The sequence below is a fragment of the Narcine bancroftii genome, chromosome 6, assembly GCF_036971445.1.
Source record: "Narcine bancroftii isolate sNarBan1 chromosome 6, sNarBan1.hap1, whole genome shotgun sequence".
NCBI lineage: Eukaryota > Metazoa > Chordata > Chondrichthyes > Torpediniformes > Narcinidae > Narcine > Narcine bancroftii.
This window is the reverse complement of record NC_091474.1, coordinates 22333331-22451930: the sequence shown is the minus strand read 5'-3', so window position 1 is coordinate 22451930 and position 118600 is coordinate 22333331. Positions and strand designations below refer to the sequence as shown.

At 40.8% G+C, this 118600-nt stretch overlaps 3 protein-coding genes and 1 long non-coding RNA gene across 11 annotated transcripts; 2 read left to right on the top strand and 2 right to left on the bottom strand.

The window, feature by feature from the left end:
- Nucleotides 1–15668: 15668 nt before the first annotated feature.
- Nucleotides 15669–59634, bottom strand: LOC138735800 (glutathione hydrolase 7). 3 transcript variants are annotated; one of them, XM_069884235.1, is made up of 16 exons: nt 59448–59634; nt 51631–51833; nt 49496–49722; nt 47229–47380; nt 46998–47115; nt 45880–45947; nt 40301–40374; nt 38006–38199; nt 37160–37247; nt 34072–34199; nt 28825–28913; nt 28301–28453; nt 25539–25656; nt 24507–24644; nt 23311–23410; nt 15669–17968 (listed from the first exon to the last, which is right to left on the bottom strand). In XM_069884235.1, the coding sequence occupies exons 2-16, from the start codon at nt 51800–51802 to the stop codon at nt 17805–17807; spliced, it is 1983 nt and encodes a 660-aa protein (XP_069740336.1). In that variant the 5' UTR covers nt 51803–51833; nt 59448–59634; the 3' UTR covers nt 15669–17804. The 3 variants fall into 3 exon arrangements, with proteins under 3 accessions (XP_069740336.1, XP_069740334.1, XP_069740335.1); XM_069884233.1 differs by lacking the exon at nt 59448–59634 and adding an exon at nt 51925–52057; XM_069884234.1 differs by lacking the exon at nt 59448–59634 and adding an exon at nt 51921–52055.
- Nucleotides 28333–47507, top strand: LOC138735804 (uncharacterized). Of its 2 annotated transcripts, XR_011339950.1 has the most exons (4): nt 28333–28701; nt 29688–29867; nt 40352–40477; nt 46966–47507. It is a non-coding gene; the product is annotated as an uncharacterized lncRNA (long non-coding RNA). The 2 variants fall into 2 exon arrangements; XR_011339949.1 differs by lacking the exon at nt 40352–40477.
- On the top strand, nt 51561–110470 carry cyld2 (cylindromatosis (turban tumor syndrome) 2). Of its 4 annotated transcripts, none has more exons than XR_011339948.1 (18): nt 51561–51769; nt 59423–59693; nt 63725–64172; nt 66004–66100; nt 71957–72231; nt 75005–75170; nt 76402–76543; nt 77881–77988; nt 80346–80425; nt 83786–83852; nt 85843–85972; nt 87087–87195; nt 88447–88565; nt 91189–91393; nt 95709–95917; nt 99426–99659; nt 104857–104955; nt 110131–110470. XR_011339948.1 is itself a non-coding variant. In XM_069884232.1 (16 exons), the coding sequence occupies exons 3-15, from the start codon at nt 63765–63767 to the stop codon at nt 95882–95884; spliced, it is 2082 nt and encodes a 693-aa protein (XP_069740333.1). In that variant the 5' UTR covers nt 51562–51769; nt 59475–59693; nt 63725–63764; the 3' UTR covers nt 95885–95917; nt 96081–97153. The 4 variants fall into 4 exon arrangements, 2 of the variants coding, with proteins under 2 accessions (XP_069740333.1, XP_069740332.1); XR_011339947.1 differs by having other exon boundaries at nt 103736–104955; XM_069884232.1 differs by lacking the exons at nt 99426–99659; nt 104857–104955; nt 110131–110470 and adding an exon at nt 96081–97153 and having other exon boundaries at nt 51562–51769; nt 59475–59693.
- On the bottom strand, nt 105496–114709 carry rab5if (RAB5 interacting factor). 2 transcript variants are annotated; one of them, XM_069884240.1, is made up of 5 exons: nt 114495–114709; nt 109547–109650; nt 108473–108602; nt 107789–107840; nt 105496–106000 (listed from the first exon to the last, which is right to left on the bottom strand). In XM_069884240.1, the coding sequence occupies exons 1-5, from the start codon at nt 114594–114596 to the stop codon at nt 105963–105965; spliced, it is 426 nt and encodes a 141-aa protein (XP_069740341.1). In that variant the 5' UTR covers nt 114597–114709; the 3' UTR covers nt 105496–105962. The 2 variants fall into 2 exon arrangements, with proteins under 2 accessions (XP_069740341.1, XP_069740342.1); XM_069884241.1 differs by lacking the exon at nt 107789–107840 and having other exon boundaries at nt 114495–114707.
- Nucleotides 114710–118600: the final 3891 nt, after the last annotated feature.

The window sequence follows — 118600 nt, the reverse complement described above, 5'->3', positions numbered from 1 at the left end:
AGTGCAGCGGGAATCATCAAGGATCCACATCACCCAGCACACACTCTGTTCTCACTGCTAGCGTCAGGAAAGAGGACTAGGTGCCATAAGACTCACACCACCAGGTTGAGGAACAGCTGTTACCCCTCCACCAGCAGAATCCTCAACAACAAACTCAATCAGGGACTCATTTAAGGACTCTTACGCTTGCACTTTATCTGAATTTTTTTCCTTTCTGCATTGCACAATCAGTTGTTTACATTTTTTAATTTGTTTATATGTGTTCTATGGTTCAACGTGTACAGGAAGGAGTTATCTGCATCCATTACTCCTTTTGTGGCCTTCTCCACATTGGAGAGTCTGGACACAGAGCACCTTCACTCTCCATCAGTGACAGGGATTTCCCAGTAGCCAAACAATTAATTTCCGTGCCCCGCTCCCATACTCAAATGTCTGTCCGTGGCTTCCTGTATTATCCCATCAAGGCCACCCATAAATTTGAGGAACAACATTTGATTTTCCATCTGGGCATTCGCCAACTAGATGGCATCAACATCAACTTCCCTGGGGGAGGAGTCACGTGATGGAGTAGTGGCCGGTCGGGAAAACCAGCCCTCTGCAGAAAAATAGGAAAAGAGTTAGGAAAAGACAAAGCACAACAAAAATAAAATATAAGAAATAGAAGATAAAGGTAGAGAGAAGAGAAAGAAGATGGCACCCAAGAAGGAGAAAGTAAAAACAACTGGAAAAAAAAAGAAGTAGAAAAGTCACTGGAGAAGAAAGAAGAAGGCCTTAACTGCACAAAGGAACAGGGAGCTGTGGTGGCGAGGAGCGCTCAATCCCCGAGGTTGGTGCCTGCCCTGTGGAGTCGCGACCTCCCGACCGGTGGACTTCAAAAATGGCTCTCGGAGCCAAACAAAAGTGCTCAACTGCGGAATCAAAGGAAAGAGAGGACATCGACGGGAGGGGAGCTCAGCAGAGGAGCGGGCAGCCACAGCGCAAACAGCTGAGGGATGCCCGACACCAGGGCGCTCAGCTGGAGTACGAGGAAGGCGGCAGAGGAGGGAGCGAGGAAACAGACAAGGGAGAAAGACGGAGGGGTAACCGACAAGATGATCAACGACAGGAGGCCCGACAGACGAGCATGCCAGGAGGGGAGGACCAACAGCAAGAGACCCAGCAAGAGGAGGCCCGACAAAGAGATACAAGCAGCTCATCAGGAAAAACAGAAGAGACACAGACACAAAGAAAAGAAGAAGAAGACACAAACACAGGTACAGACACAGAAGAAGAGGAAGAAGAAGACCAAGATCTTCACAGAGAAATAGAAGGTAAAACTGATGGACAGAATATAGATAAAGCTTTTTTCGAAAAACAAATGAGATCATTAAAAGAATGGTTATCATTAGAATTTAGAGCAATTAAAAGGAAAAAGAAAAGAGCAGGAGATAAAATGCAAAGTTTAGAGCTGGTCATGACAGAAATAGGGAAAAGAGTAGAGAATGTGGAAGAGCGGCTGTAGAAATGGAAGTAAATGACTTAAGAGAAAAATTGGAAGAAAGTGACAAAAGAATTAAAGAGGCACAAGAGTTGTTATCTCAGAAAATTGATATGTTGGAAAATTATAGTCGGTGAAACAAATAAAAATAGTGGGCCTGAGGGAAGATGAAGAAGGCACAGATATGAAGGAATTTATAAAAGAATGGATCCCAAAGGTCCTGGGAACGACAGAAATGCAGGAAGAAATGGAAATAGAAAGAGGACACAGAACACTCGCTCCAAAACTGCAGACACATCAAAAACCATCTTAGTAAAATTTTTGAGATATACGACAAGAGAAAATATACTGGAGCGGGCAAGGAATAAAGTTAGAGAAGATAATAAGCCATTGGAATACAAGGGTCAAAAAATATTTTTTTACCCAGACATAAGTTTTGAACTCTTAAAAAGGAGGAAGGAGTTTAATACAGCAAAAATTATTTTATGGAAAAAAAGGTTATAAATTCATGTTAAGACATCCAGCCGTGCTTAAAATATTTAGACTCAGGGAGCAAAACAGACTGTTCTCAGATCCGGAGAAGCACAAGAATTCACAGAACATTTGCAGGACAGAAGAGATGAAGTGATGTAACAAGAATGAAGAATGTTGATAAAGTATATATAAAGATGTAAAAAAAATGTATATGTAAAGAACTAAAGAGGGAAAAGAGAAGGGAAGGAAGGAAGTAAGGGGGAGAAAAAGAAAGATTTTGTAAAAAAAAAGTTTTCTTTGAGGGGGTAGAGGGAATAACTGTCACTCAAAATCAGTTGACGCTTGCAAGCAAGATCGCAATCCAAATGGAAAGGGGAGTGTTGGTTGCCCGGCAAGGGATAAGGGGCAACTCAAAGAGGGGGGGAGCATCTGGGGTTAAGGTATTATTGGGTGTGGGGGGTATTTTATGTTTTAAATGTGTTGTCGTGCATTGAGTTTATTAAGAGAAAACTAAGATGAAAATGGGAAAAAGGGGGATGGAGGTGGTGAGGAGGTGGAAAAGAGGTGTAAGCAAGATATGAGATGGCCATGTTGAACTATATGACTATAAACAATTAATGGAATACATAACCAAATTAAAAGGAAGAGGCTATTAAATTTATTGAAGAAGGAAAAATAGATATAGCATTTGTGCTGGAAACGCATCTAACTGAAGTGGAACATAACAAATTAAAGAGAGACAGGGTAGGACACGTAGCGGCAGCATCCTATAATTAAAAAGCTAGAGGTGTAGCCATATTAGTTAACAAAAATGTACCAATCAAAATAGAGGAGGAAATAATAGATCCAGCAGGGAGGTATGCAATGATAAAATGTCAGATAGACTCAGAATTTTGGAATTTGCTCAATATATATACGCCTACAAGGAGGATCAAAAGTTTATGCAGGATATTTTTTTTGAAGAATGCAGACACACAAGGAAATATATTGATAGGAGGGGATTTTAACCTTAATTTGGATCCAATGTTGGATAAAACTGGACAAAAGACAAACAAAAAGAATAATGTGGCCAAATTTAAGGTTAAATCAATGCAGGAAATGAAACTTATGGATAATATGGAGGAGGGAACACCCAAGAGAGAAGGAATATTCATATTATTTGAGTAGGCACAAAACATATTCAAGGATTGATATGTTTTTGTTGTCGGCCCATATTCAAGGGAGAGTTAGGAAAACTGAATATAAAGCTAGATTACTATCAGATAATTCACCCTTGTTATTAGCAATAGAACTGGAGGACATCCCACCAAGAACATTTTAAACTTCATGCTACTTAAAAGGCAGGAATTTAGAGAATCTATTGAATGTGAAATTAAAACATATTTTGAAATAAACACAGAATCAGTGAAAGACAAATTTATATTATGGGACGCAATTAAAGCCTTCATTAGAGGACAGATAATAAGTTATGTGACTAAGATGAAAAGGGATTACAATCAGGAAATAGAGCAGTTGGAAAGGGAGATAGTAAGTACAGAAAAGGAACTATTAGTGATGATATAACGAAAAGGAGAGAATTGGCGGACAAAAAAAATAAAATATGAAACATTACAAACGTATAAGTTGGAGAAGAACATAATGAAAATAAAGCAAAAGTATTATGAACTGGGAGAAAAAATAAATAAAATATTAGTCTGGCAACTTAAAACAGAACAAGCTAAAATAACTGTAATGGCATCAAGGAAAAAGGACAAACAAATTACATATAACCCAACAGAGATTAATGAAAACTTTAAGGAATTTTATGAACAATTATACCAAACTGAGAATGAGGGAAAGATGATAAAATAGAGGAATGTTTAGCTAAAATTTAACTGCCAAAATTGCAAGAAGAGGAACAAAACAAACTAATAAAACCATTTGAAATAGAGGAAGTGCAGGGTATATTTTAAGAAAAAGCTGCCGAACAATAAAAAACCAGGAGAGGATGACTTCCAATCGAATTTTATAAAACATTTAAAGAGTTATTAATTCCTCCTCTCCTGGAAGTAATGAACCAGATAGAAGAAACACAATACTTGCCAGATTCATGTAAGACTGCAATAATTACAGTAATACCAAAGATGGGGAAGGATCCATTAACACCAGCATCACATAGATCAATATTTCTACCTAACTCAGATTATAAGATAATAGCAAAATTATTAGCAAACAGATTGGCCGATTGTGTATCTAAAATAGTAAAACAAGATCAAACGGAATTTATTAAGAAAAGACGAACAGCGGATAATGTCTGTAAACTTATTAATCTAATACATGCAGTTCAAGGAAATAAGAAACCAACAGTGGCTGTTGCTTTAGATGCAGAAAAAAGCCTTTGACAGAGTAGAGTGGAACTATTTATTTAAAGTATTACAGAAGTTCAATCTACCAGAAAAATATATAAATTGGATTAAAGCATTGTATAATGGACTGTTGGTGAAGGTAGCAGTAAATGGATATGTATCAAATCAATTTAAATTAAGTAGGTGAACTAGACAGGGATGTCCATTATCCCCCTCATTGTTCGCCTTAGCAATAGAACCTTTGGCAGAACTGATAAAAATAGAAAATAAAATAAAAGGGATAAAAATAAAGGAGGAGTATAAAATCAGCTTATTTGCAGATGACATCAAAGTATACCTAACAGAACCAGAGATATCAATAAAAGAATTACATAAAAAATTGAAGGAATATGGAGAAATATCAGGGTACAAGATTAACGCAAAGGAAAGTGAAGTGATGCCAATGAGTAACATGGATTATACAGAATTTAAAAAAGAATCATCATTTAAATGGCAAACACAAGCAATCCGATACCTAGGGATCAGGTTAGATAATAACTTAAGCCACTTGTACAAACTAAATTATCAGCCACTAATAAAGAAATTGCAGGAAGACTTAGAACATTGGAAAGAATTACCGCTAATGTTGATAGGGAGGGTAAACTGCATTAAAATGAATGTGTTCCCAAGGATACAATACTTATTTCAAACGTTACCAATTCCCTTAACTGAAATTTTTTAAAATGAACTAAAGAGAATAATAAGGAAATTATTGTGGAAAGGCAGGAAACTGAGGGTAGCATTAGATAAATTAACAGAGAGGTATAACCAAGGTGGTTTGGTTACCAAACTTTAGAAATTATTATAGAGCCGCACAATTAAGGTATTTATCAGATTTTTACCAAACAAGGGGAAAACCAGACTGGACTAAGATAGAACTAGATAAAATAGGGGAAAGGTTCCGGAACATATACTTTATAAGTGGGATGAAAAGCTGGTGCAATATAAAATCTCACCAGTATTGCATCATTTACTTAATACATGGAAGAATATCCACTTAGAAAGGAAAAAAACGAATGACCAAATATCAAAATTATTATTGATGCAAAATCCACTAAAAATCCCTTTTACAATAGATAACCTTTCCTTTAGAGAATGGGAGAGAAATGGAATCAAAAGAATAGAAAATTGTTTTTTTGGGAAATAATTTATTATCATTTGAACAGTTGAAGTACAAATATGGAATAACTCATGGTACAATGTTTGCATATCATCAATTGAAAGCTTATTTAAAGGATAAATTGGGAAACAGATTGAGATTACCAGAAGGAAGCTGCTTTGAATATGTGATTCAGACACAATGATAATTAAAAGATTTATTAAAAACATGTACATTAAGCTGCAAGATAAGGAAAATGATGAAATAAACTATAAACCTAAACAGAAGTGGGAAAAGGATCTAAACATAAAGATAAAAAATGAAGTATGGGATAAGTTATGTTCTGGAACTATGAAGAATACAATAAACACAAAGTTACGCATGATACAGTATAATTGGTTACACAGGTTATGTATCACTCCTCAAAAATTAAAAGAATGGCATTCAACATATCAGATAGATGTTTTCGCTGTAAGAAGGAAATGGGAACAACAGTACATGCAATTTGGGCATGTATGAAAGTGAATACATTTTGGGAAGAACTAAATCAGATATTAAATAAAATCACAAAATAAAACAAAAAATCCAGAGATCTTTCTTTTAAGTAACATAAGAAGTTAAGAATTAAGCCTCAAATTGGATAAAGTGCAAGAAAGATTCATTATGATAGCCTTAGGAGTAGCAAAAAAAATGTATAATGTCAACTTGGAAAATGGAAGAGAGCATGAGAATACAGCAATGGTACATGGAAATGAATAAATATATTCCATTGGAAAAAATAAAGTCACATTGTTTGAACAAATTTGGGAACATAACAGGGAGAGCTTGCCTAGGACCTCCATCCCCTAAAATGATAAGACAAAACGACTAGATTCAGTGTGAAACAAATAGATGACGTATTTTTCTTGTTTATTTTCCTTTGGGTGAAGATATTGTTTTATGGTTTTATTGTATTGCATATGATGAATATTTATGGGTTTTGGAGGAGTGTGGGAAGAGGGGAGGGAAGGAAAGGGGAAAAAAAGGGAGAAAATGCCACTGTGTAAATTTAATGAGAAACTTTTGTACATATTTTTGTTGATATGGTTCACAGTGTGAAAAATATATATTTTTTTTAAAAACATCGACTTCCCTGATTTCTTCTGGCCTACTCTCTGTTCTCCCTTTGTCTTCTTTTCCTTCATTAATGGGGTGATTGAGTTCAGGAATAGAGAGGTCATATTGCAAATCTACAAATCTCTGGTAAGGTCACTACTTAGAGTATTGTGTTTAGTTCTGGTCACCTCCTTATAGGAAGAATGTGGAAGCTATGGGGAGGGTGCAGAGGAGATTTACCAGGATGTTGCCTGGATTGGAAAACAAGTCTTACAAGGCAAGGTTAGCAGAGCTGGGACTTTTCTCTTTGGAGCATAGAAGGATGAGAGGAGATTAGAGGTCTCAAGTGTATGAAAGGCATAGATAGGGTGGACCTGTTTCCCAGGTCAGGAATAGCAAGCACCAGAGGAAATATTTATAAAGTGAAGGGAGGGGGTTTAGGGGAGACGTCAGGGTTAGTTTTTTAAAAAAAAATACAGACGCAGAGAGTTATGGGTGCCTGGAATGCCTTGCCAGGGATGGTGGTGGAGGCTGAAATATTAGGGGCATTTAAGAGACTTTTAGACAGGCACATGGATTAAAGATAAATAGCGGGTTACAGGGTAGGATGGGTTTAATACATTTTTTTAAAGGAATATATTGTTGGCACAACATCCAGGGCCAAAGGGCCTGTACTATTCTGTATTGTTCTATGTTCCATGCTTATTGGCACAACTCTGGTCCTCATTGAAGAATGGCAACTACAGACTCCAAAGGTGATCAAAAGCTTAGAAGCAAGCCCATCTCTCTTATACCTGCACCAATGAAGCAAACACTTGTGAAGCCCAATGTCCCAAACATTATGGTGCCATCTAAGTGCTGTAATTTCTATATGGTCAAACCAAAGTGCATACAAATAACCTTGAATAAAATCTGGAATGTGCACTTTAATTGCATGTGAATTGTTTGATTACAAATTTAAAACTGTGGGGCACAGGGGCAAATAAAGGAAAACAAAATGTTTGACCCAAACATGATGGAGGGAACTGCATTGTTAATTTAAAAAGTGATGGCATGTTGGGCTTATCATGAGTGACCTGGAGTTTATCGTTGTACAGGATGTTAGTGAGGCTGCATCTGGAGTACTCAGCTCCATTTTGGTCCTCTCATTTTTAAAAAAACCATTGATAGCAGTCCAAAAGAAAGTTATAGAACAAATTTCTGGGATGAGAAAGAGGTCCTATCGGAAATAACTAAAATTTTAGAATATTTATCAGAGTTATAAGTAAGAGGAATGATCTTATTGAAACAAATTCAGTCTTAAGGATATATGACAAGGTAGATATTGAGACCGTTCCACTAATGGAAGGGTCTTGTAGAAGGAGTCGTGGTTATAAGATCGGGCAATCATTTAGAACTGAGTTGGAATTCAAGTATCAGTCCAGATGCCTCTTAAATATTGTAGCTGTTCCTGCCTGCCCTACCACCTGTGATGGCTCATTACAGACATCAACTACTCTTTGAATATAAATTTACCCTTCACATCTCTCTTAAATCTCCTCCTTCTCCCCTTAAACACATGTTCCCTAATTCTAAATACCCCTGCTTTGGGAAACAGTCTCTGGCAATCTATGTGAAACAAGAAAGTCTGCAGACACTCTGATTGTAGTTAATACGCAAAAGTGCTGGAGGAGCTCGACAGATCCTGCAGCGTCCATAGGAGGCAACAATGTATATCCAACATTTTGGACGAGCCTTTTGTGTTTCTCCAAAACTTTTGTGTATTAACTGTGGCGATCTATGTGTCTCATAATTTTATAGATCTTTCGTCACTTTTTGCCTCCTTTATCCCCAGGAAAAGAGACCTAATCTGTCCAATCTCTAACCCAAGGCTTCCAATCCAGGCAACATCATTTCTGTACCCTCTTCTTGCTTAATCACATGTTTCCTGTGTTATGGGGACCAGAACTGCACACAATACTCCTAATTTGGTCAAACCAACCTTTTGTACAACAGCAGCATGATGTCCTAACTTTTGTACTCAATGCCTTGTTAATTTGTTCTTTTTTGTTCTCTCTGCAACCCTGTCCCAAGGTCAGAAAGTATAAAGCGATTTGTGGTCATGAAACATGAGTCATATTTCCTCCCTGCACATTCTTCATGCCTGAGGATTCTGCAGTGATAAGAAGAATAAGAAATATAATGATGTTATGGCTGTCCTTACATTGTTAATATTTACTTACCACAAAAAAATAAGACCATTCAGCCCATCAGCTCTACAATAGTGCTCAGAGCAATCCTATCAATCCCAATCTCCCCATCATTTTCCTGTAACCTATTCTGTTAACCACACCAATGAATTCCACCCTGACCTCCTTCCAGCCATCTATACTAAGGGTAATTTAAAACAACAGCATTGGATTGTGGTTGAAAATTAGAGCACCTGAGGGAAACCAATGAAGTCACAGGGAGATCGTGAAGTCTCCATTCGGACAACACCACTGGTCAGGGCTGAACTTGGTTCAGAGGGGCTGCACCACACCAGTAAAACCTGCTGCATCGTTCTGCTATCCTCATGTAAAGGAATCTTTAAATATAAATCATTAACTGTTCATCTCACCACAGATGCTAGCTGGCATGCTGAGTATTTCCAGAATGTTACGTTTTATTAAATGCAAGCCTGGAAACAAGAGAAGCAATGTGTGATTTTTCAATAATAACAATTTATTGGCACAACCTACCTGTGGGTGCATGCCTGTTCCTCCCTCGAGAGTAAAATACAAAAGTCTGCAGGCACCATGATCGAAATAAAAACTGGAGAAACTCAGCAGGTCCAATGGTGTACTTTATGTAGCAAAGGGAAAGGTACATAACCAATGTTTCGGACTTGATCCCTTCATCAAGGTGTCAGCATGCTGCAATCACTTCTGATTTTCCATTTTTACTTCCAAAGTGGATAACTTCATATTTGTCAACATTGCACTCCATCTGCCAGACTCTTGCCCACTCACTTAACCTATCTATATTTCTTCGTATCCTCTGCACAATTTGCTTTTCCACTCAGTTTAGAGTGGTTGGCGGAAATGGAGCAATGGACCAGCGAGTCGCAAAGGGAACAGTTTCTTTGAAATGGCAATGTGTTCATCATACAGTCAGATAACAATAAACTTGAACTTGAAAGCCTACCTCTCTAAAATGGGCGCATGCTTCCCTATTATATTCAGATTCAAGTTTATTTGTCATCCAATTGCACTAGTACAACACCCCAATAACCACGTTCTCCCATCCACAGTGCAAAATAGGCGTACAGACATAACACACATACAGAGAGAGAGAGAGAGAGGACTGGCAGAGTCAGAGAGAGAAATAATGTGTGTGTGTGTGTGTGTGTGTGTGTGTGTGTGTGTGTGTGTGTGTGTGTGTGTGTGTGTGTGTGTGTGTGTGTTAGAGAAAGAGAGAGACTGGCACAGTGAGAGCAGCAGAGATAGAGAGGCAGACAGACAGAGACCAGCAGAGAAAGAGGGTGAGAGAGAGAAAAAAACAATGCATATACAGTTCACAGTACAGATGTAAATATAAAATTAATATTATTAATAAATAGTAGAGTCATGGAGAGTTGTTTAGCAGTCTCACTGCCCGTGGGAAGAAACATTTCCTCAGCCTGGTGGGTCTGGCTCTGATACTCCTGTTTCTTTTTACTCTGGAAGATGCTGTGTGCAGGGTAGTGGGGATTCTCAATCTTTTTGTGAGCCTTTTCTAATCAATGATCCCAGAAAATCACATCAATGGGAGGGCAACTCCAGTGATCCTCTCAGCCACCTTTATAGACCTGCAGATTGTCCGCCGATCTGATGCTCTGCAGTAACTGTACCACACTGTGATGTAGCCGGCCAGGATGCTATTGATAGAGCTCCTGTAGAAGGTTGATAGAATGGTGACCAGTAGTCTTGCCTCCTCAGCCTTTTCAGGAAATGCAGTCACTGTTGTGCTTTCCTGACAAGTGAGGAGATCTGTGTTCGGGATAGGTCACTACTTCAGTGGACTCCAGGAACTTTGTGCTCCTGTAAAGGGAGCATTTTCTCTCATTCACCACTTCCCAATCAAGTTCACTTTCAAGCACCAACACTTAACAGAAATTCTCAGAGTCATGAAGAGAAGCACCACTGGATCAAGCCCTTCAGCCAACTGAGATGGTGCAGACCATCATTCACGCATTCACTAATCCTAAATGAAGTCCTCTATCCCATTAATTCAGCCACCCTCCCACAAATCCGACAACTCATCTGCAAACTAGGGGTTTGCCAATTAACCGCATGTCTTTGGGTTGCGGGAGGAAACTGGAGAAGCTGGCAGAAAACCACAAAGTCACAGGGATTCCACATAGTCGGCACCTAAGGTCAGGATTGAACCCAGGTTTCCAACTCTGAGACAGTGGCTGTACTAACGTGACTAAATTATTCTCTTCTAAAGGAGCTTGTGGTAGAAATTTGCCTTCTTTTGATTGCATTGAGCACTGTGGACCATTTGAACTCCGCTTCTGAAATTGGATAGCACTAAAGTCAGTAAAGGCTGGCATACAGTGTGGCACTGCTGCCTTGCTTTTCCAGGGACCCTGCCTTGTGCTGTCAAGTCAATATGGAGTTTGCATTTCTCACTGTGAGCTGAAAGGTTTCAGCCAGCCGTTCCCAGCTTCCATTGCCTCCAAACACTACTACTACAGATCACCCCTCTTGTATTTATGTTGCAAACGATTCAAAGGGGACTTTACGTGCCTGTAGGGCAAATAATTTACATTAAGGAAGGGGTGTGCAATGATCTACTAGGCCAAATGCCTTTCTTCTTTGTCATAATAAGTACATAAAACCAAATTTTAGGCATTGCATATTTAATGCTTTAGAATTTCTATCCATCCATCCATATTTCTTCAGAAATATAGCATGGTAACAGGCCCCTTTGGCCCAAGAGCCCTTGCCACCCAATCACATCCAAATGACCTACAACCTGATATGTTTTGAAGGGGGAGGAAACTGGAGCACCTGGTGAAAACCAAAGCAGGCTAGGGGAGTGTGGTGGTACACACCGGCATACTGCAGGGGGCAACCTCTGTACCTGCAGGAGTGAAAGGGGACAGGACAACACCTGGTCGGCTGTCAATCAGTCAGCCTGAAAGGATCAAGCCCCACCCGATCGGGTGTCAATCACTCTCCAGGATATAAGCCTGCACTGGCCTCCCTCAGAGTTGCTGCAGCCACAGCCAGCCTGGCTCTGTGGAAATCTTTGTGGATTAAAGCCTATTGTACAGTCTTTACCTTGTGTGTGTCTGATTCTGGTAACAGTGCACCACAGGGAGAATGTACAAACACTTTACAGACAGTGCCAGATTTGAACCTGGGTCGCTGGCACTGTAACAAAGTTGCACTAACCACTACGCTAACCCTGCCACCACAGTTTCCAAATTAATTAAAAAGAAGATGCACTTCCTTGAACATGTTTCCTCCCAAAACATTTTCATCCTATTCTGGTTTAAGAAAGGAAGTCACATATTTTCAAGAGCCTTTTGCAGTCCTCAAGATGGCTCCAAGTGCATAAGTCTTAAAGAAGTGTTTCTGAGTACAGTCGCTATCACAGGCAAGTTGTAGGGAACAGGACGTCACAACCTTTTTTCATTCAGCAGTCCATCTTTCTCTTTGCTTATTGCGCGGCAAAGTTCAGACTTATTTGTGCTGGAGCCAAGCCCAGAGAGTTCTAAACCATTAGGAAAAATCTACAAGTAGGTCACTGCAACCTTGCATGCCCAAATAAATGAAAAGAATGCTTAATTAAAGGCATAATAAACAACTGAGAATAGATTGCAGTAACATTAGATGTGGAGAAGTATCCCATGCAGAATTTGATACAATGGTCCACTTTAACACTAAAAGTGATTGAGTAATATCAAATGAAAGAAATGCCATTTTGTAGCGGCTACTACGGTAGAGCTACTGAAGAAATACAAACACACACCAGAGTAGCCAACTCAAGACTGATTTATTCAGGGTTTACAGGCTTCTTTTATATACTGTGTGTCCCGAGCTCCACGGGACAAGGTGGGACGTCACTTAGAGATTGCTGCCGATCCACGGGACCAGAAAGGTTTAAATTTAGCTTTGTAAGTGTCCTGCGCCTTCCAGCAGGAGACTCAACAGCTCAACATGCTGTTCTTCGGCACAGTATCCTTTGCGTGCTGTCCATTAGGTGAGTAGGCAGATGTCTGCATTAGGCTTCCACACGCCCGCAGAACCATGCTGGCGACAGTTCACGTTGTTGCGCTGTGTGCCCGCTCAGCCCATTACAATTTCATGTTTTAAGTGAAGTTCATGAAAGAAACTTGAATTCTTTTGCTATCAAGCAGCAAAAATAGAAGACCTTACCGTCCATCGTGTCAATATGTACGACAGCAATGGCAATGAATTACATAGGTGTGCCTTGTTGTGGAAGAAAATTTATGAAGAACGGATTGACAGTGCCACTGATGTAATTAGTATACAATCCATTTTAAGCAGCATCGATCTGTGGGGGAGAGTTCATGCAATGAGCTTTGACATTGACCCTGGTGTGTTTGGTGCAGCACCAGTTCAGCGAGACAGAGTTTGGAGGCTAAGGTGTGGCCTTGACCATGGTCAGGGGCACTAGCAGTGGTTGTTGATGTGCTCCTCTTCAAATTGGATGGCTGGGATTTTAATGTACAAAAATTGTAATGGGGGGGCCTTGATATGGTTTTCAATGGGTTTGTCCCATGATGAAGTCCTATTTTATGTAGCAGCTTGTTTGTCTCTCTGTAAAGAGGTGCTTGCTGGTGGAAGAGGGTTTAGGAGTCAGTGGATGATGGTGGAGACTGTAGCCTGCTCTCCGATATATCGTGTGAAATAAAATCTGTAAAATGATACTCGAGGCCTCTAATCAATTAATTTCATTGACAAATGCACAAGCATAAGTTCCTGTGTAACAGTCAATACCATGTAAAAGTTGACCCCCACCACCCCCATATTTTTGGCATCAGACGTCTGCCCACTGGAGCTCCCGATACCCTGACCCTTTCCTTGGCACCCTGCCCACTGGAGCTCCTAACACAATGACCACAGACTCTCGCCTCAGACACTCGCCTGCCAGAGCTCCTGACGCCCTGACAACTGCCCACCCATCCGAGCTTCTGATGTCCCAACTGCAGACTCTCGCCTCAGCCGCCCACCTGAGCTCCTGACACTCTGACTGTGAAGCCTTGCCCACCTGTCATATTTTAAAACTACTGCTATATTGACCACAAAGCAAGTTGTTTTGGTCAGTCTATGCTTGCCTGAGCATGCACTCTGCAGGTTCGAAGGTCTGCTAGTGAGGCCGGAGAAAATAGCACAGAAGGCAATTAAAGATGTTGAGAATTTTCTTGGCAGCTACAGAGCACCAAACTACATCTGGCTGATTGACAGCATGCTTCAAGCAGACTAAACATGAACCACGAAGTGCAACATGTGATTGAAAATTCATTTTCTGCATTCGCGCTTGGACTTCGTCCCTGCTGATCTTGGTGCAGTCAGTGACGAACATGGTGAAAGGTTTCACCAGGACATTGCGACCATGGAAAAGTGGTATCAGGGCAACTGGAATTCATCAAAGCTGGCCAACTATTGTTGGACACTGACATGAAAGGCATCAGATGCTGAGTACAAATGAAAATCAATGGCAAAACATTTTCAGGCAATTGAACTAATGCAATGTGTCATCATTATAAGATTAAACATGCTAAATTGAATAAAAGTGTATTGAATGTTTCTCTGGCTTCCTACGTAATACAGCAAATCTGAAATTATCTGAAATTTGAAGTTGCCTATTATAATCCCCAATTTTTTTTTTCAGGAAGCAAACTTTTTGGAAAAAAAATTGTGTCCACTGTAATCCACCTTTTTATGTCTTACACAGCAGTATTACAAATTTTCCAGTGAACGTGTTTAAAGGGAGAGGGAAAAATGCAGCATTTTGGATCACAGTTCCAGCTGCAAACCTATCTGTGATGCTCCAGACACCAACCCCAGCCTTGGCCACATGCTTGGACCATGGAACTCCAACTCCTATTCTGAACTATTTTGTAAGACAGATGTTGATCATCAGAATTTCTGATCAGCCAGACATTGGATGATCAGAGATTTTCGGAAAAGGTCACATTAAGTATTGATGGGCATTCTTTTCACAAACCTAAAGGAACCATAAACAGCCAAAACAAAATCTGATGAGCCATGAGTTCATCTTTGTTTGGAGTTTGTGAAAAAGGACTTTGCAACTGAAGTTTTACATTGAAAATGAATAGTATTAACAAACTATGTCAAACTGGAGAATCTCCTGATACTGGGGTCAAGGGCAATACACAAATGTCCTGGAGAACCTCAGCAAGTAACACAGCATCTATAGGAAGGAAAGGGTCACCAACATTTCAAGCCTGGGCCCTTTTTTCAGGTACAAGAAAAAAAGAGAGAGGTGCCTGAATTAGGGAGAGGAGTGATGAAGGAAAAGGTGGCTAGAGGTGGATACAGGTGGGAGGGTAGAAGAGAAAGAAACTGAGCAGTGATGGGGGGGGGGGGTGAAAGAGGGTTAAGGGTAGCTCTCTAATAGAGAAAAGGGGATAGGGAGCTGGAGGAAATAACATGGCATCAGGTGATGATTTACTGTAACGTACATTTGAAATTCAGTTTGTTGAATCACTGCCCTAAAGGAAAGGTGACCACAGCAGTGGAACAGTGAGGAGCTCAATAGCTGAGGAACCAACACAGGCTGTGGGTGACTTATGGTCAGGGGGACTCGCATGGGCTGCAGGAACCTGGCTCGTGGGAACCAGGTATCTGAGCTGGAATTCGAGAAGAACCTCGGGCGCTGAAGGCTTCCTGATTGCACTGAAGGTTTGGATCTGGAGCTCAGTTTGCCGATGAATCGAACAGGAATCTGTGCGGTTGTTGATGCTACGGGAACACTGGAGGCAAATCCATGGACACTCAGTGTCTCTCTTATCCTACTCTTTCTCCTATTGTTAGGGGTGCCGGACAATGTTCATGGTTAAAGTATATCACGTGTGTTACATTTTTAATGCATTATAACATAGCAATAAAAGGAACAACCAGGAAATGCACAGTGGAACTTAACATCTGAAATTCATATTTATTGACTGCATCTTAATTGACTTTCAAAAGTGGATTTCAACTTGCATGTTAATTCACGAAAAAGTTAACAGAGTCAACAGAGGATGAATTTTAAATTAATATTGTTTAGAGTTTCATTGTAAACTGAAGGACTGCAACATGCACTCAGGCTCCACTGAGGCTTGAGCAAGAGGAAAGTCAAAGCAAAGTAAATTAGGTGAGTATATGTTTATTTTTCTTACACAAGTATAGTATATACTTCAGGAAATTATGGTGTTCAATGAATAAATTACAACTAAAAATAATTATTTGGAATTAATTTGTACAATGTATAAAGGAGATCTTTAAAAATGTATTGTGGAATTTACCTACTGAGATGATGGAAATAATTGTTAAGATTTGTAAGGATTTGGGTAGAAATGCTGATATAATACAAGGTTGCACTGTTAGTGTAGCAGTTAGTACAACGCTATTATAGCGGCAGTGACATGGGTTCGAATCCTGCGCTGTCTGTAAGGAGTTTATACATTCTTCCTGTGACTTGCATGGCTTTTCTCTGGGTCCTCCAGTATCTTCCCACCCTCCAAAAAAAAATGTCGAGGGGATAAGGTTGATTCGTATATTTGGGTAGCACGGGCTCGTGGGTTGGAAGGGCCTGTACAAATTTTTTAAAAGTAAAATTAATTGATTTAATTAGTTCTGATTTAGTTACAGTCGATAAAGTTTGTGCAGGAACGTTTCTACCAAAACTGTGAAAGCTAATTTTCTGCACCTTCTTGTTCAAAATGGGAAGCTAATCTATTTTTCAGTTGTAAAGTGACAAAAACAATGATGATTTCTGTGAGATTAAAAGTCTTAATATCTATTTGTCAATTTATGGATTAATCCTGAAAGGAGAAACTCCGTGTGGCTTTGGTCTACCACATTGTTTTCACAGGAGGGGAGTTCTTTATTGCACTCAGCACATGCGAACTTCTTCAGGATGTCACCAACCCCATGGGGAGTGCAGACAGAAGTTGGTATGGGGCTCCGTTCTCCACAACTAAAACCATATCAGCATCAATTTTGCTCCTGAGGGTTACTCAGATGATTGGTCATAGCATTGGCCTACTCCTGCATCAATACCTTATGGTTTTATCAGAGCAGAAGGTCCACTGGTAGAGAGATGCCATACTGCCAGAGGATCGTTACCCTCCTTCAGATACATACTAAAGTTTTCAATGGAAGATAGGGTTGAGGCAAAGACTGGGCTTTTGGACTAGTTGCATCACTGTCTGGTATGGAAATGCCAATGCACAGAACAGGACAAGATTATAGAGGGTTGTAAACTTGATCAGTGCCATCATGGGCATCAGACCTCATTCCATTCAGGACATCTTTAAGAGCCTCTATCCTCAAGGACCTTCACCACCCAGGCCATGCTCTCTTCTCTTTGCCACCATCAGGAAGGAGGTACAGGAAGGAGCCTGAAGACACACACCCAATGTTACAAAAACAGCTTTTTCCCCTCTGCTATCAGATATCTGAATGGACAGTGAACTTGCTCACTTTTTTTGCTTTTTTGCACTAATTATATATTTTTAAATATTGTATTTATGGATCTGTAATTTATAACAATTTTTGCACCTGTAATGCCTAATGCTGCTACTGAAAAACAACATACTTTGTGACATGTTCATGACAATAAATCTGACTCTGATTCACAATTTATCAATGGCTTAAATTTCCAAGATCCTGGAAATCTTTAAAATACAGACAACAGGAATGAGAACACAAGGAATAATGGAGGGGGGTACGCAGGAGAAGGACTTCCAAATAAATATATGTTTGGCAATGGTTCTGAGGCAGGATGACTGTGGAATACATTTGATCTGCTCTAAGGTTCCCGACCAAACAACGCCACTGTACAGCAGAAGGGAGGCCATCCTACTTTAGAAATACCAGACGCAAGAAAGAGAGTAGTAGGTCCAGAATTTTGTCTAACCTCTCACTCTTTTGCAAGACCTTGCTCTCTGCAGTTAAGACTTTCCTTTCATTTTTTTTGCTCTCTGCAATTAACAGTTTCCTTTCATTTTTTTTGTATCTTCACAAAAGGACCGAAAGTACAGAGAAGTGAACAATGGCCGAGTTTTCATCTAGGAGATAACAGCCACTGCTGCCTCACTGCTTCGAGGGTCCTTGGCACCAGTGATTATGTCATTTATCCTCTTGGCAACGTGGACAAAGGAAAGAGCATCTTCTCTCAGCACCGTGTGATTTCTCTCCACAAGGAACTCCACATCTTCCTCTGCGAATTCATCTGATTGATGATAAAGAGATTGGCATTGTTTCATGTCATATCACAAAAAATGGCTATTCACTCTGGTTTGTCCAAACCAGTCAATGTAGAATTGTACAAAATCTGAATTAAGAGCAAGAATAGACCACCGTTACCACAGTGGTTAATGCAACGCTATATAGCACCCACAACCCAGGTTAAAATCTGGTGCTGTCTGTAAGAAATTTGTATGTTCTCCCTGTGTCTGCCACCCTTCAAAACATACGAGAGTTTGTAGATTAATAGGGATGTTTGGGCAGCACGTACTCGTAAGCTGGAAAGGCCTATTGCTGTGCTGTATGTCTAAATTTAACATTTTAAAATTTAGACAACTTTTCCCCTCAAGCCTCCAACGCCATTCAATAAACTCACTGCTGATTTGTTTGTAACCTCATCTCTTATCTTCAAAGCTATCCCATCCTTACTTATTAAAACTCAACCTACCTCTGCTTTAGAAACAAAATAGTCATAACAGTTCTACAGTACAGACCAGTCTAATCCCATTTGCCTGCATTCAGCATTATTCCTTCAAATCTTTCCTATCCACATGCAATTCTTTTTGTTTAATTTTTCACGCTATGAACCATATTGACCAAAATACACAAACATTTCCCTCTTGAATATACGGTGTCATTTTCTCCCCTTCCCCCCTCCCTTCCCTCCCTCCCCACCCACTCAACGCTCAACATATATGATACATTAAACCCATTAAACAATGTCATCACACAGTGAAAATAAACAAGAAAATGGTGTCATCTACTTTTACACACTGGGTCAGTTCATTTCGTCTTCTTCTCATTCTGTCATTTTAGGTGGTGGAGGTCCGCGGTAGGACTTCACTGTTGTGTTCCATGTACGATTCCCAAATTTATTCGAATACTATGATGTTATTTCATAAATTATATGTTATTTCTTCCAATGGAATACATTTATTCATTTCTATGTACCATTGCTGTACTCTCAGGCTCTCTTCTAATTTCCAAGTTGACATAATACATTTTTTTGCTACAGCTAAGGCTATCATAATAAATCTTTTTTGTGCTCCATCCAAATCGAGTCCATGTTCTTTACTTCTTATATTACTTCAAAGAAAGATCTCTGGATTTTTTGGTATGTTGCTTTTTGTGATTTTATTTAATACCTGATTTAGATCTTCCCAAAACTTTTCCACTTTCTCACATGCCCAAATTGCATGTACTGTTGTTCCCGTTTCCTCCTTACAGCGAAAACATCTATCTGATACTGTTGGGTCCCATTTATTTAACTTTTGGGGCGTGGTGTATAGCCTGTGTAACCAATTATATTGCATCATGCGTAACTTCGTGTTTATTGTATTTCTCATAGTTCCGGAGCATAGCTTTTCCCATGTTTCATTCTTTATCTTTATGTTTAGATCTTGTTCCCACTTTTGTTTGGGTTTACAGGTGATTTCCTTGTTCTCTTTCTCTTGCAGTTTGATGTACATGTTTGTTATAAATCTTTTAATTATCATTGTGTCTGTAATCACATATTCAAAACTGCTTCCTTCTGGTAACCTCAGCTTGCTTCCCAATTTGTCCTTCAAGTAGGTTTTTAGCTGGTGGTATGCAAACATTGTACTGTGAGTTATACCACATTTGCACTTCATTTGTTCAAAAGATAATAATTTATTTCTTGAAAAACAATTTTCTATTCTTTTGATCCCTTTTCTTTCCCATTCTCTAAAGGAAAGGTTATCTATTGTGAAGGGGATTAGTTGATTTTGCATCAATATTAATTTTGGTAGTTGATCATTTGTTTTTTTCCTTTCTACGTGGATCTTCTTCCAAATGTTGAGCAGATGTTGCAGTACTGGTGAATTCCCATATTGCACCAGCTTTTTATCCCACTTATATAGTATATGTTCAGGTACCTTCTCCCCTAGTTTATCTAGCTCTAATCTGGTCCAATCTGGTTTTTCCCTTGTTTGATAAAAACCTGATAGGTACGGTTTTCCCCCTTTCCAAAAGAATTTCCTTATTATTTTCTTTAGCTACTTGAAGAATTTCTCTGTTAGGTGAATTGGTAACGATTGAAATAGGTATTGTATCCTTGGGAAGATAATCATTTTAATGCAATTTACCCTTCCTATCAGTGTTAGTGGTAAATCTTTCCAATGTTCTAAGTCGTCTTGTAATTTCTTCATTAATGGCTGATAATTTAATTTGTATAGATGGCCTAGATTATTATCTAGTTGAATACCTAGGTATCGGATTGCTTGTGTTTGCCATTTAAATGGTGATTCTTTCTTAAATTCGTGAAATCCGCATTATTCATTGGCATTGCTTCATTTTTATTTGCGTTGATCTTGTACCCTGATACTTCTCCATATTCCTTCAATTTCTTATGTAATTCTTTTATTGATAATTCTGGTTCTGTTAAGTATATTATGACATCATCTGCAAATAGACTGATTTTATATTCCTTCTCTTTCATTTTTATCCCTCTTATTTTATATTCTGTTCTTATCAGTTCTGACAATGGTTCTATCGCTAATGCGAACAGTGAAGGAGATAGTGGACATCCCTGCCTAGTTGACCTGCTTAATTTAAATTGGTTTGATATATATCCATTTACTTTCACCTTTACCAATGGTCCCTTATATAATGCTTTAATCCAATTAATATATTTCTCTGGTAGGTTGAACCCCTGTAGTACTTTGAATAAATAATTCCATTCTATTCTGTCAAAGGCTTTCTCTGCGTCTAAGGCAACCACCACTGTTGGCGTCTTATTTCCTTGTACTTCCACGTGCCTTTCTTAATGTCCTTTTTACTTACAATTGTCCCCGACTCTACTATTTCCTTTGGCCGCTTGTTCCATGCACCCACTGATCTCTGTGCAAAGAAGCTGCCCCTCAAATCCCTTTTATATCTTTCCCTTCTCACTTCAAGCACCCTCTGGTTTTAGATTCACCTACTCTGGGGAAAAAGTGCTATGACCTTATCCATGCTTCTCATCATCTTACAAACCTCCATGAGGTTCCCCCACTTAGATTCTGTGCTCCAAGAGAAATCCCAGCCCATTCAGTCTCTCTCGTTGTAATTCCAGAAGCATTCTCATTAAAATATTCAAAGCTTCCACTTCTATTCTCCTTTGAGGAAATAAATTCTAAAACTTGATTCTCAGAGGAAAAAAAAAGTTTCCATCTCAGTCTTAAATAGGCAATTTATAGATAAGTCATGATTTCTGGTTCATAGGGTGCAGGTCCACAGCTAGAATTTAAGTTCTTGGGAGTCACTACCTCAGAGAAACTTTCTAGAACCTAACACACCAATGGCATCATGAAGAAAGCATGTCAGTGCCTCTACTTCCTCAGGAGTTTAAGGAGATTTGGCATGCCACCAGAAACCCTAGAAAATTTCTACAGGGTTCAGACTGGCTGCATCAAAGTCTGGTATGGGGACACCAATGACCCTGAGCGTGAAATCCTCCAAAAGGTGGTGGACACAGCCCGGATATCACAGGCAAAACCCTCCCCACTGAGTGCATCTACAAGGAGAGCAGTAACAATCATCACACCACCCAGCACATTCTCTGTTCTCACTGCTGCCATCAGGAAAGAGGTATAGATGCCACAAGACTTCCACCACCAGGTTCAGGAACAGCTGCTACCCTCCACCATCAGACTCCTCAACGACAAACCCAATCAGGGACTCATTTAAGGACTCTTACTTGTACACTTTATTGATTTTCTTTTTTTTTTTTAAAAATTGTCTCTGTATTGCACAGTTTGTTTACATTTGTTATCTGTTTACAGTTTTTTGTTTACATATTTACGCTGTGTAGAGTTTTTTTTTGTACAACCAATTAGTGGTAATTCTGCCATGCCTGCAGGGAAAAGAATCTCAGGGTTGTATGTGATATCATGTATGTACTCAACGATAAATATAAAATCTGAATCAAGAGATACAGCACAGAAACATGTCCTTTGGCCCATCAATAACCAATAACCATTGATTTACATTAGTTGTACTCTAATCCCACTTTATATGGTGGGGCAGTATTAGGCCATTCAACAAATGGAGTCTGTTCCACCATTCAAATCAAATCTCTCAACCCCATTCTTCTGCCTTCTCCCCATAACCTTAAACACTCATATTAATCAAGAACTGACTGTGGTGAATGTCTGCCAAGCTGCCTGTCTCCCCTCTGGCGAGCCTTGCTGTACTAACATTGGCTGTGCATTATCTCTACTGTTAAGGAGAGTCCTCTTGGATATAACTGTACATGCACCTATTGTCTTTCATTATTGTACCATGAGTTTTTGCTAATAAAAGCCATGATTATTGTTTGACCACGTCGTCTTTGTCTACTTCATCAACTGGCACTTCACTGACAAACTCCACTTGAAATCTACCCAATGACTTGGCCTACGCAGCTGTGTGTGGCAACAAATTCCACAGATCTACAACCCTCTGACTGAAGAAATTTCTCCTCATCCCTATTCCAAAAAGGCATCTTTTTATTCTGAGGCTGTAACCTCTGATCTGAGACTCTCCCTCTACTGGAATCATCTTTTCTATGACCTCTCTATCTAATCCTTTCAATATTTAGTAGGCTCCTGTTGTTATAACTTGATGTTTGTATGGTCCACAGGACCATACAAGCAGTAGAGAGGATCACTGGGGTCTCTCCCCACCCCCCAAATTGATGTGATCCATAGGGATCATTATTTAAAGAGGCCTCACAAAATCAGTGAGAACCCCTTCCATCCCACATGCAACATCTTCCAGCTACTCCTGTCGGGAAAGTGATAAAGGTGCACTCTGAAACTTTATCATTTATTAAGAATATTTATTTTAATATACTGTGTATATGTATCATTGATCTGTATGTGTGTTATGTCTGTACGCTTGTTTTGTTTTATTGGACAGCTAGGGTTACAAGGAGAGATTGGATCGGCTGGGATATTTTCTGCAGAGTGTAGAAGGCTGAAGGACGACCCTATAGGGGTACATGGAATCATGAGGAACATAGACAAGCAATCGTCAGTTTCCCAATCTAAGGAAATCTAAAACTAGCAGGCATAGACTTAAAGTGAGAAGGGAAAGATTTAAAGGGACCCAAGAGCAACCTTTATCACACTCAAGGTAGTAGGTATGTCAGTCGAGCAGTCAGGGGAAGTGGTAGAGGCAGTTACAATTTCAATGTATAAAAGACATTTCCTGGATAGGAAAGGTTTCGAGAGATATGGGCCAAAAGCAGGCAAGTGGGACAACTTGGCCTGCCTGGACAAGTTTGGCTGAAGGGTCTATTTCTGTGCTGCATAACTCTATAAATAATAAATAGTTGGATGTACTTACTGTCAACAAGTAAAACGTCTGGCTGCAGCTGGGCATAGAGTCGTCCGAGAGCAAGGCTTTCGTTTAGATGCTTGTGAAAGGAGAATACATTCAGCAAGACCTGCACAGATATATAATAAAGAGAAAATGAGGCCACACAATCAGATTTTTATTATTATTGGAATTCCATTTAACCCAGTGGTTCTCAGCCTTACTTTCCACTCCCGTACCACCTTAAGTAATCCCTATGCCATCAGTGCACTGTGATTAGTAAGGGATTGCTTAAGCTGGTACAGTAGTGGGAAGGGAAGGTTGAGAACCACAGCTCTAGACCCAATAGTTATTGAAACATTTTGCTTGAAAAAAATTGTCATTGGCCCATTTCCTTTGGAGTTGTGAAACCGTGCATATAACGAGTCAATTAGGTACGATTAAAACAGTGATTTTCAAACTTTTTCCTTCCACTCACATATCACCTTAAGCAATCCCTTACTAATCACAGAGCATCCATGGCATAGGGAATACTTAAAGTGGTATGTTCTTTGGCTTGGCTTCGCGGACGAAGATTTATGGAGGGGGTATGTGAGCAGTAAGAAAAAGGTTGAGAACCGTTATCTAACCCTAACTGCACACCCCCCACCCACATACTCTTCTCCCTCCTCCCATCGAATGTGAAATGCTGCACCAACAGGCTTCTTCCCCACAGCCATCAATCTCCTGAATGAACCCCACAGCAGTGATCTCATGCTGCCCTTGCTATGCACTATAATTGACCTTCTCACCGTAAAACTATACTCTGTAACACATGTTAGAGTTGACTTGCCAGATTGCTCACAGAAGAACCCTTCTCACTGTGGCAGGTAATATTGTTACAATGTTCTTGAACTGTAATATTATGCAGTATTGCTCTTGGTTCTTTGTTATAGGAATTAAACAGGCAAGTTTGCAGATGCTGGGGTCAAATGCAAAACAGAAATGTGCTGGAGAAGCTCAGCAGGACACATAGTATTCGTCAGAAGCTAAGGGGTGATCAACATTTCAGGCCTGGCCCCACCAGCCCCAAAACATTTGTTATCCTGTACTTCTAATGGATGCTGCATGACCTGCTGAGTTTCTCCAGCACATTCACAGGATTTACTTAAAAGAAATCCTTCGAAATTATTCACCTCTCAATACACTAGTGTCAAAGGAGATAATAAATATTAATCCTTGCGGACCTCGGTAATGCTGCTCAGAGCTTTGGTTCCACTGGATGCTCCCAGGGCGAGGTACGTTCCACACACACCTCGCAACGGTCGGACAATGGTTGGCAACAAGAAGGACAATGGCCTTTTGCCAGCTTGAACAACATTTCTCTGAAAAAAAGAAAAGAGGAGTCAAGGCCACTTTCTTCCAGGAGTCATATTCTGTCCTGTCACAGAGTTTTTTAAAAAAACCCATGAAAAATAGAGGCAGGGACAGGATATTTGGACCCTGAAGCCCACAACACCATTTAGTAATATCATAGCTGGTCTTTTATCACATCACTATTCTCAGGCACTCATCCCATTTTTAAATTTTTTTTAAAAATTACCAAAACTGTAGATGCTGGAATCTTTGGTGGACAAAGAGCAGCTGGAGGGACTGAGTGGAGCATGCGTGGAGAGAATTGAATAGTCATTTTGGGTCAGGACTGGGGATTCTATCAAGACTCTTGACAAGCCTTTGAATGCAGATGCCAGTCACTGTTTGTTTACACATAACATGAGTAAGGGCTTCGGCTCAAAATGTCAGTAGTACATCTTTACTTCCCGTGGACGTTGTGAGACGTGCCGAGCTCCTCCAGCATCTCTGTTTTTAATACAATCACAGCCTCTGCAGACTTTCATGTTTCACTCCAAAATGTTGACTGACCAGTTTTCTCCATCAGTGCTGCCTGACCCGCCGAGTCCTACGGTTCTTCTTTGTTTACTAACCCATATTCCTGGATTTCCTTGCTATTTAAAAACTATCAGGATATAGTTGGCAGTCCTCTTAGGTAGCGAATTCCAAGCATACTTACACTCTGGATAAAGAAATTTCTTCTTGTTTCAATCCTGATTGGTTGACTCTTTATTTCAGGATTGTGCCTCCCCCTCCCATTTCCAAACACACCAACCCCCGAAACACCCTGAAGAGCCTGTTACTGTGAAACAAAGATATCATAAAAAAATTAAATACATTTCAGCTGTGCTTCAAAGAGTAATTTTAATGTAAAAATCTTTGCTCGCCATGTTCAGTGTTGAATTGTCCTGTGTTGGGTCCGACCAGGAGAAGTCCAACATCTGGCTGTTCAGAAGCACCCCGGAGGTGGTGATGATCCCACTGCCAAATGGCCGGTTCAAGGAGCTGCAGAGCATGTAAACAGAGATCTACTTCAAGGTCAACACTCCTGCAGGTGACACACTTAATTCCTGGATGCCCCAGAAACTTCCTGCACCAACCTTCCCTTTGCTCAATGATCAGATTTATTTTTAGCTCAATGGTGCAAAATACCTTGAATGGAATACACTGGAGCGGCACAGTTGGCGTAGCAATGTCGCGCAATGCTGTTACAGTGCCAGCGATTGGGATTGGGGTTTGAATCCCCCTCTATCTGTAAGGAGTTGGTTTGTTCTCCTGTGTCTATGTGAGTCTTTCCTGGGGGCTCTGGTTTCCTTCCACCATTTGAAACTTGCAAGGGGTGGGTGTATGTTAATTGGGCAGCACAGACATGTGGGCCAAAATAGCTTGTTACCATGCTTTATTTAATTGTGGGCAATTAATTCCTTTGAAAAGCAGTAACTATTGTCATGCAAGCAAAAATTGTCGGCAATATACATCATCAGTCCTGTGCTGAGGCGATGTCTTAAGGAAGCAGCCTCTCTCATCAAGGACCCCCCACTCCCACCCTGGCCATATCCTCTTCACTCTGCTACTATCAGGAAAAAGGTAAAGGAGCCTGAAAATGCCAAGGACAAAGACAGCTTCTCCCCACTGCCATCAGATTCCTGAATGAACAATGAACCACAGACACTGCCTTACTTTACTTTTGTGCACGATTTTTATTGATTTTGTAAGGTGGTTCATATAAATGTTTGCACCGTGATGCTGCCACAAAACAATGAATTTCATGACATGTTCATGACTTTAAATTCTGATTCTGTATCCAGCTAAACAGTGGTTCTTAGCTTTTTGGAATGAAAACCCTGCTTGATCACATTCAGAACAGAAGCCCAGCCCAAAGTTTGTAGCTGCAGCATTTATACCATCAGTGTTATTAGCCACTGCTTATATGGTGTTAGTACGGTCAGATCTCTGTAATCATTACCACAATTATCTCCCTCTGAGGAGGAGAGGGAGGGAGGAGCCATGACTCCACTCTGGGAGCCACAAGTGCTGAACATACTGCAGCAAAGTACCTAGGCTGAACTCAACAAATTCCAGAAGTGAACTTCATCGCATATTAATTACAAAATAGGACATTTACCACTTAAAGCTGAGGATGGAGTCTTATCCCAAGTTTTTGTAACAATAGTAAAAAAATTGAAAGTACTGTTAATGTTAAATAAAATTATCCAAGTCTTGAACTTCTTCCAACAAATGAATGTCGCCTTCATGAAATTAGAATCAGTTCCACGGTTCTCAAAAGGTGAATGATGCTTCAAAATACTTTGTGTTCAAAAGATGTTATACAAATACAGGCATCATTATGCAGTAAAGTCCTTGGAATCTGGAAATCAAACAACTGGCAAAAGTTTAAAAAAAATTAAGAAAAATAAATAAAAATGAAATTGAATAAGAATAAAATAAAAGGTAAAAAATAGACAAGTTTTAAATTGGTGTGCCTCTTTGTTAATTCCCACCTTGTGACTGAGCAAAAATCATGAGGCAGCTGAGAAGTTTTAGTTAGACACCATAGGAAGTAGGAACAGGAGTAGGCCAAAAATGGCCCATCGAGCCTGCTCCACCATTCAATAAGATCATGGCTGATCTAATTTATGACCTAACTCCACCTACCTGCCTTCTCCCCATATCCCCTAATTCCTCTATCATGTAAAAATTTATCTAACCGAATTTTAAATATATTTAATGAGGCAGCCTCAACCACTTCCCTGGTTAGAGAATTCCAAACATTCACTACTCTCTGGGAAAAACTATTTTTCCTCATCTCTGTCCTAAATCTACTCCCCCGAATCTTGAGTCTGTGTCCTCTCGTTTTAGTTTCCCCGGCCAGCTCAAAAAACCTTCCTACATCTATCCTATCCATACCCTTCATAATTCTATATGTTTCTATAAGATCTCCTCTCATCGTAAGAGTAAGTCTCAAGTAACCAAAAAAACTACACTTATCTGGCATCTACCAATCCCTATAGGTGCTGGATACCAGGGTTTTTTTTTACTGTACTGTGATCAAAGGCATCTAAAGGAATTATGAGTCTTGTAGCCTGATAATAAAGAAGAACTTGTACTGCTACGGTGCCCTCCATGAACATTTGAGACAAAGAAACATTTTTCCATCATTTGCCCCCATGCTCCACTATCTCAGAATGGCTTCTTTGACTTTCATTGCAAAACTCTGGTCTTCATGTTGAAAATTAGCAACTACAGACTCCAAAGGTGATCAAAAGCTTAGAAGCAAGCCCAGTTCTCTTCTATCTGCACCAATGAAGCAAATAAACATTCCTGAGTGATCACAAACACCTGTGAAGCCAAATGACCCAAACATTATAGTGCATTGAAATGAGGGGACTATGTGTAAAAAGTGCTGTAATTTCTACATGGCCAAACCAAAATGTATAAAAATAAGCTTGAATAAAATCTGGAATGTGTACTTTAATCACATAGATTGCTTGATTACAAATTTAAAACTGTGGAGCGCAGGATCAAATAAAGGAAAATGTGTCTTTGTCCCAAACATTTATGGAGGGCAACTTGGTCAGAAAGATCAGCTCCATCTCAATCTGACTCCGACAAGGACAAAGGTCTACCTTAAAATTACTATATTGCTTACCTCACAACGGAGACGATGAAGTCATCGGGACCAATGACATGGACTTGGTCTGCAGAAGGTCCTGTCTCCAGTGAATTGAGGGGCAGGTAGTGGCTTGGGGGAAATGCCACACTTTCATTGATCAGCTGACGCAGAGAATTGGCTTCAGACTTGCTGAATGGAGAAAGCAAAATAAATTTGAGTCAGAATACCCATCCTACCCATTGTCCGCCCTCAGCTTCTCTGCTAGATGGACCAACTTGTTTCTCTTTTCCTCAATTCTGAAGAAGGGCATCGATCTGCAATACTAGCTGTTTCTCTTTCCACAGATGCTGCCTCACCTGATGAATTTGTTCCAGCATTTTCTGTCATTATTTCAGATTTCCAGTGCATGTGGGGGGTTTTTTGTGTGTCTCAACCAGGTTAGTATGATTGATGTTCTATCACTAATAGAAGTGATTAAAGATTTCAGTCTTAAAATGTTTGATTTTAAAGTATAAATTTTAAAGTATAAATAACCAATAAATTGAAATGTGATGACGAACCTGATCATCTTCTCTGTCATCTTGGTTGCCGTGGAATCAAACAATGGGTCTCCAAGGCTGCTTGCAAGAGCTAAAGCAATTTTCAATGTCTAGAGAAAAGGAATTGAAGAAGTATTGATGTCCACAGGCAATAAATACAAAGTACATCTTTGAGACCATGAGTTTGAAACACAAACCTCCAGATACAAGGACAGTTTTTTTTCCCTGCTGTAATCAGACTCTTAAATTGATCTCACAGTGGCAAAATCTGATTGCCTTTGCACTTTTATTTTTAAAAACAGAACTTTTCTCTATACCCCACACTATGGGTATGTTTTGGTACTCTTTTTCCCCCACACCGTGTACTACTTGATTTATTGTAACACAGTACTCTTATTTATTTCTTTTGTTAGTTAGTATTGTGCTAGCTGCTGTATCAAGTCATCACCTTCATTTATCGTTCATCCCATGCTCGCATGGCAAAGACAAGATAGCGCTTTTCCAGGACCACAAAATATATTGACATAAATACAAGTTAAAATAGAAATTTAAAACATTGAAGTATCAAAATGTTAAGACACAAACAGTAACAGTCCACTGTACCCTATCCACAAATATTCTGGGAATTCAGGAGTCTGATGGCTTGGGGGGAAAAAAAAATCTGTTGCCCAATCTGGACGTGAGGGCCCGAGTGCTTCAGTACCTCCTACGAGATGGCAGAAGGGAGAACAGTTTACGTGAAGGGTGTGTGGAGTCCTTCTCAACGTTTTAATGTCTTTCACCTCATCAGGTGTTGTAGAAGTCTTTCATGGTAGGAAGAGACCCCCCCCCTCCCCCTCTCCCCTCCCCATGATCTTTTCTGTTGACTTCACTATCCTCTGCAGGGTCTTACGGTCCGAGGAGGTACAGCTTCCAAACCAGGCGGTGATGCAGTTGCACAGAATGCTCTCATTATTCCTCTTTAGAATGTAGCAAGGGTGGGAGATGAACTTTCCTCAGCCTTCGCAGGAAGTAGAGGATTGATGTTCCTGGGTAGCACGCAAATAGAAGATTAAGGTGACCAGGTGAGTCGACTTTCCTGGATAGCACTCAAATAAAAGATTGTTTTATTGTATCTCAGCATACATGACAGAAAAGAGTTCGATTCAATTAATTGGACATCTTGAAACAGAATGATAAAGGTCCAGTGCAGCTTTCGCCCTCAAGTTACCGATACCTCAGACATAGACACCTTCTGAAACACCCTTCCTGCATCCTAAACTGCTTTCCCTGCTGCACAGCTTTTGATCTCTCTTCCCAGATTTGTCCATTTGTCCTCCACATGATGGAGGCACTGAGCAAGATCTAACTGCATTGCATCCCCACTCCAAAGAGGGACCCAGGTCACAAAAGACAACACAAGCAGTGACACAGGGCACCAAATAGCACTGCATCTTTTGAAGGATAGGAAACCAAATCTACCAAGCAAAGATCAAAGTTCAAAATTCAAAGTTCAGATTTATTGTCAGAGTACATACTCGACTCCAATGTACCACACCACCCTTTAATGGGTACAGGGATGAATCTCCTTTGAGCCTTGGTCTCTGGTGAGCTCTTAAAAGGTCTGAGGGGAGGAAGTGGCCTTACATACATCCTCCTCCTCCTCCACAATGGCCCCCACCTTCACTCCCACAAACATTGCAACAAATTAATGGTGAAAGTCGTCTGCCAGTATAAGAGGAGAACTGATGAGACACTGATTAGTGCACGTGTGCTGAACTTGGAGCAATGTGAAGGTTGCCACATTGAGTGGAAACACCAGGCCAGCATAGATAGTGTAGCAGTTAATGCAATGTTATTACAGCACCAGCGACTCGTTTTGAATCTGGCACTATCTGTAAGGACTTTGTATATTCTCCCTGTGTCCACGTGGGTTTTTCCCAGGTGCTCTGGTTTCCTACCACCCTCCAAAACATATGGGGTTATAGGTTAATTGGGTTTCAATGGCCATATTCGGTTTCTACCATGTTGTCAATTTTAAAAAAAAATTCTGTTCTGTCCCTATAGTTGCTCCCTGACCTTCTGAGTCTCTCCAGCATTTGTGGTTTGATTTTTGAAGATTTGCTTTATTTTGTTTGCTAGAATGAAACAATCTAGGGCAAGGTTAGCAGAGAATTGCACACCTGTGGCTGAATGATGGCCAATATTTTTTTTAAAAAAAGCTTAGACATACAGCACTGGTACAGGCCAATTCAGCCCTGAGTCCATGCCATCCAATTTACAGCCCACTAACCTCCACCACCAGTACGTTTTGAAGGGTGGGAGGAAACCAGAGCCCCCAGAGAAATTCCATACAGACATGGGGACAACATACAAACTCCTTACAGACAGCGTGAGATTCAAACCCTGGTCCCGTCCTGATCACTGGCACTGTAAAGTCATTGCACTAACCACTTCACCATCCATGCCGTCCTAGGATCCTAACTGATTATTTTTCATACAGAGAGCATTTGATATCTGAAACATGCTGTCAGAGGAGCCAGAATCAGATTTTATCGTCATGAACAAGTCACGAAATTTATTGTTTTGTGGCAGCGTCACAGTGCAAACATTGTGATTAAAAATTACACTTAAAACTAAATAAATTAGAGCAAAAATAAGAGAAAGCGAGGCTTTTGTAGTTCATTGTCCATACAGCATTACTCACTGGTAAGTTTGTTTCTGTAGCTGTGGGTTTGAATTGTAATAGTTCTGAATGGGAAAATGTGATGATCCCTGTCGGTGCCACATGCAAAGAGTTGCAGCTGTAAGCTGCCATCTATTTTTTTTGATTGAATCAGATCTAATGACGATACTGAAGAGACATTTAGCCACAAAGACCAATGGGCAAGGCAAAGGTACAGAAGTAATGCAGGCTAATGGGATCAGTAGAGATGGGCACCTACCTGGTAGGCCTAAAGACCCAATTCTGCACTGGATAACTCTATGGGAGTCTCTGGCCCATGACTGCTCAAAGTGGAGGAACACAAGAACACACGAAATAGGAGCAGGAGTAGGCCAATGGTCTTGTTAACCCTTTTCCGCCTTTCAATGAGATCATGGCTGATCTGATGATAGACTGATCCTCACATACTTGCCTTTTCCCTAGATCCCTTAATCCCTTTACTATGTAAAAATTTATATCCAACCTTGTCTTACTCCACTGCTTCAATGAGCAGTGAATTTCACAGATTCACCACTCTCTGGGAAAGCAATTCTTCCTCATCTCCATCCTAAATTATCTACTCTGAATCTTGAGGCTATGTCCCCTTGTTCTAGTCTCCCCCATCAACGGAAACATCTGACTGACCTCCATCTTAGCTATGCCTTTCATAATTTTAAACGTCTATACAAAATTCCTTCCCATTCTTCTAAATTCCAACAAGTGCAGTCCCAGACAACTCAATCTCTCCTCATAGGCTAACCTCCTCATCTCTAGAATCAACCTGGTGAGCCTCCACTGCACCACCTCCAAAACCAGTACATTCTTCCCCAAGGAAGGAGATCAGAACTACATGCAGTTTTCCAGATGTGGCCTCACTAGTATAGTTGCAACGTAACTTCCCTGCTCTTAAATTCAATCCCTCCAGCAATGAAAGCCAATGTTCCATTTGCCTTCTTGATAATTTTATGCTCCTGCAAAGCAACCTTTTGCGAGCACTCAAGATGGGATTGAGAACACGGAGGCTAAACGTCAGGAGCATGCAACATCCTATGGTAAATGAGTGCACCATCTATCAAGCTACCCACTCATCCAAAATTAATTCTCACCATTTCTCTTATCAGATCCAATTAACACCTTGTGGCTGTTGGTCTGGACTCCTCCTATTCTTTGAGCTCTCTTTCCCCAGCCCTTCATTCAGGTGCCTGTGTTTTTACACACATGCCTTTGAGAATGAGAGTCTTAAACTAGAAAAAAAACCATAGAAAAAGAGAGAACATTCCATTCCATGCACTGATGATTCAACAAGATTAAAGCTGATTGTGAAGAACAACAACTCCATATTTGGCAAAGACAGTGAAATACTATTAATCATTGGGTAAGGGACTTGACTCAGCATAATGAATCTGAAACAACATCTTGGAAAACATGCTTATGTGAAAAAGTCTGTTCAAATGATTTTGAAAACTGGAAATTTGTCTGTAAAAATATTCAAATTGTGAGCCATGAGGCAGACTCCCTTGAAACTAGCTGCAGGTGGCAGTGACTCCTACTGTAACAGAGTTCACATGCCTTGCAAAGCAACAATAAAGTATTTGACAGATGTATTTGAGGAAGGATATACTGGCTTTGGAGACGGTCCAGAGGAGGTTTACTAGGTTGATCCCTGGGATGAAGGGGTTGACTTATGATGAAAGATTAAATCATCTAGGATTGTATTCGCTTGAGTTCAGAAGAATGAGAGGAGATCTTATAGAAACATATAGGATTATGAAGGGTATGGATAGGATAGATGTAGGAAGGTTTTTCGAGCTGGCCGGGGAAACTAAAACGAGAGGACACAGTCTCAAGATTCGGGGGAGTAGATTTAGGACAGAGATGAGGAAAAATAGTTTTTCCCAGAGAGTAGTGAATGTTTGGAATTCTGACCAGGGAAGTGGTTGAGGCTGCCTCATATTTAAAATTCGGTTAGATACATTTTTACATGATTGAGGAATTAGGGGATATGGGGAGAAGGCAGGTAGGTGGAGTTAGGTCATAAATTAGATCAGCCATGATCGTATTGAATGGCGGAGCAGGCTCGATGGGCCATTTTTGGCCTACTCCTGTTCCTACTTCCTATGTTCCTATTTGTGTTTATTTTTCAAGTATTTGCAGGTCCACTGAAGGGCTTAGGGCTGAAACATCGGTCATACGTCTTTACCTTTGATGGACACTGCCAGACCTGCTGAGTAGCTCCAGCATTGCTGTGTTTTGACAACAACCACAGCGCTTGCAGACTTTCATGTATCACTCTACCCACTCACCCATCCCACTGGGCATCTCCTGCCCTCTCTATGGTGGAATCAGCAGCTTATGCACTGGGTTCATCAGTTATCACAGAACCTGCACAACTGGCAGAGGGGAAAGTCACTCTGGATGATTAGGCAATAAGTCTATAGATGCTGTAGAAATGGAACAATGCACAGAAGGAGCTCAGCAGGCCACACAGCATACATGGAAAGCAAAAAGTAGTCAACACTGGCAGCCTGATCCCAAGGGACTGCCAAAAGAGAAGGTAATCTTACACCGGGGTCCATAAGTCTTACCTCTGTGAGCAAGTGATATGTCAGATTTCTAGTTGCATGAGTTGTTATGTTAAATCCTTCCAAAATGTTGAGGGCAGCAATAAGTGCTGGTCCCGTGTGTGGGGGTGGAGCAGCGAGCACAAATCGTCCTGCAAAACACCACAAAATGGTGGTTACGTCAGACCCCTCTCATTCCAAACATATATTTCACTCTGATTAGTGTGCCAGCTGTTTCATTTTACTGATGATTGGGAGGAGAGCAATTGGCTAGTGATCAACCAGAGTGAATCTGTCCTCCTTATTGTGATCAGGCCGCACTTGGGGAACCTCCCACATTGTCAGGCAGATACCACTACTGGGAGCTTGGCTGGAGGTGCAGTTAGTTCTGGAGCTCTGGCCTTCAGTTTCACAGATGGTTCCGAGGACTTGGCTGCAACTAATGTCCTCAGCCGTCTCCTGGTATCATGTGGCTTCTGCGATGGTGGTGATCTCAAGAGGAGAGTGAGACAGACCATCTACAAAGTTAAGGGAGGGAAGTTTAGGGGTAAGCTTTATCTATTTATTTATTTATTTATTTTGGTGGGTCCCTGGAATGCCTTGCCAGGGATGGTAATGGAAGCTGAAACATTGGGGGCATTTAAAAGACTCAGACACATGGATGAAAGAAAAATAAGAGAGTTATGGGATAGGGAGGGTTTTTAAAGAAAGGAATATATGGGTTGTCATCACATCAAGGGTCGAAGGGCCCAAACTGTGCTGCATTGTTCTATCTACCTGCAATTTCTGAATATGGTTGTGAGAGTTTCAGCCTTATTTCTGAAACCTCAGATCATTGAGGAAAAGTACTTCCTTGATGTCACCTCCTCCCAATTAGCTGTGTTATTGGCTGCAATTATTCACAATGAGCTGTGAGATGATTAGTTCAATTTTATCTGCTGCCTTCGCGAACACTTCACTCTGTCTATTGTGTGTCCTTTTTCCTGTTTAGCATGCATTTATTTCTGAGCTAAAGAATCATACAACACAAAATAGACCCTTTACCCCAGCTCACCTATGCTGACCAGGTTGGTAGATAGCCTGTAGTCAGAACTTAGCCAGCTCGTTAACTGCTGATACAGGTACTCCCCGACTTGTGACCAATGAGACGTGTCCATCCGCACATACGACTGAAAATTCATTAAAAAATAGAGAATTTATGCAGTTTATGTTGTATTTGAAAAACTATAAGAGATACAGGGCATGTAAGAGCCAAAATATGAGTACTTACCTTGTTAGTTGGCGTGCTGGGGTCCGTAGGCTGGGCATGGCATCTTGATTCCTGTGCACATGCGCGAGCCTTCAGTTGGAGCATGCAGGGTTTGCATATTGGAGTTCGGTTGGCACATAGGTGAGAGTTAAAGGTGCAAATTCAATATCGTTAGGGCACTTAACACTCGCCCGTGTGCCAACCGAACTATAATATGTGAACCACCATGCATTGGCCAACTGAAGACTCGTGCATGCGCATAGGAATCAAGATGGCTACTATGGACCCCAGGATGCCAACTAACAAGGTAAGTATGCACATTTTGGCTCTTACATGCCCTGTATCCCTGTTATAGTTTGTCAAATACAACATAAGCCGTGTAAATTTTAGAATTTTTCTTTATATCTTTTCAAACAAATATATGCAGCTCCAACATGCATCCATTCCAAGGTACGATCGATCCTTTGGTCTGAATTATGGTCACAAGTCAGGGAGTACCTGTACTATCAGGCATCTGTAGGCACACTCTCAAACAACACAAAATATTTGGACATTTAATTTGAAGTGCAGTTTTACTCCTATAAATGCTTCTGGAAAGGAAGTTTGGATCTAGAGACAATGAAAGACTGGCAAAATATTTCCAAGAGGCAGCACATTTAGTGTAACACTTACTGATCGGGATTGGGGTTCAAATCTTGCTCTATTTGTAAGGAATTTGTAAGTTCTCTCAGCGTCTTTGTGGGTTTCCTCCGGGTGCTCAGATTTCCTCCCATCATTAAAAATGAACAGGGGTGTAATTGAGCGGCACAGGCACGTGGGCGAAAAGGGCCTGTTACTGTGCTGTATGTCTAATTTAAAAATGTAACACTTAAAATTCAAAGGTAGGATGGAGTGCAACTTGGGGGAGACCTGCAGGAGCCATTGCTCCTATGTGTCTACTTGATGGGGACATTTGGGAAAGAAATTATTCCTTTCTGCCTGTTAAACATAGAAAACCCAGAGTTGAGGAGCTGTGACAAAGAGCACATGGGAACAGTGTTAGAGAATCAGGGTCAGGGACCAAGGAGGAGCGAAAGGGAGCAGGGGCCAACGGTTTCATGGAACAGGAATCAGGGACCAAGGAGGAGAATCAGGATCAGCAACTGTAATATGGAGGGTCATGTGACCCCTCCCACAGGAACCTGGTCAGAAGCCACTCCATCTGTCAATCAATGTCAAACCCACCCACAGGTGAGCACACATTTTGCCAGTAGGCCCTTTGAAAGAATACACACCTCGTCACTGGTTACCTTAATCACCTGCCCTAGTTTGAATGTACCCGAGCCCCCCCCCCCACCCCCAACTGGCCACCTGGTGGTATAAAGCCTGACACGTGGAGCAGATGAATCTTTTTTGCCCTGAGAATGAACCAAAGCTCCCCTCCAGGTCATGAGCCTCAGATGATGCTGGAGATTCATTTACAAGATGTGTGCCAGGAATGGGTTGGGGGGGTTTATCGTGGTGCATTCATACAAATCAATCACGGCCAATGCGAGGAGAGGGAGGAGAATATAGATCAGGGACTGAGAAGGAATGACAGGAAGCAGGCAGATGGATCCAAAGGATCCATTTTGATGGCCGCAGCACCCCTTTCCACACCCCCCCAGCCCCCGCTGTTAGACAATAGGTGGGAACAACAGGAACATGCAGTGGATGCTATACAACTTCACAGGTTACAGGAGTGGTGGAGACAGCAACATCGCAGGACAGGGTGCAATCCCCAACCACTCGCCATCTCAGATGGGAAAAAAAAAGCTTTTCACAGTATCTCTGTACTCATGCCAATAATAAATTAATCCAAATCTATATGAATCAGCTGTCGACCTTGGTACGATCCTTCGACGGGCTTCTCAACAATCACACTGTAATTAGCAAAATCCTCCACAGAGAGCACTCCACCTTTACTGCGGACCTACAAAGAAAAAGAATCAGTGTTGAGCTCTTCAGAAATTATAAATAAATTATTATAAATACATTGTAGTGTAATGCTGAAGCCACCAGGTGTTTAGTTACACTGTTTATGTAATGAAATATCTGTGTTGAAGCAGCAAGTAGTTTATTGCCTTGGCTTCCACCTAGTGCTTGAATCTAGGAGGATCTGTTCCACGGCTGCTGCAGAGAAATGGATCAGAGGTCAATCCATAGGACCATGAGTGGCAGAGAGGATCCTTCCCCTATCGACCTGATTCTGAAGAGGACACTCAAAATCAAAGATCCCTTCCACCCTGCAAACAGCTTCTTTCAGCTGCTCCTGTCAGGAAAGAGATACAGGAGTATCAGATCCAGAACCATCAGGCTGAGGAATCACTTCCTTCCACGGGCAGTGACACTGCTGAATGAACAAAGGAACTTCTCACATTTGCGAAACAATATTTATTTATTTGCATAAATATCTAGCATATGTATTTTTGTCTGTATGCATGTGTGTATGTCTGGTTGTGTGTCTGCATGTTTTGTATTGAGGATCTGAGAATACGGTTTCGTTGGGTTTTACTTGTGCAATCAGATGACAATAGACTTGACTACATAATCCCTGTATCAGCAATATCCTCAAAATAGCCATGTGCTCCAATAGCCAGCTGCTTCATGAAGATTAGACAGCTTCAAATTTTAATTGCCACCACAAAAAATAGAAGCTCACATGGTAAAATGATTGACTTCACTCTTTACCTCAGCAGCCATTTCTTCTGTAATATTTCCATTATAAAAAGCTGAAACGCCCTCCAGGCCAACTGCGTTCAAAATGGCTGCCAGATCCAAACGTTTCATGAAAGCCCCTGGCTGCAATGGTTGTCCGTGTGGTAGAAAGATATCACGGAAAATCACCGACATATTTTTGTCCTTTACTTGATCAATTGCTTTAGCTGGAATTATGGAAGCCAAAACAACATTAATCTTAAAACATGTCATCAACTTCAATGTACAGTAAAACCCCTGGTATCCAGCACCTATGAGGATTGGTATATGCCGGATAAGTGCATCTTCCGGTTGCTTGAGACTTATTCTACAATACCTATCTAATACACATGCAATAAGAATAAAGAGTTTAAAAGACAAAAATAATATACTGTATTTGCACTGAACAAACTTCACTTGCATGAATACATTTTATTTTATTTTATTATTTTTAATTCAGTCACATTCTTAGAAAACATTTAACTGTCGCTGCATCTGCAGGTTCCTCCCCCTCCACGGAACTGCCCAAAAGACAAACAATAACATTATTCTGACCAGCCTCCGACCAGGGCAATTCTTATTAAGCAGGGATAAGGAGGCTCTTTAAGAGAGTCACACCAATAGCAAGCGTCATCAACCAGCTCTTCATCCTGGGCGACGCCATTGCTGTTTCACACAACTTTATTCAAATAGCTGCTACGAGCAAAGCACAACCAAGGCCCTCCGCTGGCGGAATATTTGCTCCCATCGACACCAAAGGTTTATGTGTTATTTCAGAGAACATTTACAATTTTACACATATTTTACCTATGATTTTATTATTTATTATTATTTTTTAAAGTTTATTTTCTTCAATATTTTTTGGCAGTTGCTTGAATTCTGGATGCAAGCTAGGGGTTTTACTGTAGTTCAATTGAAAATGCATGCTTTATTTTCATACTCAGAGAGAGAGAGAGAGAGAGAGAGAGAGAGAGATGTACTGAAATTTTAAACCTTCTTAAAACATATCTTCATATATACTAGCAGGGAATCTAGATACAAGGCACTTCAGTGACGTGTTAAACTAGAGAAGAATATTTGACATTGAACAGCTTAAACTATGGCTTCATTAGTTCCCTTTTAGTTGTATTCCCTCTACTTTCATTCACTTTGTCTGTTTCTCAGGAGCAGAGCTAGGAGTCTATAAATGCAATGTGACATTTTCTAGATCTATTTCTGTAGAAACATCAAACTCCCAAATCCAGCCCACAGATCCACAGTGCAACAACAACTCTGCTCTGAGCTTTTTATTTCTTCCCTGGTTATCTTCTTCGGGCATTCTGGCCTCTATAATCAGCACCTTGCTTCACGTCTTCAAGTCCATGGTACCCTCCTGCCCTAACCATGTACCCCTTGAAAAATCTAATGTCCAGATACCCTTTGATTTCAGTTTTTGAAGCAATCAACAATGAGTCCTCAAAATCTGTCTGGGGTAGAGGATTCCAAAAATTCCCTGTGCTTTGAGTGAAGAAATTCCTCCTCCTCAGGTGATTCCTATAATACCTCACTGAATCTTCCTGAAGATGCTTGTTTAAACTCTCTGTACAATTGCCGCAATAGCATGAATCTCCCAGTGGCTACCCATTTCCATTCCCCGTCCCATTCCCTTGCTGCTGTGTCTGCCTGTAGTCTCATGCACTGCCAGATGGCGGTCACCCACAAAATGGAAGAACCACACCTCATCTTCCATCTGGCCACCCTCTAACCAGATGGCATTAACATCGACTTCTCCGGTTTCCGTTAAACAACATCCCCATCTTTGTCCCCGTCTCCTTTCCTCTAAATTTGTCTTTCTATTCTCCCTCTGTCTCCTTTCACAGAGGGAAAATCAATTCTCACCTTTCCTCTTATCACATCCAATCAACATTTTGTTTGTTGGTCTGGACTCCTTCCCCTCCCATTCTTCCACCTTTGTCTCTCAGTCTTTAGTGAGATGCCTGTCTGCATTTTACTCACGTCTGGAAGATGGGCTCAGGCATGAAATATCGGTAATATATCTTATATCTTTTCCTCCCAAGGTCACTGTGAGACCTGCTCCAATATTTACTGTGGGTATTTACTACAATCACAGCATCTGCAAACTTCTATGCTTTACTCCTACAACATTGTTATTGTCCAAGCTTCTTTGTTCAATGCCTTTTTATCTGTCAGATTCTTCATTCATTCTGTGTCTATGAGGGGAAGATTTCTAACCCTCTGTAATAGCATCCTGTTGAATTTCACACTGGAAGAACAAAAAAATCCACTTACCAAGTTCTTGAGTGACATTAAAACCTTCCTGTGCCACTTTTGATGCTGCAGACATCAACTCAGACCAAGACATTCTGAAGAAATGAGAAAGTAACAGTAAAGTTAATGGAAGTAAAACACACAAGTCAGCAGACACCGTGGTTGAAGTAAAAACACAATGCTGGAGAAACTCAGCGGGTCAGTGTTCCATTATTGTCACATAATACTACATTTAGAATGTATCATGCATTAAATTCTTTAACTTTGTCTACTGTAAGGAAGAAAGAGAGTCGCCACTTTGTCAAGCACCACCGACAGAAATGAAGCCCCTGCAAAGGACAGATTCACAACCCTGGTTTACAAGGCCAGTGCTCTAACTGCAGAGCTATCAGAGCCTTTATGTGGCAAAGATTAAGATACATAACCAATGTTTCGTGCTTTGAGAGTCTTTCATGTGACATATATTTTCCATACTTGTTGGCCAATATTTCCCATTGTAAATCGCGATGTCAATATTCCCATTCAAAATTATTTTAATGACTGTCAAAATAGAATCGAAGGCTCTGTGAAACAAGTTCATTCTTCCATGGGACTTAGGCAAGGACGGCATGTATTGCCCATCCCTAAATATCCTTGAGAAGATAGTGATGAGCCATCTACTTGAACTGCTGCAATCTTTCTGGTGAAGGAGGTCTTTTGCTTTAATGATAGTGAAGGAATTGTTTTCCAAAACTGGATCGTTCATCACTTGGAGGGGGTCTTTCAAGTTGTGATGTCTCCACAGGCCTGCTGTCCTCATCTTCCAGAGGTTATGGGAGCACCTTGATGAGTTTTTGCATTGCATCTTATAGACAGTAAGCAATAGCAGTGATGGGGGCAGTGAATGTTTAAGGTATTGTTTAGGGTCCTGATCCCAAATGAAAACTATGAATTAATTCCATCACTATCTAGAGTTTTGGAACTTAGAGTAAGAGAACCATAGAGAAATCCAGCACAGATATAGGCACATTGACCCATTGAATCCACACCAACTATAAACATCTGGTTCATCCCTCCCTATCCATTTTATTATTCCCACTTTCCATCTTTCCTCTCCCTCCCATTCTATTACTCATCACACAAAATTTACAGCAGCCAATTACCTACTAACTCGTACATTTTTGGGTTGCGGGAGAAAACCAGAGCACCCAGAGGAAGCCCACACGGTTTCATGCAATCTCCATAGACAGCGCCAGAAGTCAGGAACCCGATTCACTGGAATGGGGGGGAGGGGGGGGGTGGGTCACCCGCTCTACCAACCACGATTCCATTGACTGGTATAACAGGCTAGAAGGGTTGGATGGCCCCACGTGTCTTTACATCCCTACAATTGTGGGCAAACCCACCACACAAAGCAAACATTCCTACAAGAACTGTTGAAATGGCAGCACTGTTGCTGGTGTAGACCCAGGGACAGTGGAGAGCAGAGATACAGTCCTACTGCCGACAGCTCCATAGAGGCTTCAAACATCCTATTAAAGGAGCCAACGGTAGTTTCTTTTAAAATCTTTTGACCACAAGGCCCAAGATGGCAACACCTATGTTCAGCAATGTCCTCAAGGGGTTTCAGACTCTGGGGAAGCAGAGAACTGGTGCAGGGAACCTGAAAGCAGGGAGAACACCACCCACACCCTCCTCCCCGCCACCATTTGAGAAGGAAGAGCAGAAGAAATCACCCTATGGGAAAGTGACCACGGTGACGCACCAGCGAGGGGATCTGCGTGTGAAGAAGATGCTGGCTGTGGTCAGCTGGAGACTAGCAAAATGTCTGAAGGGTATCAGAACTGGGATATTAGAGGTTGCAGAGGGTGAGAGGGGCTCCCAAGGGGCCACACGTGATAAAGTCTTTTTGTTCGTGTCTGAGATTTGGATCTGGAGTTTGGTTCGGCGATGGTTTGGACTGAAGTCTTGCAGCAGATGAAATGCTGCATTCCACTTAACTTTAGCTGAAGTTATTTAATTCTTTGCTGGTTTTTGATCTTCTAACACCCAAAGGATTATTTCATTTTTAAATGCTTAAAACCTGCTGGAAAATCGGCTCTAGCTTAAAGGGATTTTTTTTTTCTCTCTCTGCTGTAATTATTTTAGAAATGTAGAAATATAGAAGAACCTACTGCACAAAACAGATCCCTCGGCCCACAAAGTTGTTCCGGACATGTCCTACCATATAAATTACTAGGCTTATCCATTGCCCTCAATTTTTCTAAGCTCCATGTACCTATCAAAATAGCTCTTAATAGACCTTGTTTGCATTGGGTGGCCTATAAAAAACACCAAGTTATTGATCACTTCCTATTCCTAACCTCCACCCCCAGAGACTCCGTAGACCATCCCTCCATGACACTATCTCTGATTGACAGTGCCACACCCCCACAACTTGACTCCCTTCCTGAAACATCTAAAACCTGGTACTTGCAATAACCATTCCTGTCCCTGAATGGCTACTCTAAAGTTCCTGGGGTGAGTACAAAGTCTTTATTGTCATAAACATAACTGCAGTACAACATGCAGTTGCACTGAAATTTTTACTTGCTGCAGGCAAACAGATACACAATGTGTACCAACTGCAGTAGTATACATCACAATATGCCCTGACAGAAAAAAAAGTAATAATTTTTTAAAAATTGACAAATATTAACAGTGTGGTAGTGCAAGAAAAAAAAATGTGAAGGTTCATTGAAGCAAACAGATCCCAGACTGGTTTATGGTTAGGCTTTTTTAAAAAAAATTTTTATTTTTCACACCATAAACCAAATTGACCAAGATACATACATTTTCCTTTTCAAATATATAGTGTCATTTTCTCCCTACCTCCCTCCTCCCATCCCACCCACCCACCCTCCCTACCTCCCCCCCCCCATTCATTTAAAGTACAAAATCTAAGATATATTAAACCATTCAAACAATGTTGTCACTCAATAAAAATAAACAAGAAATTCCACTGAGTCAATTCTTTTCATTTCCTTCTCCTTTCGTTATTTTAGGTGGTAGATGTCCCCGGTAGGTTTTCTCTATTGTGTTTCATGTATGGCTCCCATATTTGTTCAAATATTTCAATATTATTTCTTAAATTATATGTTATTTTTTCTAATGGAATACATTTATTCATTTCTATATACCATTGTTGTATTCTCAAATTATCTTCTAATTTCCAGGTTGACATAATACATTTTTTTGCTACGGCTAGAGCTATCTAAACAAACCTTTTTTGTGCACCATCCAAATCAAGTCCAAATTCTTTGTTTTTTATGTAACTTAGGAGGAAGATCTCTGAGTTTTTTGGTATATTGTTTTCTGTAATTTTATTTAATATCTGGTTTAGATCTTCCCAAAATTTTTCTACTTTCTCACATGTCCAGATTGCATGAATTGTTGTTCCCATTTCTTTTTTACAACGAAAACATCTGTCAGATACTGTTGGGTCCCATTTATTTAACTTTTGAGGTGTAATGTATAGCCTGTGTATCCAGTTATATTGTATCATATGTAACCTCGTGTTTATTGTATTTCTCATCGTTCCAGAGCATAACTTCTCCCATGTTTCCTTCTTTATCTTTATATTTAAATCTTGTTCCCATTGGTTAGGCTTAAGGCACTCTGAGGAGGTTCACAAACCTGATAGTTGTTAGACAGGTTAAATGGTAATCTTGATTCAAAAAGATCACTGCTTTCTGAAACAGTTTGGTTAGAAATCATGCATTTGATTGCATCCTTCTTAGCATGGCATCTGTGCAATTGTTGGAATAAAGCAGCAATGGTTTGGACCTTGAAGCATCATTCTATTCCCCACTTTACCCTGGTCTTATCTCAATTGAATGTGGGAGCCATCATCATTAAAACATTACAAACCAAAATGTATTTCTCCAAATTGAATGCAAACTTTCACTAATGTACCACAGAAATAATTTCAGTGAACCAGCAATCTATATTGATGAATCAACTCTTTCAAACAATGAGAAAGATCCTGTCTGTGCTAGTTAAGATCAGAATTTATTAGGACCTCCCTTGTAAATAACTGCTCTACCAATTCAATCACATCAGGAAATTATGCATCTATCCATCGAACATGTTCTCCTGATCTTTTGACTTGACATCAAATGAAATTATTTCCCTGAAGCTTCAGTGAATCTACCACCAAAAATATCAGTCATAAAACACAAAAGGTGGCTGACACTGTGGTTGAAGTAAAAGCACAAGGCTGGAGAAACTCAGAAGGTCAAACAGTGTCTCTTATGTAGCAAAGATGCCTAATCAACATTTCAGGCTTGAGCCCTTCATCAAATTATGAGCAAAACGCAGGCAGTTTGGATGCTACGCAAAATACACTGCTTGATCACCTGAGATTCTCCAGTATTGTATTGTTACCAAAATATCAGTGCAGTCTCAGGAAAATTTCAGGGGAAATTTTATTTCATTGTGTCAGAGCTTTGGCAACTGGAGTTTGCTTAAAATATTTTTACTTGCTATCCATCTCAGCGGTTTTATGCTGGCTTAAGATGGAGGATGATTTGCTTCCATTCCCATTTTATTGAGTCAGAGTTTTACACCTCAGAAACAGGCCCTTCAAATCTACTTGTCCATGTCTAGCCTAGCTAAGCCCATTGCCTGTATTCCACTCATCTCTCTCGACCAGTGGTTCTCAATCTTTCTTTCTCTCCCCCCCCACCCCCCTCACTCACATACCACTTTAAGTATTCCCTATGCCATAGGTGCTCTATGATTAGTAAGGCATGTGGGTGGAAAGAAAACATTTGAAAACTACCGTTTTAATCGTACCTAATTGACTCGTTATGTGCACTGTTTCATAACTCCAAAAGGGAATGGGCCAATGACAATTTTTCTCAAGCAAAATATTTCAGTAACAATTTGGTCTACAGCTGGGGAAAAAGGCTATTATTACTTACCTTATCTATGCCCCTCGTTTATTTTCTAAACCTCGATAAGGTTTCCCCATTCCCCCACTCAGCATCTTTTGTTCCAGGGAGAAAAGTCCAAGCTTCTCTCTATAATTCAAGCCCACTAATCCTACTAACATCTTTGTTAAAAACAATTCTACTAAGGTGACTTATGAGGCTATTTGGGTGAGACAGATTCTCCTGTGGAAGGAGCAGAAATTGCTTGATTTAGGTGGATGGCTGTGAAGTAGTGCTCTTCTTTCATAGTTCATAGGCAACATAGTTGGTGAGGCAGTTAGCGCCAGTGATCCGGTCCAGGGTTTGAAGCCTGCGCTGTCTGTAAGGAGTTTGAATGTTTGCCTCATGTCTGCATGGGTTTTCCCAGGGACTCCGGTTTCCTCCCACCCTTCAAAACGTACCGTGGTCTAGGTTAATTGGATCCAAATTGGGCAGCATGGACTTTTAGGCCAAAATGGCTTGCTACCATGCTACCTGCCTAAATTTAAATTTAAAATTCATTGTGGACTTGAACTCAAGGTTTGCAAATGCCCCATCTTCAATTTGCATGGTTATGCTCCAAAATTTCCCTGGTATCAGTAAAGACAAGGCAGAAAAAAAGGAATCAACAATGAGAATATTCTCAGTAACGTTTGGAGTGTAATTTACCTGCCATAGAGCTGGTGGGCTTGGTGAAATCCTCGTATCATACCTGGAACAGCTACCAATAGACCAGGCTGTAAAAACAAGGAAGCAAAATATTACAATGTGGCTCTGTCAGTACCAATCCTCTATTTAGTGCCTCTCTGCAAGACAGTTTTTTTTCCCCTCTTTCAAGTTGAGGACAGCACACTATTACCCTCAGACATCTCTTTGGGACTAACCAAATCACATGGTTAGTGCAATGCAATTACAGTGGCAGTGACTGGAGTTTTGTTTATAAGGAGTTTGCACGTTCTCCCCATGACCCCACGAGTTTCCTCCAGGCACGCTGGTTTCCTCTCAAATTCCAAAGACGTACAGGGGGTTATGGGGGAGTAGGTCATTTCCTCCCATGGGTCAGAAGGTCCTCTGACCATGCTGTATCTATAAAGTTAATTTTAAAGGCCAAACTTTCAATGGCAGCTAAAGAAAATCATGTTACCATGAAGGAAAAAGAGACTGGAAATTTTGCCCAGGTTAGGAAAGAAACTACGAAAGGGAACAGCAACAGGATTGAAATTCAATCTCAGGGCTCCAGATTCAAAGCCAATATTAAACATGAATCATCATCCAATATATTTCACCAAATGTTCAAAGTTCAGATTTATTGTCAGAGTACAAACATGACATCACATACAACCCTGAGATTCTTTTTCCTGCAGGCCAGGCAGAATTAGCACTAAATGGTAATGTAAAAAAAATGTACTCAAGAAGATATGTACACATAAGCAAATGAAAAACTGTAAGCAAACTGTGCAATAAAGAAACAAAAAAATCAAAAGTGCCTCAATAAAAGACCTTAAATGAGACCCTGATTGAGTTTGTTGTCCGATGGTGGAGGGGGAGCAGCTGTTCCTGAGCCTGATGGTGCGAGTCTTGTGTGTCTTCTTTCCCATCTGACAAACAGTAAAAACTTTACAAAGTTTTCATGAAATTTAATTAATCTAAAATGCTAACTTTGATCTTCTCTCTAAATGTCCACCTGCTATGTTTTTTCCAGGAGTTTCTTTGTTATTTCTGATCTTCCACTCACTTGTATTTTTTTGCCCTTAGAATGCATGCAAGATGCAGAGAGAACGACTAACCTTGTCCTCCCAAGCATCTGTAAACACCTGTTCCTCAACCTCTGCTGGCGCTGTCTCCCTGAAGTCAATCACCAAACTTTCATTCTTCCTGATATCGTGAACCAACATGACTCCACCCCTGGAAAAAGATCAACAATCAGATTTGCACATTTGTTATAGGTCAAAAGATTTTAATTACTTGACTTTAATTAATTGACTCAGTTAATGATTTTTAATACATTAAGCACCTACCCTCCAATTCCAGAGCTGTGGGGATGGATTATTCCTAAGCACAGAGCAGAGACAATAGCTGCATCCACTGAAGAGCCGGCATGATTCAATATTTCGGAACCAAGTGTGGAGCAGAGGGCCACATCTGTAACCACAGCTCCTTGGTGAAAGATCTACACAGAACAAGAGGGGAATGCAGAGTCACAGATGCAAACCTTCCTTTGTTTATGATTGTTTCTTGGGATTTCTGAAATGGTGTAATCTGTGTAAAATTCCCAATAAAGATTATGCTGCAAAATATCCTCACTCCACCCTATTATCCTGCAACAATGCCAAAACCTGTTTCCAGGATGATCAACTCTTATCCAGATTTTATCAGGCTTTCCTCTTATCATTGCAATTTCACAGAACATTAAAGATTTTTTTTAGCACAGAACAGGCCATTTAGCCCATCATATGTTTAGCCTTCAAAACGTACTGGGGGTTGTAGATCTTCTTTGGCTTGGCTTCGCGGACGAAGATTTATGGAGGGGGTAAATGTCCACGTCAGCTGCAGGCTCGATTGTGGCTGACAAGTCCGATGCAGGACAGGCAGACATGGTTGCAGGGGAAAATTGGTTGGTTGGGGTTGGGTGTTTGGTTTTTCCTCCTTTGTCTTTTGTCAGTGAGGTGGGCTCTGCGGTCTTCTTCAAAGGAGGTTGCTGCCCGCCGAACTGTGAGGCGCCAAGATGCACGGTTTGAGGTGATATCAGCCCACTGGCGGTGGTCAATGTGGCAGGCACCAAGAGATTTCTTTAAGCAGTCCTTGTACCTCTTCTTTGGTGCACCTCTGTCACGGTGGCTAGTGGAGAGCTCGCCATATAACACGATCTTGGGAAGGCGATGGTCCTCCATTCTGGAGACGTGACCCACCCAGCGCAGCTGGATCTTCAGCAGCGTGGACTCGATGCTGATATGGTGTAAAAGGCCACTACCATGCTGTATGCTTACATACGTTAAAAAATATATATATCAGCATGGTTGAAAGACTGCCTTTGGACTTTCACTACACTTTGCATGAAAATATTTTTCTTCCAACTTTTCTTAAATCTATTCACACCCTCCCCCCCCCAAAAAAAAAGCATGACTGCCTTTTTAAGGGAACTAAGACCCTCCTGTGAAACTCAATACTATTCCCTCATGCTATTGTTCCTTCATTCACTGTAGACAAACTAAGAGGACGTGGCCACATTGTGGTTAGGAGACGAGACTGGTATTCAGAGACCCAGACCATCTGGAGACATACCAAGTCCCACCATAGAATCTGGCAAAATTAAAATCAAGGAGTTCAATTCTGTGGTACTGCGAGACAGTGGCAGAATCCTGACCTTGGACCCTCACTAAATGGAGTTTGTATGCTCTCTCAGTGACTGTGTGGGTTTCCTCCTAATAACTCTGGATTCTTCCAAAAGATACATAGGCTGATTAGCCACTGATAATTACTTCTGGTATCTAGGTGAATGGTAGAATGTGGAGGGAGCTGACAGAATGTATTCGTACAGGATTAATATAAATGGGTGCTAGACATTCAGCACAGGCTCACAGGGCTGTGACTATGTGTTAAATCCATTTGGGATAATACAGCAGTATCAGTACAGGTGACCCTAAAATTACTAGGGTATTACAGGAAAACTCAACAGGTTCCTAAGATTCTTTGCTGATGAAACCTTACCATTGTCACCCAGTTCAGGGGACAAGAATTAAAACAAACATCCTATTGGAATCTGGATAAAACCCAAATGATACAGCATTTAATATAGCTGAGAAATAACCTGTGAGCAAACCAGACAATTATAAGAGATCGCATCAAAAAGAAAGGTAGAGTTCAGGACAATTTAGATTGCAGGGAAGGTGGCCACCTCAGAGTCAGTGGTGACTCAGGCCAACATGGACTCTTGGTTTGGACTCAGAAGTTATGGGTTCAAGCCCAACTTTGATGGAGAGGTGAAACCTAGGCTCTATCTCTCATGTCGATCCAAGAGATACTTAAAGGAGATGATGGGCGTTTGTCTGGGCTGATAACCTGGTTCACACAACCCTAAAAAAATTGGCTAAGTTTGCTAATTTAATCAAAATATATCACTGCTTGTGTGGCCTTGCTATGAACAAATTGGCCACTATAATTACAATTGCCATCTATGCTTCCAAGTGTATTTGATTGGCTATTTAGCATGTCCCAAAATGTGGAAGAGTGCTCAATCAAGACCAAAGGTATGCAGTTTGTTCTGTGGTTAAGGTTGAATAGTCACCTGTGGGTCTCCGAAGTATATTTGCATAACCAAGGCAATGGTGACTCCTGTTGCAAATGTTAAGCAGGCAGTGATAATGACAGTCAGGCCATCCTGCCGACAGGCACAGCCACCAGAAAATGGGTCCTTGTTGGTCATGCGCAAAGACGACAACTCTTGACTGCCCATTTCAGAGGAGGAAGAGGGCAGGCGTTGCAGGCGAGCTGTCTTCAGAAACAGGTCAGGATCTAGAAGAGAAAAGAGGAAGGAAGTCAGGGGAACTCGACCCAATCCTCATCAAAGGCTTAGTAGTGGAGGGGGTCAAGAACTTCAAATTCTTGGGTGCCAACATCTCTGAGGATCTGTCCTGGAGCCTCCTTGTCGATGCAATCGCTAAGAAAGCTCACCAGTGGCTATACTTTGTGAGGTGCCTGAGGAGATGCGGTATGTCACCGAAGACTCTTATACACTTCGACAGGTGTACCATGGAGTGCATTCTGATGGGTTGCATCACTGCCTGGCATGGAGGTGCCAACTCTCAGGACAAGAATAAACTCCAGGGGGTTGTTAACTCGGCCTGTGAGATCACAGGCACCAGACTCCACTCCATTGAGGACATCTACATGAGGCAGTGTGTTTAAAAAAAAAAGCAGCCTCTATCCTCAAAGACCCCCTCTACCCAGGCCAGGCCCTCTTCTCTCTGCTACCATCAGGGAGAAAAGGTACAGGAGCCTAAAGTTGAGCACTCAGTGGCAGAAGGAGAGCTGCCATCAGATTCCTGAATAATCAATGAACCAAAGACTGCCTTACTTTTTGTGCATTACTTTTTTTTTTAAATTGTAATGTTATAAGATGGTTTGTACTATTGATGCTACTGCAAAAGACCAAATGTTGTGGCTTGTTCATGACAATAAGTACTGATCCATTTTCCTGCAGCCCAGTACCCACTCTTGCTTCTCTTTTACTCTTTATATATCTATTCCATTTTAGGTTTATTCCCCTTTATTTTACATAAGCAGTGGTTCTCAACCTTTTTCTTTCCACTCACATCCCACCTTAAGTAATCCCTATGCCATTGGTGCTCTGTGATTAGTAAGGGATTGCTTAAGGTGGGATGTGAGTGGAAAGAAAAAGGTTGAGAATCACTGCTCTATGCCCAATAGTTACTGAAATATTTTGCTTCAGAAAAATTGTCATGGGCCCATTTCCTTTGGAGTTATGAAACCATGAGGCAATTAGGGACGATTAAAACGATGTTTTTCAACCTTTTTCTATCCACTCACATCCCACCTTAAGCAATCCCTCACAGAGCACCTTTGGCATGGGGATTACTTAAAGTGATATGTGAGTGGAAAGAAAAAGGTGGAGAACCCCTGATATAAAGGATCCAGAGCCGAAATGTTTACTGACATGGATGAAATCTCAGGGCCGGCCTCAGGAGCTGCTGGGCGCAAATGGAATTTTTTTTCCCGCGGGGCCCCAGGTTCACACCCAACGTCAATGGCCGTCGTCACTACCCATAATCCCCCACGCAGCTGAAACCGCTGTACTCACGCTGGGGAACCGAGAAGGAGCGCGTTCTCCTGGCGCTGGTACAGCGGTGGGGGTTGGGGGAAGGTGGTAGGTGAAAGTGCGACTCGGGTGGGTGGCCTTGAAAGGGACTGAAATCAAAATGATTCAAAAATCCGGAAGATTCCGAACAACAGCTGGTGTGCGGTCCCGACAATCACGGATAAAAGGTTAGGCACCTGTATTTCCACAGCGCGGGGGGAAAATCGGCGTAAAGCTGTCCCTGTGCTGTCTAACCTGCTGATTTCCTCCAGCAATCCCGTTCTCCATCGTATTGCCCCTGAACTATTTGCTGCGCTGTATACGAATTTCTCGCGTTGAGCGGCAACGGATAATTAGTACTTTGTTTCGCCCAATGGGAGTGCATAGGTTAGAAAAAAAAAGCAGGAGTGCATCCAAATGGTTGCGGAAGGTTCAGTGGCGCAGTTCAGGAGTTAACTAATTGCAATAACTTCCACCCAACAATCTTACATTTAAAAAATGTGATGACCTCCCCATCTGGAAACCTCGTACAAGGCAAAATGTGACATGGTTTAGATACGATTCCACAGCCATATCAGACGGACTGTCATAGGGATACGACCAACCTGTTGTATCCGGATCACAGAGGGACGAATCCTCCTCCTTGCGGTACCGCAACACGTTGTCGGTGGAGCCTGTGTCGTCCTCTGGCAACCGGGGAAAACTGGTGATGCTCATGTAATCTACCGGCGAGTAGGCCCCGAGGTTTGTCTCCTGACCCATCTCTTCCTCTGCCATCGCGGCTCCTTTCTCCTTGCCGTTTGCTTCGCTAGAAAGATAGAGATTCAATAAGAATGCACTGCAAACGGTATCGCCCGGCAGCAGCGATATCGCGCTCGCCCGCTCATTCACTCACTCACTCGGTGACTCGGCTCCCGCGGTGGTACACCGTGGCCATACTCCTCTCTGGCAGGGCTAATGCTTGGAATTGAGGAAGAGATTGTGAAGCGCGACTGCAGGTGCACGGCTTTAAATAGACGTGCGAGGGAGAATGGGAGAGGCTTTAAGGAGACGTGCGTGAGTGAGAATGAGAACCAGAGAGAGGGTAGTGTCTCTGTGTGAGATAGAGAGGGGCAGTGATTAAACAAAGGATCAGATGGCAAGGTCGGATTTTTTGTTTTGCACACCGAACACTGTATTCCGTGTCCCTGCTTCCATGCATAATGTTGGCAGATCAAGACGAAATCATGCTTGGATGTACCTCTTTGCACAAAGAATGTGTCGAAATCTGCACTTGTGTATAGAACATGGATCTTTCTCTATCTCTAGATATATTGTGCAGCGGTAAATTGTGTGTGTATTTATATAGATATTCGAAAACCAGGACGACATATAAACTGTAGCCTGGTATTATAGAAAAGGCACACCATAATAGATATATAGTGTGCCTTTTATGCTTTATGTCTCAGTATACACTTGAAGCTCGTTATGCGCTTCCTGGCTTACACCGCAGAGTAATAATTGTGTGCGTGAGCTGATTTTTGGTTATGAAGCGGAAGCGCTGTGTGTTGGGCAGTGAAGGCAGAGCTTCTACTGCACTGCAGAACATGGGAGAGAGCGATCGTTTCACGCACTGTTCCGGGTTGGCCCTGGTTTTAAAGCATTGTTGTTGTTGCCAGGCTTGTAATATCGCGTTCCCGACAATGTAACAATCTGGCCGCAATATCTTCAAGCTGGCCCTGTGCAGGGACAGTGGTGCGAGGTACGTCTAACCTCAGGCGGAAACACAAGAAAGGCGATCAATGGGCGTTTCTGAAAAACCTTTTACTGAGAGTCGCAAACATGATAGGGAAAGAAAAGGCCCTTTAGCTGTTGGACTGGATGACTGCTCCGAAGAGTGGAGTATGGCTGCACGTGAATTATAGTAACGGGGGAGGATGACCCTTGTGAACTCGCTGCCAGATCATCACAGACTGAGCTCCTGGTCCAATGGCAAGGTGCCAACGGAGACTGAGCTGGGGTCTCAAGCCAGAAGCGCATCGTGACCACAAACCACCTCCCCCCCACCCCACACCCACACACATTGAACGCATATACGCTGACACACGTACACTTTGAACACACGCAGATTTGAAGACACACACAAACTTTGAAGACGCACACTGAAGACACAGATTTTGAACACACACACACTTTGAACACACGCATACATACTTTGAAGACGCATTTTGAACACACACTTTGAATGCACACATTGAACACATACATTCATTGAATGCACACACATACACTCATCCCACAAATACACACCTACATGTGCAACACACAGAGGCAGTATCTACACATGCAACACAAATAGGTCACGTGCACATACACACATATGCACACACAAATTCATTGACCAAACACAAACTGACTCCCCTCTACACACAGGATCTTTCTTCTGCTCTCTTCCTTGTTGCCACTGTCTTTCCCTTTACAGTGGTTTCCACTCTGTTCCAAATTCAGACCCCTTTTGCCTCAATCCACTCCCTCAGTCACACCCCCCTCCCTCATCTTAGCTTTTTCCTACTTTCCTTTCCAATCCTTTCCCAGTCAACTCCCCCACTATATACTGATGGACTTAACTGTGTGGATGCCTTTCACAAACCATCGGTATTCAGATTCAGTCTGTCAGGTGATAACGCGTGTGAATCTTCTTAACACAGGTGCTTGTGTCGGCTTTGCTGGTCCACCACTGTCTAGCATTGGAGGTGTTTCCTCTGTTGCTGTGCAGGCTGGATCTTCTGCATTTGTCTTCCTGCAGTGTCTATTGTGTTTTCAGCAGGCTCTTTCGGTTCCATCTCAGTATTTGACCATCCTCTGTTCTGAAAGTGTAGGATTTTGGTTTAACTTCTTCTAAAACAGTAGCCTTTTTATCCCAAGTGTTGGAATCTCTGAGTCTCACTGTGTCATGTTGTGCCAATAGCTCTAAGCTTCTTGCTTTTTGTCTCCATGGCAGATGCTTTTGTTTCTGTTCGACATCTCTGTTCTTGTTTGGGTCTGCAGAGTAGGGAAGTGTGATGCGTAGTCTACGTCCCATCAGAACCTCAGCAGATGACATGCCATGTTCAAGTGGCGAAGCTGTGTAACTCAATAGATCTAGCTATGGATCTGAGCCACTGTCTTGTGCTTTCTCAAACAACAGTTTAACTATTGTGCACTGCTTTCTGTGCTTTACTGTTTTGACTGTGAATGCAGATGACTTGAAGTGACATGGAAAATCATGCTCTTCTGCAAAGTTTTGGAGGAATTCTTGACAACTGCAGCATGGTTCATTGTCACTGTAGACAATTTGAGGAATTCTATGATCAATTTCATATATTTGATCACTCAAGCAGCAGACATATTACGATGCAGCACAATCTCCAGATAGTTCAATGGATAATCAATAACCAGCAAGTAATTCTTTTCATCCATATGGAACAAATCAGTCCCAATTTTCTGCCATGGATCTGCTGGTACATCAGTTATTATCATGGATTCCTTTGTCTGCTTTGCATGATATTTCAAACAGGTCTCCCAGCTTGAAACCACTCTGTCAATGTCAGCATTTATCCCTGATCAATAAACAGCAGTTCTGACCCTCCTCTTGCATTTTTCCATTCCAAGGTGCCCCTCATGGACCCTTTTCAGCATCTCTTTGCAGTGATTGAGGAAAGATAATTCTGCTCTGTCTGATTAGAAGCTCATTGACAACACTCTGATGATGTAGTATGGCTGACATTCACCTCCAGGCCATCATTTATTCAGATTCTTGATGACCTGTAGAACTGTCCTTTCCTGTTTCAACTGCGATATGCTGGGATTTCATGTCAGATACGGGAAGAGATTCAGTGATCAGATTCACATGGAGATTCACATCTGTCTTTGTGAAACTCTCATTGTGTGCTTCACTCTGCGTCGTTGCTCTGGTTAACACATCAGCTAACACAATAGGTTTCCCTGGTGTGTACACCAATTCAAAGCCATAAAGTTGTAGCTTCATCGTCAGTCTTTAGTTTGTGGCGACATTTCATGAGATTTTTCTCAATTATGGCTATTAATGCTTATGGTCTGTCTCTGCTATGAATGTTGGTAGACCAAACACATAACTGTGGAATTTCTTGTCCATAGACCTAGACACTCTTTCTCAATCTGTGCATATGGACATTCAGATGTCATCATCCTTGATGCATCTGCTACTGGCCTCCAATCTTCTCCTATAGCCTGAAGTAGTACAGCACCTAATCCATCTTTTGAAGAACCATAGATATTTTCATCCTTCTGGATGTATCAAAGAATGTCAAAAACATTGGTCTGTAGTTAGAACGGTCTTTAGTTGTCCCCTTTCTTATTTATGGTTGGCTGTCCACTTGAATTCACATTTTTCCTGTAACAACTTCCTTAGGAACAGGTACATTGTTTTGGAAGACAGGTTTGGTGTGCATTTACCAATGCACTCTCAATATGCCTTTTTTGTCAGTGGGTCTGGGCATCTCTAAAATTGCTTTCACCTTGCTCTTGTCTGGCTCCACACCTGCCTCTGACAGTTTATCTCCTGGAAAGGTGATTTCCTTCACACCAAACTGACATTTTTCTCTGTTTAACTTTAATCCATACTTCTGGATGTGTAGTAGCACTTTTATGAGCCTCTCATTGTGTTTTTGTGTGGTTCCCTGTAGGATCATGTCATCCATATACACGTGTACTCCATTTATGCCTTCTATAATGTGCTCTATTTTCCTGTGAAATACTTCCGGAGCTGAGGAAATTCCAAAAGGCATCCCAGACAGGAGTATCGGCCAAACGGTGTATTAAATGTACAGTATTTTGTGCTATGTTCATGCAGTTTTTATTTGCCTCAAGCCCTAGGATGCATCCAATTTAGTGAAAAACTTTTGCACCGCCCATCTCACTTATAATTTCATAATGTTCCCCCTTTATATTGGCATTCAAGTCTTTTGGCTCCATGCACACACATAGGTCACCCTACTTCTTCTTCTTGACACATAGCATTGAATTCACCCATTCTGTGGGCTCCTCCACTAGTGCTGTCAATCGGTAAAGTTCCTACTTGAGGTTTTTTTTCAAGTGGCGCTTTAACTGTATCTTAAGGTGAATGTTAGAACTCCAAACCCCTTGAAGATGTCTGGAAATTGATCCAGTTTTTTCTCTACACTATTCTGTGCATTGTTACTGTTAATGTGGTACACCCTCTTGACTAGGCTTAAGTCTTCACATGCTTTGTCACGTCCATCTGGGACTACTGTGAACCTGAGGTGGTGCTGTTTCACCTTGAGCTTACATGCACCTTTCATGTTGATCCCTGTCCATTGTAGGCTTTGAGCTGTATAGGATTCGCATGGATGTATGGCTTTATCTTCATTGCCCTGATGTCATGCTCACAGATCAAATGGACCTTTGCCCCTGTGTTCAGCTTGAAAGGAATATTCCATTTGTATGTAATGATACAGTCCACTTATCCTGCTCAACTCTGTTCACATTTCTGTTGGTTCAGTGTCTGTTGGTTTATAATCTTCCTGCACTACCATGCCCATGAAAAGTGTATTGGTGAGAGCAGTTTCTTTCTAGTGTTTACAGCGCTTAAGAATGTAGCCTCTATCCTCAAGGACCCCCACCATCGAGGCCATGCCCCTTTCACACTGCTAGCATCAGGAAGGAGGTACAGGAGCCTGAATACAAACACCCAGTAGCACAAAGGCCAGTTCTTCCCCTCTGTCTGAATGGAAAATGAACCACAGACCTTACTTCACTTTTTCTTTTATATTTGCACCCGTAATGCTACTGTAAAATACTGAATTTTGCAATATGTTAATGACAATAAATTCTGATTCTGATTCATTAATGCAAAGTTGCGGCAATATGTACCATCTATATAATGTGCTGCTGTTCCTTATCGGGACTGCAGTGACAACACCTCCTAAACCTGCATTTGTCTCCTACAAGATAGACAATAATTTCAGGTGCTTGAGAATACACCACCTGCAGGTTCCCCTTTGAGCTGCATGCCATCCTGATGTAGAAATTTAAATTTAGACATACAGCACAGTAACAGGCCCTTTCAGCCCACAAGCTTGTGCTGCCCAATTACACCCAAGTCAGTCACATTCAGTCCATCAGTCAGAAAGGAACAGCTCACAGAGTTTTGTCTCCAAGCTTAGGATTCTTAGTTTGGTTGCACGCTGGTCTTTTAGTTGGACGTGGAGACAGATGGCCGCGGTCTCTGTAGACGTCCAGTGGTTCCCAACCTTTTTCTTCCAACTCGCATACCACTTTAAGTATTCCCTATGCCAGAGGTTCTTTGTGATTAATAAGGGATTGCTTAAGGTGGGATGTGGGTGGAAAGAAATAAATTTGAAAACCACTGTTTTAATTGTGCCTAATTGACTTGTTATGTGCACGGTTTCATAACCCCAAAGGAAATGGGCCAATGACAATTTTTTTCAAGCAAAATATTTTGGTAACAATTGGGTCTAGAGCAGTGGTTCTCAACCTTCCTTTCCCACTCACATACCACCTTCAGCAATCCCTTACTAATCACAGAGCACCAATGACATAGAGAATACTTAAAGTAGTATGTTAGTTGGAAGAAAAAGGTTGGGAATCACTGCTGTAGACTTATGACATTCCTGAGTTTCGAATTTGGCAACAACCACCTTTGATTTCTTCATACGTCAATCTTCACCCAGTGACCTCCTAGTCAATACATGAGATTCATGCCTCTGAAGCCAACTTTAGGGTTAATAAATGACCTTCTGTCACACAGGTCTTTCCCTATAAACACCCTGTCATCAAGTGACTCCTGTCACACAAAGTTCTCCATTTGGGAAGGGGACTGGGGAACCCCAGGTTGGACACACACACTCAGGACATCAAAGGTTATGGGGAAAAGGACGGGCAGTGGAGCTGAGTAGGAAAATGGATCTGTTCTTGATTGAATGGTGGGGCAGACTCAATGGGCTGCATAGCCTATTTCTGCTCCAATGTCTTATAGTCTAAATATTTCCCCAACATTCTGATCAACTCCTCCCAGATTTTACCATTCACCTACACAATTTGTGTAGATTACCATGGCTAATTAATTTACCAACTTGCACCTCTTAAGATGTGGGAGGAAACCAGAGAACTCAGAGGAATATCATGAGGTCACAAAGAGAATGTAAATCTCCACACAACACCCAAAGCCCAGTTAGAACCTAGATCGCTGACACTTAGAGACAGCAGCTCAGAGCAACTTTGCTTTGAGGCTTATCTATTTAAATCAAGAGATTACATACTGTCATTCTTTCAGTTAACCTATTCTATCATGACAAAAGCTAGAAACATCCAGCAGTGTCTGCGAGGAGAGAAGCAGAGTCAATATTTTGGGTCAAAGATCCTACATCAAGACTGGGAATATGGGAAAGTGAGCACATTTCAAGTTGCAGGAAAGATTATGTAGAGATAGGGTTCTGGACATTAAAGGGAAAGCAGAGGATGAAAATAAACAACAAAATGAAAATGCAAAGTACACAGAGGATGAGACCATCCTCAGCCTTTTTTTTCCACTGTGATTAGTAAGGGATTGCTTAAGGTGGTATGTGAGTGGGAAGGGAAGGTTGAGAATCCCTGCTCTGGACCCAATTGCTACTGAAATATTTTGCTTGAGAAAAACTATCATTGCCCAATTTCCTTTAGAGTTCTGAAACCGTGCACATAACGAGTCAGCGAGGTACGATTAAAACAATGGTTTTCAAACGTTTTCTTTCCACCCACATCCCACCTTAAGCAAACCCTTACTAATCACAGAGCACCTTTGGCATAGGGAATACTTAAAGTGGGATGTGAGTGGAAAGAAACAGGCTGAGAACCACTGAATGCTAGAGCCTTTGTCTTTGGCCGCCGAGCTGGGTGAGCATCTTCTCAGGGGGTTGTTGTTGTTTGGGGAGTTGTTGAATGTTTAGTGGAAGTGTTCTTGTTGGAGCCAGTCGTATTCTGTTCCTAAAAATGCACATCATGTCTGAATGAATCTGCTCACTGCGCAATTAGTGAACAATAAACTTTAACTTAAATTTGTAAGAATCCCACCTTTTGCAATGCATTAATTACCCTCCATTCATTGAACTAGTTATGAGTTACATGAGAGATTCTCCTCATTGAACTGTGAACCAGGTCCACGAGGCTTTATCAACAGCATATCACCTTCTGAATCAACTTCAGAGAAGATCCCTACCCTCCGTAACTCAAAACTAATTTGCTCCCTGTTTTCCAATTCCCATGAAAGCTCTTCAGAATCAAAAATTAACTCTGCTTCTCTTGTTGTTGTTCTCAACATCTCTGCATTCCTTCTCGGCAGAAGATTAGGTTCTCTATGACATTCATTCATTCATTTTAAAGCAACATCAGGTTACATGCACTCAACTGCTCGTCTCTGGAAAATGATTGACAGGAGGCTGCGCCCAGCTGGAGTGATTGACGTGAGGAGCCTCAGATGCTGAAATCTGCAGCTGACAGGGAATTGCTGGACGAACCCGGCAGGTCCGACTCCGTTCACGGGCGCTCACCCCACGTGACCCTGGGCCAGCAGCCCTCCTCCCGCACCGCTTCCGTCTCCAGTGATTGACGTGAGGTTGAGGCGGGATCTCGCGAGAGTCCGCGGAAGGATGGGGTGAGTGCCTGTCTTGACGGCGGGGTGGCAGGGGAATGACGGCGGGGTGGCAGGGGAATGACGGCGGGGTGGCAGGGAGGGCAGCGGCCGGGCAAACCCCTCAGGCCTGGCCTCACGACGACGGCCCCATGAAAGGAAGGGCAGCGGGTCGGAGCCACGAGGGAGGGAGGTCCGAGCTCTATTGGCAACGGGCGCCGAGGCCCAGGGTTAAGCCCCTCTCGCCTTGTACTGTGCCAGAATGTGTGGTCATGAATAGTTAACGAAATTCGTTGTTTTACAACAGCATCACAGTGCAAACCTTAACCCAAGTCAAGGTTATGGCATCTGATTGGACAATTACAACCCGACGAAACAGTGTTCTCCGGTCCTCGGTGCAAAACATGCAGACACACAGCCGGGCATGACACACAACCAGGCTTAATACACACAGCCGGGCATGACACACAACCAGGCTTAATACACACAGCCGGGCATGACACACAACCAGGCTTAATACACACAGCCGGGCATGACACACAACCAGGCTTAATACACACAGCCGGGCATGACACACAACCAGGCTTAATACACACAGCCGGGCATGACACACAACCAGGCTTAATACACACAGCCGGGCATGACACACAACCAGGCTTAATACACACAGCCGGGCATGACACACAACCAGGCTTAATACACACAGCCGGGCATGACACACAACCAGGCTTAATACACACAGCCGGGCATGACACACAACCAGGCTTAATACACACAGCCGGGCATGACACACAACCAGGCTTAATACACACAGCCGGGCATGACACACAACCAGGCTTAATACACACAGCCGGGCATGACACACAACCAGGCTTAATACACACAGCCGGGCATGACACACAACCAGGCTTAATACACACAGCCGGGCATGACACACAACCAGGCTTAATACACACAGCCGGGCATGACACACAGCCAGGCTTAATACACACAGCCGGGCATGACACACAACCAGGCTTAATACACACAAACACACAGCCGGGCATGACACACAACCAGGCTTAATACAGACAGGCATGACACACAACCAGGCTTAATACACACAGACAAACACACAGCCGGGCATGACACACAACCAGGCTTAATACACACAGACAAACACACAGCCGGGCATGACACACAACCAGGCTTAATACACACAGACAAACACACAGCCGGGCATGACACACAACCAGGCTTAATACACACAGACAAACACACAGCCGGGCATGACACACAACCAGGCTTAATACACACAGACAAACACACAGCCGGGCATGACACACAACCAGGCTTAATACACACAGACAAACACACAGCCGGGCATGACACACAACCAGGCTTAATACAGACAGACAAACACACAGCCAGGCATGACACACAGCCGGGCTTAATACACACAGACAAACACACAGCCGGGCATGACACACAACCGGGCTTAATACACACAGACAAACACACAGCCGGGCATGACACACAACCAGGCTTAATACACACAGACAAACACACAGCCGGGCATGACACACAACCAGGCTTAATACACACAGACAAACACACAGCCGGGCATGACACACAACCGGGCTTAATACACACAGACAAACACACAGCCGGGCATGACACACAACCGGGCTTAATACACACAGACAAACACACAGCCGGGCATGACACACAACCAGGCTTAATACACACAGACAAACACACAACCGGGCATGACACACAATCAGGCTTAATACACACAGACAAACAAACAGCCAGGCATGACACACAACCAGGCTTAATTTTTTTTCTTTGGCTTGGCTTCGCGGACGAAGATTTATGGAGGGGGTAAAAAGTCCACGTCAGCTGCAGGCTCGTTTGTGGCTGACCAGTCCGATGCGGGACAGGCAGACACGATTGCAGCGGTTGCAAGGGAAAATTGGTTGGTTGGGGTTGGGTGTTGGGTTTTTCCTCCTTTGCCTTTTGTCAGTGAGGTGGGCTCTGCGGTCTTCTTCAAAGGAGGCTGCTGCCCGCCAAACTGTGAGGCGCCAAGATGCACGGTTTGAGGCGTTATCAGCCCACTGGCGGTGGTCAATGTGGCAGGCACCAAGAGATTTCTTTAGGCAGTCCTTGTACCTTTTCTTTGGTGCACCTCTGTCACGGTGGCCAGTGGAGAGCTCGCCATATAATACGATCTTGGGAAGGCGATGGTCCTCCATTCTGGAGACGTGACCCATCCAGCGCAGCTGGATCTTCAGCAGCGTGGACTCGATGCTGTCGACCTCTGCCATCTCGAGTACCTCGACGTTAGGGGTGTGAGCGCTCCAATGGATGTTGAGGATGGAGCGGAGACAACGCTGGTGGAAGCGTTCTAGGAGCCGTAGGTGGTGCCGGTAGAGGACCCATGATTCGGAGCCGAACAGGAGTGTGGGTATGACAACGGCTCTGTATACGCTTATCTTTGTGAGGTTTTTCAGTTGGTTGTTTTTCCAGACTCTTTTGTGTAGTCTTCCAAAGGCGCTATTTGCCTTGGCGAGTCTGTTGTCTATCTCATTGTCGATCCTTGCATCTGATGAAATGGTGCAGCCGAGATAGGTAAACTGGTTGACCGTTTTGAGTTTTGTGTGCCCGATGGAGATGTGGGGGGGCTGGTAGTCATGGTGGGGAGCTGGCTGATGGAGGACCTCAGTTTTCTTCAGGCTGACTTCCAGGCCAAACATTTTGGCAGTTTCCGCAAAGCAGGACGTCAAGCGCTGAAGAGCTGGCTCTGAATGGGCAACTAAAGCGGCATCATCTGCAAAGAGTAGTTCACGGACAAGTTTCTCTTGTGTCTTGGTGTGAGCTTGCAGGCACACAGACAAACACACAGCTGGGCATGGCACACAACCAGGCTTAATACACACAGACAAACAGACAGCCGGGCATGACACACAACCAGGCTTAATCTTTCTCTTTTTTCTCTTTCTTTGGCTTGGCTTCGCGGACGAAGATTTATGGAGGGGGTAAAAAGTCCACGTCAGCTGCAGGCTCGTTTGTGGCTGACCAGTCCGATGCGGGACAGGCAGACACGATTGCAGCGGTTGCAAGGGAAAATTGGTTGGTTGGGGTTGGGTGTTGGGTTTTTCCTCCTTTGCCTTTTGTCAGTGAGGTGGGCTCTGCGGTCTTCTTCAAAGGAGGCTGCTGCCCGCCAAACTGTGAGGCGCCAAGATGCACGGTTTGAGGCGTTATCAGGCTTAATACACACAGACAAACACACAGCCGGGCATGACACACAACCAGGCTTAATACACACAGACAAACACACTGCCGAGCATAACACACTTACAGACAAACACAGCCACGAGAATTATGCATTGAAATCAATGGTCATGTACACACATGCTCTCTCTCTCTCTCTGGTAACAGTTGTGGAAGTTCAGAAAGGATTACAATTGGTATTGCTCTGTACCTTCACCTGACAGAATCACAATTTGGTTGCTGGCCTTTGAACAATGCTGTGCTCGAGTGATTAGGAATGAAGTGTGCTGATGGCCATCTAGTGACTGTCTATTATGACAAGGGCCCAATTCCTCAATGATTTGGATGGAATTGGATTGTTGAATTCAGATCTGCCTTTTTGTGCTACATTCAAGATTCTAATGCATCGGAAAAGCACAAAAGTCTGCCAGCGTCGGGATTGAGGTAAAAACACAACGCTGGAGAAACTCAGTAGGTCAAACAGTGTACATTATATAGGAAAGAGAAAATGTTTCAGGCTTGAGCATCAAGGTATGACCAAATTGATGAAAGGCTGAAATTTGAAATGTTGGTTATGTATCTTTATATTTGCTATGTAAAGTACAGTGTTTGACCAGCTGAATTTCTCCAGCATTGTGTTCTTTAATTTTAATTATGACTCATCAGGCAGCTAGGATTGTGTATTCACAGAGTTATTGTGTATTGATTCATCGGTGTTTTATCATGCTGCCTATTTAGTAGAAATATAATGATCTTGCATTCAGTCTTGTGTCTCTTGTATTTATTCATATCATCTCTTTCAGGTTCCAATTTTTTTAAAGCTTTGGATTTGCCACAATAAAAATGCAGGGAACTGAAAATGATGAACGTTATTTTATCGTGTTAAAAGAATTTTCTGTAAATGGAAAAAAGATCCAGAAAGGGTGGTTGGGATGTTACAACTACACTAGAACTGGGGAAACATCTGTCATTGTGGAACATTGTAAACAAACCGTAAAGTTGAAGCAAGAACATTTGAAAGAACTCAGCAAGGATGAAGCAGAGTTACTTATTGATATCCAGGATGATTCTCGTCGATGTGAGCTCATTCAGGATGAATGTCTCTTCAGGTCCATTTCTAAAATACAAATTAATGATCTTGTTCAATTGCATAAGAAGAACAAGTCGGTCGGAATTGTCAAAAACATTGAAAATTCTCGAAGAAAAAATGAATTTAAAATATGTGGAACATTGTTTCAAGTGAACTTGTTGGTAAGCAGCAAATAAATGGAAAATGTTGTGGGTTGGGTTATAGATAGAATGTATTTTGTAAAATTGCGATGATCCATTAGTACTTGTCAGACATGGTCTATTCTCTACAAACACAAGAACTGCAGATGCTGAAATATGAGAATAAACTGAGAAGTTGGAGGGAGTCAGTGGATCCTTCCAGTTGCTTTGTGTTTGTTCATTGTGGATGTTCTTTGGAAGGTCCAAGTCAAGTTTATTGTCATTTCATTGCACAAGTACAATCCAACGAAACAGTGCCCTCTGGTCCACGGTGCAAGTCATGCAGTCATACAACTAGACCTAACACATACAGACAAACAATACACATGCAGGACAAGAATTTAATCTATACAAATAATAAAATTTGTTTCATGAAAATTAGGGTCTTGGATGAGCAGTTCCTTTGGTCGTTCTCCATTCTCACTGCCTGTGAGAAGAAGCTGTTCCTCAGCCTGGTGGTGCTGGCTCTGATCCTCCTGTATCTCTTTAGCGATGAGAGTACCTGAAAGATACTATGTGGAGTGGAACCAGTCCTCAATGATTTCGTGTGCCCTCTTCAGACAATTCAGGGATGTAGGGCTTGTCCAGCCATCAGCTAAAACCCTCTACTAGCCATCGAATTGTGGTTAAAATTAATGCACTAGTATCCTGAGGCTTATATCCATGAAGGTGTATTTGAATCCAAACAATGCAGCCAGGAAATTAAAATTCGAACACTGTTAATGGTGATTAAAATGAGTTCCTGTCCTTTCCTTACCTGACACCAGACCCATTATTGTAGTTGACACAAAAGCCAATTAGTGTCAGGAGCAATTTGAGAATAATGTTGATGTTCACATCAAACTTCGCAACTTGTGAAATTTCTTTGTCCCTCCTCATGTTAAATCTCTAAAAATGAACAAATGTTTAAGTTGTTGATATAATACACAACATCCCCAAGGTTTAGAATCCATAGGAATGGCTACTTTTTAAAGCATAATTAAAGGATGGCATTTACCCCCTCCATAAATCTTCGTCCGCGAAGCCAAGCCAAAGAAGAAAGGATGGAATTCTTTTCTGGTTTTACAAGATATTATCTCACAGGCAGTGTATTGTTCTCTGGACTATGTCAGGCAGCTAGATAGGTCAGGTGTGTGGAGCTCCTATTTTCCTGTGGATATGATTCAGCTCTGGAGTGGTGTCTAGATTAAAATAAGAGGAAGAACCCTATTTTTTTATCTTGGTGTTTTTTATTTTTTCTATGAATGCATTTCATTATTGAGCTAAAATGCAAAAATCTGCAGATACTGGAAATTTAAAATAAAAATGAAGGGCTGTAAATAGGTCAAGACGGTATCTGTGCTGGGAGAATCACTTGATATTTTAAGTTAATGATCCTTCATTAGTTCATTAAGTTCTTTTTTTTCCACACTGCACATATGGCACCTGATTTGCTGAATATTCCTGTAGTTTTTTTATATTTTCTTTAGTTTTTTTTAAATTTAAAACATACGAGTTTGAGACAAGATAGAGCTTTCATTTTTCTAAAAGCTTATGTTCATTATCAAAATGCAATGGTGGAGAAACTCAACAGGTCATACAGTGTACTTCCCCCTGCCCCTTCCCCCGCCTACCATTATGTTTGGGCGCTTGCCTACATTTCGCTCATACCTTAAGCCAGAATGTTGGTGATATATCTTTGTCTTTGCAATATAAAATACATTGTTTTTACTTATTTCACGGTGTCCGCAGACTTTCGTGTTTTACTCCAGCTTATGTTAATTATTGCTTTACATTTGACCTTTTCTCTACACTCTTCCCAATCTCAATGTAGGAAGACCATAAATCAAGGCAGAAGAAAGGTGATCAATGCATTAGCATTAATGCAGGAGAAATCATTCACGTCAGCCATGCTGAAGTAGAGGAACTTGGTAAGAAAAATTGTACAATGACAATTCCAATTTAATTAGTAACCTTTTTTTAAATGTTTTCAAATTTTCATCTGCTGTATTTTGTACATACATTTTGTACCAACAGTATAATGCTAGAATGGGAATCCATCATTATTCTGGGATTGACAACTCATGTTTCATGTGTGGCATTTTTTTTCCATGTAAATAAAATCTCTCAAGGCACATCCCAGGTATGACCAAACAAAATTGGACTTTGAACCACAAGGTGATTCTCGGCCTTATGACCAATAGCATGGATTGGAGTATCTTTTTTAAAATATTTTTTTATTTTTCACACTTTGAACCATATCAACCAAAATATGTACAAAAGTTTCTCATTAAATTTACACAGTGGTATTTTCTTCCCTTTTTTTCCTCTTTCCCTTCCTCCCCTCTACCCACCCCCCCCTCCAAAATCCATAAATATTCAACATATACAATACATTAAAACCATAAAACAATATCTTCATACAAATGAAAATAAACAAGAAAAATGCATCATCTATTTATTACACACTGAATCTAGTCATTTTGTCTTATCATTTTCATTCTCATTTTAGGAGATAATGGTTATAGGCAAGCTCTATCTGATATGTTCCATGTATGGTTCCCAAATTTGTTCAAACATTGTGACTTTAATTTTTTAATTATATGTTATTTTTTCCAATGGAATACATTTATTCATTTCCATGCACCATTGCTGTATACTCATGCTCTCTTCCATTTTCCAAGTTGACATACATTTTTTTGCTGTCGCTAAGGCTATCATAATGAATTTTTTTTTGCAATTTGAGGCCTAATTTTCTACTTCTTGCATTACTTAAAAGAAATATCTCTGGTTTTATTGGTATGTTATTTTTTGTAATTTTATTTAGTATCTGATTTAATTCTTCCCAAAACTTATTTACTTTTGTACATGCCCAAGTTGAATGTAATGTTGTTCCCATTTCCTTCTTACAGCGAAAACATTTATCCGATAATGTTGAATCCCATTTTTAAAATTTTTGAGGAGTAATATATACCCTGTGAAACCAATTATACTGTATCGTGCGTAACCTTGTGTTTATTGTATTTCTCATAGTTCCAGAACATAACTTTGCCTATACTTCATTTTTTATCTTTGTTTAGGTCCTTTTCCCACTTCTGCTGAGGTTTATAGTTTATTTCATTTTCCTTATCTTGCAGCTTAATATAGATGTTGGTTATAAATCTTTTAATTATCATTGTGTCTGTAATCACGTATTCAAAGCTGCTTCCTTCAGGTAATATCAAGCTGTTTCCCAATTTATCCTTTAAATAGGCTTTCAATTGATGATATGCAAACATTATACCATGAGTTATTCCATATTTGTACTTCAACTGATCAAAAGTTGATAAATTATTTCCCCAAAAACAATTTTTTATTCTTTTGATTCCTTTTCTCTCCCATTCTCTAAAGGAAAGGTTGTCTTTTGTCAAAGGGATTAGTGGATTTTGTGTCAATAATAATTTTGGTATTTGATAATTCATTTTTTTCCTTTCTATGTGGATCCTCTTCCATGTATTAAGTAAATGATGCAGTACTGGTGAGTTTTTATATTGTACCAGCTTTTCATCCCTCTTATAAAGTATATGTTCCGGTACCTTTCCCTTATTTTATCTAGTTCTATCTCAGTACAATCTGGTAAAAATCTGATAAATACTTTAATTGTGTGGCTCTATAATAATTTCTAAAATTTATTAACTGCAAACCACCTTGATTATACCTCTCTGCTAATTTACCTAACTCTACTCTACTCCCTTTCCACAAGAATTTCCTTATTATTCTCTTTAGTTCCTTAAAGAATTTTTCTGTTAAAGGAATTGGTAACGTTTGAAATAAGTATTGTATCCTTGGGAACACATTCATTTTAATGCAGTTTACCCTCCCTATCAACATTAGCGGTAATTCTTTCCATTGTTCTAAGTCTTCCTGCAATTTCTTTATTAGTGGCTGATAATTTAGTTTGTACAAGTGGCTTAAGTTTTTATCTAACCTGATCCCTAGGTATCGGGGATTGCATGTGTTTGCCATTTAAATGGTGATTCTTTTTAAAATTCTGTATAATCCACGTTACTCATTGGCATCACTTCACTTTTATTTGCGTTGATCTTGTACCCTGATATTTCTCCATATTCCTTCAATTTTTTATGTAATTCTTTTATTGATATCTCTGGTTCTGTTAGGTATACTATGATGTCATCTGCAAATAAGCTGATTTTATACTCCTTCTCCTTTATTTTTATCCCTTTTATTTTATTTTCTATTCTTATCAGTTCTGCCAAAGGTTCTATTGCTAAGGCGAACAATGAGGGGGATAGTAGACACCCCTGTCTAGATAACGTACTTAATTTAAAGTGACTCGATACATATCCATTTACTGTTACCTTCGCCAACGGTCCATTATACAATGCTTTAATCCAATTTATATATTTTTCTGGTAGATTGAACTTCTGTAATACTTTAAATAAGTAATTCCACTCTACTCTGTCAAAGGCTTTTTTCTGCGTCTAGAGCAACAGCCACTGTTGGTTTCTTATTTCCTTGAACTGCGTGGATTAGATTAATAAGTTTGCAGACATTGTCCGCTGTTCGTCTTTTCTTAATAAATCCCGTTTGATCTTGTTTTACTATTTTAGATACACAATCGGCCAATCTGTTTGCTAAAAATTTTTCTATTATCTTATAATCTGAGTTAAGTAGAGATATTGGTCTATGTGATGCTGGTGTTAATGGATCCTTCCCCATCTTTGGTATTACTGTAATTATTGCTGTCTTATATGAATCTGGCAAGTATTGTGTTTCTTCTATCTGGTTTATTACTTCCAGGAGAGGAGGAATTAATAACTCTTTAAATGTTTTATAAAACTCTATTGGAAATTCATCCTCTCCTGGTGTTTTATTGTTTGGCAGCTTTAATATATCCTGTACTTCCTCTATTTCAAATGGTCTTATTAGTTTGTTTTGTTCCTCTTCTTGCAATTTTGGCAGTTAAATTTTAGCTAAAAATTCCTCTATTTTATCTTTCCCCTTGTTCTCAGTTTGATATAGTTGTTTATAAAATTCCTTAAAATTTACATTCATCTCTGTTGGATTATATGTAATTTGTTTGTCCTTTATCCTTGATGCCAGTATCGTTCTTTTAGCTTGTTCTGTTTTAAGTTGCCAGGCTAATATTTTATTTATTTTTTCTCCCAGTTCGTAATACTTTTGCTTTGTTTTCCTTATGTTGTTCTACACCTTGTACGTTTGTAATGTTTCATATTTAATTTTTTTGTCTGCCAATTCTCTCCTTTTCATCCCTTTTTACTAATTCCTTTTCTGTACTTACTATCTCCCTTTCCAACTGCTCTATTTCCCGATTGTAATCCTTTTTCATCTTAGTCACATAACTTATTATCTGTCCTCTAATGAAGGCTTTCATTGTGTCCCATAATATAAATTTGTCTTTCACTGATCCTGTGTTTATTTCAAAATATGTTTTAATTTGGCGTTCAATAAACTCCCTAAATTCCTGTCTTTTAAGTGGCATCTATATGTTCTTGGTGGGATGTCCTCCAGTTCTATTGCTAATAAAAGGGGTGAATGATCTGATGGTAGTCTAGCTTTATACTCAATTTTCCTAACTCTCCCTTGAATATGGGCCGATAACAAAAAACATATCAATCCTTGAGTAAGTTTTGTGTCTACTCGAATAATATGAAAATTGCTTCTCTCTTGGGTGTTGCCTCCTCCATATGTCCATAAGTTTCATTTCCTGCATTGATTTAACCATAAATTTGGCTACTTTATTCTTTTTACTTATCTTTTGTCCAGTTTTATCCAACTTTGGGTCCAAATTAAGGTTAAAATCCCCTCCTATCAATATATTTCCTTGTGTGTCTGCAATCTTCAAAAAGAATCCTGCATAAACTTTTGATCCTCCTCGTTAGGCGCATATATATTGAGCAAATTCCAAAATTCTGAATATATTTGACACTTTATCATTGCATACCTCCCTGCTGGATCTATTATTTCCTCCTCTATTTTGATTGGTACATTTTTGTTAACTAGTATGGCTACACCTCTAGTTTTGAATTATAGGATGCTGCCGTTACGTGTCCTACCCAGTCTCTCTTTAGTTTGTTATGTTCCGCTTCAGTTAGATGCATTTCGTGCACAAATGCTATATTTTTTCCTTCTTCAATAAATTTAGTAGCCTTTTGCTTTTAATTTGGTTATGTATTCCATTACTGTGTATAGTCATATGGCCATTTTATATCTTGCATATACCTCTTTTCCACCTCCATCTCCCTTTTCCCCATTTTCATCTCTTAGTTTTCTCTTACTACACTTAATGTACGACAACACATTTAAAACATAAAATACCCTCACAGTTCCCACATCCACTAATACCTTAACCCCAAAAGTTCCCCCGCCCCCTCTCTGAGTTGCCCCTTATCCCTTGCCGGGAAACCACAACTCCCCTTTCATTTGGATTGCGATCTTGTTCGCAGCGTCAACTGATTTTGCAGTGACAGCTATTCCCCCTCTACCCAGCCCTCTCCAGAAAACACTTTTTTTTTAAACACATATAATAAAGCTCTCTCTTTCTTTCCCCCCTTACTCCCTTCCTTTCCTTCTCTTTTCCCTCTTTAGTTCTTTACATATACATTGTTTTTACATCTTTATATATACTTAATCGCCGTTCTTCATTCTTGTTACATCTCTTCATCTCTTCTCCTGTCCTGCAAACATTCTGCAAATTCTTGCACTTTCTCTGGATCCGATAACAGTCTGTTTTGCTCCCCGGGTAAAAATATTTTAAGCACGGCTAGATGTCTTAATATGAATTTGTAACCTTTTTTCCATAAAATCGATTTCGCTGTATTAAACTCCTTCCTCCTCTTTAAGAGTTCAAAACTTATGTCAAGGTAAAAAAATATTTTTTGACCCTTTTATTCCAATGGTTTATTATCTTCTCTAACTTTATTCCTTGCCCATTCTAGTATATTTTCTCTTGTCATGTATCTCAAAAATTTTACTAAGATGGATCTTAGTTTTTGATGTGCCTGTGGTTTTGGAGCTAATGCTCTGTGTGCCCTTTCTATTTCCATTTCTTCCTGCATTTCTGTCATTCCCAGGACCTTCGGGATCCATCCTTTTATAAATTCCTTCATATCTGTGCCTTCTTCACCCTCCTTCAGGCCCACTATTTTTGTTGTTTCGCCTACTATAATTTTCCAACATATCAATTTTCTGAGATAACAACTCTTGTGCCTCTTTAATTCTTTTGTCACTTTCTTCCAATTTTTCTCTTAAGTCATTTACTTCCATTTCTACAGCCGCTCTTCCACATTCTCTACTCTTTTCCCTATTTCTGTCATTGAGCATTACATTTTACCCCTTTTGAATGCCTCTGCCCCCCCCCATTGGAAACAAAAAATTGGTCCACAAAAACTCAACTATTGTATGTGTACATACGGAAATTTAAAGTGATTACTCAGGATGGACTGCATTTAACCCAAGACCAATTGACTAACATTCTGCTCTCCCATTTTATGCACAACTTGTTTCCCAGTTGTTCACACTTAGATTTGCCTTGTGGAAAATTTTCTTTAATCATCGTGATTTTTTTTGGATCAATTCATCAAGGAACGATTAAGATGAGCAGATGGGCCACATTCCCATTATCTTCGGTTCAGTGAACCAGTGAATAAAAGCTCATTTGAAAGCTGAGTTAATGTGTTTGAGAAGGTTGCATATTGTTATTCTGTAGTTTTTGTGACATAAACTTGAAACGTGCTTGTGGTTTGACCCTCGTCCCTTCTTTGCAGATACAAAAAATGGGAGCACGAGCAATAAATCAAATGAAGTTTCAACATTTGTGTCCTCTATTTCCATTCCGGACTATGGAAAGAACTCTTCTACGTGCACTTCTAAATCTCATACTCCAACCAGCCCTGATCCTTTTGAGCGATCTGAGTATCGTGACTTAGAGGTTGGGTCGATGGTGGAAGTGCGATTACCCAGTAATGCGGTGGTTTACGGAGTTATTAGATGGATTGGTACTCCAGAAGGAAACAGACATCGGTTTGCAGGAATTGAATTGGTAAGTTTGTATGGGTGTTTCTCTCTAACTGCATACTTGCATGTAATTGAGTACATATTTATAAGAGTATCAGGTGCTTAATGACTGATGTCATCTAATTGATTGTTCTAGTATTTTAATCTTCTTCTGCCCTATTCCTATTTGAGCATGTTCTTGAAATTTTGCTTGCATGTTAGTAGCAATAGAATATGGTTTAACTACTTTGTGATTGTTCATTGCTGCATGTAAGAAGCATGTATTTTCCACTCATTCAAATATCATATCATATATCAAGAGCTTCTGGCTCTTGTCTAATCTATAAAAATGTTTGGAAACTAATTTGTAACCTATCATGTGATGGAACAGAGCTTTGCAGTTCTGAGATATGGTGTATCATATATGAGGTATTTTGGAGAAATTAATTCCACACTCGAGCATGGAATTATTGGCAGAATCATTGCTATTTTTTCTGGCCAAAATGTATTCACAATGGTGAAATTAACTTTAAACATTACATTAGATTCTTTGAGTGTTCTGCACTTTTAAGAAAAGTTTGCATGAAAGAAGCTGGGTAGGATGCTGCATTCAGGAAGTTGATTCAGATTTCAGATTTATTGTCAGACATGACATCATACATGACATCACATACAACCCTGAGATTTTTTTTCCTCTGGGCCAGGCAGAATTATCACTTATTGGTAGTGCTCAATGTGAACAAATATAGACAAACTTCAAAACAGAAGAGAGAAAAAAAAAAATCAATGAAGTGCAAAAGTAAGGGTCCTTAAATAAGTCCCTGATTGAGTTTGTTGTCGAGGAGTCAGACGTGGAGAGGTAGCAGCTGTTCCTGAACCTGGTGGTGTAAGACTTGGGGCACCTATACCTCTTTCCTGATGGTACCAGTGAAAATAGAGCGTGTTCAAGTTCTAGTAGTTCAAGTAGTCTTTATTTCTCATTTGTCAAATGCAGTGCACAGTTAAAAAACGAGACAGCGTTCCTCCAAACCATGGTACGACATAAACAGCACAAGACTACACGAAAACAGCGCAAGACAACACAAGACTACATTATTACTACACAAGACAAAGCAAAGAAATGACACTAGACTACAACCTACACAAAGCTACATAAAGTGAATAAAAACAGTGCAACAATACAATAATTAATAAAAACTAGACAATAGGCACAGTAGAGACAAGTTACAATATAATAGACTCTGGATATTAGAAATCTGATGGCTGGAGTGAATAAACAGCCACACAGTTCACAATCCATAGGAGCCTAAAAACCTCAACACCATCCACCATAGGGCCCCACGATCCAAGATGGCTCAACATCCAGGACCCTTGAACCAGGCACCCAATACCACTGCTCCGGACACCATGGCACTCCCTTCACAGAACGTGGCACGACGTCCCTAGGTCGCCCACCTGCAACAAGTGACACCGAAGACTGGAGGCTGGGTCCCCACACCAGAGGCTGGGTCCCCACACCAGAGGCTGGGTCCCCACACCAGAGGCTGGGTCCCCACACCAGAGGCTGGGTCCCCACACCAGAGACTCGATCCCCACAGCAAAGGCTTGGAACCCACAGCAGTCGAGGCCGCGCAGCTTCACACCTCCTTCCCGAAGGTCTGTTGTTGCTTGGCAATTTCCATTTTCCAGCAATTGACTCACAGTACTCTACCGTCCATTTCTTTCCAATTAAAAATTGTGAACGGTGCCTTACTTAAAGAGTTGAAGTAGCACCAGGCCCAGAGAGGCCATTGTGGACTGCTGCCATGTTGAACCCATGTGTGCTGGGTGGGGTGATCCTTGATTGCTGCTGGTCTCCGATGGCTATGTTCCCTGTAGATTTTCTTGATGGTGGGGAGGGTTTTGCCTGTGATTTTCCTGGCATGCTCTTCTGATTTTCAGTGGGGAGGGAATGAGTGGCCTTTTTGTTTACTTTATCAGAGGGAGTATACTGATGTATTTCCTGGCAAATAGCTCGCTTAACCAATTGGAATCCTTTTTCATGGTAGCTATTTGTTAGATTAATACTTGGAATGGACTGGTTGACTTGAGAGGAAAGTTTGAACAGTCTGGAATTGTATCTGCTGGAATTTGTTTGGATTGATTGAAATACTTACCGTATATATTCGTGCAACAGTCAATCCCGAGTAAGAGTTGGCACCCCGCATTTTTGTCTCAAAAATCATGTGATCCATGTAAAAGTCAGCCCTGGTCACCCGCTTATCTGAGCTCCTGACAGCCCTATCGTGGATTCTTGCCATAACCACCTGCCCACCAGAGCTCCAGACGCCATAGCCCCAGACTCTCTTCTAAGCCCCGGCCACCCATTCGAGCTCACGACGCCACGAACACTTAACTTACTTCCCAGTCCTGGCCAACCGAGCTCACTATGCCTTGAACGGTACAGATACAAAAGTATGACGATGTAAAAGTCGACGCCCCTCCCCCCCCCCCCAATTTGTCCTGAACAATTGGTCCAAAAAACTTGACTATTATATATGATTTGATATATTGTGGTAATAGTCAAGTTTTATATACGGTAAGATCGATAAATGTCATATAAAATCACGACATTTGTTCTTGCTTTCGGAATAGGTGGTCCCCATTTAAAGACATAAGATGGATTCTCTTTCTGAGTGTAGTGGGATTTTGGAACTCTTCCTCAAAGGACACTTGCAACAAAATCTTTGAATATTTTTAAGGCAGAGGTATGTAGGTTGATAAGTGGTTGAGCAAGGGTACACATGAAAGTGAATGACTCCTTTTAAATAATTTTATAGGATTATGAACTAAAACATGGGAGTGATGGAACTTTTGAGAAAAATCGATATTTTGAATGTGAACAAAACAAAGCATTATTTATTCAACTGAGCAAGTGTAAACCAGATGCACGTTTTTTCGCCAATGAATCGAAGGATATATGCAAACCTTCAGTTTATGAACCAGGTAAATTACTGTCCTTTATTTGCCTTATGGGATGGGGTTTGAAGGACATCAGAATCAGAATTTATTGTCAAGTACATGTCTCATTGTTTTGCCCAACCCCAACCAACCAATTTTCCCCTGCAACCGCTGCAACCGTGTCTGCCTGTCCCGCATCGGACTTGTCAGCCACAAACGAGCCTGCAGCTGACGTGGACTTTTTACCCCCTCCATAAATCTTCGTCCGCGAAGCCAAGCCAAAGAAAGAAAAGAAAAGAATGCAAATATTTCTTTAAAAAAACACAAATAGACAAAATGAGGTCATGTATTTTGTTCATTGATCATTCTGAAATCAGATGGCCAAGGGGAAGAAGCTGTCCTTGTGCCACTGGGTGCTCATCTTCATGTTCCTGTGCCTTTTTCCCAATGGTAGCAAAGTGAAGAGGGCCTGGCCTGGGTGGTGGGGGTCCTTGAGTATAGGGGCTGCTTTCTAAGACACAGCCTCTAATAGATGTTCTCAATGGAGTGAAGACTGGTGCCCATGATGCCGCCGGCTGAGTTAACAATGCTCTGGTCTTTTTTCCTGTTGGCCCCTCCATATGCAAGCCAGAATACTCTCCACGGTACACCCATATAACTTTTGGAGAGTCTTCGGTGACGTACCAAATCTCCTCAAGCTCCCCACAAAGTATCGCCACTGGTGAGTTTTCTTTGTGATTGCATCGACATGAAGGCTCCAGGACAGATCCTCAGAAAAGTTGACACCCAGGAATTTGTAGCTTCACAGACATTTATGACTGGAGAAAGTTTTGGAGCTTTGTGTGCCTGTTTGGCAGAATAAGCAAACTGTTTACTGAACAGTTTCTGTCACAGAAAACTTGTGCAGCAGCAAAAAAAAAAGCCTGCATTTAGCACTTGAGAATCTGGTCGTTTTTATTTTGTTCCTGAACCCTAAACAGCCATGATAGTGGATAAGATAACAAGCTATAATATGAATTTATTTCTGAGCTGGAGATTGAGATTACTCCATTAGACTGCGTCAGATAGTGTGTTCATTTTAAGTTCAGGATTGGATGTTTTATGTTTTAGCCCAATACCTTAGTCCCTACAATTTTTTAAACCTATTCTTTTCAGTGTTGTATGGTGTTAAGACTTTCAGCCATGGAATTGCCTGCAGTGTACTGGATTACAAATTTAATCAAAGTATGTACGCAGTAGTGATGAAAATATTAATTTTGGCTGTTTTAATTACAAGGGAAAATAATTCAAGATGATCTCACCATCCAGAAGGATGTCCCCCCAGTACAAGAAGATGAAGTACGACAGTTAATGGAAGGGAAAATGAAAGGGATTCAGGGACATTACAATTCATGTTACCTGGACTCGACAATTTTCAGGTTTGCCTCCTGTTTTTAGGCTTGGATCAGTTGCTATGAGACTAGGTGCTATCTTTGTCGAGATTGCATGTTTCTCCTGCAACGTGGTGGGTTTCCCCCCAGATACTCCAATCTCAAAAGTGTGCTGGGAGGCTGCTGAATCGTACCTCTTATGAATGTGCAATAAAAGAGTTTAAAAAAAAAAACCCTTTAAATGGAGTAAGCAAACAAGGTTAATGCCTACAGGGAAAGGGAGAGGGGAATGGCTAATGAGCTTGAACTGCTGGCATTGACAAGGATCTGATGAATCAAGTTATGGCCTAGTGTCGTAAGTAGGTAAATTCTAGCTTCTTCTTTAGGTGTCCTATTGGGGACCCAATATGCAGCTAACAAGTAGCACATTTAGGGTGGCACAGTTAGCATATTGCTTTAGCGCAGTGCTCTTACAGTGCCAGCGTCCCAGGTTCGAATCCACCATTGTGTGTATAAGGAGTTTGTACGTTCTCCCTGTGTCTGCGTGGGTTTCCTTCAGGTGCTCCAGCTTCCTCCCGCCTTTCAAAAAGTACGAGGGTTGTAGATTAATTGGGACGTTTGGGCGGCAAGGGTTGTTAGATGAGCTGGCTGACCACAAAGTTGCCTTTGAAGTTGGAATCATGGATCTCTTTTCCTTGATTGGTGCGAATCTGCTATTTTGTTAACCCTTCAATATGTTTAACCTCAAAGTTGTGGCTATTACCTCACAATGTTCATGTGACTTCCTTATCTCTACACGTGAACAGGATGATAAATTTGAAATTCCAAATGGATTGAAACATCTGTTTTAAATTTTAGGCCATGCATATTCCCCTCCAGTGGGTTCATGATTTCATTACCTCAAAGTAGATTTTGCCATTGGCTGGAGAAACTCGGTAGGTTACGCAGCATCCAGAGGAAGTAAAAGGCAGTCAACATTTCAGGCCTGAGTCCTTTATCAAGAATCTTACATTCGTCACAATCCTGAAGAAGGGCTCAGGCCCGAAACGTTGACTCCCTTTTACTTTCTATGGATGATGTTTAATTTCTCCAGCACTTTTATGGACTGCATTGAACTCCAGCAACTGTAGATGTTCTTGCCTTTTTTTTTTGCCTTTTGGTGATTTATATGTGTGAAAAGTGTAGATTGCATCAATTAAGTCAGAAAATGTGGAATGTTTCCCACTTAAACTATGATGTAACTAGCAGTGATTAATGGTGAAGCTGAATGCCATGTGGAGAGAAGGTTTAGTTCCTAGCCCTGATGATACTTATTTCTATTTAAATAAGAAAATTCCATTGAATTGTGATTCTTCATTGTTTCAGTTTCCATTATTTTGTTCCAGTTTGTTCACATTCACTTCAGTATTGGACAGTATACTTCACAGGCCTGGAAGCCATGATGAAAAAATTCAGCGGATATTGAGGGAAGATATAGTGTACCCATTACGAAAGTAAGTTTCAGATTTTTTACTTGAGGGTTATCAGAAAGCATATTCTTTGATCCCACCTGATAATGACAAGCCAGTTCAAGGAGGTGATGATCCAGAATGAATTGCCATTCTCTTTTAAGTATGCTGGTCAAGGTTATTGCAATGAAATTGTTTTAGAACCATAGAACATTACAGCACAGAAGCAGGTCCTTCGGCCTTCTAGTCTGATTTATTTTTCTGCTTAGTCCCACCAACCTGTACCCACCAGTCCATAGCCCTCCAAACCTCTCCCATCCATGTACCTGTCCAAATTTTTCTTAAATGTTCAAATTGAGCCTGCATCCACCACCAGCTGGCAGCTCATTCCACACTCCTACCACTCTCTGTGTGAAGAAGTTCCCACTAATATTCTCCTTAAACCTTTCCCCTTCCACCCTTAATCCATGTCTTCTGTTTTGTATCTCATCTATCCTCAGTGGAAAAAGCCTACCTATATTTACTCTGTCTAACCACCTCATTATTTTAAATTCCTCTATCAAATCTCCCCTCATTCTTCTCTGCTCCAGGGAATAATGTCCTAATATGTTTAATCTTTCCCTAGAACTCAGTTCCTGAAGACCAGGCAACATCCTAGTAAATCTCTGCACTCTTTCAATCCTATTGTTATCTTTTCTGTAGTTAGGTGACCAAATAAACTAAATTTGGCCTCATCAATGTCTTATTCAACTTAACCAAAACAGCCTAACTCCTGTCTTCAATTTTTTTGATTTATGAAGGCCAATATGCCAGAAGCTCTCTTTAAAACTCTATCTACCAATGACTCCACTTTCAGGGAATTATGTATCTGTATTCTCAGATCCCTCTGTTCTACCACACTCCTTGGTGCCCTACCATTTACCATGTACTATATGTCCTTTCTTGGTTTGTCCTTCCAAAATGCAACACCTCACACCTTTTACTTGATATTAAAATCTTGGGCCATATAGAAGATCTGCTGGAGTCTCTATTTAGGAAAGCTTAGTGTCAGGGCCGGATTAACATAGTAGCGAGAGTAGCAAACGCTATGGACCCTGTAATTTCAAGAGCCTCTGCAAATCTTTGAGCAGTGGCGATCATTCCACTGATAGTCTGTATTACTAACCCTTGTTAAAGATAATAATTGGCTAAAATCTAAGGTTAGCGATCTTATCCAATTATCACCTTTAATTGGGGTTATTAACACAGTCTATGGATGTGTTGTAATTTGTTCAGCACCAGTGGCTATGAGAAATCACACTGATAGTCTGTTAATAACCCCAATAAAGGTGATAATTGGATAAAATTGATGACGTTAAATTTAGGGGTCATTAACACAGACTATCCTCGGCAATGGCTCCGTGCGGGAACAATGCCTGTCTTGGTTACCCATAATCCCCCACGCAGCTGGAACCACTCTGCCAGTGTCAATGCCAGGAAAACGCAGAGCGGTTCCAGCTGCGTGGGGGTTCATGGGTTACGAAGATGGCCATTGATCCCGCTAGCCGCCGCCACCATAAATTTGTTTTAACAAAATAAGTTTTAACAAGGCAGGGGTGCAATTTCAGTGTAAGTGATTTCTCCCTCACCACGCATGTGCCAGCCAGCACTATTTGGGAACGTGCATGCATCAGCCAGCACAATTTAGGCCCCACAATACCTTAATCCGGCACTGCTTACTGTGAAAATGCTTGAAGATAGGATTAATTCCATGTAGCTATTCTTCTGAAACAGGTAACTGGTCACTTTTATGAGTGGAGTTTAGATTGTCTCAAACCTGAAGAGCATCTATACTGGCCACGCACATTATAGACCAGTGACTATGAAAATATATTTTGATTTATGCCACTTCCTAATCACTGTTATCTCTGAATAGCAGGCAAGTAACACAGACGAATTTGGAACATAATTACAACTTTTCAGTGAAAATATCAATCTGCTGCTGTTACCATAAAATAGCAACATTTCAACCCTTTCATTGTCTGCCATGTTGTCAGAAAAGTATACAAGATTCCAAAATTGACTCTTTTTAATCAGATATGACATTGAAATAAGACCCAATTAGATCCTTTCAGTTCAAAATTTGGAAAAATTGGAATTCATTGTTGATTTGTGCAAGGATATTGAAGCGTGAAAGCATAACACTCTTTCCATTTCTCTTTGAAATGCTCTTATTGCAAATTTGTTCGAACATGCGGGATGTTCAGAGTATTAAAAAAACCTGCCTTGATGATACAGCAATGGTTAGTGAAGAAATGTTTGGTAACGTTGCACTTTTGTAATTTTCTCTGTAACCTAGGATCTGGATTATTAAATAAATATTCAAGACACCAAGGGTTAATCAACAAATACTTTGATCCTAGGACTGGATTTGTGCATGCAGAAAAGGTGATGAAATTGAGGAAGCTGTTAGGATGTGACACGTTTATTTCAGCACAGAAAGGTAAATATTAAAAATGTTGTCAAATAACAATTGTTCTCCCAATTGTTTTTCTTCAGATTTATAATTTGTTCTTAATCTTTTGTCAATCAGGAATGGCAAAATGCCAAATGGAATTGTGAAATAGAGGCAAAGATGCTCAAATCAAGAGCTAAGTCATGGCTAAATGTGTCTGGAGACAGAGAAGGTTGGGGAGGTCCTAAATTAATACTTTGCTTCAGTATTCACAAGAGAAAAGGACTTGGATCAGGGTAATGTCAAAATGTGTGCTGGCAGTGTTAAGATTAAGAAAGAAGAAGTGTTGGATCTAGTCCATGGGGCCAGACTTGATATACTCCAGGTTGGTGTGGGAAGAGATAACTGGGGCAGTGGCTACAGGGGAGGTACCGAAGGATTGGAGAACGGCAAATATGGTCTCATTGTTTTAAAAAAAGGTAATAGGGAGAATCCCGGGAATTATAGACTGGCAAGTGTTACGCCAGTGATGTGCAAACTTTTGGAGAGGATTGTTAAGGATAGGATCTATGAGCATTTGGAGAAGTGCAGCCTACTCAAGGATAGTCAACATGGCTTTGTGAAGTGAAGGTCGTACCTCATGAGTATAATTGAGTTTTTTGAGGAGGTACAAAGGAAATTGATGAGGATAGGATGATATATGTGGTCTACATGGATGTTAATAAGGCATTTGATAAGGTCCCCCATGAAAGACTTGTTCAAAAAGTCATGAAGCATGGGATCCATGAAAACTTGGCTGTGTAGATAAAAAAAATGGCTTGCATGTAGAAAGCAGAGAGTAGTAGTGGAAGGAAAGTATTTTGCCTGGAGGTGGTCAAGGTTATTGCAATGAAATTGTTTTAGAACCATAGAACATTACAGCACAGAAGCAGGTCCTTCGGCCTTCTAGCACCTCAAGGATCAGTTCTGGGACCCCTACTCTTTGTGATCTTTATAAATGACCTAGATGAAGAGGCAGAAGGATGGGCCAGTAAGTTTGTGGATGATACGAAGGTTGGAGGAATTGTGGATGGTAATAGAGGTCTACAAGATTCTGAGAGGTATAGATAAGATGGACAGCCAGTGCCTTTTTCCCAGGGCAGGAATAGCAAACACCAGAGGACATCTATACAAAGTTAAGGGAGTGAAATTTAGGGGAAACCTCGGGTAAAATTTTTTTATATAGAGAGTTATATAGAATGCCTTTGCCAGGGATGGTGGTGGAGGCTGAAATATTAGGGGCATTTATGAGACTTTTAGACAGGTACATGGATGTATTTTTTTAAAGGAATATATGGGTCGGCACAACATCAAGGGCTGAAGGGCCTGCACTGTGACATTCTATGTTAGTAAGGATTTCAAAGTGCTCCTACTAATGGGTGTTGATTTCCTCTCTGTCTCTGGTTATTCACCCTGTCATCTGTTGGTTGTGATTCCTACCATGGGCTGATAATAGCATTGATGGCTATTGCCAAATTGCTGACTCAACACTGCAATTGCGTAATTCAGTTTACCCAACCCTTTTAGGTAGTTTATTTTCACTAGGGATACAAAGCATGAAAAATTGTGCACAAGTGGAATTGTTTGGTAATTGTTTTTTTTAATGGTTTATTAGTTGTATATCCAGGCCTTTTTCTGGAAATTATTTGTGGAATCTTGATGTGCTTGTGGTTTCAGTTAATATGCAAGCCATCACCATCGGAGCTCTTGATTTGGGGTGAAAGTAGGTGTGGAGAACACATTAGTGAGGAATAACTGCACTTTTTTTCCCCAGGATCTGTAATGGATGGCTTTTCTTAATTGGAACAATAGAATAATAAACTTGGCATCCATCCTGGGCAAAATTGATCTTTTAATTTTAATTTCTAACCCATTGAATTTGTGGCATAGACTGTGCCCACTATTTGGAGCATTTGATTGTTGACTTGGCATTAGTACATCTAACTTTACCTAACCAGTTTTTATATTGTGGATAGATTACTTTAATCTTGTACAACTATAAAATGTAATATTTGCTTTCTATCCAGCAATCTAGTTATCTTTTATATTTTGTGTTCCATTATGTTCAATATTTTTAAGCTCTGTATCCAGCATAAAATACCAAAACTAGGATCTTCAGAATTATAGCTTTCCAAAATAAACGTGATCAATTTGATCCTTTTGGATTTTTCCTTTTGCTTTCATACCTATGTTCTTGTATAGGGATTACATTTTCTTTCTAGTTTGTGTAAAGGACAATGCTAATGGTGAATCTTTGTCTGCCTTGTGGCAGACTAAAGGCAATTTTGTAAAATATTACATTTCCATTTTATTACATGACAATAAATAGTATCTGATCTGATCTAAAACTTTGTAGGAGTTTGTGTTAGAACCAATGGTCAGCTTATTAAAACTGATATGAATCCGGAAACTTGTCAAAGTTGAACCCCTAAGCATGATTTTGGTACAGGTTTTATACCTTTAACAGACATAATTACAGAAAATTAATCAACATTTTGGTTACAGAATTGGATTTAGAAAGACCTAATTGTGACAAGGTTATAGAACAGGATGCTAATTATCCATAAGTTTAACTTGGTTAACAATATGTCACAGTTTCTGTTACAAAAATGAGTGCATGTTTTAACATGATTAATGAAGCTTAAATTTTATTTACAATACATTAGAAGCTGATCCCAGCTACTTAAACACATGCCATCTAATTACACCCAATTAACTTACAACCCTGTTTGATTTGGAGGGTGGGAGGAAACCAGAGCACCTAGAGGAAACCCACGCAGACACGGGGAGAAAGTACAAACTCCTTACCGACATCACACTGTAAAAGCGTCACGCTAACTGCTATGACAACGTGCCACCCTGAAACTTGACTGGTGTCACAGCTGTATTCCTTGGTCCTACACTTAGGCCTGCCTGCGGTTCCCTGCTACCACATTATCACAATCCACACTCCTATTTAGTAGTTATAACCCTTGCTATTCTTTCCTCTACAACAAACGTTAATTGAGATTGGGTAAAATTTCAAAAAGCCAGTGATCAAGAATTGACCAGAACAGCCTATTAACAAACCCCACATATAATATTTTATTGATCTTTAAATTATATTGTATTTAAAACTGAATTTTATTCAACATTAATAGTTTGTTGCTATAGAGGCTTGTGTACATGTTTGTCTACAAAACAAAGTGTCAGTTTAGTCCTGTCACATTGGCTATCCTCACAAATCAGAGCATCTGCTAATTTATCCTGAATGTGCAGTGTACAATCTGTTAATTTTCATCTCACTGAACTATTGTGAGCAACTAAAACTAAAGTGATTGATGCCATTCATATAAACATGAGCATTTCTTCTGACCTTCTGTATTTTAGATCCAGAAGAATTTATCAATGTCCTCCTGCATGAGATTCTGGCAGTTGATCCATTGCTAAAGATCAGGTAATTTTTATTTTGCTAAAAATGCTGGCATTTGGCTTTAGGTACTTTGAACCTCGTGTGCTTACTCCTATTAAACAAAATCTGTGCCTATCCAAAGGACAAAAAAGACTGCAGATGCTGAAATGTGGAACAAAAGACAAAGTTGGAAGATCTCAGCAGATCAAGTTCAGTTCTGGTCTCCCCATTATAGGAAGGATATGGAAGCTATGGAGAGGGTATAGAGGAGATTTACCAGGATGTTGTCTGGATTGGCAAACCAGTCTTATGATGCAAGGTTAGCAGAGCTGGGACTTTTTGGAGCAAAGAAGGTTGAGAGGAGACTTGATAGAGGTCTACAAGAGTATGAAAGGCAAAGATAGGGTTGACAGCCAGCACCTGTTTCCTAGGGCAGGATCAGCAAACACCAGAGGACGTATGTACAAAGTGAAGGGAGGGAAGTTTAGGGGGAACATCAGGGGTAAGTTTTTTTACACAGAGATTTGTGGGGGCCTGGAATATCTTCCCAGGGATAGTGGTGGAGCCTGAAACATTGGGACATTAAAGAAACTCTTAGACAAACACATGGATGAAAGAAAAATAGAGGGGTATGGTGTAGGGAGAGTTTAATACTTTTTTTTAAAGGAAGGAATATATGGGTCGACACAACATCGAGGGCCATAGGTACTGCTTGACCCACTGATTTCTTCCACTGTTCTGCTTTGTGTTCCAACTCCTACACATTTGATATCAATTGTGAACTTGAGAGTGTAATTTGACAAAGTTTGTGTCTCTCAGAATTGATCCTTAATGTGAGTTTTGGAGTTTGATCATTTTAAAATATAAAGTAATTATGATATTCACACACAGATTCTAGTTTGAATTTCCTCTAAACCAGGGGTGGTCAAACTTGGTTAACATAAGAGCTACATGATTAACTTCAGATGTTTGAGAACCACAACTATCACGCGATTGCCCACTAACACTACCATTGTGAACACCGGCTCATATGATTCCAGTCTCAGCCAACATATGACCACGAGCTGCACATTATATGGCCAAAAGCTGCATGTGGTTCGCAAGCTGTGGTTTGGCAACCCCTGCTCTAAACAGTGGAAAACATAGGCTGAATATGGGTCCTTCAATCTATTAAGAGCTCTCATTTACATCATGAAGAGAATTTTTGTGTCTCTAGCATTTATTCTTTAGTAACAATTTACATAATTGAACATTTTTGTCATTACACAAAATAAATTGCAACTTTGGCTGCCAGAACACATCTCTTGCTCCTTACAGGGAGAGGATTTTGTGTTCCTTGTTGTGTGTCAGCTTGGATGTCCTGTTAACCTTGAATAATTGATATCTTTGTCTCTGGACTTGCTACCAGGCCAGTATGAGCTTAGTTTTTCAGCTTCATCAGCCCTCATGACTGATTAATATTTTATAACACAACTGAACGTATGAACAACTGAAATTCATGATCTCTGTGATAGTAAATACTAATGATAAACAGGCGAGTTATTCAACATGAGGAAGGAACCCGGGGTGAGAAATAATCCATGGTCAGAGTAATTCTGAAATCAATATAATCTCCAGTAATATTTTATAAAGGAATTAATCAGATTGAATTGTTATACGAGCACAACGTTGAAAATAAGATGTTGCATTTTCAACTCTCATAATTTTTTACCAGGATTCAGTGAACATCCACATTTTCAAAAAAAAAAAATTTCTCTCTGGATTTGTACACAACTGAGCTGGGAATCCTAGAACAGCATCAAAATCATGATGAATGCTTGCTCCTCAACATTTCTTTTGATTCTTCCTCCGTGACCTGCATCAGAATTGGGCTCCTTGCAATATGCATGCAGTTTATTAACAAAAATAAAATCTGTGCCGATCCTAACCCCTTGTATTTTCACTATGTTTTTAGTTACTGTATTGATGGCTGTCATTTTTATTGATATGAATCCAAGAAGTTTCTACAGTGTCACTCTTCATGTGCACACTTCAGGTCAGGTGAGAAAATTCAGGAGTGCCACTGCTATCAGATAATCCTGGAAAAAGATAACCAAGTAAAAAGGCCAACAGTACAATTTCTTCTGGAGCGATCCTTCCTCTCCTGTGACTTAAAATTTGAGGAGGTTGGTTAATGTCACTTTTTCACAAGTTGTAGCTTTTTCTTAAAATTTACAGGTATTCTGTTTGCCTAAAAATAAGGTTTCACTGGAATGTTTTTAATAATTTCACTTCATTATTGTTTAGTAATGAACTTTTGTTTTAAAATCCTTAAGTAGCCTCTTAGAAATTAACATCCTGCTTCTGAATATTTTCTTTTGCACTATTCAGTTTGACTCATATATTAATTGTAGTTATTAATCATGAGCACTTGGGACCTCAAGGTGAATTCTGAGTTGTGTAAGCATAGAATTGCATGCAATACTTACTCAAGGTGAATAAACATAGAACCAAAGTTAGTCAGAAGGTGGATATGTTAGGAACCCGGGACTAATGAGCTCCTGATTGCAAGGCTCTTTTGATTGAAGAGGGAGGTCATAAAGTACTGGATTGGTGGATTGTAGGGCATTTCATTCCTGTCAATGGACAGCAGTGCATTGTGTTACCTTATCATTTTGGACTGAGTTTTCATTATTCCCTTCAATGATGCGATCAAGGTCCCATTTTTGACAATGTGTGTTCAATTTAGGCCAGTTTCAAGAACATTTTTTTTTTCCATTGCTCACTTTACACAAAACTGCCAATAAAATGAAATTAAAATGGGAGTCATGGATATAATGTGTTGTGTAAAATACATGGAATCTAAATTGGAGCAGGAGTTAGACATCTGGCCTGCTCCAACATTCAGTAAGATCATGGCTGATCTGGCCACGGTCTCTGCTCCACTTATGCATCCGTTCTCCATAATTCCTAATGCCCCTATTATTCAAAAATCTATCGATGTCCTAAATACATTCAGTGAGGCTGTCTCTACTAATTCCATGGGCAGAGACTTCCACAGATTCACCAGTCTCTGGGAGAAACTGTTCCTCCTCATCCCTGTCTTGAATCTACTTCCCTGAATCTTGAGGGGAGTTCCTGAGTTCTGCACTTTCAATGGATACTAACTGTTGAAACTGTAATTGAGAAATGTTGCAGCAATGTGGACCTGTTAATCAAACTTTATTTCCAATTGGACAAATTTTGAGCGGTCAGTTGTTAATTGAATTCCCCGAATATCCTCGGGTATTTCAATTTCAGATCCCATCATGCCTATTGGTACAGATGCCAAGGTTTGGAAAGCAATTTAAAATGTTTACGGAAATCATGCCCTCACTAGAACTGGACATTACAGATTTACTCAATAACAGTAAGTATTGGCTGAATATTTATAATTCAGTTCATTGTGTCATAAAGACATGACTTTTAAAGAGGACATGTAAATATGTAAGTGGATTAATGGTAGCAAATGAACACTCAGCTGATAGTATCTTCTTTGAGAGAGAAAAAAATCACAAATACAGCATGGTCAATGAACAGAGGAGCTTTCTGTTAGAAATTACTGATATGCGGGTCTCACAAGCAACAAGGAATTGCAATGGTAATGAAGTTGTGCATTTTGTTGAATTAATTTTGAACTAACTCATCCAGTTATGTACATACATCTATCTTTTGTTCAAGAGATGTGGATAATAAGGATAAAGACTTTATTATCATACACATTCTACGGCGTACACATGCACTAAAAATCTTGCTGTGGCCAAACTGAAAACAAGGTAACAGTAGTATTCATTAAATTCCTGTTGGGAAATAGCAAATAAGTAAGTGGCGTTTGAATCGTGCAGACAGGCCTTTTTGTGGTGCTGGAGTAGATTAGGGTAGCAAGATGTTGAAAATTTGCACTGTACATTCATTATGATAGAGACTCTGATGCAATTGAATGGCGAGCAAGGTCTTATGAAAAGCTAAGCACATTCCTGTAGATCTGCACCAGTCATTCTCGTCCTTTTGTTTTGGCTCAATGTTTATGTGTCCCCTTCCCCGTGAAGCAATGAAGTTTAGTTGGTTTCTTCTGTACTTCTCTCCTACAAACTACACAAAATAAATTCAGATCAGAACATAAAAATATTTTATGATTTCAGTCTCCCCCCCCCTTAAATATGCTGTGGCCCCCAGGGCTGTTGTTAATGGATGATCTATAGCAGTGGTTCTGAATGATTTTTTTTTCCCCATGGCATAGGTGCTCTGTGATTAGTAAGGGATTATTTAAGGTGGTATGTGAGTGGAATAGATAAGGTTGAGAACCAGGCTGTGTGCTTGTGGCAGATTTCATTCAGTGAATCAAATTTTTAACCATTTTCACAGGTACTGACACTTTTTATTGTAGATAAACTGTCAAAATTCTCTTTAGATAGTCAAGAAATGTAATTGCAGTGCTGTTGTACAACTCTGAGTTCTGGGCATTACTCTTCTCTCATGATACCACTATGACTGGATTAGCCCTTGCCCTCTGTAAGACTAGACCAGGATATGGGTAGAGCGAGACCAAACTTGCCAGATCTGATGATAGGTTCTGTGTGTTTGAATAACACGATAGTTTTGTTTTTTTTTTTCCTTGCAGCTTTGAGGCAGTGCTTCATTTGTGGTGTCGTAGCAGAATATGAATGTGCTCAATGCCTTCTGGATCCAATGCTTAGTCCAGGTGCTATAAAACAGTACTGCAGCACCTGCAATAATCAGGTATGGATCAATTACAGACAATTAATTGGGTACTAAAACAATTATGCCACAGTCTTTTCAAATCCAGAATCTGGGTTGGAATCCAGACCATAATGAATACTACAGTATCAGGTACCTACGTGTACGAATCCCTTCTCTCAGCAGCACTTGCATGCTTTAGTGTCTTGATGTGGATCTCAAACTCAGAGTGTTTATCAGATTTCAGGTTTATGGTCAGAGTACACACATTACATCACATACAACCTTGAGATTCTTTTTCCTGTGGGCCAGGCAGAATTACCACTTATTGGCATTGCGAAAAATAAACTGACTTAATGTAAACAAACTACAATACAGAGAGGGAAAAAAAATCAATAAAGTGCCAAAGTAAGAGTCCTTAAATGAGTCCCTGGTTGAGTTTGTTGGAGGGGTAGCTGTCGTTCCTGAACCTGGTAGCATTCCTGACTTGGCACTGGGGAGACAACATCTGTGCCTGGGTTCATGTTGTCATCCACAGAAGAGCCTGTCTAGACTTCTCTGTTGTAGACAGAGATACTAGGGATACAAATGCACAGTTCCTTGAAAGTTGCTGGCCTTCATTGGGCAGGATATAGGGTACAAAAGCTGGGATCTCACGATTCAGCTGTACAAGTTGATGAAACCACACAGAATACTGCAGGCAGCTCTGGTTGACCAGCTATAGGAAGGAAATCAATAAATTTGAAGGGGTGCAGAGGAGATTCACCAGGATGTTTGTCTGTTGGAGGCTGAGGGGTGATATTATAGAGGTTTACAAAATCATGAGGCATGGGTGTTTTTCCCAGGGTAGGTTATTCTAGAACTAGAGGAAATAGGTTTAAGGCAGTAGTTTTCAACCTTTTTTCCACTCCCATACCACCTTAAATAATCCCTTACTAACCACAGAATATGCCATATGTGCTTTGTGGTTAGTAAGGGATTACTTAAGGTGGTATGGGGGAGGGGGAAAAAGGTTGAGAACCATTGGTTCAAGGTTAGAGGGAAGGGACCTGAGAACTTATTACCTCAGGATGGTCGATATCTGGAAAGAGCTGCCACAGGAAATTAGAAGCTACCACAATACTACCATTCAAAAAAACATTTGGACAGATTTGTGGATAGGAGGGGTCTCGAGGGATAAGGACCAAATGCAGGCAAACTGGATTAGCCAGAATGTCAAATTGGTCAGCATGGACTAGCTGAGACAAGGGCCTGACTGACTCTATGTCTCAGCATTGAATCTCCCACCACCTTTTGCCTTTGGATTCTTGCTCCTCCCCACCTTGTGCCATATAGTCACTCACTGTGTTGTGATCTTGATGCTGACTGGACACTTTGGAGATACATTTATCCCCACCATTTTCCAAATAAGCAGAATCCATTTTGGAGCAAGATGCACTCTGAGGTTTCCCTGAGCACTGGCTGGTTCCCAACCATTTGTTATTTGACTACCTTTCCAAAATCTGCACGGTGACATGCAACCCATGTAACCCATCATTGTGCCTCTGGACAGCACTCTAACTCCAGGACTCAATGCTCAAACTGGATGAAATCAATTTGCTAACCACTCTCCTGACTGATACAACCTTGGTACTGTTATGAACCCAGAGGACTCCAAAACCCAGCAGCAATAGAAATTCACCAAGATAAAAGTTGCTTTTAATTTTCTTTAAACATAAAAACAAGATCAGTCTTAAACTTATTACTATTAACTTAACCCCTTTCTAATTCTAAGCTCATATGTATTTAATATATATATGTTCAGGAAAATTCTTTGTTTCACAGTCCAATCATTCACTTCTCACTTCTCCAAGTTCACCAGTATCAGGGAATTCTTATACTGTGCACAGAATCTAACATTTATGAATCTTTACCAGGTTTTGGTGTTTAAAGTTAAATGGTTACCGCTCAGGAAAGTTCTTGTTGGTTTCAGAGGGTTACTTGTTGCTCGTTGGACACACACAAACTGATTTCCTCCAATCAGTCACTTCAGTGTCTTGCCAAAGAAACTTGCCCCATCATGGGTTTTCCAAATGATGACCTCTTCTTCCAGGTCACCACAGAGTTTCCTCTTGTTTTCCTTATTACAGGAGAAACACTAGCCAGCCATTTCATCTTGTAAAGACTACAAGGGTTTTGAACAAGCTGAACTCAGAACTCATTATAACCTGCCTTCAAAATGTTTTTTTTTAACAAGCTTGCCAGCTTGCAGCCTCAACTGCAAATGTAGAACTGACTCTCTGAGAGAAGAATCCTGTTTTTTTTCCCCCTCTCTGCTTGTAAAAACCAAATACCTCTCCCAAGGCTCCAAACCCAATCTTGGAAAGATCTTATCAGTACTTGAACCTGGACTCTGTTCCAATTTGCTTTTGAAGTTCTTTCCAAAGCAGTTTCATTGTTTCTGCAAAATCACTCAGAGCCCCAATGTCTAGATTCAGCAAAGCTCTTGCATTTTAAATGAGATGTCTTTTGTGAACCTCTCTTTTAACCATAACCATAATAATATAACCCATAACAGTTCAGATAATGGGATTCTCAAATGCAATTTACATTGTCTATGAATCAATAAACAAATTGAATCCCACTCTTTCTCTGTTATTATATTTCATTGTGGAATCTCCTGTAGGTTCATTCCCACAAGAGGAGGAGGGACCATCAATTCAGAAAATTCTCTTCTCCGAACAATGGATTTGTCAAAGCCCCTTTTCCACGACACAAGATGGAATTGTTTGCGGTACTTTGTATTGAAACCAGCCACTATGTTTCCTTTGTGAAATATGGGTCCAGCAAATATTCATGGGTGTTTTTTGACAGCATGGCTGATCGAGTTGGTAAGTGTTAGTAATTGTAATGTGCACACCAGGCACCCTGGTCTCCCTGAACAGTTTCCAAAGGAAAGAACCACTTGTTGTACAGCAGGAGGTACAGTAAAGCTTTAACTTTAGCAGGAGATATCAGTTGCTGTAGTTGGTGAGAAAAGAAGTCTAAAGTTCCTCAATCTTCTCCCATCAGAAATACAATAAATTAAAAAATCTAATTTTGACAAGCTGAATCTCCACTAGCCATTATTACCAGATGGAAGTGTGCTGGGGATCAGTTTCTTTCAGTTCTGATGCAGACTCTTACCCACTAACTCAATCCGCTTTCCTGAACTTGTGTTTGACAGACAATGTTCACATATGTTCCCGAAGCCTAATTGTGATTAACTAAGTATAACCCTTCAGTGTAGCAACATTTCATTGAGCATGTTCACTAACTTGCAGGGTAGCGGTGGTGAAGAAGGTGTTACTTTCCATAGTGACGTTGTAATATATAAGTTGGCAATGGAGTGAGACCATATGTGCATTATGACCACTATTAGCAGGGGAGGGAATGTATTCATTAGTAACATTGTAATACTGTCCATTTGCATAAGATAGCTGGAGGATTGAGTAAGCCATAAACATCAGCATGGTTTGGCTGAGCCAAATGGTCTACTTCCATGCCTAATCTTTGTAAGTTCATTTTATTTTGCCTTGCCCGTGCTGGCATGGTCATTAATAATCTGTAATAGGAATAAAATACAGGTACACGATCCTTTATCCAGACATCTAAAATCTGGAAAGCTCCAAAATCCAGCAAATGGGGAGTGAGGCAGCAGCGCGAGTCAGGTGGCCGGGAGACCAGCAGTGCAAGTTGGGCGGGCGAGGGCGGGAGACCGGCATCGTGAGTCGGGTGGGCAAGAGACCGGCAGCACGAGTCAGGTGGGTGGGGGGAGACTGGCAGCGCGAGTCGGTTGGCTGGGGGGGGGTGTGTGGGGGAGATCGGCAGCGCGAGTCGGCGGGTGAGGGACCAGCAGTGTGAGTCGGGCAGGTGAGGGGGGGAGAAGGCAGGGCGACTGGAAGGGGGTGGGGGTGGATACGGCAGCACAATTCTGGTGGGCTTTCCGAAATCCAGAAAAATCCGAAATTTGGAGCACACTGTACCCCAAGGGTTCCGGATAAAGGATCTTGTACCTGTATATGAAGGAGAATAACTAGTGAATCTTGTTGAAGCAGCCTGCTCTTGAAAGTATTATTTATGTTACTCCAAATATAGGAGCATTTTGCCCATGATATACAGTGCTCTCCATAATGTTTGGGACAAAGACATTATTTTCCTTTATTTGCTCCTGTGCTTCACAGTTTTAAATTTGCAATAAAACAATTCACATGCGCTTAAAGTACACCTACTGGATTTTATTCATGGTTATTTGTAGACATTTTGGTTTCACCATGTAGAAATTACAGCACTTTTTATAGATAATCCCCACATTTCTGGGCACCATAATGTTTGGGACATTTGGCTTCACGGGTATTTGTGAGTACTCAGGTATGTTTAATTGCTTCATTGGTGCAGGTATAAGAGAGCTAGGCTTGCTTCTAAGCTTTTCATCACCTTTAGGGTCTGTTGTTGCCGTTTTTCAACATGAGGACCAGAGTTCTGCCGTTGAAAGTCAAGGAATCAATTATGAGGCTGAAAAGCAAGAATAAAACAGTAAGAGACACCCCCCAAACATCATTAAGAAGAAAGAGCATACTGGTAAGATCAGTGATCCTAAAGGGACTGGTGGGCCAAGGAAGGTCTCCACTGCTGGTGACAGAAGAATGCTCATCATAATGAAAAAGGAGACAGGTATGGATATGTAATTGACTACTTTCATGAGTGGAAATACAGAGGCTATACTGCAAGATACAAACTAGTCAGTCGCAGAAACAGGATGGCCAGATTTCAGTTTCCCAAGAAATATTCAAAAGAGCCTGCAGAATTCTGGAATAAATGTCTTGTGGACAGATGAGACCATTAACGTATATCAGAGTGAGGGCAAGTGCCAAATGTGGAGGCATAAAGGAATTGCCTAAGATCCAAAGCACATCACCTCCTCTGTGCAAGGTGGTAGTGAGAGTGTTGTGGCCTTAGCATGTATGGGTGCCACACTTATCTTCGTTGATGATATAACTGCTGATGGTAGTAGCAAAATTAATTATGAGGTGTACAGAAACATCTCATCTGCACAAGTTCAAGCCAATGCCTCCAAACTCATTGGATAGCAAGCACTTCATCTCACAGCAAGACAATGATTCCAAACATACTGCTAAACAAAGAAGTTTTTCAAAGCTAAAAACTGAAAAATTCCTGAATAGCCAAGACAGTTACCCGATCTAAATCTAATTGAGCTCACTTTCCAAATCCCGAAGAGAAAACTTAAGGGAACAAGCCCCCGAAACAAGCAGGAGCTGAAGATGGCTGCAGCAGAGGCCTGGCAGAACATCACCAGAAAAGATACTCAGCACCTGTGATGATTGATTCACAAATTTCAAGCAGCCATTGCATGCAAGTGGTATGCAACAAAGTACTAAACATAACTACTTTAACGTATATACCATTGTTTTGTCTCAAATGTTATGGTGGCCTGAAATAAGGGGACAATGTATGAAAAGAGCTGTAATTTCTACATGGTCAAACCAAAATGTACACAAATAACCTTCAATAAAATCTGGAATGTGAAATGTTTGATTATGAATTTATAACTGTGGCACACAGGGGCAAATAAAGGAAAAAAAAATGTCTTTGTCCTAAACATTATGAAGGGCACTCCAGGTGTCTCTTGGTATTAAACATTCAATTAGGAACTAATTTTGTAGGTTTTGAAAAGCAGATCAGTGGTTGCAATAGCTCATTTCTTTTGTGACTCCCTTGTCTGCTAATTCTTCCCCATCCACTTCTTCATGATCCTTGGTACTTTCCCCTGCAACCTCAGGAGGTGTAACACTTCCTCGTGCAACTGATCCATCACACCATCCAGGGACCGAAATAGCCCTTCCAGGTAAGGCAAAAATCCATGTGCACCTCCTCCAACCTCTTCTGAATTTGGTGCCTCTGATGTATATTGGTGAGACTGAGTGTAGACTTGGGGACTGTTTTGCAGGGTGTGTGCTCTTCCCACAATGTCCATTCCATGTTCTTGGTTGGATGGCTTCCATTCCCATTCCCACATTGACCTGTCCACCCTGGGGCTTCCTCGCTGCCAGAGTGAGGCCCACTGTAAACTAGAGGAACAATTTGCTGCCTGGGCCAGACCAGTTTAAATAAAATTTTTAAAAAATAATTTAGAAATACAACATAGTAACAGGCCATTTCGGCCCTCAAGTCCATGCTGTACAATTTACATCCAATTACCTGAACCCTGCCACGTTTTTTTGAACAGTGGGAGGAAACCAGAGCCCCCGGGGAAACCCATGCAGACACAGGGAGAACGTACAAATTCCTTACAGACAGCGCAGGATTCAAACCTCAGTCTGGTCCTGATCACTGGCGCTTTAAAGGCGTCGCACTAACCTCTACATCAACCATGCCACCACAGATCAATGGTACATTGAATTTTTCAATTTCAGGTAACGAATCCCTTTTCTCCTGAGCCATTTCCCTCTTTCCCTTTCCCTACCTACCCCATCCCCCTTCACTCTCTGGTCCCATCATCTTCCCCACCCTCCCTTACCTCTTTGGATCCATCTGGTTCCATCTGTCTTTCCCCTAACAGCTCTTCCAAAAAGCTCTCGTTATATTCTTCAATTGGGTCTATTTTGGATGCACGGGCTCGTGGACTGAAAGGGCCTGTTACTGTGCTGTATATCATTATGGTCACCTCTTATCAGATTACAGCACCAGCAGGCTTTGTTTCTTCCCCTCTCCTCCATGTGTCTCGGTTTTTACCTGACTTTTCAAAAAATTTCTTGCCACCCTTCTTTTGTCTGGCACCTGCCAATCAACTCCCTCTGTGCATCATCTTTCAAGCCTCCCTGTTTCACCAAACCCCCACTGGCTCCTGTCTAACTAACTCCCCTCTGCATACTCAGTTTTGATGAAGAACTCCAGCCTGAAACATTTGAGCCCTCTTTTTCACCCACTGATGCTGTTCAGCCCTCTGAATTCCTCCAACATTGTGCATTGATTTCAATCTTGGTGTTTGCAGATTTTTTTGGTTTGACTCCACCAGCAGATAATTTGTTGCTCCAGATTCCAGCATCTGCAATCTACTGTACATCGATTCTACAATTGAATATCTTGCTTTCTCAGTATGCAGGCTGATGCAAGTTGTTTATCCACTGAACAACCTATCTTCCCTAGGTGAACAGAATATTCCAGAGATTACAATTTGTCCACAAATCAGTGATTACCTGATGATGTCAGAGGAAAAGCTGGCTTATACCAACCTGAAGCAGCTTGATGGATTTGCTAAAAGACTTTTCTGTGATGCTTACATGTGTATGTATTGCAGTCCGAGGATGTCTTTGTATAAGTAACTCGTGGATGAAGACTGAGAGAGACTGCTTCAGGTAACAAAGAAACAGAAATGGCTCGTTACATTCCAAGAGCAATGTACCAAAAAATGTATCAATTGCTCCTGTATTTTACCAAATAATCTGAGCCTTGTAAAATATTTTAAGTTTGCCACCCAATTTATACCCCATTAACCTATACTCTGGTACATTTTTGAAGGGTGGGAGGAAATCAGAGCCCCCAGACACGGGGAGAACGTACGAAATACTTACAGACAGCGTGGGATTCAAACCCTGGTCTGCTCTCGATCGTTGGCACTGTCAAAACTTGGCACTAACTGTGGACAAATCATACTGAGAACAGTTTGGAGTTTACTCTGAAATCACATTTTAAATGACGTTCAACTGCAACTTTTAATTGTGTTTCTGCACATTAACAGTTTATTATCAAATCAAGTTTATTGTCACCTGATTGTACAAGCACAGCCTGAGAAAACTCTGTTCTCTGTCATTGGAGAGATGCAATAAAAATTAAAGTAAAATGTGGAATCAGATTTGGCAAAGAGGTGGATGATATCCTGCGTGTTTAAAGCAGCTAAAAAACATTCCTGATGATCTGGTACCAACCAGTATGAAGAACCTATATCTCCATTCAGAAAACTGGATAAATGTTATAATCAGCATAAAAATACTGATTGAATAATTACATTAGGACAGGAGAATTAATTGTTCTGCTGCTACTACAATTGTAGTCATACCTCCACTTACTGTTATTGATACTACTAAGTGCCAAGAATTATTTCATTTGATTAAATCTTTGGCCATTGATTTGAACTCTTTCCAACTAATTGTGGAAGCAACCCTGGCCTATTACCGTAAAATCGAGTGTAAAAGCCAAGGCATCATGGGGACCAGATGAGATTCCAGTAACTGTGGTGCCTTGCAGTTTGAGAAAGCAAGATGATCCACACAATTGTACTCTCTTAACCCCCCCCCCAAAAAAATATTCCTCGAGAAACTTGCACACAAAATATTACTTCAATCAACCATTTGAGTTGTAGTATATTCAGTGATTTTCTGTAAAACTTATTAGAGAGTTTGCAGACTGCTACACAAAAGGCAGAAAGCTCAGTGTATGAACTTTATTCTTAAGACTGTTTCTGGGACATTGTGTACAAACTATCAAGCAAATCGGATGTTCTCTTGCTCTTGCTCTTTTGCTTGTCAAATCTGCTGGAGAGTTTCAGGTTGTAAATTGTACTGTTGCTTTATAAATTAAATACTACGAGCTGATGTCTGGTGATGTTCATTTGACTTATTTTTTTAAATACTTTCTTACCATGTCAACTGATCTTTTTATCTTCACATTGGGTGTTACAGGAAGAGGCTTGCTTTTCATAAATTGTTAACACCAAAATTGTGCAATTCAGGATGACTGATCAAGATGGATCTTAAATTCTCTATTAGGTATTTGAAAGTAGGCATGACTGCATAGGTTATACTTCTAATCACTTTGAATGGCTGTCCATTAATAATCCTTCTCACATACTATAATGGAATCTAGGCTACTTCCAGGTGTGGAGTGGTGCTTTTGGAAGTTATTTTCTACACTTACATCTTTGTCTATGCTAGGCCACTGAGATCCTATCACTGTGTTCAATTGCTTTGCACGAGTTTTTAAATACCTTGTTTTACAATTCCTGTGGTGTCACTATCTTTGTTCTTTTTAAAGCAGCTTTGGTTGGTATAGTGTGTTTAATGAAACTGCTTTGTGTTTTTAGTCTATCCATTCATTATTTATTCAGACATTCGTGCAGCTCAATCTTCCACTTCCTGTAGGGTAAGAATTTCTCTACGATCAACTTGAATCAATAACTGTTTCCACTAATGCTTCCTGCCCTACCCAGTGTTTCTGCTATTTTCTGCTTTGTGTTATTTGGGATGCTCTGTATGAGATAGGAGGATGATCAGCATTCCTGATGTTGGAATAGCAGATTTTGGCCCCCAAAATGGTCAACAACTACTGTGAATGATCTTCCCAGCAAGAATTGAAATCTTTCTAACTCAAAATACATTTTGTCAATCTACTTGTCTAGAATATTTTTTTTAACTTTATGGTCAGTGCCATAGATGTATTAGACTTCTCGAAGCTAATGACCACAATAAATTATGGTCTCAACTCTCGTCAGAAGCAGCACAAGTCTGAGTGCACAGTTGGTGTCATAATAATCCATTGCAGATTTATGCAAACTCTGTAACATACTGCCGCTGGGCATTTTTAATTGTTGGTGAAACCTCTTGGATCATACCTACAAATGAATTTAAATGTACATGATGGTCAGTATGGACTGTTTCTATGCTGTATGACTTGCCCTTTTATTGGACCAGTTACCATAAAAAGTCATCAACTTTACATTTTAACTTCTCACTATAGATGCTTTCTGTTATCACTTCAGATTTACTGGGCTGGAGAATTAGATAATATACTGACTAAGCTGCATTTTCTTTGGAGTCTACTGGTGTATAAAGGAGAGTGGGGAGAGTCTACTGGTGTATGAACGAGAGCGGGGAGAGTCTACTGGTGTATGAACGAGAGCGGGGAGAGTCTACTGCTGTATGAACGAGAGTGGGGAGAGTCTACTGGTGTATGAACGAGAGCGGGGAGAGTCTACTGGTGTATGAACGAGAGTGGGGAGAGTACTGGTGTATGAACGAGAGCGGGGAGAGTCTACCGGTATATAAACGAGAGCGGGGAGAGTCTACTGGTGTATGAACAAGAGCGGGGAGAGTACTGGTGTATGAACGAGAGCGGGGAGAGTCTACTGGTGTATGAACGAGAGCAGGGAGAGTCTACCGGTGTATAAACGAGAGCGGGGAGAGTCTACCGGTGTATAAACGAGAGCGGGGAGAGTCTACCGGTGCATAAACGAGAGCGGGGAGAGTCTACCGGTGTATAAACGAGTGTGGGGAGAGTACTGGTGTATGAACGAGAGCGGGGAGAGTCTACTGGTGTTTAAACGAGAGCGGGGAGAGTCTACTGGTGTTTAAATGAGAGCGGGGAGAGTCTACTGGTGTTTAAATGAGAGCGGGGAGAGTCTACTGGTGTTTAAGCGAGAGCGGGGAGAGTCTACCGGTGTAAAAAACATCATAAGGGCTGAAATAAACATGCTAACAAGGATTAGATGGAAGCTCTTGATGTTTTTTCCATTAGTGGAGGTCTGGAGCTTTGAAGTTGAAGTAACACTCCTCTAATCTTGCAGACTTGAGTCTTCATCGTTGCTAGACTGACAGATTTTCCAGGCCATTAAATGGTTCCAAATACATTTAAACACATTTTTGATTCCCATTTTTTGTAAGAGATAACACATGCAATATTTCAATACATTTTCCAGTAAGGAATTTTTCAATGAAGGTGAAACACCTGCCATTGTGTAAAAAGGGAATAAAAATTAGAGCATTGGGAATTGGGGCTCCTAAAATCAGCATTTTAAAATCAAGATAAACATACTCATTTGAACTCAACTGACCTCAAAATAGTGGATTTAATTATGATCTCTTTCACCAGTTGTTCATTAGAGAACTGAAAAGCTACTGTGTACTAATTGAGCTGTTCCTGAATTCCACATCTGCGTATTGCTGTTAAGAAGGACTGAACTGAAGTTTGGATGCTGGTCTGTATACCATGAACACCACTGCAAGACTCATCACTGAGAGGTCACAGGGTAGGACACACCAGCAATGGCCACCATATTGCCATTCACTTAAAATGGCACCACAGATCTTAGTTGAAAGGATAAAAGTAAGTGATTTGTTTCTCTTTTATTATTTAAACATTGTGAGGCCATTAGGATGGACTGGGAGCTGGCCAAGATCCATGATCTGAGGCTGCCTTGCCACTGTTGGGCCATCTTAGCTATGTCAGGTGGCTATAGCAGTGATGCAGAATTTGAGGAGCCACAAAAAAATGAGAATAGAAAATAAGGAATTAGTATAGGTGATCACGAGAGGTGAATGCACAAAGGAGGCATGTTTTACAGATGGGTTCACTTCAAATAGAGCAGTTCTTAACACTTTCTGAAGCTCGGTAAAAACCTGGTCAGGCCACTTGTCCAACCCCAACACTAAATGAGCTAAAATTTCCTACCATTAATATTCATGCAAAACCCATTGCTTCCAACAACATACACACTGCTGGAGTATTTCAGTGAGTTCAGCTCACTGGGGGAGGGGAGAGGGGAAGGGAAAAGTCGTTGACATCAGACCTGAGAGTGGAGGGAATATAATCAGTTGGGGGGGGGGGGGGGGCAGGGGAAGGAGAGAAGAAGTGGATTGGAAGAGGATACGGAATTTACTACAGCTTCTATTTATGTATTTGTTACACTGGAAAATGTCCGAAACTCCCTTCTAAATAAGCACGCGAACCTCTGAACTACTGAGGGAATGGAATAACCTATTATCAACTAGCATTGCATTGTGCAATGCAACTTCTTAGGGACCGTGTTAGGGAACTGGAACTGCAGCTCAATAACCTTGCTCTAGTCAGGGAAGGTGAGAACGTCATAGACAGGAGTTACACCCAGGTGGTCACACCAGGGCCATAGGAGGAGGATAAATGGGTCACAGTTAGGAGAGAGAAAGGGAAAAGCAAGGTGCAAGAAAGGACCCCTATGGCTGTAACCCTCAATAAGTATTCCTCTTTGTATTTTGGGGGGGGGGGGAACAACAGCCTAGATGGGGAAAGCAACAGGAGTCAGCCCCTGTGGCTCAGGAGGGTAGGGAAAAGAAGAGGAGGGCAGTAGTCATAGGGAAACTCAATAGTTCAGAGGACAGATAGGGGATTCTGTGGATGCAGTAAGGAGAACTGGATGGTGGTTTGCCTCCCTGGCTGTTCATGTCCAAGATATCCTAAAATGGGAGGGAGATGAACCAGAGGTCATGGTACATGTAGGTACCAATGACATAGGGAGGAAGAGAGAAGAGGACCTGAAAAGGGAGTACAGGAAGTTATGTAGGGAGTTGAAAAGGACCGCAAAGGGAGTACAGGAAGTTATGTAGGGAGTTGAAAAGGACCGCAAAGGGAATAATCTGGGGATTACTGCCTGTGCCATGCGACAGTGAGAGTAGGAATAGAATGAGGAGGAGGATAAATGCGTGGCTAAAGGAATGGAGCAGGGGACAGGGACTGAAGTTTCTGGATCACTGGGACAATTTTTGGGATAGATGTGACCTGTACAGGAAGGATGGGTTGCACTTGAATCCCAGGGGGACCAGGATCCTGGCGGGGACATTTGCTAAGGATACTCAGGAGACTTTAAACTAGAATGGTCGGGGGGAGGGAACCAAATGGAAGAGAACAGCAAGATGATTAGATTTTAAACGGAGAAAGCTTATAGACAATGTTTGAGAGCGGAAAGGCAGGTGATAGAGAAGGGAGATGCTCTGTACAAAGATGGAGGGGAGAGGATAGGAAAAAGAACATAATAGTTGTTTGTAAAGATAGGGGCAAATCGAGAGTAAGAAGTGGGAAATCTCTGAAATGCAGATATTTTAATGCTAGGAGCATTGTAAGGAAGGTGGATGAACTGAGCTTATGGATTGAGTATGGCGTGGTAACGACTAGTGAAACATAGTTGCAGGAGGGATGTGATTGGCAGCTAACTATTCCTGGATTTCGTTGCTTTAGGTGTGATAGAATCGGAGGGGCAAGAGGAGGTGGTATTGCATTGCTTGTCAGAAAAAATATTACAGTGGTGCTTAGGCAGGATAGATTAGAGGGCACATCAAGGGAGGCTATTTGGGTAGATTTGAGGAATGGGAAAGGGGTAACTACACTTATAGGGGTGTACTATAGGCCACCTAATGGGGAACAAAAACTAGAGGAGCAAATTTGTAGGGAGAGAGCTGATATTTGTGATAAGCATAGGGTTGTGATTGTGGGAGATTTAAATTTTCCAAATGTAGGTTGGGAAACCCATTCTGTGAGAGGGTGGATGGTTTGGATTTTGTAAAATGTGTGCAGGATAGTTTTTTTTTTACACCAATACGTAGAGGTACGAACTAGAGAAGAGGCAGTGTTGGATCTATTGTTGGGGAATGAGATAGGTCAGGTGACGGAGGTGTGAGTTGGGGAACACTTTTGGGTCCAGCAATCATAGAGCCATTAGCTTCAATATAATTAAGCAAAGGGATAGGTCAGGTCCTAGGGTTGAGGTTTTTGAGTGGGGAAAAGCTAGATTTGAGGAGATGTGAATGGGTTTACAAGGAGTGGATTGGTACAATTTGTTTTATGGGTAGGATGTAGTAGAGAAATGGAGGTCTTTTAAAGGGGAGTCTTTGTTACTGTTAAGTTAAAAGGCAGGGTCAAAAGTTTGAGAGAGCCATGGTTTTCAAGGGATATTAGAAACTTGGTTTGAAAAAGGGAGACCTACAATAAATATAAGAAACAAAGAATAAAGGAGATGTTCCAAGAATACATTGAATGTAAAAAGAATCTTAAGAAATTAGAAAAGCTAAAAGGTACGAGGTTGTCTATATGGACTTCAGTAAAGCCTTCAATAAGGTTCCACACGGAAAGTTAGTTAGGAAGATTCAGTTGTTTGGTATTAATTTTGACATAGTCAAATGGATTCTACAGTGGCTGGAAGGGAGATGCCAGAGAGTTGTAGTGGATAACTGTTTGTCAGCCTGGAGGCCGTTGACACATGGTGTGCCTCAGGGATCTGTATTGGGTCCTTTGCGGTTTGTCATATACATTAATGATCTGGATGATGGGGTGGTAAATTGAATTAGTAAATATGCAGATCGGTGAATTTGTGGATAATGAAGAAGGTTTTCAAAAATTGCCAGAGGGATTTGGACTGCTTAGAAGAGTGGGCTGAAAGATGGCAGATGGAGTTTAATGCTGATAAGTGTGAGGTACTTCATTTTGGTAGAAATAATAAAACAGGACATACATAGTAAATGGGAGGGCATTGAGGAATACAGTGAAGCAGAAAGACCTAGGAATAATGGTGTAACGTTCCCTGAAGGTGGAACCTCATGTGGATAGGGTGGTGAAGGCAGCTTTTGGTATGCTGGCCTTTATAAATCAAAGCATAGAATACAGGAGTTGGGTATTGATGTTGAGACTGTTCAAGGCATTGGTGAGGCCAAATTTAGAATACTGTGTGCAGTTCTGGTCACCAAATTATAGGAAGGATATCAACAAGGTAGAGAGAGTGCAGAGAAGATTTATGAAAATTTTACCTGGGTTGCAGAATTTAGATTACAAAGAAAGATTGAGCAAACTAGGTCTTTATTCTTTGGAGCATAGAAGGTTGAGAGGGGATTTGATAGAGGTATTTAAGATTATGAGAGGGATAGATGGAGTTGATGTGGATAGGCTTTTTCCATTGAGAGTAGGAAAGATTGAAACAAGAGGTTAACATGAGGGGAAACTTCTTTAGTCAGAGAGTGGTGGCTTTGTGGAATTAGCTTCTGGCAGAAGTAGTGCGGGCAGGGTCAATTTTGTCATTTAAGGAAAATTAGAAAGGTATATGGATGGGAGGGGAATGGAGGGTTATGGGTAGGGAGCAGGTGGGTGGGACTAGAGGAGAGGACTTAGTTCAGTGCGGACTAAAAGGACCAAAATGGCCTGTTTCTCTCCGCCCTTCATGCAAAGAAGATATCACATTAAAGAGGATCAGACAATCAATATACTCAGGCTTGATCTCTGTATTGCCACTTTTCATTTTAGGATTCTGCAAGATTATCATTCGTTTCAAGGCAGTAAAGCAGATTAGCATTAACTGAACATCTTCAAAATATATTAGAGAATTTTATCATGTGATCCAGGTGATACATGTACTTTTATTTTCATATTTACAATACGTTCAGGCAGGATACAATGTGGAAGAAGATCGCTAAATTGAACGGAATACTTCCCTACTCAACTTTGATCACCATGTTTCACCACACTGGAACAATGGCCTTGGATATATAGCTGCCTTTCAACTCCCAACTACATATTGAATACATTTTTATAATTAAGTGCAACATTAAAATTTAAATGGCTAAAAGACTGAGGTAGGAAACTCACAAATTTAAAATTATGATGAAATTTCACTTCTTGCAATCTGTATCCAACTTTATAGTCTCAGTAAAGATCAGTGGCCAACATGGATACTAATTAGCAAAGCCCAGAAGGGGTTCTATTTTTAATGCCCAAATTAAATGTTTCTAATCTTAGCCTAGGTGTCAAATGCCTTAGACAGCTTCCTTAACACTGCTCACCCTACAGCTTTTAAATGGCCGACTCTGGCCATTTAAACCTGTGCTGTCCAATTACGCCCAAATTAACCTACAACCCCATACATTTTTGGAAGGCAGAGAAAACTCACTCAGAACAGACTCAGGGAGACTGTACAAATCCCTAACAAACAGTCATAGCTCTGTCTGAAAAACATTTCTACATTGTACAGAAAGCACCAGTTATTCGAGGTGTGCTTAAAGGCAAATAAGCAAGACAAGTTTCAGTCAGAGGAAGCAAACCGAGTCTCGAACCACTTTGTCACTGGGGGCTGCACGTCATTATAATCTAAGTGTCAGAGCCACAGATTTTGCAAGTTGTCACAGAAACGAAACTATGACTTAGGATTGGACACCCAAGATGCAATGTGGCAAGTGATCGTTCTAGTGGCTATAATCTCATAGTTATTGAAATGTCATTTTCATACTAAGTGAAGACCCTCCAATTCCAACACCTACAATTCTTACATTGATGGTTCACAAATTGAAGGTTTGAGGACCAGTTGAAAGTGATCTAGTCATCAAAGCAACCTAAAAAGAGCACATCTACAGAAAGGCGTAGATGTGGGGACAGGAAGTTTATGAGAAAAATAAATTGGGATTAAAGTCAACTGTGCAGAGTAGGTTTGGCTAAACCAGGGTCTACAAGTTTAAGTGCCAGAAGGCTAGATCTGAGTTTGGTATCTTGTGATGATCTTTCTCCCCCACAGAACAGTGATGCTCCAAAACTCACTGCCACCAAATGATGTGGATACAATTTCTCTCCATTCCTAGACTATTTGAGGTTGGGCACAGACTTCTTATAAAAGGTAGGTTTTTGAAAGGAATTATAACTGGGTCCAGTGTAACCTCTGACTAATTTTGATATTCTAGGATATGACTGCAGCAGAGAATGGAATTCTGTTATTTTAAACCACACCCTGGAGGCAGCATTTTCTTTCAAGTTACAGAATACGATGGTTATATATCTTTACCCCCCTATGACCTGCTGAGTTCCTCCAAGATTCTTGTGTTTTTACTTCTTTCAACATATGGTACAAATAATGTTATGTACAAGCATTACAACTACCTGAGAAAAGCTGAATTGGTCAAAGGGTGTTTCCTGTCTGTTAATTAGTGTAGATTTTGAGGGCAAAGAGAAAGTAGTAGTCTCAAATCTTTGGGATTATTGGGGACCAAAGTGTTTGATGTCAATGTAATCTGGTTTGTTAATTAGCCGCAAAACAAAAAGGAAGACAATAGGAGCCAGAGGAAATTATTTTAAAAAAACTGGTCCAAAGCTTTATCAGACGACTGAAAATTTAAAATGCTGGTTGAATGTTGACCTTTAAAGTAGATACAAAAATCAGTCTCGTTTGTAATTTTAATGCTACCAAGGTGCAATAATTTTCCATTATAAAGTCTGAAATACAAACTCTGAAAGATGTACAAGTCAAAAATTAATGTTTCTTCTCCAATTCTACAGGTAATTTACATTAATTAAATTAAAACAGATACTAAGTACAAATGTACCGCATTACAGGGCATGACACTGGGGAGCTGTACCTCCGTGCTGCTGTTGCTCTTATAGCAGTGGTGGTCAAAGTGATCCACATCTTGTAAGATTCCTGGGATATTCCATACTTTATTGCAGACTTTAAAACCACATCAGCAGTAAATCAACTTTATGCAAGCTGTCCCATGGAGCCTTCTCAGGTCCTGTGATTTAATGGTACAAAAGGTTCGGAACTGTAGTACGTTTTTATAACGTATGCCAAGTAAAGTGTTTGATTTCTCTTCTTTCAAAATTTAAAATTGGACAGTTCTTGATCTTCATTCAAAGTGAATTGCGGTGTAAAAGATTATCCAAACAACCTAAAAGCAAACAAAAGATGAAAATATTCATGTGACACTTGTAATAGCTAATTTTGTCATTCACACAATTCTGTGACAGAAATAGGAATGGCAAAGTATTCAAGGAACAGCTTTTTGGGCAATTTATGTCATAAACAAGCAATTAAAATTTAGAATTTTTTTCCCCCAAAGTTATTTAGCTAAGCCTTCTCTTCCCCACCCCAACAAATTTCATAGCATCTGGCAAGCTTAAAATTGACCTAGCAAATGCCATCAACCCTGGACAGTTATACTTTAGACACAAGACTGCAGAGCTGGAATCTAAAGCAAAAAAAAAACAATCTGCTGGGGGAAATTAAAAACTCAGCAAATCAAATAGTATACTTTTTAGAGCAAAGATTAAAAAAAACCCATCAGCTGTGGGCACTCATGGAGCAGGACGCAAATTGCCAACTCTTCTCCCGAAACTTGGAGCTCTTTCAATACCAGCACCCCAAGTACTGCCATATTGGCTTGTCTGTTAAAATCACTGCACGAACAATCATACAGACTGTGCTGCCTTAGACTCTTCCCTTCCCTTCCACTCTTCCAGTTGGAAATCACAGCAAGTGCAAAACTTGTACCTACATTTCCTCCCCTCACCTCCATCAAACCTTCCAAAGCTTCACATGCATGTGGTCCTACCTAATCTACCGCATTTAGTGTATCCTTCTCTACTTCAGTGAGTCCAAACGCAGACTGGGTGACTGGTTCACCAAACACTCAACCTCTGTTGGGAGTCTCAGACTGAACTATGAACTCAGAATTAACTATGTTAATTCCCCACAGCATTCCCAAACTGAAATACATTCTCGAGAGCCTCATTCATTGTCAGGGAGAGGCTAAATGCATCATATTCCTCCTGGACAGCCTTACCCCCATGAACAATGATTTTTCTAATTTTAGGTATCCTGGTCGTTTACTTGGTTCCAGTTTCCATCTCTTCTTTACCTCATGCTGTTCTTACTTTTCTAATCAACCCCCCCCCCCCCCCCCACCCTCACTGATCTCTCCCCCATCCTGTCTCTCCACTTCTCCCTCCTTTTGTTCCCCCTAATATCTTATTACTTTTGGGCCTCTCCTTAGATCCATTCCCCTTTCATAAATGTAATATCATCATCTTACTCTAATCTCAATGAAGGATCCTGACCCAAAAGGCTGACTGACTATTTCTCCCTATGGATCCTCTGAGTCCCTCCAGTGCACAGGATTCCAGCATCTGCGACTTTTGTGTATGTCTAGGTTTTATATTTTGAAGCCTTCCAAAAAACATTTCCCACATTGCACACCATTCAACAAACTTGACCTGAGAAGACAAATTAATTGCTCTGGTTAAAGAGAAATTTCAATTTCTAATCATTTCTGATGCTCTTTGGTACAAAAGTACAGTCAATATAGAGAAATACTTTAATTTGGGTTTAATAATTCAGTTTATGGGAGGATGTTGAGCAAGGTAGCTACTTTGTAATATGTGGATAAATTACAGATCCGCATTGGAAAGGCAGAAACTGCATAATTAAGCTATATCCTGTCTACTTTTGCAAGTTGCCATAGAGTGATAGCCTCTCCAAATCATTTGAATTTGGAAAGAAAAACGACAACTGCACGCCTTTTATCAGCTGACTCAGAATGGTAATGAGAAGACTGCGAACAGATTTTCTGTGTTATGGGGTAACTGGTGAATTGTTCTGGAGTACAATGAGTTTGTTCCTGGATGGAGATTAGGTAAAGCGGTTTATGAAAGTGTGGACCAAATTAAATGACACTGACCTGGAGGTTTCAAAATGTCAGCTTCATGACTGAACTTGTGAAGTCTTCTTGACTAAAAGTGAGGCATGGTGCATTGTTTAAAAGTGTACATCAGAAGGTTCTCAATTAGATTTCTGTACAGTACAGTGGCGACATTCAACTTAAGCTCATACAAAATCCAGGTTGATAATTCAAAGTAATATTGAGGAAGTGATGAACATTATCCTAAGGTGAAATGTTTAATGATGTAACCAGTCATATCTCATAGTACTACTTGAAGAATATGCAAGGAATAGAGGGATATGGATCATGTGCAAATGGCAGAGCTTTAGTTTATTTTGGACATAGTGTTTGGTGTAGATGCAATGGACTGATGGATCCGTTCCTGTCCTCAGCCATTTTATATTAACAAAGAGTTCTCCCTCAATTTTACCATTATTTAATACTGAACCAACATCAGAAACAAATCATCTTAGTTTCTATTTGTGGGAGACTGCAGTAAGTAATATAGCCATTTGCTAGATTACAATACCTACTACAACTTAAAAAAAATCAATGGTAGTGAATTACTTTGGATAGCAAAAAGTGCTACATGATCTTTCCTGTGCTGATCACCCATGGACCCTCCAGCAGCTTGTTGTTTGCAAAAGTACCAAACTTGTCTATTCTGTAGCAGGATTGTGCTATATATCAAAAAGAAGTTACCAGAAACAATGCAAAAGATGTCATAAATCCTTCTTTTGTTAATTCCCATGTTCCACCATACTCCTCTTCATCCACCTGTTGGAAGCTGCTAAAGTAGACATACAGGATCCCTGCATTGATCAAGCAAAATCTGGAAACAAAATCCACAGGGTACTTACATACATGTCCAATGCACAAACACTGCTAGTCACAACAAAAAGATGGTTATATTATTTTACAGCAACAAATTAACTTTGTTCTTTCAAAGAAATAAGTCGAGAAGAACTCCAGACCCAAGTTTCTTTATCCTTGTGAATCTTTGCTGCACCTTTTCTAGTTTAATCACATCCTTTCTATTGTCTGGCAACACAATATTCTAGGTATGGTCTCATCAAGGCCCACATTCCAAGTCTTGTACTCAATGCCCTATCTGATGCCCCAAGGTAAACTGAGATGCAGTGGAAAGAACGGTTGAGTGGGCCGGCCAGGCTCTCTTTATGAATTAAAATCTTTCAGTTACTCATATCATTTGACAATATTAGAAAGGTAAAGCAGGCAGACACCATGACTGAAGTAAAAACACAATGCAGGAGAAACTCAGCAGGTCAAACAAATAAAGATACATAACCAACCTTTTCGGCTTGAGCCTTACATCAAGGTATGACAAAATGAAAGCAGGTATCTGAACAAAGTAGTGGGGGGATGGTCAGGGGGAGGAGCACACCAGCAACCGGGGGGAGGAGGAGGAGGAATGGCTCTGAATGGAGAGGGAAATGGGTGGTCTTGGTAGGACGGTACATGTGAGTGTGGCATAGAATTAACGTAGATGGCCACTTGGCGATCTCTAACATTGATGTAGACAGAGTGAAGCTGCCCAACGAAGTGATCTCCTTTCCAAATTGATTACACAATATTACTTTGCTTGGAAATCTTTTTGTTTCTACTCTGCAGTTGGTTAGATGTAGGAAAAGTAAACTACAAACAAATATCCTAATGTACCAAAAGTTATATATCCAAATGCACAAAATAGAACTGCCTTAACAGTAAATATTTTACTATTACACAAAGAAACACATGAACAGCATTAAGACTTACATTGCAATTCCCAAGAATCCTTTAAGTGGAACAACTCCCCAGATAACACCCAAAATAATTGCAATTATTTGACGGAACCAGTAGATCACATCCAGGAACTCATCCTGTAAAGAGCAGAGGAAGAATATCCATTAATCTGTACATTTTACAGTCCAGTTTTTGTTTAAAACATTTATAAGAACAGTTTCAGTGAACTTCAAGGCTGATTTTCACCTAGGAAGTTGGAGAAACATGAAATTAACTTTTATTGAATTGAGCAGGTTTAATTGCATAATAATGTTGACACATTGCATTAGTTCAACTGGACCCAACAATGTTTTGCTATTGATTTTTGTTTTTAGTGATACTACGATGAAAAAGGTGATAGTCATGTCCAGCAGCCCAACATCCATGAAATACACCCCAAACTGTTCAGGGAGCAGAACCTTTGTTGTCCAGTGTAACTTGCCGAAATATTCAACCCCCAACTTAAAAATGTTGCGAACCTGAAAATAAAAAAAAGTTGCAGTGAATTTAAAAGCATGTCCCACATATCGTGCACCGCTGCATGCTTCCATCATTTATTCTTTGTTTATGGTTTGCAGAGAATGGACCCCAGAAGCTTTGTAAGCACCAGGAAATTTCTGCCAGCTCTGATGACCTCCAGGACAAGGGAGCTTTAAAATTTATATTTTAACTCCAATCTAGTATGTGTCAATAATTTGGACTTCAACCTCAAGTCTGAAAAAAAAGGGCTCAGTGAGCAATTACTGTCAGAACAAATTGCTCACTTTAAATTTCACAAGATGGATTTTTTTTTAAAAGAAAGTGTGTGAACGCATATTCCACAACACGTATTTCATTGATTAGGAGTCACCAATAAATTGAATAAATTTGGAAAGCAGAGCAATTTTCTCACCTTTTCAATAAAATTAATTGAAACAATTGTTTGCCTCTGGCTGTCTCCACATAAATACATGAGGGGGAGAAAATGCTTATCAAATATTCTTCTAAAAGTTATTCATGGAACCAGTCCACACATCAGGCAATGCATTCCAGATCAGTTCTTCATGTTTCCTTCAGTTCCTTAGTCAATTTCTTTAAATCCACAAACACTAGTTAATGTTGTATATTGGAAAGTTTTCCTCATCATGACTGGCTATTGAATGTTTTCATTACTGCCTAAGGAGATGATCGCTGGATCTAACTCATCTCTACTGCACCCTTTTAAGTACTTTGACATCTCTCCTCAAACATGGTGCACAGAGAAAAATCTTTTAAGGAAATTGCTCTCATCGATCCAGTGAGGAAATCACTGGTTCAAAGATAATATGGCCATAAAATGTCTAAATGGACCAACTTATAACAAAGTGACAATACTTCATTCATGGCACCTTGTTGCGCTGTTTATTTAACTAATCTGTCACAATGATTGAATTTAAAAAGTCAAATACAGATAAACATGGCAACTGGCAAACTTACTTTTAAAAGATGGCAGTGTAAATTTCAGAATCCAGGTCAATGACCAACTTTCTATCTTTAAAACAAACATAATAGTCTTCACTAGAAGAAAAGACTGATATGGCAATAGTGTTAGTGTGCGTATTACTGAAAATACAAACGGCAACTCAAACTCTCCTTTTTATACCTAATAATGTCAACTGGCAAACATTAAGCACAGAAACATACAGCAGAGGAAAGGGGCATTCAGTCCACCATATCCGTGCCAAATTAAACTCATCTCATCTGCCTGGATGTGACCATATCCATCTATTTATTCCTTACTTGTTCACATCTCCATATTTGCTTTGAACATCTCCCTTGTCAGCCTTGCAATTCTCCTTTAAACATTCTCCCTCTCAACTTAAAGCTATGCTTTCCAGTATTTGTCATTTCCACCTTCGGAAAAAGACCCTGAGCACCAACTTAATAATTCTCATAATTTTATTCATTTCTATCAGATCTCCCCTTTGCCCATGATGCTCCAGAGAGAACCCATGTTTATCCAATTTCTCATTAATGTGAACATATTCCAATCCAAGCAACATCCTGGTGAACCCCTTCTGCAATTAAGGAGTAAGAAATCTTTATAAAACAGAATTCATTAAATTTGTTTCACCCTGAAAATTTCTTGTCCTTGGAAAGCTGTTTCAAAATACCTGCAAGTCTGGTGGAATGCAGTTTATGGCAATAAAATGAGCTCCAATTTTAGTTAGAATTAAGTCAGTGATAAGAAAATGATTACAAAATTAAATAACCTCAAATGGTTAAAATTCAACCCTGTTTTTAACTGTATAAAGTAATGCTCAGATTCTTGAAACACCCCATTTGTTTGATTGGCTTTATTCACTTGAAAAATGTCTGAAAATCCACACATTTCACTGTACTCTGCATTGTCCACCCTACATTTACTAATGTGTATATCTATACCTCCTGTTATGCCAACTACTTCATATGGAAGAACATTATTTCCTGAAAAACAGGTCTCATTTTACCATGCTCGCATTGCATTTAACACTTCGCGCAGTGACAATGTTTCTCAACCATCTATGGTCTAGATACATTAGTCCCATTCGCACTGGCACTTTAACCCAGTAATTAATCACCAATCTACCAGTTAATGTGCCAGCATGAACGCTAACGAACAGCCACTCAGGCGTCAGATCGCTCCGGGGATGAACTGCTTAGGGTGGGTGTATCGTATGCAGGACATCACCGCTGGAAGATAGGCACCCCTTTGCTCTGGGATGCCAGGTGGTAAGTTTGAAAGGGCACAGAGAACTGGTTGGCATTGGCCCGTGTGAACGGCAAAAAATGCTAGTTTGAACCAGTTCGTTGAACCACTAATTTACCAGTGAGCCAATGTGAAAAGGTATTGTTTTAACTTTTACAAAGGAATGGGAGGGGTCTTACAGAAACATAAAATTATAAAAGGGATGGATAAGTGAGACAGGAAAGACATTTCCACTAGTAGGTGAGAGTAGAGACAAGCTCAAGATTCAAGGCAGAAATGCTTTACCAAGAGAGCAACATATCTATGGAATTCTCTGCCCAAAGAAGCTGTAGAGTCTGCCACATTAAACATATTTAAGACAGTTAGATATTCTTTTGAATAGTTGAGGAATTGTGTTATAGGGATAAGGCAAACAGGTGGAGCTGTTTCCACAGCCAGATCAGCTCTGAGTACTGAATAATGGGCCAAATGGGCAACTTCTGCTCCTATTTCTATTGTTCTTACACTAGGATTTCTAATGAGTATCTGAAGGAGGAAATTAATTTCATTATTAATATAGCTTGCACAGAAAATGGTGATCAAATTCTATGTTCTAAATTCCTTTGATACACGTTTAACAAATTTATTTTATTGCAATTCAGTGAGTTACCTGTTTAGGTGCAGCAAGTAAGAATTTTGGTACATATGTTTCTTTTTCTTTGGCTTGGCTTCGCGGACGAAGATTTATGGAGGGGGTAAATGTCCACGTCAGCTGCAGGCTCGTTTGTGGCTGACAAGTCCGATGCGGGACAGGCAGACACGGTTGCAGCGGTTGCAGGGGAAAATTGGTTGGTTGGGGTTGGGTGTTTGGTTTTGTATAATAATAAACTATCATCAAGAATGATAGAAACTCGTGGAATACAATTCTTGTTCCCCATGTAGGAAATAAATTACACACTGTAAAGCTCATCAACTACCTTTATTTTTCCATTGCATGGGCATACACATCTTCTTACCGCTTCAAGAGACTGCCTACTGACATTTAATGTGGAATTGAAACTTGTATCCCTACTGCATTTATTTTTCTTATTTCTTAATGTTAATGAAAGAAAATGGAAGTACACAATCTGCTATTAATGTGTTTCCATATACTCTTTTATTCCAGTTAAACTTTAAAATTGCCATTTTCATCCAACAAAATCAACATGATCAATCTGCACTGACAAAAGATGACAAACTAAATGTTAAATATTTATAGATTTTGCTGGGTGTGCAATATTTCCAAAATATTCTGCTTATTTTCCCATTTAGCCTGTAGACAATTGTGGCAGGGAAGGGGGGGGGGGGGGGGTGGGGGATATAGAGGAAATACAAAGTGTATGTGTGGTCAGGGGAATGTGTGTTTGCAAGATACCAGTGCGTGGTTATGAGGGCTTTTATGTAAACACAGGACACCACTAGATCGTGGTTTCTAAACAAGTGAATTTAGGAGAGGCGGCTTGGGTGGGGGTGCCTGACTGGGTATGCTGTTGGGACTTGGAGAGAGGAGAGGGGGGGAGAGTGGGCTGGACTGGGGCAAGGTATACAGTGTGGTGTTGTGAGGTGGGGGGATGTGGGGCTGCACTATGAAGAGAGGTGGAGTTGTGGGGTAGGATGAGGCAGAGGAGGACACAGGCTAACTTTAGCTGCTTTCTGGTGCTTGGGACGCAGATAATGCGCCGGCAGACGCGGCTAGGGGAGTGCAGCTGGGGAGGTGACCGCGAAGGAGAGCCACTTCTGAGAGAAGGCCGGCTCCTGCGGACCTCGTCCCACTGCTGCTTTCAGGTGCAACGGGGGGGATTCTCCGAGCCGGAGAATATACCGACAGGAGGAGGGTTAGGTCAGTGCTCCTCCTGGCCGGGTTCTCCACTTTCAGGTGGCCGCACTGGGGTAGAATAGGCGGAATTCTGGCCACCTGAAAGAGGCTTTTAGAAGTGAACAGCATCTCAGCTGCAACTGCCCCAGGGTTAATATTCCGTGCATGGGGAGCGGGAGTGACGACATGAGGGCTCTGGGATGAGAGGTGGAGTTGTGGGGTAGAATGGGGGAGGGGAGGGGAAGGGGATTCATTAGACACAGGCCAACTTTGGAAGCGGACAGTAATCTGTGCGCCAGGATTAATATTCCCGACAGGCACACGGCTCTGAGACGGCAGGGGCCGCACCAAGTCCCCTCGGAAGGAGCCTGGGGCCCCGCTGCCCCCCCCCCGGCTCTCACCTTGTCCTCCCAGGCCGCGTGACTCTTCAGCACCTTGCTCCACACCGATACTTTCCAGCCGCCGTTGGCCACCGGGTGTTCCCTCCACTTGGCTCCGCTCATCCTCCAATCACGCCGGCCGGCCGGCTCCACGCTCGCTCGCTCGCACCCGCCACTCGCGCTCCTTCCCCGGCGCGGCGCCCGCCTCGCCGACCCCGCATGCGCTTGTCACGCCCCGCCGGGTCCTCCAGTATACCGGCATGCCCGGCAACTGCGGCCATCTTCTCTCCCTGCCGGGATCGCCTGCGGTCCCAGCCACTGGGGTGGAGTCTCCTGCGCGCGGCCCACTTGCCTTTCCATCGGTCCACGAGGACTCGAGAAAAGGGGACCTACTGTCTTTATTTCCGTGTCAAACATTTCAACGATGGAATGGCCATTGAGGCCAGTTCATTGCATAGATTCAAAAAGGAGTGTAATGTGGCTCTGCTCCTAATGCTCTTTCATGACTTCTGACCTGATAAGGAAGGTCACCCTCTGCAATTGGATTCTCGACTTCCAGACCGGCAGGTCCGGATCGGGAACAGCCCTTCCAAGCCCGTCACGCTGTTCACTCTGCTGACCCACGACTGTGCAGCTCGAACCACATCATTCAGTTCGCTGTCGACAGGGCAGTGGTGGGCCTTGTTAGTAAGAATAATGGGTCATTACACAGAGATAAGTGCAGTCACGAACGGACTGGTGCAGAGCCAACAACCTGTATCTGAACATTAATAAAACAAAAGAGATGGTTGTCGACTTCAGGAGCGCCCGAGGGATCGCTCTTCACTGGCCACTGTTGAGGTCGCCAAGGGTATCAAAGGTCTTGGTGTGCACTTGGCAGAGAATCTTACCTGGTCCCTTAACACCTGGACTTCCTGCAAAGGCTGCTCATCTCCCACCATCCTCACCACATTCTACAGAGAGCATTCTGAACAATTGGATCACCACCTGGTTTGGAAGCAGTACCAGCTCAGGCTGCAAGACCCTGCAGACGATAGTGAAGTCCGTGGAAAAGATCACTGGGGGCTCTCTTCCTACCATGATGGACATCTACAGCATGTGAAAAGCAATAAACATTGTGAAGGACTTCACAGACCCCTCATGTAAACTTTTCTCCCTTTTGTCATCTTGTAAGAGGTACCGTAGCACTCAGCCCTTACGTCCAGATTGGACAAGTTTTTTTCCCCTTGAGCCATCAGGCTCCTGAATTCCCAGAACATATGTGGATAGTGTTCCATGGACTTTTATTGTATATGTCAATATTTTAACTTCTATTTTAGCTTATATTTATGTATATTTGCTCTGTGGTCCTGGAGAAACACTATCTTGTCTTTACCATGCAATGCATGGCATGAATGACAAATAAGGGTGACTTGACAAAGAAATCAAAGCCATGGACAAAATGCAGTAATAAGGTACAGAAGCTCCTTGATCGGTTATATTAAAATATGCTGCAGACTCAAAATAATTATTTAGCGGATTTATGCTTTGGAGGCATGGTTGCAAGGGTAAATAAGAGAAAATTTTAAGCCAGAAACATTACATACTCAACACCGTTAACAGCGACATGATCTGACACAAAATGGCAAACGGCATTCTCCTTCCTTGAGCCGACGAAATGCTGAAACTGCGTGTACTCCATTTGTAAGTACGAGTTGTGGAGGGGCGTGGCGTGATGGCGTAGGGAGAAGATGTGGAAAATGCCTCTCCTGGCAGAATTAATTAATACCCAACTTTTTATACATTTTTTAAAGTATGGAATAATTTTTAAATTTTTCTAGAGGTACTAAAAGATGACTGCAAAAAAATCTAGAAGACAGACAAAAAAAATCAGCTATAACTGAAGTTACAGTGATGGAAGAAACTGGGCCTACCTTGAAGACTCATCTTCAGATCTTGGTTCCTCCCCAGCCTCGATCTACAAAGCCTCCACGGGTCAGGATCCAAACTCCAGCGCTGCCTTCTCGGGGAGCTGGAGAAGATGGCGCTGGAGCACGGAAGTACATTACAGAAATGACTATAGAATCAACGCGCATGCGCAGGACTTCATGCATATGCACTGCAGAAGTGACCAAGTTGGAGTCTGCAGACCCAACTTCTATGGTAGCAGGTCAAATGAGCGCTAAGCAAAAGACCCGTTTACAATTTCAACCACTGGTAACTTCTACAGATGAAGAGGTAGGAGTGGAAGTCTTATGCCACAATCACAGGGAGAGGAATCAGAAGGAGATCAGTATATTCAAGGTAAAATGGATGCATGTTGTTACCCCAAAACCTCTTGATCCACAGATTTTTGATAAAATTTTTGAAAAAATTGATTCAATTAGTGAAAAAAATGGATGCAAATTTTGCTGAAGTGAAAGCAGATTTTACTACCCAACTGGGAGCTATTGAAGAAACGACTGTAATGAAGACAGATACGGAAAAGTGTAATAAAACAGTTGATAAAATTTAAAGTTCAAAAATTTGAAGACCTTCAGGAATGTCATATGGAGGTAGAAGAATGTAAAGATACAGTTAACAAGATAGAAGATTCTTTTACGGTGTGGGAAATTCAGAAGAAAGATTTATTGCCAAAGGTTGATATGTTGGAAAATCAGAATAGAAGAAATAATGTAAAAATTTTAAATAACAATGTAAAAGTTTGCTTGAGGACTTTGAGGGCACTAATCCAGTACAATTTTTTTCAAAATTGGCTGCCTGAAATTTTGGGATCAAAGAATTTTCCAAATGGTTTGAAACTTGATAGAGCACATAGAGCTCTTCGGCAAAAACCGAATCCAGGACAACTGCCATGCTCTATTTTGAAAATGGCAGTTCAAAAAGCCAGGGAACCACAAAACCCTTTAATGATCCAGAATAATGGAGAATTCTTTTATGCAGATTTGAGTAATGAAATTGTCAAAAGAAGAAAAGAATTTAACCCAGCAGTCATTTTTGTGGAAGAAGGGATATAGATTTGCTTTTCGATATTAAAAGTTTTTTTATGGACAATTTCAAGCAATTTTTTGCTAATGAATCTGAAGCTCTGGAATTTGCCAATTTATTGCCTAATAATAAGCAGAATGGAAGACAACGTTATTTGTCTTAACAAATGGAAGGGGATCAAGAAAAATTGAAGGGAAGGATTTCAGCAAGACAGCTGACTGAGGTTCAAGTTGAAATCGATGATGATCAAGCTAATAGAGACCTTGAAGAAGTTCATCGTACTTGACTGATTGAAATTAAATTTTGATATTCTGTCTGGGGGAGGCGGATTCTCCTTTTTTCCACTTTCCTCTTCCGAGGCCTCGTGCCACTAATGGTGAGAGCCACTTTTCATAATTAAGGGAGTTAGTGCTGACCTAATCAGTGCTTTTGGTGGTTTCTTTTCTTCTTTTTATTATTTTATTATTATTTGAGGTTTAAAAAGTAAGTATGAGCTTCTTTTCTTCTTTTTATTATTTTATTATTATTTGAGGTTTAAAAAGTAAGTATGAGTTGTCCTCAAGTCCTCAGACGTTCTTAACCCGGGGACTTATTGAACTATATTTTGTGAACATTTGTGGGGAAAAGAAACAAACTGGCCATTATTACATTGTTTGAACAAGCAGCTCACATTTTCACTGATACAACAGTTTCTACACTTCAAAAGTATTTAATTGGCTGAAGCACTTTAGGACACCTAAAAAAAATCTTAGAAATGTGCGTCTTTTTCTCCAATCACATTCATCTTTGATAAATGTGTAGCCTACTGAGTAAGCTTCACCATTCTGAGATTTTAGTTGCACAAACGCTTGTCCACGTGGGCATTTTACCCCAGATCCTTTGACATGGTTACAGAAGGAAAGATCCTGTCTTAACATGCTCTGGAATATACCAAACCCCAGAACAAAAGGTCAAACATGTTTCCTTGTATTGATTCTGAGACCCATATGAATATTATTCACTTGTAATCAACTGCCCTCTGAAATGGACAATTGGTTCAAGGGGATATACTTTGAAAGAGTTCTTGCATATAGTATTAAATTTGACAATGTTACATTCATTTCTCCAATTGAGTTTGACTTGTGCTAAAACTAAGTAATTCAATTTAATGGATAATTGAT

What these genes read in the sequence shown, in the direction of transcription:
- LOC138735800 (XM_069884233.1), bottom strand. Translation starts at nt 51,962, where the DNA reads ATGGCCACGGTGTACCACCGCGGGAGCCGAGTCACCGA. An exon ending in CTGTGATCCGGATACAACAG is followed by an intron (nt 49,723 to 51,630) that starts GTTGGTCGTATC and finishes TTTCTCTTCTAG; the next exon opens with ATCCTGACCTGTTTCTGAAG. An exon ending in CTCTGAGCAGCATTACCGAG is followed by an intron (nt 23,411 to 24,506) that starts GTCCGCAAGGAT and finishes ATATCTGTGCAG; the next exon opens with GTCTTGCTGAATGTATTCTC.
- cyld2 (XM_069884232.1), top strand. Translation starts at nt 63,765, where the DNA reads ATGCAGGGAACTGAAAATGATGAACGTTATTTTATCGTGTTAAAAGAA. An exon ending in TGTTTCAAGTGAACTTGTTG is followed by an intron (nt 64,173 to 66,003) that starts GTAAGCAGCAAA and finishes ATCTCAATGTAG; the next exon opens with GAAGACCATAAATCAAGGCA. An exon ending in TGCTGAAGTAGAGGAACTTG is followed by an intron (nt 66,101 to 71,956) that starts GTAAGAAAAATT and finishes CCTTCTTTGCAG; the next exon opens with ATACAAAAAATGGGAGCACG.
- rab5if (XM_069884240.1), bottom strand. Translation starts at nt 114,596, where the DNA reads ATGAGCGGAGCCAAGTGGAGGGAACACCCGGTGGCCAACGGCGGCTGG. An exon ending in GGATTCTTGGGAATTGCAAT is followed by an intron (nt 108,603 to 109,546) that starts GTAAGTCTTAAT and finishes TTTTGTTTCCAG; the next exon opens with ATTTTGCTTGATCAATGCAG. An exon ending in CATCTTTTGCATTGTTTCTG is followed by an intron (nt 107,841 to 108,472) that starts GTAACTTCTTTT and finishes CCTCACTTTTAG; the next exon opens with TCAAGAAGACTTCACAAGTT.